General features: G+C 36.2%; 3 protein-coding genes across 3 annotated transcripts; 2 read left to right on the top strand and 1 right to left on the bottom strand.

The window, feature by feature from the left end:
* Positions 1 to 6,167: 6,167 nt before the first annotated feature.
* On the top strand, positions 6,168 to 81,425 carry LOC126965505 (cadherin-23). The gene is made up of 29 exons (XM_050809138.1): positions 6,168 to 6,300; positions 25,207 to 25,534; positions 28,975 to 29,126; positions 29,402 to 29,620; positions 30,116 to 30,407; positions 31,032 to 31,204; positions 32,014 to 32,211; positions 32,773 to 32,966; positions 34,702 to 34,902; positions 35,941 to 36,055; positions 36,985 to 37,147; positions 37,740 to 37,897; positions 39,355 to 39,510; positions 41,207 to 41,386; positions 42,303 to 42,437; positions 44,021 to 44,205; positions 44,867 to 45,126; positions 47,419 to 47,582; positions 47,965 to 48,132; positions 48,790 to 48,947; positions 51,975 to 52,156; positions 53,483 to 53,712; positions 58,235 to 58,423; positions 59,089 to 59,369; positions 62,994 to 63,231; positions 64,767 to 64,952; positions 71,584 to 71,919; positions 74,749 to 74,941; positions 78,899 to 81,425. The coding sequence occupies exons 2-29, from the start codon at positions 25,351 to 25,353 to the stop codon at positions 79,243 to 79,245; spliced, it is 5,637 nt and encodes a 1,878-aa protein (XP_050665095.1). The 5' UTR covers positions 6,168 to 6,300; positions 25,207 to 25,350; the 3' UTR covers positions 79,246 to 81,425.
* LOC126965525 (prostaglandin reductase 1-like) lies at positions 11,238 to 12,333 on the top strand. Its single transcript, XM_050809188.1, has one exon. The coding sequence runs from the start codon at positions 11,270 to 11,272 to the stop codon at positions 12,275 to 12,277; it is 1,008 nt and encodes a 335-aa protein (XP_050665145.1). The 5' UTR covers positions 11,238 to 11,269; the 3' UTR covers positions 12,278 to 12,333.
* An 18,124-nt stretch (positions 81,426 to 99,549) lies between the features above and the next one.
* On the bottom strand, positions 99,550 to 102,495 carry LOC126965533 (ubiquitin-conjugating enzyme E2-17 kDa). Its single transcript, XM_050809198.1, has 5 exons — positions 102,171 to 102,495; positions 101,629 to 101,692; positions 101,242 to 101,273; positions 100,818 to 101,001; positions 99,550 to 100,742 (listed from the first exon to the last, which is right to left on the bottom strand). Exons 1-5 carry the CDS (start codon positions 102,192 to 102,194, stop codon positions 100,603 to 100,605), a joined length of 444 nt encoding a protein of 147 aa, XP_050665155.1. The 5' UTR covers positions 102,195 to 102,495; the 3' UTR covers positions 99,550 to 100,602.
* Between the last annotated feature and the right edge of the window lie 8,020 nt (positions 102,496 to 110,515).

Raw genomic sequence — 110,515 nt, 5'->3', positions numbered from 1 at the left:
GTAGGATGCAAAAAAGGAACACATCCTATTCCAATCTGCTGACTTGTAGAGCCAAACGCGGCGGGTCGCTGGTGGTCTGCGATTTTGGCTTCGAATAGGCACTACACTCCTGAACAGGCAATGTCGGACGTCCCGAGAGGGGCGTCGACAAAGATCTGATAACCATCGGGATGTTTAGTCAGCAGAAGATCTAATAAGGACGGCATGTGGCTATCCACATCCAGGAGCCGCGTTGGCGACTCAACCAATTGGGACAGTCCATACGCCAATGCAAAATTATGCACAGATCGCCCTGCGTAGTCTGTGGTGTGTGATCCAAGCCATTCGGCATTGTGCCTGTTGAAATCATCCAAGACCACGATTTCAGCGGAGGGAATCTGTGCAAGCACGTCGAGCCCATGAGTTGATCGGTTCCTGCGTTACCACTATGGGACCTGCAGACACACGCGTAGATGCGGACGCGGTCCTCTAAACCTACGCGCAGCCAGATAGTAGACAGGTCCCTACCCTTAAAATTGCCAAGACGGCGAAAGCAGATATCCTCCCTAACGTATACACATACCCCGGCATGCGGCAAAAAATTGTGCTAAATGTGAATGTGAAAAATAAGTGGTGGTAAATGTAAAAATAATAATAAATTTATTTCATTTTGATTTTATTTTGATTTCATTTTAATTTGATTTACCATTGTATGTGCTCGTTCTAGGTGAAAATTTTGAATTAGGAAGCCGGAAACAAGAGAGGAGACTTACCAGATCAGCAGCGATTCTTCCACCACGTGCCCGGTCGCGAATTTCCCTCTTTAGTTTATAAACGCTGCCTTTGAGTGGCCACTCTTTCTTCCGGAATTCAATAATAATAAAACTAGGGATCACAAGACACTTGATCACGAGATTACACATAAGAAGACGAATAAAAAAGTTATCACGGCGTTGACAACTTCAATACTAGTTATTCCTCGCGGAACGCCACGATCAGCAGCGCTCGCGAGAGAAGGAATTAGTGCAACTCTTCGTGCACCCACAATATTTAATTTATTAATATATTAATTAATTAATCATGAGGAGCATAATTAACTGCCAGCTCTTGGTATACCTAGCGGGTCACCAGTTAATAAACTTGTTGAGAGCTTATGCAAGTGTACCTCCAGCTGCCTCACTGGGCGCAGCATACAGGTCTTTATCGACGGTTATTGCTTGAATCCCAAGCCCGTGAACGCTGGAGTGCCCCAAGGCTGTGTGCTATCGCCCACACTGTTTCCTCCGCATATAAATGATATTTTGGGCACCACCAATATTCATTGCTATGCAGACGACAGCACGGGCGATGCCGTACACACGGTCTATGTGCATGCCGGGAGAAACTTGTTTCTTCTATCGAGTCCTCTCTTGAGAAGGTCGCGGAATGGGGTAAATTGAACTTTGTCCAATTGAACCCCCAGAAGACTCAAGTTTGCGCGTTTACTACTAAAAAACCCCATTTGTCGTATCACCGCTCTTCGACAACACTTCCCTTACAGCCTCGCCTAGTATTGGAATTCAGGGTTTCGAAATCTCGAGCGATTGCCAATTCCGCGGCCATCTGGAGAGCAACGCCAAATTGGGTTCGAAGAAACTGGGCGCCATAAATAGAGCACGGCAATACTAGCCGGCTCACATTCTAACGCTGTACAAAGCGCAGGTCCGGCCACATATGGAGTATTGTTGTCATCTCTGGTCTGGCGTACCCCAGTATCAGCTCGATCCATTTGACCGCGTGCAACGCAGAGCAGCTCGAATTGTCCGGGACCCAGTGCTCTGTGAACGGCTGGATCACTGGGCGTTGCGTAGAAACGCCGCTTCATTGTGTGTCCTCTACCGATTTTATTACGGGGAGTGTTTTGAGACCTGTTTCACTTGATTCCTGCCGCCGAATTCCACCGTCGCACGACACGCCACAAGTTAGGATATCATCCCCACCACCTAGATGTGTGGCGGTCCTCCACAGTGCGGTTTTCAAGGAGCTTTCTTCCTCGTACTACAAAGCTGTGAAATGAACTTCCTTGTGCGGTGTTTCCGGGACGATACGACATGAGTACCTTCAAAAAAAGCGCGTACACCATCCTTAAAGGCCGGAAATGTTAATGTGATTCCTCTGGTTTTGCAAGAGAATGTGGGCGGCGGTGATCACTTAACACCAGGTGAGGCTCGTTTGTCCTCCATTTCCATTAAAAATAAAATATTAATAATTCGGTGACTGTTTCACTATTTATAGAAACCCTTTATTAAACAACCATCATTACCATTTTTGGCTACCACAGTGACGCTATTTATTAGTAAAAGCTGTAGTGCACAAGCACTATTTGTTTTATCGATATTTTGAAGGGTGCCGTGGCTTTATTACTATTACTGGACTACTGAAACTTAACAACTAACATCTTAAGGTAACGAGCGGAATGGCAAAGAATTGGGTTTTTCAAGAAACCAGAGCGGCACTGCAATGATATTGTCAGCGCTACTTACCATCAGGTGAACGTCTGGTCTGGTCATTTATTTTACAACTTTTTTGAAGTGAATTTATTTCAATTCAACCCCAAGAAGACACAGGTTTGTGCATTCGCCGCTGTCTCTCTTTGAATATCGTATCTCTTTGAAATCACTCCTTATCATCCTCCTCTCACTGTCCGTATCGGCTATATCTACTCCTAATCGATAAATCGATGTTCAGTTTCGTGGTTACTAGAAAATTTTTAGCAGCCACAATTGGAGTAATGCCATGGCTTTTTTGGTCATTTTTAATAGTGTTATCCTATCTACGTTTTGCTCTAGATTCGAATTCTCCTGTTATTTCCCTAGGACATTAACGGAACCATAACTGGTTCGAAGCCGCCCATAAACGATACTTAAACAACAAGCTCGCTAGAAGTTACCGATGTAGTTCTACCAAATTTAAAATGTTTCTACTTCTATTAAAAGGGTTATCTACACTGTACTAATACGTTTTACACTAAGTTGTTAATTCAACCAAATGTCAAAATTTTGCAGAATAATATTGGAACTTAAGTGTCAATTTGTGATACAAGAATACGAAATTTAACTTTCGACATCATGTCGCTTCGATACTATTCTCGTGTTGTCGCGAGAATAGAGCTACAGGACTTTAAAAACTATCGTTTTACATTATATAACACTAATGGCCATCCAATGAACTGGAGCGCAATTGTTTTACTTCCGCAAAACCCTAACAAATCACGTCTAAGCACGGGATTGCATAATGGCAATACGATTACTGATGGCGTGCGTGCGATGGACGGCACGTAACCAATACCCGTGACTGAGGAGCCGTGCACTGTGCAATGTGCACGACATCACTCGACCACGACTCTGATGTGTCACACTATTACTAGCTGCTCAGTACTTTGTCGATTATAAAACATATATAGGGTGTAACCAGACAATCTCCCAAGACGTAAGGATTCCATACAGCTCCCTGTAACTGAATCATAGCTATTGGCATTTTAACGTGACAGTTCTGTAGTTTTAGAGAAAAAGATTTCAAAGTTTTATATAGACTTTTTAGTCAGCATTGTAATGTAGCGTAACATGGTACCGAGGTATCTATTGCTCACGTGGTACACGTATTCTGATTCGAATACGGTATTTAATAAGTACGTATTAAAGTGCATTTTGTTATAATATACTCATTACATTATATAACTCTGTACAGTACATACGTAATAAAAGTCTAGTCACGTGTTTTTCTTTATGGAAAAAGGCGGATAAAAGAGCTTACCAATCACCTGACGTTAAGTGATCGCTGCCGCCCAGATTATCTTGCAACACCATACGAATCACAGAAGCATTGCCGGCCTTTAAGGTCGGTGTACGCGCTTTTTTTTAAGGTACCCATGTCGTATCGTCCCGGAAACACTGCACAAGGAAGTTCATTCCACAGCTTTGTAGTGCGTGGAAGAAAGCCCTTTGACAACCGCACTGTGGAGGACCGCCACACATCCAGGTGGTTGAGATAATATCCTAATTTAGTAGCGTGTCATACGGAGCTTCTTCTAAGCCAATTTGCCTTTGCTTTCACAGATGACCACAGAATTGGCAATCGTTCGAGATTTCGAAACCCAGTATTCCGATACTAGGCGAGGCTTTAAGGGAAGTGTTATCGAAGAGCGGTGGTGCGACAAATATGGTTTCTTTAGTGAGAACAAACGAGAGAAGAAACAAACATACACACACCATCTCAAACTTTCGCATTTATAATATGAGTAGGATAAATGTATAAGCCTCTAACTGATAACTAAAAAAAATCAATAGCTTTTAGGTACAATTGGCCACGAAGCTGTAGATACCTTGATTAGCAGACAGACAGGTAGATACGTCAGTGATCCTATAATGGTTCCAGGTTTTTAACATGCTTTTATTAACTTGGTATGTATGTATGTAACGGAATCTTTTACGTGATTATCGCCCACTTTAAAACGTCACATTGAAATTTCTTAAGTATAATGAATATATGTTTGTCTGTATCAGTGGGTTTTGATTACAATAAGGGAAGAGACGAGGAGGACATTCAGCTGATGGTAATTGATACGCCCTGCCCATTACAACGCAGTGCCGCTCAGTATTCTTTTAAAACTGACCTCAAAAATTCTGAGTGGCATTAAAATTGGACTCCTCTTACTCTGGACCTTAAGGAATAAGATGTTAAGTCTCATTTTCCCAGTAATTTTTCTACCTACAGACCGAAACACACTCATTCTTACACATTCCTAATATAGTTCCATCACCCTTACAACCTCTTACATCACCCTTGGGCCTGGGCTTTCCCCTTGTTTTTTATGTCCGAGGAAGCACTGCTGGGACTTTCTGTGTTTTTCGAACCAACTAGTTCCCACACGTAACAGTATTTAAAAATATTAAACAGTTATATTTTGTATGATGGTACGAATGTTAGTCGTACGTGACCGGTATTTTCACTACATCTTCTTGTACTCCACCTCACTCTCTCGTTGTGTTCAAGCTACACACTATTTCTATTTGTTTAATTCAAGGCAAATCTCACAAGTTATGGTTTGTGAAAGTGGTATCGCTTTTGTTGTCTGTAATACTCGTAGAATATGGGCAAACGTCACGGTCAGTGGTCGACCACTTGGCTTTAGGGAGAGTCATGCTTCGACGGACAAACATCGCTACAGTTAACGAGGCCCAACTGAAGATGATTACTTTTCTTTTTACTATAGACTCCTTTTAAATTTTTTGTCTATTTAATATAACGGCAGTCACTGCATATAACTGAATCATAGCTATTGGCATTTGGCAAGAAAGTTCTGCAGTTGCAGAAAAAAAAATCAAAAATGTTTGTAGACTTTTTTAGCCAGAATTGTAATGCAGTGTACACTATCTACGTCAAAAGGGTCAATGGCATTTCTACAAACGTTTCAATTTTTTTTGTAGATTTTCAGTTCCAATATATATATTCAGAATAACGGTCCAAATGCAACCCCCTCTTTTAGTGTGTTGTTGTTTTACACTCTGTATAACATTTCGTACTGAGAATTTGATTCATCTCGTGGCACCAAACGAGCTACTTCTTATGTAAGTGTTCGATACCGAAGAGATGATTTATAAAATCGAACGGATCTTGAGTTTCCTGAATTCTTTTTTTTCTTCCTAAAAATTATAAAAAATAATCATTTGATATATATTTTACAATTCCTCAGGTATATAAATTCCTTAGGTATTAGATATATACAATTGTAATATTTTTTATGAAAGAGTTAACTAAAATATGTAACTACAAAAAAATGTATGCAACATTTTCATAACGCGAATAGAAATAATACAATTTAATAATTAATTACACTTCAAGTGAAATCTCGCTTTTATTATTTAATTAAATTTATACTTAGTTATATCTTGTTTGCATTCATTTGAAATAACTTTCAAATAAATTATGACATCGAACTTTCGACAACATGAGACAATTAGCAATTATTCCATTTAAAACTGGATCGCAGAAGTTTCTATTAACGCAATATTATAAATATTAACTAGATTGAAAAAAATACGTACATAGAAATTCCACAAACACATGAAATAGTAAGTAGTAGGCAGTAAGTAAGGCTTTATGGGGATGTAGAGTAGCCTTGTGTAGTTACCTCCAGTTCCGTAGAACCATTCGACGGGAAATGTCGTTGCGTGCGAGTGTGTTATAGAGCTATTCTACGTTTAAAAGTTTTCGTTAATATCACTGTTTAGTGTGTTGTTATTTAAAATTGACCATTGAGACAGTGATACGTTAAAAATTATTGTAAGTAATGTTTTTATTTGTATCATTTATTTATTTTTAAGCTTATGTTTATTGGTAGACTAAATATTATTTGTTGATTTTGTTTACAGATAGTTGCATAAATCAATAAATCCATATAATATTATAAATGACAAGATCTTAATTGATTTAAAAAATAAATTGCAAGCGATGAATGTATTATAATATTTACTTTATAATTGTTCAATTCTATTTAAAGTTTTTTAAACTTTCACTTTCAAGGCGTCTTGTGGTGCAATTTTATTCTCCTTTAGACCACAACGAGAGGAAATAAAAATTGTTTAGATATTTAAAAAATAGTGTTGATAGAAATGAAAGTAAAACTAATTATCATGACCCCTGAACTCACAATGGTCTACTGCAAGTAATACTGTCACTCGGCTGAAAACGGGGTTTTGGTTGCGTTTTTATTTATGACAAAGAATATTTTACTTTTATTGCAATAGTCTTGCATTGAATATTATCACTGCTTTAATATTTCATTCGCATGCCTATATTAAAACATTGAGACATTGAGCCAGTTTCGATATATCTTTGTTAACATTAAATACATTTAAGTTCTTATTATTATTTTTAAATTAGTGTATTTTAAGCATGAAATGCCTGTAGTACTATTCCTTGCTCTTCCATAGTCAAACAGAGTCATCACTACATATTATAAAACAAAGTCCTCCGCCGCGTCCGTCTGTCTGTTCGCGATAAACTCAAAAACTACTGCTTTGATCCTCATGCTGATATCACCAATGGATATCGTGGTTCTCGACGAAGGTTGTAGTGTTAACTTGTTAACTTTTTTTATATTTATGCATATATTAACGATATTTGGAGGTGTCGGAAATAATAAGCCGTCTAGGAGCTTTCGACGAAAAACACTGCCTAAACCCTAAGAGATATAACAAAAGAATGTATAATATAATTGTGTATCTTATATAGGTCTACAGAAAAGTTCCCGATGGCATATGTCTATCTCTTAAGGATAACATACGATATGCATTTGAAAATCTTATAAATATGGCAATTATAGAGCGGTTATGTTATGTTAAGCTGTTTACACAAATATAATATTAGTTCTTATCATTTTATTACTATATAACTATTTTAAAATCATTTAGAAATACGTATTGGTTTCATTTTTAACTCATTAACTTGGTTTTTGTATTTTTGTGTTTAACATTATTTCCGAATACCTACATTTTTTTTTCTACTGATAGAAGAGCGTCTGTCAGGTTTGCTAGTATTATTATATATAAACAAGTAAATACAGTTTTATAAACTTAAAGAAATGAATTTTCCGTAACTATATTTAAATAAATTTAAAAAATTGTTATATTTATTAATCAGAAGTGGGATGGAATTTGGCCTAACTGACCTGTGAGTGCGAGAGGAATGAGCGTTCTAACCTACATTAATAAAATTAAAACATAATCATGGCAGGACAGGCTATATATCAGGATAAATCCTCAGTTAAATACCAGGCATATGTAAATGCTTAGGTACACATAATATTTTTTATTAGGCCCAAGCATACTCGTTTCATCAATCAAATGTTGCACTCGATGAGTAACTTCTTCCACGCAATGCGCTACTAAACCTCCGCATTATTCAATAGAATCTGAATTTTTTTTACAATATTGTGAGTTAAATTATTTCTACGCAGGAAGCTATCATATTTTCTTAAATAAATTGACCCTATTGTTTTCTTTTAAAAATGACCTGCTAGTAAACGACAGCTCAAAAATTATGCAGCCGTTTCGAAGATTCGCCGTAAAAAACAGAAAGATAGAGCAACAAAAATTCATAAATTGCCATGCTGCATTAACGCTGTTAATCTTTTATTCAAAACTTAAACGTTGATATTTGACACTTGTAAAAATAATCTGAAAAGACGAAATATCTTTTGATAATTTATTATTATATCAAGGTTCAGAGATATTACCGTTCGCGTGAACGTTACCTAAGAATCTGCCAGACGGATTTGAATGGTTCTTTCATTTAAGTTAAAAAGATTTTCGAAAATTTGTTGAGGCTGTTAGCACTATATATATATTTATTAATAACAATAATAATAATATATTTATTTGACGCACATTGCATATTTACAAAAATATATAGTAGAAAATAGAACTTACCTAGAACATACATACATATTTACAACAGATAAATAAGTTTTCCAAAATTTATAGCGCCTGTGTGGCAGTGTGTGTCAAAAGGGATGCTACTCAGATAACATTTGACAATTGGTCCCAGCAATGATCTTCAGTAGTTTAGATTAAACACATGGTATTAATGTTTTTTATATCTAGTAAAATTTTAAATTATCCGTGGAGTTCAATCCAGGCCTCTTTCTAGTACGTAAATATGGTCTAACGCTAGCTCAGGTTTCCGTTATATTGTACAATACGTTTTCATCAAAACCGTAGTTGAAAGTAAATCAACTGGAACGAACCGGTTTTGTAATGAGATACAGGACTCACTTACACAAACAAGTGAAGTGCAAAATAAATGTTGTTTTAAAAGATTCCAAAATTTTCAAATTAATTTTAACAATTACTATAAGTAATTAATTATTATAATTAATTATTTTTAAAAGTTACTCGTACACATTTCGGATATGAATTCAAAATGGAATTTTAATGGACGCAGAACATTCCTGGTGGAAGTCAAAGATATGACTTGTTTACTACAATGCAGTGCACCTCATTATACTTGAAAATCCCATTAAACAGGTGCTATATGGGCTATATATCACGGGGACACCACCTGTGTCAGGTTACTCACCTGGTGTCTGCTTGGTTGCGCAACCAATTGGTGATGCTCAAGTGTCTGTATGGTGTCAGTAAAATTTGTGAAAAATACATATTTGAATCAATATAATTAACAAATAGGTTCTATACTTTTATACCAATGGCATACCGCACAGCTGAATTGACGTAAAATAATCAAATCATAGCGTTAAGTAGATCGTGACAGATCAACGATTATGGGTCGACCAATTTTACATCTATAAAATGATTTATTGGCGATGAAAGTTCTACACTCAATAAAATTTATTCGAAAACCTTTATTCAAGACATTACTTGCCGTAAATTGAAAAGAATTAAGTTCCATATTATTTAACTTACATTATTTATACGTCTAGATAGAGCATGGTGCTGTTAGACAGCCCATAAAAACAGGCCAGGTTTAATACTTTAGTGTTACACGATTTGTATGACACTTTGTGTTAGTGTGCGTATGACGCTGAAAATAGAGTTTAACTATCAACCTTAACCTTTCACAGCTATCACAAAAGTATAAATGATCTAAGTTAATTAGTATCTAAAGATTAAATAAAATTATTTATTTGACAATTTTCATTGTAAAGAATTATTATAGGTAATAAAGTCACATTGCAATTAAGACATTATCCAAGAAGAGAAATTAATAAAACCCGTTGGAGAAATTGCCACTTTATTTTTCAAATGATGTAACACAATTAACAATTTCAACAATACAATTGTTGTGGTCATTGTTTTAAATTTAATAACAGTTAATATCGCACTTACAGTTCCCATCGTTTTGTTGTTATGTAGATCCATTTAATTTGTGAGATTATACACGCTTTGTTAACAACTGTCTAATAAAAGAAGATATAAATGATGCCCGTTACATAAAATCATTAATTGAATTAGAATTTTAATAAGTAATGCATAAATACGGCTATAGTTATTTAAACAATTAATAATTCAAAAAGAGGTTCTTTAAAAACAGGTTAACAAGTTAGACCATAGAGCACGGCCTTTTATGTAAGTATTTAGAAATCGTGTGAATTCAGTATACACTGTAAAATATTAAAATTATTATATGAAATCTATGCCATCCGTTATAAAACAGTGACCCAACCTAATAATTCACTTTTCTGTTGAGGAGTTTAAGAACCAAAAATAGTAGATGTCTTTTAATTGAAATTAATATCTTAGAATATCTTATTCTAAGATATTAATTTAGCTCTTGCTAAAGAGAAAATAAAAAATTAAAATTATACTCAAATTTACGCTGTAAGCAATTTTCGATTGTTATTTTTTATGCTCGCGCAAACTGTACATGTTTAATATTAAATTGGAAATTCTGTGTTATACGATAAACTTGAGGAGTTTATAAAAAAAATGCTCGAAGAAGTCTGTTACTGTTGATGTCCAATATAATGCCGTTATATAATTTGAGTACCGTAAATTGAAACGTGCTGAAACCACTTTCACTATATTTAAACAAAATTTGGAACTATTGAAAACCTGGACAACATTGGATAAACAAACTCACATACACATGGAATGATGAAAATAAATGGCAACCACCAACCAACGCAGTATAAAACAAATATAATATATTTTATACAATCAACACAATATTACATCTATATAGTAGCATAATTAAGGTTATTAATTTGTAATAATTATGATAAGTACCTATCGGCAAGTATCGGACACAGCTATCTGGTTTATTTTTTGCTGACCCTAGACTTGTTTTACGCATACAATTGATAACTGCAAGATAGAGTTCATATATTATATAACAGAATTTTTGATATTAAAACAGTTGGTTTAGCTACATTTCTGGTTAGAGTTATAGAAGACAGACAGACAGATGAACAAACAAACAAAAGTTTCAAAAATTGTGGAATCGTTGTCAGCGAGCATAAAACATGTATTTATAATAAATTTCACAAAAAAAATTATTACAGATAGGCTAGAGATTTATATACGCATGTATGTGTATGTATATTATATACACATACCTAATACTCGTGCTATCATAGATTTGATACGAAATTGTTGGTTGATATGATTTACACTTTTGATAAGAAATTAAATTAAGAAACGCCAGGCGAATAATGATAACCAATGTAGATATATTATTCAGTAATACATTCTGTAATCAGTTTTATTTTTGTCGTTCTCCAACACACTGCATCATGGTAAAAGCTAAGAAGTATGTTGTTAAAAGACATTTCGAGGGTGTACCGAAACGTGACGATTTCGATATTATAGAATACGAATTACCACCTCTTAAGAATGGCGAAGTACTTGTGAAAACGGAATGGGTAAGTGTTGATCCATATCAACGAGCTTACAATAATAGATATCCAGTACCTTACGATCAATTTGGATTTCAATTAGGAGTAGTTGAAGATTCTAAGGATCCACGATTTCCAGTTGGTACTAAAGTTGTTTCTCATAAGGGCTGGTGTACTCACAGTATCGGTAATGCAAGTGAACCGAAGTCTGTTATGGATGTTATATATAAAGCTCCTGTGTTAAAAGGTCTATCCCCATCTTTAGCCATTGGAACAGTCGGTATGCCGGGAGCCACGGCTTATTTTGGATTCCTGGAAATCTGTCAACCAAAACAAGGAGATACAGTTGTTGTTACAGGAGCTGCAGGTGCAGTTGGCTCGATTGTAGGACAATTAGCCAAAATCAAAGGATGCAAAGTTATTGGATTTGCTGGTTCAGAAGATAAAGTTGCGTGGTTAGAAAAAGAATTGGGTTTTGACAAGGCATACAATTACAAAACTGTTAACGTACATGAAGTGTTACAAGTTGCAGCGCCGAACGGTGTTGATTGTTACTTTGATAATGTCGGTGGAGAAATAAGTAGTATCATAATAAGCCATATGAATACATTTGGAAGAGTTGCTGTCTGTGGTAGTATCAGTGCTTATAATGACAACGTACTTGAGCTGCCGAAAGCACCCATCTTGCAGATTCATCTTGTGAAAAGTCAATTAAAGATAGAGGGATTTTTAGTACACCGTTGGGTAAATCGTTGGTCTGAAGCATTCGCGGATCTTAGTCGATGGATACTTGAAGGAAAATTGAAACCAAGGGAACATGTGACGGAAGGTTTCGATAGAATCTATGATGCCTTTGTCGGCATGCTAGCAGGCGAAAATACCGGAAAAGCGGTTGTGAAACTTTGATCACCAGCTTATTTATTAGTATGAGTAACGATATTAAAGTTATCATTATTTGATAAGATTTGGTTTTAATCATAAATATTTTTATCGATGACTAAAGAGGGAGGAACCTTCAAGAACCCTGCATTGTAATGGGCAGGGTGTATCAATTACCATCAGCTGAACGTCCAGCTCAAAGAAAATATCAGTGAATATAATTCGTATCCTCATAAATTAAACCGCTTGCTCTTTTTCATGATAAGACAAATGTTTTAATATTGAAAGTAAAGTACCGCGTTACGAGCGAGTACAGTCAGGATACCGGATACGTTGTCTGGTTACTGGTGTTAGGGTGTGTACGGTTGGTCGCACCGTCTCGCTTCATGAACCCACCTCGCTCACCTGTACCGATGGCGGGCGAATGGCCCTTCATACCTGACTCATTCAATAATTTAATGCAATACATTGGAATTATTTTTATTATTTTATTATTTAGTGATAGACAGAATTAAAAATACAGGCATAGCAATTATAGGATCACTTATACGTCTAGATTATAAACTTAGTATACTACCGTAATAAAAAAACACTCTCTTCATTACGGCGAGACTAAAATATTCATGTGTGCTAGTTTTACAGATGTATTAGTGAGTTAGTGAAGTGTGTAATTTTTTGCTTTTGGCCATTCTCTATGACAAATATTGATAAACGGCCGGCGTCATATTCACGTATACAATATTTTATTTTCTAATACATATTTTCTTAATTGATAATAAATAATCTTAAGAAAATGTGTTTACTGCATATGTGTAATGTAATATTTAGTGTTTTCGTGCATTCGGATATTTTTATTCAAAATAGGATATGATATCACTTATTGAACGTCAAATATTACTATCCGTTCAAAAAAAAGTATGCCTCAGACCTGAGAAGAACGGGCGCAACATACTCAGCGGAATTCTATTTTTTTTTCATAAAAATATTGTTACAATCTTAGAAAATTTATGCATGTAGATAGAGCCTCTTGCTACTAGATGAAAACAGGCCTGGTTTATTACTTCAGTGTGCGTGACAAACTACGTCTCACATTCGCTATTTGTATTTCACTTAGTGTTAGTGTGCGTGCTATGCTCAAAATAGAGTTTAACTGTCAACCTAAATTGTTTTTGACGTTTTCACAGCTGTTGTATTCTATCTAATAATAATAATAATATAATAATATTTGACACACATTTACACAAATTATCTTGCCCCAAGTTAAGCATATATAGCCCGTGTTATGGGTTACAAGACAATGATATATTTAATACAATATACTTACTTAAACATACATAAATTCATATAAACATACATATAAACATACATAAATACATTTAAACATCCATGACTCGGAAACAAACATCTATATTTATATTTCTATCTAGACGTATAAATAATCTAAGGTTTTAACATAATAATTTGATTGCCAATTCTTGTACAATTATTGAACTGTCGCTGTGTATTATTTGTAGCTTGCGGTTATATCGTAGAGAGGTGAAGGTATACTCAACCTGCTAGTCAGGGCAACGTTGTGGTTTGCTGCATTGATCATGCAGTATTCGTTCACAGATAGGGTTACCATCCGTCCAAATTCTCTAACTTTTTAATTTACTTCGGATTTTATTTTTAATTAGATGGAATAAAGTAATAAAACTACATATCAAATAAGTCTTAACGAGAAATGAAATCTAAACCAGATCAACTAAAAAGTCCGGACTTGTATCAAATTACTGAATGGTTTTGGATAAGTTTTATTTCATACGATCAATTCCACCAATCAAAGTCGATAAAGAAAAAGATAATCATTATTCGACATGATAATTTTGATAAAAGCCGTTCAATTCAAATGCAAAACATTGTTTTAAATTGTAACCTCATCTTTATAATTATGTATATATTATGGTAATTAAGAATTATTTTACTAGTGAAATTTGTTTTAGTTCTTTTGCTAGCGAAATTTAAGTTTAAAAAGTTTCGTACAAATCAATACGTACTACGTCTCTTTAAATAAAAATTTCGTGTCACTCTTACTGAACCGATTTTAATCAAATTTTGTTCACTATGTGTAGTTCGATCCAACTTGAGAGTTAGGGCAGTATTATTTCGATTCGTGACCCCTAAATTTTTGTTAGTTTGACAGTTCTGATGTGACAGTATTTCATTACCTACAAGTACAGGGAAAAACGAAATAGTTATTGTAATGATTGAACTGCTACTAATTTTATAATTAACAATAAAAGATTTAAAAAATTTATATCAAATTTTGTATATTATATGCATCTGTTTAGGTGCACCGGACACCAGCTAGTAATAAGGTAAGACCTAAAGCGATGGATGGATGTCGTTAGGTTAATAATGAAAAACTTGTTCGATCCTTCTGTACAATAAAACATCGATGATGGAACCTGTTAACAGCTAAGTGATTATAATGTAACAAATACATATTCACTAGGATGAATTTCTCTTTCCTCGTACTATGTAATCAAATTACCCCATCTCTGTGTTTCAAGGTCGTGAAGGCGCATGCGTTTATTTTTATTATTTTTTTTTTACTCTTAGATCATTTATACATCTAGATAGACTGTGACAGCAATTTAGGGTGACTGTTAATCTCTATTCCAAATTTGTTCATTATTTTTTAGTGAGCGCACTAACACTTTAGTGTGACATATAAATCGCGAGTTTAAGACGTAGCTTGTCACGCACACTGAAGTAATAAATCTGGCCTGTTTTCATAGGTTGTTCAGCAGCAAGAGGCTCTATCTAGATAAAATTAAGAAACAATACACATATTAAACAAAAAACTTTTACAGAAACCGAATTGGTTTTTGTATTTATGGAACCGGCGAGTTAAACTCTCATCATAGCAATATATTATAGAGCTATGTATCCATATTACACAAAGATATTTTTTAAATTAGCTTGTTTAGCAAGTAGGATGGTAGGTTTTTTGGTCTTTTATAAAATTCTAGATTTTTTATACATAGTGAAAAATAATTTTTAGTTGCCTTACATAAATGTATATCATCTTGAATCCTTTGGTCCTTGAGCACTAATCATATCAGCAGGTTTTGTTTGTCGTACTATTCCATAAAAGTGCAGATAAATACAGCCTGTCAAGGCAACATACATAGTACAAATTATAATGTTGTTCTCAAGCGGAACGTACCTACCTACATCATGTGATCGGTGAACTTGCGATAGAGGATAATACCAGCTTCATTCTGATACAAATACTATCAGAATGGGAACGAAAATATTTTCTAACAATTAAAACCCCATTTTTTTCATACATTGCCAAATTCCATTCTATTCCTTATTTACTGGTCATCGAGGTAGACACTAGGTAATCATAGTACTATGTACTACTAAAAAGAACTTTTATCTTCAAATTAATAATTTAATTTTATATATCACATATTTTTAGGGGTTATACCTACTAAAATAAATCTATTATAAGGCAAACATTTATTATACTAATGTAATATTTGCAGTATAATATGTTGAAGTTAATCGTTTTCCTTACTGTAATAATACGAGGTGCCCGGACAGACTTCGTTCTGTCAAAAGATAATTGTAAATATTGAATATTTTGTAATGTAATTCTGAGTTATGCCGTTATTTATATTTCAACAATAAACGACGATAACATACAAAAATAAGTTTCATGGACTGCAATACTTAATAAAATTGATGATACTTATTCTAATGCTTTCCCGGCCGCTACCACCGCAAGTCCCTTTTTTAATGAATATTAATCTTCTTAATATTAGTCTTGCTTAAAATCGCTTCGTAAATAAGCCATTATTTCTCATAAAAAGTAAAAGATGTAGTAGTAGTAGTAGGAAAGTAAACCTACCATCGCAGAATTTTTTGTAGACCTTTTTAATACTATGTACAATACTCTAGCAAATTATTTTGATCTATCTCGTAGGGTTCAGCCAGCGTTTGCAATATTAGCACAAAAAGTGTGTTTTTTTAAAACATTTATTTGGAATCAGATCCATATATCTGTTAGAAAAGTACCTTATTGACGACATCACATTAGAAAACTCTAAAATTATCAATGTTTCTCTACTTTGTTATGTATGTATTACACATATAAACCTTCCTCTTGAATCACTCTATCTATTAAAAATAACCGCATCAAAATCCATTGCGTAGTTTTACTAACTTTCTTTTACGTCCTTTACACATAAAATTAAAAAAAATGTACACCACCTGTAATACAGTTTATCTAATAGTGAAAGTTGTAAATATTTTAAAATAATACACATTCAATAACAGTCATTTAAATGTATCGCGTGTGCACGTGATGACTCTGACACTAATGCTAGATATATTTAAAGGAAGTATCCCTCTAGGTAATTGTAGGTAATTATCGCGAGACTTTCGCTTATAAAAAGCAGCTCACCTGCTTCTTATCTCGTATTGGCACCGGATTTGTTTGAACAGCCAGCAGTTTTAGATATAACGACTATTTATGTTTTACCTGTTAATGTTAATCTACGGTTCCATTTAGATTTATCTTATGAATATTGGCTTAAAAGACTTGAGTCTGATTCGAAATCAGATCCCCTTTGGGAGCGTATTTTATTACTTATTTAATAAAAACAACGGGTAACCATACTTGCTTGGTGTATTATACTTTCTGAAGTCGCCATCCTATAATCCCAATGAGTTTATTGCGCCCGTTCTTCTCAGATCAGACCTGACAGTCTATTTTGAATGGGTGGTAGTTTTTGACGTTCAATAAGTGATTTTGAGTCCTATTTTGATTAAAAATATTTTAATTTAAATTTGAATGCACGGAAACATAGACCATCATCTGGTCACAGATTATATTATAATTATGACTAATATAGATATGTAACATGTTCAAAACCGTTAAAAACGTATAGGAGGACAAACCAGCGTACGGGTCACCTGGTGCTAAGTGATCACCGCCGCCCACATTCTCGATTATTTACATAAATAGCCGTTATTATGCGAGCAATCATATATTTAAACTAATAACCTAAAATGGTATAATATCAATCATCATCATCATCATCATATCAGCCGGAAGACGTCCACTGCTGGACAAAGCTCTCCCCCAAAGATCCCTCCTTGGAAAGAGAAAAGGCCTACTCCACGATCGGTCCTACGCTGCCTCATCCAACCTGTTCCGTCGATCTTGACCAGATCGTCGGTGGATCATGTGGGGGGCCTACTAAGTTATTACGCGGCAAGTGTAGGCAGCTAGGTTTTTATACAACTAAAGCGGTAAATTAACTTAACACGTCTTAACCTAAAAACGCCTAATTAAATTGACGAGGCTCGAGTTACACGTAATCTAATTTTGAACGAACAAGCTTTCAAAATAAAGTTATGTAGCCAAGAGTACTTTATGTGTTGTTCATTCAAGATTACGATTTTTTTTATTTTCTACAACAGGTCTTAGTGCCTATGTTCTATTGATTTTGTGTGAAACAGTTTATGGTGCCAAGATAAATTTATTAAAACTTCCTTTTTCGTCATTGAAAACTACAAATTAGCAATGTCTTTGTCTTCTTTTCAATGGAATAGGTAAACTTACGAACGTTTTTTTCCATTTCTTTTTTGCAAGTGGAGGACAAACGAGCGTACGGGTCACCTGATGTTAAGTGATCACTGCCGCCTTAGAATGGTGTTCACGCAAAGGTACCCAAGCCTTTTCGTCCTAGAAACACCATACAAGAAAGCTTTGTTGTACGTGGAAGAAAGTTCCTTGAAAACCACAATAGTGAGGAACGCCACACATCCAGATGGTGGGAATGATATACCAGTTTATGGGTGCGAAAATCGTGCGAAAGTGCAATTTGGTGGCAGGAATCAGGTTAAATAGCTCTGCGAAACGCTCTCCGTGATAAATGTAGTAGAAGACATACAAAGAAGCGACGTCTCTACGTAACGCCAAAGAATCAAGCCGATCGGAGATGACTTGATCGTCGATGATTCGAGCCGCTCTTCGTTGTACAAGCCTTTCTTAGAGCACTGGGTCCCAACAATTCAGGCAGCTTTGCGTTGCATGCAAACAAATAGTTTGAGCTGATACTGGGGTGCACCAGACCAGTCATGACCGCAATACCCCACATGTGGCCGCACCTGAGCTTTGTACGGCGCTAGAACGTGGGCCAGCTTGAAGTACTGCCGTACTCTATTTATGACCCCCAGCTTCTTCGTAGCCCATTTTGGCTTTGAATTCCAGATGACTGCGAAATATATGCTCGTGATTTCGAGTCTCAGTATATTCCGATACTAGGCAAGGCATTAACGGAAGTGTTGTCAAAGAGCGGTGATACGACAATTGGTTTTTGTGATAAACGCACATACTTGGGTTTCTTGTGGTAAGCGCACATACTTGTTTTTGACAATCATTCCGCGACCTTATCGGGAGAGGACTCAATAAAAGACACAAGTTTCTTCCGGCATTTGTTGACGATTTCACGAGATAGACCTGCATGGCCAGCGCCAGCAGATCGGAAATGTCTCGATGTTCTATTCTATAGCATATAATGCATGTATGGATGTAGCTATGTATCATTGTGCGTGTACCATAAAACCCAAATAAAGTCGGAGGGATGCTTTCTCTCGTATCGTCGAGATGAACCGCTTTATCGTCACGGTGCTAGAACAAAGAGTACTTCTAAATTTGGTACGAATCACACTTTCTTATGTGGAGCCATGACCGCTTTCTTTACTCACATGCCAACGAAAAATGAAATTACTATTATACAGCGTAATACTATTAATACAAGAATTAACTTCAATTGTTTTTATTAAATATATAAGTACGATTAACGCAAATACATAAATAACATAAATAAAATTATTGTTGCCATTGAATTGGCTGAATGGATAGAAACCGTATATAAATAACTCTAAACTAAGAGTATTCAAACTTGAAAGTTTCGTTGGTTTACAATAATGGTTAAAATGAATTTAATAAACGTCATTAGCTGCATCTATCTGGCCATTTAAGATCTTTCATATTATGCGTGTTTGATGCATAATAGGCATACTAAACAGTCGTGACAATTCAAAAAATTTAAATACCGTGTATGTATTGCTAAAGAGACGACAATTGAATATAAAGGATCATTTGAAGGTGCCATATTGAAGTAATCATGATAACAATCCAAAAAAGCAAAGTTCAATCTCCTAGCTGTTCGGGAGCATCGGCCTTCACACCCGTTGACTCTTTTGTTTTTAACGTTACGCAGGATTTCGACGATCTATTCATACATTGCTCCCACGTACGCTGAAATCACAACCATGGATCCTACACAGAAAATCACTCAGACATATTGCTATGAGAATGGGAATCATACATTGAAACTCGTGCATGAGAAAACTTTAGGAAGCGTGCGTTAAAGTGATTAACAACATGTTTGTTAATCACCTCTCAGCAAGATTATTGCGACTCTGAGTGATGAGTGAAACAACAATTATGATGATATTATCAGCTGGGAACTGAATAGTATATGTAATTTCCTTCACTACAGGGAATATAATATCCAATTATCCGCTAAGTAACCGTCCTCATGATGCATCACGCGTAAATTTGGATTTAAAATAATTGTTCACCGCTTCTAAATTTTTTTAAATGCATATATTAATTCATTTATTTAGGGATTGGTTCATATAAAGATTATTCTTAAACCCAAAGTTTTTCGCAAAGGACCCAAAAATCGAGAAGGGCCCTGAAGAACAACAATATAATATAATATAATATAATATAAGAAGAATATGAAGATAAGAGTTATAAGATACAAAGGTTGTCCCGAGTAGAAGAAGATAAGGAACCCTTTCAAGTGCAAAATATTGGTTACGAATTAAAAAATATGTAAAGTAACTGCTCAAAATGAAATGAGCTCGGCGACCCATAAAATCAATAGGAACCTAGGGAATGGAGCGTTCGCTCACAGATTGAATAAATTTTATTGTAATAGATGATGAAGATGCAGAGAGAACCCAGATCTCTAAGCAACGCCAAAGAATCAAGCCGATCGGAGATGACTTGATCGTCGATGATTCGAGCCGCTCTTCGTTGTATGCGGTCAAATGGAAAAAGCTGGTACCGGGGAGCACCCGGCCAGAGGTGAGAGCAGTACTCCATGTGAGGCCGAATTTGCGCCTCATATAGTTGCAGGCGGGGGCTTATAGTGAAGTACTGTCTTGCCTTACTGAGTAGGTACACCAAGCATTTTAGAGGCCACTTTGGCCTTCTCTTCCAAGTGACCACGGTGACCAGTGCATTTGGCTCCATACCTACTTTGTGTAATGCAATCACAGCGATTCGGTTCTCTTTATCACCCCACTCCATTTTAATATCGCAAAATATTGTACAATGTATTGGCGCCAAAATAAGAAAACTCAATGAACAATCATATAAAAATTCCAGATTCCAAATTCAAATGTAAGATTTTGGTTATTTTTAATTGTAACAGTATTTATGGCCAGAGTAAGTAGACAGGTACTATGACGGTAACGGCCACTCTATTCATTTCGTGCTAATGACATAGCAGACTGTTTGATGTGAGGTCACTTTACAATTATAATTTTATGTAATGTCATTGTTTTATAGCGTGTGAATGTTAGCTAGCCCTGCATTAAATTATGTAACGCTTAAATTGACTTCACTTATGTGTTAAAAACTTACCATGTAGAATATTATAAGAATAGGAGGATTTTATAATTTAAATCAAAATCAATTTTGATCAAATTCAATAACAACTGCAGAAGAAATAGGGTCACATAATATAAACATATTTAGGCCTTACGATTAATAAACTTGGTATAAAGGTTCAGGTCAGGTTTAACTTTTTATATATTTTAATTTTTATGTTTGTATGGAATGAAATCTTTACTTCTAAGGGCACGCTAATGTTTTATTAAATGGGTATTGAATTAGACTGAGTAGTCACACTTAGATTGATAACGTCGTCTGAGTAAAGTTGGCTTGATTCGAGTAAGGGAGACTCGCTTGGTGAGCTTTCTTGTATTTAGTGTCAGAAACGTCCCCTTGATAAAGTTTTCACGTCTATCGTCTGGTAATCATACAACGTTTTTTAATTATCATTATATTGTATACTAGCTGACCCAACAGATGTTGTCCCCTCATGACAACGGTTACTTGGCAGGCATTCCATAAAATCCGTTCTTAGCTGACGTCTACTCGGCGAAAGAAATATTCCTACCAAATTTCAAGTATCTACGCCTTATGGTTATATGGCCAGAAATATCGTGTTGGGTCAATACATAGTAGGTGGAAATCTTTAATATATTATATTATATAGATTCTTTCTAGTAATTATATAAAGAAATAATCGTATAATATAAGATATGCGGGTCTCGAGGCCGCAGACGCAGGATCCGTAAATTTGTTAGGTATATATATATGATTGGTATATTATAGAACAAATTACCTTCCGAGACGATTAAATGACATGTTTAAAAAGAGCGTACAATTTTCATATTGGTTGTAAACATAGTTTAGATTCGTCTCGTGTTTTAAGAATGTTTGGCAATGATTATTTACCATCACATAACTACTAACTCCTTGTTGTTATAATGTAGAACTACTTCTACACTTCTGTACTAATTTATTGCATTATCATTAATTCATGCATCATTCATACTTGATTTTGCAAAATTCCTCTTGCTTTGTATTATTTTATTATTGAAGGTTTAGAATTGGTGAATTTTCTACGCATATAAAAACTTATTACAAAAGAAATCTTAAGATTTACGTAACCGTTAGCGAATAATCCATATAATATTACTCCTCGTTTTTTAAAATTAGTTCTGCTGTCGAAAATATCTCATTTTATTTGTATCGTTTTGTTAACAACGGTAATAATTCGTTACAGATAATTCCGTTTACTTTTTACTGCAAGAATTTGTAAATAGCAATAAAAATAAGTACTCTATAAGTTATTTATAGTAGCTCTATTGCGTGTACGAATAATAAGAGTCACCGATGATTTAATAATCAGCATAAACAATCACAAATTTTATAATATTTTCATAATTTAAAAAGAAACTACTTAGTATAATATTGAGTTTGTAACGTAACTCTACCTACGTGTCTATCTTTGAAGAAAATTCGTAACGTTCCATATATGAATATTAGGTCAGTAAAGAACTTTAGGAGATTTTCGACTTTGAACAGACGAACCTTAGAAAATTTATACACAATAGTTAGACAACAACAGGCCAGGTTTATTACTTCAGTGTGCTTGACAGCTAAGTTTTACACTAGCGATACGTCAGTCACGTTATATTAGTGTACGTGCGTTGCAGAAAATAGAGGATAACATTCCACCGCTATTTTTTTTCGACGTGTTCACAGCTGTCACAGTCTATCTAGACATATAAATTATTTAATAAACGAAGATTAAATTCTTATATTATAATGTTTTTTTTTATGATAATAAGGACGAGACGAGCAGGACGTTCAGCTGATGGTAATTGATACGCCATGCCCATTACAATGCAGTGCCGCTCAGGATTCTCAAAAAACCCAAAAATTCTGAACGGCACTACAATTGCGCTCGTCACCTTGAGACATAAGATGTTAAGCCTCATTTGTCCAGTAATTTTACTAGCTACGGCGTCCTTCAGACCGAAACACAGTAATGCTTACACATTACTGCTTCACGGCAGAAATAGGCGCCGTTGTGGTACCCATAATCTAGCCGGCTTCCTGTGCAAAAGAGCCTCCCACTGGTATAAGATCTTAACGTACAGAAATCACAGCGTTTGAATTGAAATTGAGCACCCAATAAAAAAATAAACCTTAAACGGATTTCTAAATAAATTTATCAAAACTGATATTGAATAACTTTGATGTATATTACAGTATATTTCCAAACTTGTTATCATAAACATTACTTGATCAGTCAAGTCTTAAAATTGGTGCCGGTTAGCTTCTATGTTTAATCTGTAGTGTAATTCTCATTTTCAACTTAGACAAGGTGTATGTTAACAATAAGATACGGCCACTTAACAAGCAGCCTTTGACACGCACTGTTTCTCACATTCTCACATAACGCTAACACACTTACACTTCAGTGGGTGTTTACCTTCGGAATATGGTATAATACTCCATGTTAGATATTTTTTTAAATATATTTTGAGTTAGCTTAGCTTAGTTAGATTCATTTCAAAGTTCTTACTTTTTTATTTACTTATCAAATCTGTAGGCGCCATTGTATTACGTCATAACGTAATGTTCATTTTTAGTTCTATTTATTTAGAGCATTGGTAAGAAGACCATCAGCTGAAACAATAAACAAAATACAATCAAAGAAGAATATTTAAATCATTTTTCAGTATAGTCAGTTACAAGCAAGCCCCCGTGAGGTTTCTACGTCATCTTAATAATTATAAACAAAGATCTGTCAACAGATCAACTTCTGTAACTCTTGTTTTTAAATGATTTAAACATTCACTATTCATAGTATAAAACAATTAAAACAACAATTACAATCATATGGCGAAGCCTATGGTCGCTCAGAAGGCAATGGAGAGGGCTATGCTCGGAGTTTCCCTACGAGATCGAATCAGAAATGAGGAGAGGAGAACCCTACGAGAACCAAAGTCAGCGACACAGCCCAGTTAGTGGCAAAACTGACGTGGCAGTGGGCACGGCACATATCTCGACGGAGTGGACGAAGTTGGAGCAGTAAAGTTGAAGACGTAGTCGTAGACGTAGACCGATCCTCATGGCGTTCTTTGGGGTAGGTTTTTGTCCAGCAGTGGACGTCTTCCGGCTGAAATGAAAGAGTTTAAAACAATACCGAAAATATACTCTGTAAAATATTTGTCTGTTTGTCTGTGTATGGCCGGGCTAAACGCAAAAAGTATTAATTAGATTTAATTCCAATTTTGCATGAATATCAAAAGAGGTTGGGACAACACATAAGCTACATTTTATCACGCTAAAGGCAGGCATATTATTTTTGCTGTTTCATTGCGTCCACCCGAATGACGTCACGGGCAACATAACTAGATAAAAATAAGAGTACCTACAAGGTACAAGTATAGTAGTAATCAGATATAAGTATTTAGTTTACATGACATCATGAAGTCATGACAATATTTATTTATTTATTTTAATTGGTACACACAACAGAATTCCAACAATACAAGAAAAGTGTCAGCTAGATACAAAACAGGCTGCAACTCCACCAGGGTGTGTACACAGCATGATAAGTAAAAATAGATAAGTATAAGGATACGATAATCAGATAAGATCAGATACAGCAGAAATAGATACGAAAGTTTTAAGATAAACGATCTTAAGTTGCCTCAGCTAATCTTACAGATATATTAAACTACCTGAGCCGATGGTTGTTCGTAAATTACGTCAGCTGCCCTCTACTCGACGAAAGGAATATTGCTACCAAATATTTTCAAGTGTCTACTCCTTTTGGTTCCAAAGATATCGTGATGCGTCAGTACATTTGATTCATTTAAACTAATTATATCTTTTATATAATGTAGATTTTTAAAGTATTACCAAAAATCAACAGTGGATGTCAGGTATACCTACCCCACAATTTTCGTTCAACAACTTTCGTGTAGCAGGGTGTTCTATTGATGACAGATAGGTAGGGCTGTGATTACCGATTCAATTTTTTTTGAAAATTCTTCCAAGTAAACTTTACACGAGCAAATAATCGGTTTTCTTACACGTACCTTTAAATAACCTATAGCAACGTACCTACTAAGAATTTAAATTGAAGCAATAACAATTTTTATTGTGTTTAATTTTAATTACAGTTACCTAATAAGTAATCAACACAAAATAAGTTTAAACTTTTCTACTTCACAGTTGACACTTTACACCTTTCGAATATTTAATAACAATGTGAGTTGTGTTGCAGGTGCCCGCGAATCACCCGGCACGTAGCAGAGATTAACGAAGCACTTTCACCACTGCACTGCTGTTCCCACGGAGAAACCGTGTGAGGGAAAATCCAGGGAAAATGATCACAATAGCTAAAGATATGCGATGCGACAGGTGAACCATGAGGGAAAGGACATTAAAAATAGACACTAAGTCTCCACCAAGAGTGCGATTAAAATACATAAATGTATTGTTAATACTGCTGCTTTGTCAGTTATGTAGCTGTAATAGACCTCCAAGATTTCTTATTGATGGACGCTCAGAAATTGTTATACGGCTTAAAGAAGGACCGGATACGCCAGTGGGTAAGTATGGCTTATTCGATTTCATTGGTAGTCTTAACTTTTACAAACACTAGTTGAAATAATTAAATAATTGTTGTTTGCCATGGTAAAGAGACCACGCACCAAAAGATGCAGTGTTGGTAGGCCCCCCGCAGGGTGGACCGACGATCTGGTCAAGATCGCCGGAATACGTTCGATGAGGGCTGCGCAGGTCCGATCGTCGTGAAGATCCTTGGGGGAGTCCCTTGTCCAGCAGTGGATGCATTCCAGCTGATGAAAATGATGGCAAATAGCCTGGTGCCCCCTCTGGTAGGCTTACGATCCAATAATTCTCACTTGAAATGCGGAAATTCACAAAATGCGCTTGCGGTGCTCCTTAAGGTACACCCAACCCCATCGGCAAAGCCGGCTTCAATGTTTTGTTTTTTTTTTGCCCAGAGCATATATTTTAACTAACTATACTTAGTTCGCTCAAGAACAAATATCGTCCTATGATGCGTAATAAATTTAATAAACTTACCACAGTTAAACTCAAAAATATGTTTTTTTCCTAGAATTTATCTGTAGCTCTTGGCTCATTCACAAACATAGTTATTGTAATTATATTTTGAGTTACTTCTATCTTTTTTTACAATAGTAATAAAATGTTAGCATTCGAGATCTATATTTTTGGTGATGCTTTTATGGTACTAACTTACTATCAGGTAAGCCACAAGCAGAAATAAACCCTTCTTTTCCATTATAATATATCTACGAAACAATTATTATACTTAATAATAGTCTGTAGATGATAAACATAAGGAAATTATATAACAAACGACAAAATAAAGTGCAGTTTGAATATGACAGTTGCATGAGGTGCTGCCTAATCGCATGCACAAAACACTCGTTCTATAGAACGGACACCCGGAAATTGGATTGAGGGATAGCACGTTACCATGACAACAAACACCAAAACAGGGGGACCGCACGGGAAGCCCTACATAATGAGACTACGTTGTAAACTTTGTACTCTTAGGTACCTACATATCCTTAAGAATATAGATACGAAATTACTGTAAATGTCATGCAGAGACAGTGAGTAGATTAAATTGCCTAAAAATTAATAATATTATAGGGCAACTCTTGGAATACGTCGATCAGATCGGTAATGTTCTGAGATGGGGCCTGTAAAAAATTGTTAATGCCTGAAATGAGGGGCTAAGTCTGTCAGGGGTAATTTCAGGTTTGCCTACCCCTTTCAAAAACTGGCGTGATTGTATTTACTATGTATGTCTGGTATTTCCGTAGCTATAAGTAATGATCATTAAACACCAAAAAAATCTACGACACTTGATTTCATCAATTAAAAATATTTTTTTGGAATCCATTGTCTTTCCTTTTAAATAATACTATTTGCACCCGATTTACACAAGTGGCTGTTATTTCAGTTTCTTCAATTCGAGAAATCATAATTCAAAATATCTTCCGAGACATGTTTATACATAATATATTAAAGTGCCGCTCAGGATTCATAAACAAGATCAAAGTATAATATTGCAATAGTGTTAGTGTTATAAATAAATAAAAATACATACTTGTCGTACTTAGGTCTGTTTGTCGAAATACAAACTCCTTGATCGGCTCCAAATGCTAATACTTTTTTGTACATAGGTACTTTGTTCATTACATTTATTTTCTTTTTAATTAGAATAAGTACTTTTTGTGAAACAATAAATAAATAAAAAATAAACAGCCCGAAATATTCTGAGCGGCACTACAACTGCGCTCGTCGCCTTGAGACATAAGATGTTAAGGCTGATTTGCCCAGTAATTTCACTAGATACGGCGCCATTCAGACCGAATAACAGTAATGTTTACACATTACTGGTTCACGGCAGAAATAAGCGCCGTTGTACTACGTAATCTAGCTGGCGTCCTGTGCAAAGGAGCCTCCCTCTGGTAAATTAATTATTTCTTCACTCATTCACTCCACGTGTCCAAACCATTTCAGCATCTTTCTCAGTCCTTGTCACAACATCTTCTTTCAGACCACGGCGCGCTCGCTTTACCACATTCAGAATTCTATCCATCTCATCGCATCTCAATTGCGTTAATTCTGCTTTTATGCTTCTTCTTCTATACCATACATACGTAGGGCAATGAAGCCAATAAAGAACGATTTTTAAGCTGCTGGTTTATTGACTATTCCCACAATTTATAACTAAGATGCTTTAGATATAGAATCATTTAGATATTTTTTACGAAACTCATATACGAGTATAGTCTGTGACTGTTGCCTCGATATAGTCTTGATAATGTAATGTATGTGTTTGTACATAATTCAACACATAAATTAACTATGATAAACATAATTCGATAATAATATTATTACGAGTCTATGTAATATGTTAGCGAATTTTATTGAATTGTGTTTATTATACTTAAATTATCACCAGGATCCAGGGCCAACTATAATTTAAGTATGTCTACTACTTAGCTTAGTTGAGTTAATAAGTCTTTAACTGGTGAAGCAGGTATGTTATACATTTACAACAGGAACCTAACAGGAACCTTTGTAATAGCGCGATAGAGAATTTTAGTACTCCCGCTGAGTTTCTTCTCAAGTTAGAGGTATATCTTATCGAATGGGTAAGGTAATGGTATGGGTAAGTAATTAAAAAACCAACTTTGCAAAATATTGAATTTGTACCACAACTTTCTGCAATATTTATATTACTATATCATATTATAATAGACGCGGGGTAGCTTCTGTAGACCAACCCGTAATTCCGGAAAGCCGGGATTACATTTTCCATTGGTCATTGCTTAGATTATTTTTTGTACATAATTCTGCCCGACGATCTGACAGCATGATAATCCGTGACCGATTATTATATTATTAGTCAACATGTGCGTCAGCTAGCGGTTTAATATTCAAAATACTAAGCATAGCTGACTGTTTAAGACTCGCCAATCAAAGCGCGATAGAAAGAGAGGCAACGTCTAGGTGAATAAAAATGTAGGTCTATAGCGCTGTGCTATCTGAATTCCACCTCATTGTATGGCCGAAAGAGTTCCTATTTCTTTAATTGATTTTGCGGAATGATTCTTCTGTACTTGAACTAAGACATATTCTTTGCTCAGGGTGAGTGTAGTGAGTTCGCGGTGAGGTCCCATATTAAACTGCGGATTTGCGTTCACATTGCGCGGCTTGACATTATGTGCACCCGTGAACACCAATAGTGACACAATAGTTTCAGTGCTTCCGTGTTCGGGATCACCACCGGCGCACCCCGCGCCCGCACTGCGAACTTACTATATTTACCCTGATGAAGGACCTCCGAATCGTCTGAAACTATTCGGCACCAAAATTGATCAACCGTGAGTAAAGCCGTTTTAGACAAAATATAAATGTTAGTAATAAGTATAATGTCTCACGAATTTTTTTTTTTTTAATTTATTAACTTTTTTATTGACAGGCAGTCTAATATACAGATTACGAGGCATAGATCCTGATGGAGACGCCTTACAATTTGGAATACGAAACCAAGTCGGTAGTGATATTTTAAGATTAGAAGCCATTTCATCCAACGAAGCTAATATATATTTAGTTAAGGAATTAGATAGGGAGGTATGTGTTACTATCTATAAATCACCTACTTAATGAATCTATAATTATTATTAGAAAGAAAATTATTATACTAGAAGACAATAAAAAATTAGAGGAAGACAAACGAGCACACAGGTCACCTGATGGTATATGATCACCGCAGGGCGCAGTCCATGCTCTCTTATAACACCAGAGGAACCACAAGAGAGATGCCTACCTTACAAAACACGCTATTATTATAAAATATTGAATATACCTTCTAAATATTATGATCTACATAGTTTTACTGTTTTCAGGTGCGTGATGAATACTCTTTCGTTTTAACCCTCACTGACGGTCATTTAGGGGAAGGTAATTTTATAACACAAAGTTTCTTGTTGTTGGTTGAAGATATAAATGATAATGAACCAATTTTCAAGCCATATCCTTCTGCTTTAACTGTAAAAGAAGATGCCTCCCCTGGTATATTGGCAACAGTTGAGGCAACCGATCTAGATGAGGGAGCTTATGGTCAGGTAAAATTATAATGATAAACATACTCAATTTTACTATAATCATTAGATATGCAATTGGTCAAAATGAAATCAAAAATTAAAACAACTTCGATTACTTTCAAATGAAGAAAAGTGCATGTATTAGTACTAATTTTTGTGGAAGAGGAGGACAACGAACGAAAAAAAGCATAAATTCAAAAATGATACTTTTAATTCACGCAGTTACGGAGTTGTCAGACTCAAAATTGGGGGCTTTTCCTTGTAACTGCGTTATAACATTTTAATGTGTTTAAGCTAGTGAACTTGTCGCCAATGCTCTAAGTACAAAAAAAATATAATAAATAAGTTATCATAATATTAAATTGACACTTGACAGCTGACACTAAACGAAAACAACTAACAATATTTTTAAATTACCTTCATCTTGATCAAAATATTTTCTAAGTTATTTTGATTTAAATAAAAAAAAAAAAAAAAAAAAACAAATTTTTACGAAACATATTATACAATCAACAGGTTTTATATAATTTACAAGAACTTGACGGTGATATCGATAACTTTTCAATTCAAACTGTTGGTGGCAAAGGTGTGATACGTCTAATAAACACGTTAGATTATGAAAGAAAACCTCTGTACCAACTTAGAGTATTGGCTGTAGATAGAGCTAACCAAGGACAAATTAACACTGGAACAGCAGCAATTATTGTTAAAGTTCAAGACGTCGAAGACCAGCCACCTGAATTCGTTGTTGCCACTCCAGTGACTCGCATAAGCGAAGATGCTCCTGTCGGTACATCAGTTTTACAAGGTATGTTTGCTATACATATTGGTTTATTTTTTTTCACCTCAGAGCAATAAACTCCTGTTAATACACTAATTACTAATGAGTGCAAACATACATCCCACAATATATTAGTGTGTCCTTACTTAACTAAAAGCTAGTGGAATATTGCATATTTCTAAACTGTGAGCTGTCTTTGTAAATGGCGTGTTTCTTTGTGGATTGTGCTATGTATGCATCATATTTGGATAGTTAATGCTCAGGCAATCCTACTTTTATTTAGAAGCCCAGGGACAGACTCTACTTTAACTTTTTTTTCTTTGTGGGGATTTTTACGAAAAAAATATCTGGAGGCCTATATAGAAAGAATAAACCTAGATAGCTATCAGAATGAAAGAAACAAAGTGTCAAAGTGGTATATTGTTATCCAGTAAAGAAAATGTTGCCTATACAGTATACAGTATACTGTTCAACTTAGAAGAATGTAAGTACATAGGGTACTTTCTGCTTCCTTCCATCTATATAATAATAAAAATACTACAATAATAATTTAAAAGTTGCATTTCAGAAATAAAACTAATATTAGTATAAATGTAAGTGATAATGTTATCAAATCCTATTTATATTTTATATTAATTTAATATTTTTCAGTGCGGGCCATTGATGGAGATAGGGGTATTAACAATAGAATATCTTACAGCATTATATCTGGAGGAGAGGACAATTTTGATATTGACAGCAGTTCAGGTGTCATATTCACGGTTAGCTCATTGGATAGAGAAGACCCTAATAACAGCAATGGAGCATATATATTGGAGATACTGGTAATTTTATATATTTATGAACATTGCCATTACTATTAATAATTTTTTACATCATTATTTTTCATGGTTCCATTACTTTCATCTAACTAATATTTTAAAAAATGTGCTTTTAAATTTTTTTCTTTGTGACACCCATTGTCATGAAATTTTGTAAGCATATTGTCAGAGGTAAAAACAAAGTCCCCGAGGAACTCTGATACAAATTTAACATGGTATTCGTTTTGGATGGAAGCTAGTCAAGTTAAGTTTTTATTTTACTTTTAGTATTGGGTAATTTAAGTTTCACTCACTAATCTAAGAAGGCAGTCTGCACTTTCTGTGTTTGTTTCTTATATTCAACATCCACAAATAGTAACTTTGATAGTCAATTGTTTTTAAGACTAAATCGTAGTTTGACTGAGAATTGAATATTTTTTTTGCATGTTAGTACTAATACCTTCCTAAATAGATGCTTGTATGTCACTTATTATACAATTTTGCCTGATAGATAAAACACTACAGAGGAAGTAGTGTGTTAATTAAAACTATATGTCAATCTGTCACTTAAATCTAAGTGTAGGTATAGGTTACCATTTGTAATTTTTAGCTTATAATTTATAAATTCATTTTTATGAAATAAAATGAAATGTTCACTATAGTGGAATGTTGCATTATAGAAAGTAGTATTTAATCAAAAAAAAGATCAATTTTGACTGTCAAATCTGAGGGGCATGGGAATGTAAACAACATCACTTTTGTTTTCTAGGTTTTATTGCAAATTTTGATAAATGTGTTCCATAGTTTAATAATGCTTTAACATAATATTTTAGGCCACTGAGGAATCACACATCATATCACCTCTGCCAAGTGCTACAACAGAGGTGACAATTATTGTTACTGATGTTAATGATGAAACTCCAAGTTTCCGGAGTGGCAGATATGTTGGAGAAGTCATAGAGAATGCACAGCAGAATACACCTATAACATTTCTTCAAGATGCCATACCAGAAGTATTTGATTATGACCAGGTTAATCTTTTTAAAATGTATTCAGCATTCTCTTGGTTATTTTGTGTTTGTTATTATACAAAAAGCCACTGCCCCACTGCTGTGCATGTTGGGCCTCAGCACGCTAAGATGCGCCGGTATTTTAGCTACGTGGAATCATTTGTTTAAGAATGTAGGTCTATGGTTCCACTGCAGCACACATTATGTAGGAATATGAACCCATGACTATGAACAACTATGTTGTAGCTCACTACAAAGAGGCTATGCACATGTCAATAATAAGTTATTATTCATGTACAGTCTGTATTGCAGTGGAATTGAAGACCCATGTTGTCAAACAGCAATGAGACACGCTTTGTGTGTTTCTTTTAATAAGTGCATAAACACATTTTTTTTTCTAAAGTCCCCCATTGGGACAGCGGTTTAATACTGTTAATATATTCTGTTTTGGATGGGAAAAGATTGTAACTAAAATGCTTTAATGTATTTACATAAGTATTAGTAGATATTGTGTTGATGTTCATCTTATGTTTCTTGTATGTATGTTTTTAAATTAATTTTGTTTTATTTCTGTCATTGTAGGGTAAAAATGGTACTTTCGAGCTTTACTTAGTCGGTGATAATGGTGTGTTTGATGTCACACCCTTCAAAGGAATCAATGAAGCATCGTTTTTAATAAGAGTTAACAATCCTCTTTACCTTGATTACGAGAAAGTCACCGTTTTAAATTTCAGCCTTGTTGCCAAAGAAATTGTTAGCAATGATCCAAAAATGAGGTTTGTATAAGATTTGTTACATTTCATGCTGTATATAATATTTTTGTTGTTTTCTAAGTGGTATCCCTTACTTCTGGGATTAAGTGTACTAATTCTGGAACTAAATACTTCTGGGATTAAATATACACAACCCGAGAGTTGAACCAAACATACCAATATTTATGGAACATGCGTCATGCGGACGATTGACTTAGCTGGTAGAGTGCTCTTACGTAACCCGAAATGGGCGGGTTAGAATCTCGCATCATCCTTAAATTTTTTATCATTTCTGTTCGTAAATAATAATATGTTAGTTGATATTCATATAAACAATTTCTTATTTTTATTATATCTATTATTTTTAATCATTTGCTTCAAATCCTTGTCAAATTTGTAGGTCAACTTTATTTTTGTATTTAATGTCTTCCAATGAGAGTGGTGTATGCACCAGTAACTGTCATTCGTACCAGATTATGTACCTTTAAGACCATAATTATTTTAATGTTTTGTATGTAATGCTGTTGGTGTGTCAGTAAATAAATAAATAAATTTTGGTACAAATTAAATTTGTATATGATATGTTGTATTTGTGTCAAACATCTGTTTTCTTCTTGGCATTTAAAGTTACTAGGCATACATCCTGGTTTACTCCTCCAATTATTTTTTTTATTTGTCTTTTTTTCTTAGGTATTTGTCATCCTCTTCCATAAAAAAAGTTCGTTTTGCATGATGTTACGTCATACGTCATGAGAGTATGACGCGTTTTTGAATCATCATGTAAAGGTCTTTGACTACCCAAAACGAAATAGAATTTTCGTGTTAACTGATGTGAACCAGCCTACTGTTTCTTCTAATATTATTAAAATACCCGCTGCCAAAAAATTATAGAAATTTTTGTGTACAAATCATTTAAAAGAAAACTGATTCACTCGGCTCGCTTCAATTACTCTTTCTCTTTCGTTACGTAGCTTTCTTTCGCCGTCATTCGCTAAATGTGAACCCGACCTAAATATCACTCTACTGCGGGAGGATTTAATCCGCGATATCTACATGTAAGTATACATAAGAGTGAAGTAATGATAATGATCGAGCACCAAAAACAATAATGACGAAATAATCGAAATAATGTCGCAAATGAAAAGCTAAAGTTTATTAATATTCAGGTCACATCCTTTCGAATGACTTAAGTGATGTCCATGACATAGAGTGGGATCGTAGAGCGCAGTCAGTGAGTAGCAACATGCTCGCACGCAGGTTTGCTCGAAACACAAATAATTTAAAGTGTTATTATTCAAAGCATTCTGCCAGTCTCTTAACTATCGCCTTGTGGGTGTCCTATTTGCGCGGAGCTTATAGCATTCTACGTGACACATAAAATAATACGTTTATTAGGCTGTTGTGGCTACCGTGGCGTTGTAGTGCTTCTGGAATGTTTGCTGATGCATCTGTGATGGTCTCAATGCCATAAGGCGCAAAAGAGCGGTCTCCTTGGTCAGCGTCTTTTCGCGTTTGCTGCCAGAGATGACTGCTCCTCCCAGAAATACTGGACACAGTTAGCTCTAGGTTTATTAATATATTTGGCTAATAATACTGACATAGATCATAAGAAATATTATTACTAATACGTATGGAGATCTCTCTGAATTAAGTAAATAAATATATATGGATGAAAATCAACTAAACCCACACATTACAGTGTGCAAAACGTAATGTCTTTCTACCGCTATCTAAATTCTAAAGTAAATGTTCTTTTCAGTGTAGTCCCTATAACAGTTCACATTAAAGATGAGAATGACAACTTCCCGGAGTTCACTCAGCCTTCCTACACAGTCTCGATACCAGAGAACTGCGGGGTTGGTACTACAGTGGCATGGGTACAAGCTCTTGATCAAGATTCTGATAACTATGGGACAAGGGGCATTAGATACACCAATCTTAGTGGAAGTATCGCGCATTTGTAAGTATTTATAACGAGATTTCAGAGAGTTTGACAACAACATAATAATAGATTATGATATTACTTAGGTAACTTGTAAACGACTCGACACACACTTTTTCAACACACTTGCCAGGAAAAAATATTTATTTTGCACGCGCCAAATTTAATGCGATTGACATACCTATACATAGCTATACAGCCTACTTCAAAATTATGTGTTTATAAATTGCATACACATATTTATAACAAATTATTGTTAATTATAAATATTTTGATATTAATAAATGATTTTTCGTCTTAATTAGGGACACATTTATTCCAAAAATGTAAAGAGAGATTCAGCGGCATAAAACCTCTTTTTTATTACAAAAAACTGTATTACCCGGTTAAATTGAAAATCCTCTGTTTACTCACATATAATTTAAAGTAAGGTAATCTTCGTAGGAATAACCCTATTATGCACGTGTGTGTTATAGTTCGATTTTTGTCCCTAAGAATTATTAAATAAGGCTCACTTTATGAGCAATCGTTTTGAAAATTAGTTTTTAACATGTGTTGTGATGTGCAAGAGTTATTTGTGAAAAGAAATTTGTTAGAAACCAAAATATATTTATGTACCACAAGGAGTGACAATAACATTACGTATTGCAACAACATTTGGAAAACGTCATGAAGCTATATCAGTGCGTAAAGGGTCTTTAACGTGAGGAGCAGAATTGATAAGAAACTGCCAGGACATCTTTTAAATGATACATAGCAACTTTGCCTACTTACTATTACATTATACAATTTCAGGTGGCCTTTGCAGAACAAAATAATTACCATGCATCCTCTATAGTCTATATAATTATTATTGTAGAATGTAAGCCTGCTTTTGTTAAAGTAGCTTTAATATATTTCTTGAATTTGTGATCAGTGAGACCTTTATGTTTGAAGAAGATCCGCTATCTCGCAGCTGTACATTTAATTAGGCTTATCTACAAAAACCCAGGTTTTTTATACGAGAATATCACGGTATCCTATACATTATTTTTGATGATTAAATTGTGGTTGTAGGTTACACCTAAATCCCATATCAGGAGTAATAACAGTGAAACATGCCGGAAGTGATAGTTTTGACAGAGAGTTGGTGTCCCAGCATTATATCACGGTAGAAGCTAGAGATGATCTGGTATGTCGTATTAATAATAAACTTGAAACATTATAAAACTTCACAAGATATAAACTATGTCATCATCATTTTAGCCGGAAGACGTACACTGCTGGACAAAACCTCCCTCAAAGATCGCCATGACGATCGGTCCTGCTCTGCCCTCATCCAACCTATTCCTGCGATCTTGGCCAAATCGTCAGTCCATCTTGTGGGGGGTCTACCAACACTACGTCTTCCGTTACGTGGTCGCCATTCAAGGACTACTGCCCCAACGGCCATCTGTCCGTCGAGCTCTGTGCCCTGCCCACTGCCACTTCAGCTCTGCAACTACGGATCTCCTCTTTTATGATTCGATCTCGTAGGATAACTCCGATCATAGCCCTCTCCATTGCCCGCTAAGCGACAATGAGCTTCGTAATAAAATAAGGCCCATAGTTAGCGACCACGTCTGCGTTCCGTATGACAGATGTCTTCAGACACTGCTGTATTTCAGACGAGAAGAAACTATTTTTTCGCGATGATCAAAATAAAGATTTTGATATTTATATATTTGATTTATATTTAGTGTGTCTTAACAGAATTACAGTGGTTTTTCTTTGGTGTCTTGTGCTAGAAGTAAAATCAGAATGAATAAATGTTGTTTTCGACAGTGAGATGAAGTATAGTTAATTTGAGCAATTTAATTGGTCGAGTGTATGGCTCTAAACGCCTTATGCTAAAGGTAATGAGGTCGACAATTGGAAATCTGGCATGGACGCTATGCATTTCTCAGTGTGCGAATATATATTATATTTATTAAAAAAAATACCAATAACAAACTGTGGCTAAACTGCACTATGGTATGATAAAAATATTGACCATACCTGAAGCTGGACTAATATAACTTTTATTGTGTGTTTTGTTTTGAACTACAAATAGATAAAAATTGTAAATTGTTTTCTTTACAGGGAAAAGGTAACAGGAATACAGTGCAACTTGTAATTAACATAGAAGATGTGAATGACAATGCGCCGATGTTCCTTGCCAACAAATATGAAGCCAGGCTGTTAGAAAATGAGATGGCATTTGAAAACCCTCTGGTTCTAGAAGCAAGGGACATGGATCTTAATGGTAAAAATCACTGTTTTTTTTATAAGAGAAGGACAAACAAGCGAACGGTCCACCTGATGTAAGTGATCACCGCCACATTATTTGGCAACAACAGAGGAATTGTTGCCGGTCTTTCAGAAATGTGAACGCGCTTTTTTTAATGTACCCATGTACATCACACAAGGAAAGCTCATTCCATAGCTGGGTCGTACAAATGTGGACGAAATTTCCTGGAAAACCCCACCGTGAAGGAACGCCACCCATCCAAATGTGTTCTGTTAATGTTTGTTTGTTGAAGTTAATCTGTTAATTTAAAGGGGCATTTACCTGAAATACGACACTCCTTTCTTTTTAAGTTTGGATTTGCTGTTGTTTATGCATTTTTCACTGAACACTGTCATTGCGTGGCAAAGCGCGGTCGAAACGCAACTGAACGACAACTCGTGTCCAATAGACTCGTAGACAGAGTTTTACTTCAGACAATGTTTGAGTGTGATTGTGAGCCTAGTTGTTTTTGTATGTGTTAGAGTCAATCTAATCAATTCTAAATATATTCATAATTTTTCAATATGTAATAAGTGTCAATGACTAACCACTTTCTTATATATTTTAGGTACAAAAAACAGTCATATAGAGTATGCCATAGTAATGGGTGACTATAAGAATAATTTTACGATAGACCCCAATCTAGGAATTATTACACCAAGCAGTGGACTCGACTTTGAGCAAATTCCTGGTGACAATACAAATATAAGACCAATTCATCTGATTGTAAGTTCATATAATTTATATAAAAATAACTTAATAAAAATTTAATTTATTACACATCTTATGCAAACCTTATCAGCTTACTTACTGTAATTGTTAAGAACGTCTGCCTGCTTGGGTTGTTTTGTTCTAGACGAAGGTATCCCGCTCAATGTCACGCATGGCGAGTGTACTATTACATTTGGCTTGACACCGACTTTGAATGTATCAATATGTAGCACATACAAATAATAATACTTTATTAATATTAAAGGTAAAGGTTTTCATGAGATGTGTATTAAATTAAATTTTAGTTAAGTTATTGTATACTTTTTTAGTTTTTAAGAAAAGTTTTAAAGAACCTGAATGAGAACTCCATAAAAAAAGGACACAAACTTCAATTATATCATCCAACAAAAAAATCATAAAAAATATTTATAAAATGAATACTACTGGGCCAAACTGTGTAAAATTTTTATGGGACCAAATGGTATCACGTTAATCGAATGATAAATCTTACCGTAATCGGTGTATATAAATAAAAAATACCGATCAAATTGAGAACCTCCTTTTTGAAGTCGGTTAAAAAGTGAAGATGGCTTGGGGCTTGGTGTTCTCGCACACTAAAATGGCACGAAAGAAGCTATGGCTGATTCGTGCGTCATGCACGTGACATGTGCTGTTTAGGGTGACTGTATCAATCTTGTCTTTTATTATCTTTTTAGGCTGATGTTTGTCATAGTTTTATATATATTATGTTGTACAATTCTTAAGCTGTTTGTGGACGTAAAGGGGTGGCAATGAATTTTTCCGCTTCATTAAAGCAACATTTCAAAAGATTTTACTACCTCAGTAAATATATATATATATATTCTAGAATGTATTTAATTAATTAAAGTGAATAAAAATCATAAAACATAATATTTTGGTCACATAGCAGTAATATAATATTTAAGATGTAAATATAACTAGCTGACCCGACAGACGTTGTTCTGTGCATACTAAATAAAATACGGTTTTTTATGAATTGGTCAATAATATTTGTTAACATCATGAATTATTTCGTAAAATATGTTCCCTGTTGTTATAATGAAATTGTTTCATAGCAGAAGTGTAAAACCGTGCGTCAATAAATTTTCTCATAGAAAATAATATGTCCATACAAAACAAAGAATGGAAATAAATTAATTATGGGTCTAAATTAATGGTCTAAAAACTATCCTATCTCTCAAGTTGGACTAAACTGCAGTCCATAAAGTAATACCCATTAAAATCCGTTCGTTAGTTTAGGAGTCCATCGCGGACAAACAACGTGACACGTAATTTACATATATTAAGATGGGGATAAACACGTGATCCAAATATAACTAAAAAAACAAGCTTAGTTTTTATCAGTCAATTATAAATCCAAATTTTGTCATCGCCCTTGCTTGTTCACAAATGCACACTCACCGGACATCAAACACGCGACCATCTTTCAGGTACGAGCCCGAGACTTCGGTACACCGTCTCTGTCGTCGACCGTGTCCGTCACGATCTATGTACAGGACGTCAACGATCACGCGCCGATGTTCCAGCAGATGATGTACAGGCGGGCCATTCCTGAAGACATGCCGCCTGGGACTAGCGTGCTTGAGGTACCTTATTGTAATTACTGATCAATTTATATTTTATTGGACCAAGACATATTATGTAGAGACAATTAATGATCGTATGATGGGTATCTGATATGTGCCTCTTACATGCAATTGTGATTGGTAATATGTATCACCTATTGAGTTTGATTTGGCATTACTCTTGATTCCAAATTGCAGTGGGGCCCCCATATTGAAGGATTGGCGAATAGGCTTAGTTCTGCAGCATATGCGGTTAAGAAAATTAGACGGTTAACTGACATAGATACGGCGAGATTTAGTTATTTTCATAGTATTATGTCCTATGGTATATTGTTATGAGGCAGTGCGGCCGATATTAATACAATCTTTGTGCTGCAGAAGAGGGCTATTCGCGCGATTTATAACCTAGGTCCTAAAGAATAATTAAGAGAAAAATTTAAAGAAATAAACGTTTTGACTGTTGCTTCTCAATACATTTTCGATAATGTTTTGTATGTTCATAAGCACATAGAGGAATTTTCTAGAAATTGTGACATTCATAATGTTAACACCAGGAACAAACATAAACTTGTTATGCCTACTACTCGGTTGGGTCGAGTTAGTAAGTCTTGTGTTGGGCGATGTATATGCTTCTACAATATGATCCCAGAAAATGTACAAAACAAATGTGTTACGAAATTTAAAAGAATTGTTAAAAAACGTTTGTGTGGGAAAGGTTATTATTTACTATTTACTATTTATTTAAGACAACAAAAGGTCCATATATAAATGTTAGTGAAATAGTCTTAACCTATGTTAGGAAATACAATAATAAATTACATATATGTTAATAACAAACTTATTTTATATTAGTTGATATAATTAATAAACTTACAAACTAAAGCAGACATCCAGTAGTGCGCTTTGAATGCGCTGTCCTGTTTGTCGGCTATCACCTTCAAAATTATATAAAATATTATAGCATAAACGATTTTCTTAATGACACCACGGACTGGGAATAAAGCGAACACCCTCAGGCTCTTTAATTATAAAGGTTTATTGTACGATATTACATTGTAATCCATATTTTATATTTAAAAAAAAACCCCGCTGAGTTTCTTGCGCCCATTCTTCTCAGGTCTGAGGCAGTCTCTTTTGAATGGGTGGTAGATTTTGACGTTCAATAAGTGATTTTAAATCCTATTTTGAATAAAAATATTTGAATTTGATAAAACGGATTAAACCCCAATAAATTGTATATTAGGAAATTTACTTGAGATGCTCTTTTAAAACTAAACAGTTTGTTATTGCAATTATTTGTCGAGCATGTAACTGTAAGCAACTGTAAAGTAGATCCTGTAGATGGAGCCACGAATTTTTTTCCTAATTCCACGCCTTGCTGACGGCGATAACACCAGTATATGTGTCCACGTCCATTGCTCCCACATCAATTATGAACTGTGCGCATTCTTTCGAAAAACCGCATGATGTGTTCATACGGATGCCGGTACGGGGCCGTCAGATACGGCAACGCAATAAGTGCCGTGTGAACATAACAATCGGTTTTTCCAGATCCGATGAAAGATAAATTCAAAATGCAAAACGAGACAGTGTTAGCGTAGCGTCAGTGTCAGCTGTACCTACTAAACAATTGTTAAACAAAGTAAGTTAAATATCTTAAGTTCATTTGACTCCAGGGACTTGTTTTAGTAATTAAAAGCGATGGTAATTCTTACAGGTAAAAGCCCGCGACGTGGACGGTTCGTCACCGAACAATCGCATAGTGTACAGAATTCAACGCGGCGCAAGCGATAAGTTTGTGATAGATTCACACACTGGGCTCGTGTCCGTTGCAAATGGCTCCAGTCTAGATCCGGACAAAACGGATCCCAAACATACTGTATACACACTCACTGTGGTAAGTCATTATTTGTACTTAAACTATTTAAAACATTATTTATACGTAAAAAACTACTCATGTAATAAAGAAAATATAGTGTTGTTTATTATATCCAATCATTTTTAATTGAACTGCGGTTTTATATTACAATATGTGAGTCATTTTTAACAATTGGGATTCATTTACTTATAAATGCTGCCGTCATTTTGCACACCATTACTGCACAAGTCTCCCAATATCTGGAGCGTTACAATCGTATGCAGCAATAGAATTTGTATATATAAGTTACTCTTATTCCTCCTGCTTCTTCTTCTGTGTGCTTCTTATTGCTCCTGCAAAGAATTTAACACATTTATATTCTTCTTATTTGGATTTCTATGGTGCTAGGTGTAATCGGGTCAAAAACGCTAGCGTGACATTGTTTACAAAAAATATCTTCTATCCAGCTATTTTTGTGGTATCAAGTCGTTCCTATTAATAAATCAACTCAAAATCACTATTCATGTAGGTCAAGGAAATGAGACTTTTGACTGTCAAGTTTTCTTTTTACATTACCGCCACGGCGCAAAAGGTTGAACTAAGAGTAAAAGAATATTAGTCAGCAACCGTTGTTACCCATTACCTTACGTTGAAATGCACTACAAGTGTTGGAATTCTTTTTTTTACTTCGAGTTAGTACTTTATGATTCACAAACTAAATTCAAATCGGTCAATGCACACAAATTCACGGCATCACTTTTTGAATGGTGGTGGTTCTTTGCCTTATTTCACTTACACCCAGGTTGGATATAAGATGTTGCCAACGGGGATCGAACCCGTGACCCCTTCATCAGATCTGTACTAATATTATACATAGATATCGTAAATTTTAATGATTTTGTTTGCCGGGAAAAATTATTATAATTAAGTATTGATATAATTTTATAATGTTCAGGTGGCGTTAGACGGTGGCATCGGTGAACAGCAGCTGAGTGCGGCGGTTCTGGTCAATATTACTATAGTGGACGTTAACAACAAGCCTCCTGTTCTCATGGAGCCGGGAACTGTTCATGTCATAGAGAATACACAGGTATATACATAGGATATTAGATATAATTGAGTGTTTGGCTATTATAAGAGAAACAATCGTGTTTTAACCTCCGATTTGCTAAACGATTTCACGAGATCGGTGACCTTGAAGACTGTAGACTACGGCGAATCCGACGCGTTCCATAGTTTAAATTTGAATAGTAAAATGCACAACGCTAAGTCACGTGCATATTGCGTCACGCGAACATGGATATGTCGCAGGTATATTGTCAAAGGTAAATTTCACTAGTCATATTTTAATTTAACGGTAGATTGTTAATCTACTTCGGCCTGGTTTTAGTGTATTGCAATGTTTGACAAGTTTGACAATTTTACTGGTCGATAATTTATGAGGCCGTCTCTGATTGGTTTGTTTCTTGTATTTATTTTATAGTCATTATTTTAGTTAAGCATTAGTTTAATAAACTAATTATTATCTAAGCGAATCGGCCTTTGTTCAGTAGTAGGTCCCAAAAACAAATTAAGACTGTTGACAACAACGTACGAGCTGAGCGTAGCGTGCCGCGGCAGCGACCGGCGAGTGCCAGAACCAAATCGGCCCTTGTTCACTATTGTTTTGACAATAACTTCAGATGGAATTACATACACGCTTCAATGATTACTATTATTCATTGTTAAGTTCTTTTTTATTATTATTTTGATAACGTAAAACTATCATTATAGGCTAACCTAATGCGATAGCTTAAATGTAAATGATAAGTTAACTTAAATGATTTTTTTACTTAATATCACATACTTTTTACTTTATACAACTGACTAACTTAAATGATCTATTTTATATAAAACTTAACTAAAACGTTGTGGCCCGTATGAACTCGCCCAGTGAGCAACTGAACTGAAGGTCGATGTGTTCAGCGACTAGTTGTGTGCACACACAACTCACGTATGATGGTAGGTACGTCAGCCATTTGTGTCTATCATCAAGTCATGTGCCTTGATTGAACAATACATTATATAAAGTTAAATACTAACCTAGCGGAATGCTATGATGGCCGTCTTAGTATTTGTCAGCTACTTAATTACCAAAAAATTAACAATTGAAGGACTCGTTAACGTTTATATCCAATATTTTTTTCGTAAATCAAATTGTGTCACATCATTATGAAAATATGTCAGAACAGACATCAAAGTGTACCACCGGTAAAGTAATTTGGTATTTTTGAAGTGATCTTTTTTGATGGGAGCGTAAACCTACCTACGGCGCCAGTCTATCTGATTTCCTTTTCTCACACAAACGGCACTGGTAGGCAGGCTCCTCTCTCACTCTAACCAATTGTTACTTTTATAAAATTAAATACTGATACTAATAATGTAAAAACACAAAATTCTACTGTACATATTCAAGAATTGTAATTTAGTAAATAAATACTGTATAATCAATAAACGATTTTATTAATAAATAACCTTTCCTTGCATTATCATATTTATACAAAAAAATTAAGCTACCCAAGCTTTGTTAAGTTCAAGATTTTCAATATTAAATAGATCAACTCGATTAGTTTAAGTTATCACTTCTGGCGGGCGTCCCGATACGTACTTGTTTAATTTTTTTATTTTTAATAGGTAGGATCGGTGATATACCGAGTGTCAGCGTACGACCCCGACGACCAGCCCGTGCTCAGGTATGCCATCGACAGAGCGAGCAGCTTCGCCCGCGACGAGGACGGAGTTATTGTTCCTGCCACAGAGTACGACTACCTCTCCATGTGGGACTTGAACACTGTTGACGGCACGCTCAGAATTGTAAGGTAAACTCATTATACTTGGCTAAAACCATTTATACGTCTAAATATTATCTATAAAATTCTTCCATTTGACCGCATACAACAAGATCGCAAGACTCCATAGATTAAGTTATTTCCGGTGAGCTTGGTTCTTTGGCATTGCGAAGTGCTCAGAGGAGCCGTTCTGAATGATTCCAGCGGCCGAATTCCACCAACGGACATGACACCATCAAAACGCAAAATACCACCAATATCACGGTGTCGTCTAGCATTCCATAACCGCGCGTTTTGCAAGATATTTCTTGCCTCGCACAGCAACTTTGTGGAATCAATTACAGACTACTGTTTTCTCTAACCAATACGATTTAGGTACTTTCAAGAAAAGAGCAAAAGTGAGGGACCTTAACGCCCGCAACGTATCTCTTAACCCCTGTTGTGACGGGTGTCCATGGGCGGTTGTCTCACCGCTCCCCATCCTGTGAGCCTCTTGCTCTCTTATATATAAAAAAAATTACTAACCCAAAGTGACATACAAATCGCGAATGTAAGACGTAGCTTGTCACACACACTAAAGTAATAAACTTAGCTTGTTTTCATCGGTTGTCTAACAGCAAGAGACTCTATCGAGACAGACTAAATTAATTATCTAAGTTGCATTGCTTAACATATTAAATTTTAATTTCAGAGTACTAGATAGAGAAAGAATAGAGTTAATTAAGTTAGTTATAACAGTAGAGGATATGGCGGCCATTGAAGGTGGGCCTCAACAAACGTCGTCGGCTACATTAACAGTCGTGGTACTCGATCAGAACGACAACAACCCCAAATTTCGGAAACCATTCTACAAGACGTCCGTTCCAGAAAATTCTAAAAATGGCGCCCATATTGAAACTTTGGTGGCCGATGATGCGGATAAGAATCGTACTATGACGTATGTTCTAGAAGGTAATCATTAATTGGTTGTTATAATCATTCTTAATAAATATATCAAAGTCAAACTAACTTTATTGTATTTGTTTACTAAGTGCTTTTGAATCTTATATATAATTAAATAATTAAAATTATCATACAATCTAATTAATTAATCTCATTCTAGTTACAATTATTGTAGTGTGGGGCCATCCATAAAGTACGTCACACGAATTTTAGGACTTTTGAACCCCTCCCCCCGTCCTTGTCACAGGTTGTCACATTTTTATAACCCCCCCCCCCCTCCTGATGTGACGTCACACATTTTTTAAATTTATGTATGTATTTAAAAATAATCGAGAGAAAACAGCTATTTTAATTTTTTACTTATTTTATTAAATAATAATCTAATAAAATCAACATAAAGTCCAACATTTCATAAAACCGAAAAAACAAACGACTAGTTAGAAAATAATTAACGATTAATTATATTAATTAAAGATAAAAAACTTAATTATCGAGTGTCCATGGACTTTGAATCCACTCTTTTATATCAGCTATTACTGGTAAATCAGGCATTTTCGTTCTAATTTGAACGAAAATCTAAAAAAATTTGAACATCCTTAGTGTCGACATCATTCCTCTCCATCCATAAAGCATCGTCATCATTCATTAAAGAGAGAATTTCTCGGGCACGTCTAGCCGCAATTCTTTGAGGATGAATTTTCGCTATAGGTAACATTTCTTGTTTTTAGAGATAGAAAGATATATTTTTAATTATTTATTCATTTATTTATTAAATGATAAAATTAAAATGTTAACAAAACCCTGCAAAACTGTTCTCACACATTGACTGCAGGAATGAGTCTCTTTAAATATAGATATTTACATAGTTTTATAAAATTAACTTAATACTTTAAATACTAGTATTTTAAATAAAGATATTTACATTTTTCTATATAATTTAAAACTTAATACTTTAAATACAAGAATTTTAAATATAGATATTTACATTTTTTCATACTTGTAATTACGGACTATTTTATAATAATCTAAATTAAAGATGTTTAACTGATTTAACCTAATTAGTTGTATTATAAATTTTGAACTTACTTTACTGTCTTGTGGCTTTACTAGTGCTAATGCCTTTGATGAAGAAGGATTCTTTGAGAAACAACTCAAAAGTGTCCCCTTTTTTTGGTCAATTTCACTTGTAATTCTTTAATTTTTAATTCTGTCTCATCTTCAACGTTATCATTATTTTTTAATCTTTTCCATAAGGCGTTAACTTCTTCTTGTATGATTTGTTTTTTTTTTGTCAGCATAGGCTGCACTATACGCATCGAATAATCTGCGGTAAAACTACCGAAATCAATCTTTTTGTTCATTTTAAAATAATTTAATAAATTAAAAATGTTAAAACAATTAATCTGAGAAGACTATGACTGCCACTCGGCAAAAGTCAATCGTGAAATAAACAAAAGGAATGTATTGAAGTCACTTGTCGAAGGTCTCGCAAACAACCGACGTGCGGAACGATAGAAAAGCAACGCCGCTCTAGAAGTTAAATGACGTTGCATGAGAGATTATCGCATAGCGAGAATGCTAAATTATTAATAAATATAGATCAAGTTCGTAAATTTTTAATTCACATCCAAACTTTGCGTTTTAGTATTTTAAATTTTAACATGTGACGTCACAAAAGTATTGACCCCCCCATGCCCCTTGTCACACGATGTCACACTTCGGTGATACCCTCCCTCCCAATTAACGTGTGACGTACTTTATGGATGGTCCCTTTTTGGAATCGGTGTCCTTCCGCCGCAACCCGCTCTCGCCTCTTCACGACTCAAGCACATCTCAACTATAACTATGTATGTAATTACAAACCTACCTTGGCTAACACCGACTCAAAATATAACAATAATTGTTACTAGAATTAGATTAATTAATTAGATTGTATAAAAATACGCAATAATTTTCATACTTTTTAGTGCCAAGCTTTTCTTTGTAACGCCAAGCGTGGTTGACTGTTTACGACTTGTCTCCGTTGGAGACGTTCTTCTCTCTCGCACGCTTTGTTTGTCTACACGCTTAGTATATTGTAAATGAAATAAATAAATTAAATAAAAAATAAATCTATGCGCGCGACACGTCCAATTGGTGTGGATGCTAGTTAATTATATCGCACGAGACGGGAAATCGGAATTGGTCGGCAGGTACAAGGGGAAGTCAAACAGATTTGCTTATGGCAAAAAGATATTAGAACGACCCTGGAACGAATAATAAAATAAAATTTCTGATAAATGGAATAACATTTGATTACAGGGACAGAGGATCTATTAGAACTCGTACACATAGATAAAAGTAGTGGACAGATGGTCGTGTCTAACAGGATTGACCACGAGATGTATCCATGGATCAACTTGACCTGTAAAGCTATCGACAGCGGAGTGCCGCCCAGATACTCTGTTGTCGATATATTTATACAGGTATGTGAGGAAAATTGAAAAAGTCTGGCTGTAATACAATAAGAGACTTACTAATCAAAGGCCTAAAGGCAACACTCCTGTGATTCCTCTCTGGTGTTGCTAGAGAATGTGGGCGGCGGTGATCACTTAACAGAGTTGACTCGTACGTAAAAAATCAAGCCAATCGGAGATGACTTGATCGTCGATGATTTGAGCCGTTCTTCATTGTATGTGAATTGGAACATTACTACATGTGAGGCCTTATTTGCGCATTATATAGTTGCAGGCGGTGGCTTGTGTTTACAATATTATAAATACACTTCGAACTTTGTGTTTAAAAGTGTATTTTTACACGCAATAAACCACCTCAATAAAATTTCTTTAAAAGTATTCTAAATTCTAGGTTTTGGACGAGAATGACAACAATCCAATATTCGAATCGAACACGTTCGAGTATCGAGTGAAAGAGGACACGGATCCAGGCACCGTCGTAGCTAATATTCGCGCCACGGACCTGGACTCAGGAGAATACGGCAAAATTACATACTTACTTGATAGGGTCTCTACACAGGTAATAAATACTATAAACATATGAATTTATTGAATTTTTCCGTCTATTTTTCTGCGGGCTGTATTCCTATCGCTACTGTTATACGTGTAATACAACAAGTGGACTAACTAACTTTAATGTTCTGCCACTACCACCCGGTTACATTATCTGTGGACCTGACGATGATGACGTCACATTCGCTTTGTTACGGTGTATAAAACAAGCATCACTAGGATATTATTATTGATAAATAAACTACGATTTATATTTTGTGTATTATTGATTGATGTAAAGGTGGTGTGTTGTGATGCAGATTATTATTAATATAGTAGAAAGTACTAAGAGTATCGCAGAACTTAATAGTTAGTGTCGCTATAATTAGCGACACTAACTATATAGAAAAACAGGCTGGAACTTGCTCGTTTGTATTTTAGAGGTCGGGTTTTAGAAATAAGCATTTCTAATAAGAATTTATACATTGTATCTTGACAACGAACTATTGTTTAGGTAAAGTGTAAGCCTTTGAGGCTTACGGCCTCATGTAAGTATTTGAGTAATTATAAGGCAACTTTATAATTGGTAAATATTAGTACAAATTGGGGAAATATAATGCTATATAACTGTGATGTATGTAACATTTTCGTAGAAATAATAATCGTGATTCTGTTTATATTGCAGGGAAAGTTCCTTATTAACGCGGAGACTGGCGCCTTGACCGTATCAGAAGGGCTCGACCGAGAGACACAGGCCACATACAACCTGGTGGTGGAGGCATGGGATAACTATCAGTTCGGTTTCCTCAACGGAGAAAGCAGGAACGCTTTCAAGCAGATAGTGTAAGTTTAAGTTCAGATTGTTATAAAAGCTTAGACTATCTCTGGCGATAAATTGTGAGGCGCATTACATCTGCCTTCGATTACAAAACATTCTTGAAAACCACTACTGCTCTATCAAGACCGTATAGACGGAAAATAAGTATCTTGAACATTACAATTAAAGTGCATATTATGCCTTTATTATAGTATTTTGTGGAACAGTTGTATAAGAAGGGTCAAAAACCGTGAGTGGTATCAGTGACGCCATGAGCTTTTTTGGATCGAATTATACATCGTGTCTCATACAATAATGTTTCTAAGTGTTGGTATTTTTAAATGAAACAAAAATTAAAAATAAAACCCAAAAAGTTTTTGAGTTGCCGCTTAGATGGGCGGGAAATGTATTACATACATACCTATCTCTGGTGATTTTTGCTCTAAGGAAAGGCACACCCAATACAGCCAACACGGGAAATTTGAAGATTATATAATATACCTAGCAGCATTTTAGCAAATTATTGTAGTAGGGGTTGGTAATTTAAACGCACTTAAAATATAACATCTGTATTTTACTATTTCCACTCAATACCCTTTAAATAACCAAGACAGACGATATCCAAGATCTTTCACATTCCTTACTGCAGAACAAACATTGGACTCAACGCCCCCATCGTCAGGCTTTGTAGATTATACAACGAAGTTAACTCAAAAAATTCAGAAATCGATATTTTCAACGATAATTCAAAAAAGTTTGTAAAAATTCTCGCACATCAAGCTAACCTATGACGTTTTTTTTTCCAAGTAGTATGTACCTATATCCTCTTGATTATAAAAGCATATAAATTATATCCTTACTTAATATAAATTTTAGTACTTAGACATTTTTGACTGTATAAATCACACTGTTCACTGTTACCATTGAATGATGTGTTCATCTTTAATTGTTACATATATCAGGTTTGAACCTAGCATAAGTTTATATAAATGTGTAATATATGTAATGTTGATGATCCAAATAAATAAATACAATTTGGGCAGCGTTACCCCTTACAATTCACAATAATTAATGTTCTCTCGAACTGAGCGCTCTGGCATATATAGGGCACGACTGTCACAGTGATGATGCTACCAACTGTTAGTTGGCACTACTGTAGTGCCAACTGTGTATGTATTTAATATAGTATGTATTTAATATAGTATGTACTACGTTTTACCTAATATTTCTATGAACCTATCATACCTAACCTAGGTTAAGTTGTCTGTGGCACAAATATGCTTTTTGGCGACATTAAAGTAAGATTAACAATGATGTAGTTATAGTAATGATCTGTATAAGTGACAGATAAAAGAAAAAAATATTTTTTCAACACACGCATCCATGTTTATCCGAGTTTAATGTCGTGGATAAAATGGTTTTTGTGGACGAGTTATAAACTCTGCTTTTCATTTAGATAGCGAGGAAATAAAACAGTAGTATAACATGGACATTTTTAACAATTTTAGCAAATTTGAAGAAATTAATAAACGCACGAAAAAACAAGATACAAAAAAGCGGCGTGAAATAGCACGCCGCTTTTTTTTAATCTTACGACATTGATATCTAGGGCTCCTGACCTATGCAGCCTATTATTAAATTAATTTTATAATATATATAGTTATATATATATATATATGTATATAAATATATATAATTTAAATTAATTAAATAACCTACAGTTTTTTAATTTTAATATATTTTATGTCTTAAAAACACATGAGGCAAATAAATTAAAGTAAATATTATAAAATAACAAATTCTATCTCTGAACTTTTTATTGGCTGTATGGCTCATTTTCTTTGCCTTAATATAGATACATTTATGAGTAGATACGTTAATGCACTTGTGCACAAAAATCGATTTTGTGCAGCCTATATCGTGCACAAATAAGCAATTTCAGAGCATGAGAAGTGAAAAGTATATTTATAGTACGTAGGTATACATTATTGGATAGTTAAACATTGCGCACCGTACAACGGTACGTGCGGTAAAATAGATTCCCACCCTAAATATATATTTGACCGCACGTTCGGCTGTATAGTGCTGGGCTGAATGATCGAATTCCTGTGAGCACTTTTGCTGAATACTTTTGTTTCACTTTAATACACTAAAAAAAAATGGGACAAAAGTTATAGTTGCATTACCTTTCTTTTAGGTACGTTTATGCTACCGATGATAGAGCCCTGGGGTACGCCAGTTGTGATAAAGTTATAATACTATTAACTATACCTTGTCCATCGTAATTAGTGTAAAAACATTATGCCCTGCGCTTCCCCAGGGCATAAAAATAATAGGGAAGTCTCAGGCCCAAGGGTAAAAGGCGACTAAGGGCATTTACCAGTGGTAGGCTCCTTTGCACAGGATGCCGGCTATATTATGGGTGTGGTACCCACCAAGCAGAGTATAAGCTTTATTGTGAGTTGTGAATGTGTAAGCATTATTGTGTTTCTTTCTGAAAGGCTCCGTAGCTAGTAAAATTACAGAGCAAAAGAGACTTAACATCTTATGTCTCAAGGTGAAGAGCGCAATTGTAATGCCACTCAGAATTTCCGGGTTTGTTTTATTATAATTGTAAAACTTACAGCTAAATCCAATACTATTTAGGGTAAATATTTACATGAAAGGCTATTTACAATTTTCACAGATATTTACTAGCTAATTACAAAATAAATATCCCTAGATTATTATAAACAAATAAATAAACGAAGATAAGACAATCTAATTTAGCGACATGGTTAATAAGGTAAATAATAAGGTTAGTTATTTTATATAAGAATGCTAATCTTTATTATACATAAAAATTAAATTTAATACCTAAACGGACGTGCATCTAGACGTACATACGGTTTCATTAAAGACTATTATTCATTGAATACTATTTTGCTTATTCATATACTCTACACTATAATATTATCCCCAATCCTCAGCGGCACTGCCTTTTAATGGGCAGGTCGTGTCAATTACCATCAGCTAAGCTGGTGTCATCCCTTATTGTAATATGTTTTTCTCAGTGTGATAATAGAAGACGTTAACGACAACCCGCCAGTGCTTCAGCTACCTGAAGAATGCACGACGGTCACAGAGTTCCACAACCACCGGGAACCAATCGTATCCATTTCGGCCACTGACGCTGATGACAACGCATCCCCCAACGGACGGGTGCAGTTCCATTTGGTGGCGGGGAAGGGACATGGTAGGCCATTTTGATTTATATTTACTGTTTAAGTGCCTTTTCAGTTATGAAGTCCTATTCAGGGGCGCGCATTCCATATATGCCAATAGGCATAGCGTACTTACCATATTTAGAGTTTAAATAATATACCTACAGTAGATTCCAAGTTAATTCAGATAAATTTAGTTCCTTTATTCTATAATCGAACTTCTATTGAACACCCAACCAGTAAGGTTTTCGTTTCGTTTCGTTTGTGTGTTTTGTGTTTAAAATAGGTAACTAGTAAGGAATTAAAATATAAGTAATGAAGAAATTCCAGTGTCGCGATTATGGTGAAAATACGATTTGTTTACAGAATTAGGAACGTAATCTTTTGTAGAATTTCCGTTCGTAGATAAAATAAAAATTGTTTCTCTTAATAGACCAATGCCAAATATTAGTTAAACTCAGCAAAAAGATAAAACTATGAGATATTTCAATACCAAGTATTACGAAAAATACACTTGGCTAGCTGGATGCCGTCATTCCAATTTATGTTCTGCTTTTCTTGCTGTTTATTTTCTAGAACGAAGACTGTGGAATGATACTGGTTTTGGGGACTTGAATAGTTTGACAAATCTTGCTAATAAACATGATCAATCTGATAGAACGGCAGAAAAATTATAGGAACAAAATTTTTAAATATTAGTCGCAACTACGATTAGTTTGGCTTCCAGTGCCTATCGCGCTGGAAAACCAATGCACGCCCCTGGCTCTATTACTTATCGAGTCTGTTTGATATAATTGAGTTAGTATCCTGTTAAATTTTTTTCTATTTTGCTTATATTAATTTAGAAAAGTGTTTATATTTTTTTAATGGAAAATCAGAATAAACGCATATGGGTCGCCTGGTATTTAGTGATCGCTGCTACCGATCTCTTTTTGTTCATTCTTTTGCAACACCAGTGGAATCACTGTGCGCGTTTTCAGGACGAGACGTGAAACATCGACACGAAAAAGAGCGCGGAGACCATTCTAAAAGGCCGGCAACGCTCCTGTGATTCCTCTAATGTTGCAAGAGAATGGGGGCGGCAGTGCCGCTCAGAAATTTTGGTTTTTCAAGATTCTTGAGCGGCTTTGCATTATAACGGGCAGGGCGATTAATTACCATCAGCTGAAGGTCCTGCTCGGATCGTCCTGTATTTTCATACAAATCAATAAAAAAAATGTTGGAATTTTCCGGCGGGTGTGTACGTTTGTAATAAGTGTAGATAGGACAAATTGAATACAAGGGAGCAAAATTTACAGTAGTTACTTCATTAGATGTGGTGATGTGTTAGTAATAAATTTTAATTTTCAACACTCTAGATCTGTTCCATATCGAGCAAGTGGGTGGCGCCGCCAACAGCGGGCGCCTGTTCGCGCGCGGCTCGCTCCGGGACCGCTTCGGGAACTACTCGCTGGAGGTGGAGGCGCGCGACCTGGCGCGGCCTGCGCTCGCGGCGCGGGGCTGGCTGCGGCTGTGTGTGAGCGACTACAACGACCACGCGCCGCTGTTCGTGTACCCTCCGCAGAATGTCACCATCAAAGTACCTGAGGTTATTAATTGCCCCGGAAATTTGTTGTTTTAAAAATCATTGAAAACACAGATATTATGTGTTGTTCTTCATCCCCTTCTGAAATAAGAGAATCTGCTACACAGATACACCATAAGGAAGCTTCATTGCACAGGGCGCCGGCTAAATCATGGGTACCACAACGCCACCCATTTCTGCCATGAAGCAGTAATGTGTAAGCATTACTATGTTTCGATCTGGAGGTCGCCGTAGCTAGTGAAATTTGTGGGAAAATGAGACTTAACATCTATCGTCTCAAGGTACCGAGCGCAATTGTAGAGCCGCTCAGAATTTTTAAGTTTTTCAAAAATCCTGATCGGCACTGCATTGTAATGGGCATGGCGTATCAATTACCATCAACTGAACATCCTCCTCGTCTCATCCCTAATTTTCATAAAAAAAAGCTAGATGCAAATGTTATAAGTGTTAATTCCGCTAATAGTTATTTATGCAACTGTTGTGTAATAAGGGGTATTAAAACACCAGTGTGGATTTGTTGTGATAATACTATCACATGAGTGTTAATTATTTTAATTAACATTAAAACACCAGTCCTAGTAGTAACCGAATATCATTAATTACTGATTATATACAAATAAACTAAGTATTAATGAAACAATTACTTATTTTAGTAGTAATTTACATTTTGTATAGTGCAATAATTAAAATTCACTCGAATAAAATGTTCTTCTGCAGCGTTTAAAATGAATCGCTCATATTTTGTAAACAAAACGATAAAATATCGAAGAAAAATGGCGGGGATTCGAATAACGTACTTCTTTTTACGGCGCGCGACGTTCTGGGTGTGTGGAGCGCACGTAAACAAAAATGTTCTTTTTTTGAAATTCATACAGATACCACGCATCGAGCAATAAGAATGTGGCTGTCTGTTGAAACTCTTTGCGCATGAAGGGATGAAAAAAAACATAGGAGTGTTATTATGAAATCCAATACAACATTACAACACTCATTTGGATGATGTAATGGTTATTAGAACATTGGGTGTTTTAATGTTGGTAATAAGCTAACTGTATCAGAATCTTTAATAGAGGATTTAAAGCATGGGTGTAGATAAAATACATAATATAACTTTAAGGATAATGTCAATGTCAGATACCACGCATCGAGCAATAAGAATGTGGCTGTATGTTGAAACTCTTTGCGCATGAAGGGATAAAAAAACATAGGAATGTTATTATGAAATTCAGTACAAAATTACAACACTCTTTTGGAGATGTAATGGTTATTAGAACATTAGGTCTTTTAATGTTGCCAATAAGGTAACTGTTTCAGAATCTTTAATAGAGGATTTAAAGCATGGGTGTAGATAAAATTATTTTCACACATGAAAATTTTAATTCAAACCACGAGCAATTAATTAAATTACACGCAAACTAATTTGTACGCAATTGAGAGTGGCGAGAAATAATGCAACTCACTGTTGAAACATAAAAATTAATATTTTAAAATTCCTCAAACTACTACTAGATACGTAAACACGATTTTTATGAGCGTTACACCTCTTATGAGCTGTATATTTTCACTAAACCTATAAGCACCGTAACACTACGTGAAATTCAACACAAAAATTGATAAAAGTTAACTATCATTACGGTATTGTTCACGGATTACTTTATTCCAATATTTTAATTATAATTTCTTCTTTAACAATTTCCACACAAATCTATACTGAGATTTACATTGAAAATTATTTTTGAATTATTTAGCTGATCTCTTGTTCGTCATCATCAAAAGCTGTATACAGCGTACCATCATTTTATATCACGGAACTTGACCTTCAAAATCGTTAAATCACCGAAATAAGAATGTGGAATGCTGCGCATGTTTTAACTTCGATCCGGATTTAAAATAAATGAGGTTTTAAATGGTCACGAAGGTCGTGAGACGATATCACGCGGCTTGGTTAACAGTAGCTATGAAACTATTTAATTTAAAATTAAATCTTCATTTAAATTCGTTGTAATTTGAATTTAAACGATAATTATAAGTCAATCAAATTATGTGGGCTCGAATCCTTTATCGCATGTCTACACCAACTATAATATTGAGCTTTGCCTAATGTATCAATTTGGTCTGCTATAAGGGGTAAAGGATTAAATTATCTCTAACGGCATTTGAATTAAACTTCCAGAAATCAAAGCAAAGTCGGTCCGTGCTATTCTTTTTCTTTACTAGTTATATAGGGCTGCTTAACGGGAAAGAGCTCTCTTATTATGCCATTTTCGTTTAAGTCTTTGATAATATCCCGGATTTTGTTGCACGATTTCGTCGGGCTATTTTAATCTAATTTATAGCTCACATATAAAACCGATTTCCAGATGTAAAATTATCTGGAACTCATTGAAATTATTATTCATATTGATAAGGTCGGTATCAAATTCAAAAGCGGATGTCAAATTTATACATTCATTGATTAAAAAAAACTCGTGATTAATTGTACTCGCTAAGTCTAAAATCTATTAAGATGCCAAACTGATTTTCATTATCACTTACTACATCAACTCGAGCTCTAAGCGAACATTATCAATTTCAACTAGAGCTGTAATTCCTCGTTTTGAAATCTGCCAAGCCGAGCAACAACAAGTGGCACGGCCGTACTATCCTTTTCTCGAAGCAGTTCATGCCATTTCGATCCAACTTCGTTGTAGGTAAAACAAGAAGCCGGAATTATCAGTTACCAACCAGGCATTGTATCAACACTTTCAAATTTCATTCAATTTGAACAAGTAGCTTAAGAATTATAACTAGTCAAATTTTCTTCATGTCACTGACTGACTGACCGATCTATAAACTCTTAGGCACGTCTAGCAGATATAGAAGCTTCAAATTTAGAATTAGTAATCTATTTTTAATTGATATGGTCACTACTATAAGATGATGCTAGGATAGCTAATTATGTAATAACTAAAGACAGTTTGGACTGAATAAATAGACCGCCTTGGTACTACATGGATCTCACAAGCTTCTACGTTAGAATAACCGAGTTGCGAGACTTGCTATCGTTTTTTATAAGTTATGTTTTTGAAGGCATAACTGTTTGTTTTCGGGCAACGAAGCGAGTTATTTTCGCTCGAACAGTCTGTATTGAGAAGACGGTTATAATTCACCAATAATTACATTAAAAGTGCCCCGTTATATAGATGAACAATAGGTATTTTGTTTGGGGCGTTACGTTAGTCATTTTGACGGCGGTAACAATTTTTATCTTAGTGGCCCATCCGATGTCAGTATTCACACTCAATAAACTTTACTAAAACTCACGGGAATTGGAATTATTATTTGATTTGTTACAATCAAATAAACAAATTATCAAATAGATATTTTTAAAGGGATTTTTGCAGTCTTTCTTAATGCAATTAAAACATATGACTTGATCCTTTGTGAAGTGAATTAGGGGTATTTCTCAACAATTCAGAACAAATAAAAACAGAATAAATACCTGTTACCAGTGCATCCACTACCTCGGCATCGGTAGCTTCTAGTCGAACCCTCCTGAAGGACGCCCAAGTCTCGGCCGTGTCGTTGCCAACCGTGTCAGCTCTTTCTTCAATCGTTCCCACGTGACCAGGTGTCGGCCCATGTTTTTGTTCGTCCTCTCAATTGCCTATCAACGTCGTCACAAGATCCCTTCATTCGAACTTCATGGAGCTAAATATAATTAGCACACCAGTCCCTGATACATGATATTTTCCATCAGGGTTGACTTTTCGTTATGGAGATTAGGAGACCCATCACTTGATTCATGGCAAAGACCATCCCATCTGGAGGCCCTAAGTCATGGGGCTGTGATCCCACCGCTGCTGTCGGTGTTACACCAGGGTTAGCTTCCGTACAATAGATGAAACAGAGTAGATACAACTTCTTTTAAAACACAAAGACAATTAGGTATTGTAAAATAATTCCTAAATACAGCTCAATAAATGTATTAGTGAATTTATGTAACTTCAAATGATTTATATAATAGTTTGTTCATTTAATTTGAACAAACATTACGAAGTAAGAAGACGGCGCTGCAAGCAAGTTTCGAAATACAATTAAGATAGACTTAATGCATAAAATAATAAAGTTTGATACAGAATAACGATATTAATTCTAATACAAATTAATACAAAAAAAAGAGACATGAAACATCTTCAAACATTTTAGTTAGACCTTAATAAATAACAGTTTTATGTTAACAAATAGCTATTTGTATTTAAATCTTATATATTTCAGATATATCAATAGTTGCAAACAATTGACGGTAGGTGGCGATTTGCGCCCATAAGTACCTTCAATAAAAGCGCGTACACCTTTCTTAAAGGTCGGCAACGCTCCTGTGATTCCTCTGGTATTAAGAGAATGTGGGCGGCGGCGATTAGTTAACTCGCTCGTTTGTCCTCCTTTTCCATAAAAAAAGAAGAATAATTTATGCTTAAGTTAATGTTTTTGTTGTTATGTTTCTATATGAATAAAAACCTTAATTATTATTATTATTATATAGAACGCGACTGTCGGCACACCCGTGGTGACAGTGAAGGCCATAGACGCGGACATCGGCCCCAACGGCGCCGTGCGGTACCGCCTGAGGCGTGACGTCACCGCGGACTGGACTCACTTCACCATCCACCCCTCTAGCGGACTACTGGCCACGGCGGCCAGCCTCGACAGAGACAAACGTACCCTGTACCAGGTGTGTTGTATGACGACACGGCAGGACGTTCACCTGATGATAATTGATACCATTACAGTGCAGTGCCGCTCAGGATTCGTGAAAAACCCAAAAAATCTGACCGACACGACAATATTGCGCTCGTTATTACCTTGAGACAAAAGATGTTAAGTCTCATTTGCCCAGTAACTTCACTAGCTACTGCTCCCTTCAGACGGAAACACAATAATGCTTACACATTACTGCTTCACGTCAGAAACTAGACGCCGTTGTGGTACCCATAATCTAGCCGGCATTCTGTGGAAAGGAGCCTCCCACTGTCTGACACTAATATAACATAGACGACGCATCACTATAATATTATATTATCAAAATCTTAAAATATTGAATGATATCTTAAAGTATATGAATTATTAGGAAAAAATATATTCTATGAACTATATTAATGCTTTAATGTAATACAAACATTATTTAGTTATTTCATATTCATTCATTCATTCATTTAACCATTCTGCGAAATATAGCAAAATAATTTAGCATATTTCCGATTTAGGTACTAATAATTAATCGATACAATACTGTCCATAAAAACATAATATTGTTTCTTCAAAATTATTGTTTATAAAACTACATGACTGAAAAACTGTCAAAATAGCCATGATTGAAAGCAACCTTTTTATTTGTAGCTGAGAATAGAAGCCTACGACTTAGGCCTGCCAACACCCCTTAGCTCCGACCTGGACCTTACGGTATACGTGCAAAACGTCGACAACTATCGACCAAGGTTCCCACAGAGACACATAATGCTGAACATTACGGAGAACATGTCCAACTATAGCACAGTGTTGCCCAACGTAGTGGAAAAAGACGAGATAGACAGAGGAGATGAGCCGGTGCTGCCAATCTGTTATTACATTGTGGACGGTGATGGAGACTCCATGTTTGAGTTAGATAGAGGTTCGCACAGGTAATGTTACATATTTATTGCCATTATATTATTTTTGTAATGATAATGTTAAAGTATAATAATCACTTATAACCCAGTTAGCGAACTTTGCAAACTCCTTTATAAGTCCAAGATTCGCTGCTTATTACACTATGTTTTCACTTTACTTTCACTCCGGATCGAAGGACCAATAGATAATATCATACACATAATATGGTTTTTATAATGTTTTTAAACTACACATATTATTATGTTAAAGTAAGTTAAGTTGATTTTTTGTTTATATAGAGAGACCTGTAATTTAGGCTGTTATATGTACACTAATTTTGAAGACTCGTTTGTAACATTAATGTCTTGTGTGCTAACTTTATATTTATAACAGAGTAATAAACGGTGGTCTCATGCCGTTGCCGGCAGCAAATAGGAGGTAAAAGCTGTTGGTCTTTTCAATAAATACATAATTGAATACTTCTTAATACAATAGACTCTTAAAAGCTATATATCCGCAATGCAAACAATTTAGTTAACCAACTCGGGTGAGCGGGCATGGGGTACTGAATGCTCATTCGTCTTACACAATCGCTAGCTGTAGATTTATACCATTATTTATGTTCCTAAGGTGGTAAATGGAAGAGCTATTTAACTACGGAGTAAATTTTAGGTATACCTTAGGAAAAGTAACAATGACACACACCACACACACGCACACATGCTCAAACACACATACTCAAACAGATACACACACACACACACGCGCACGCAGGGAGGGAGGTTATCATGTACCGTCTCGCTGAATTGAATGTCCCGATGTATTTACAAAGAATAGTGGCCAGCTATTTCTCAAACAGGGTCCTTGAATAAAAGAGTCTGGACTATTACAATACCAGATCACAGGAGGCGTCCCCCAAGGCTCTGTGCTGGGCCCGCTCTTTTGGAACATAATGTACGATGGGCTATTAAAGCAGGATCTTCCACTCGATACAGAACTTGTTGCCTTTGCAGATGACTTGGCTATTGTCATCGTATCAAAACACGTGGAGGAAATTGAGTGGAGATTTGATGAGACCTTTGCTGTAGTGCGTAAATGGATGGACCAAGGCCTTAAGCTCGCAGAGCACAAAACTGAAGCCGTCCTCATCACCAGTAGAAAAAGAATAGAAACAGTATCGTTAAAAGTAGGAAACTACGACATCACCTCTCAACCTTTCATACGATACCTCGGGCTGATAATAATAATAATAATTCTTTATTTGCATAATGTGTGTATACAAGTTAGCAAAATAATTCTATACGAATCAACACATTAGCCAAAAAGGGCATGCAAATTACATTACCTCCATATCATTATATAATAATAAAATTCTAAGATTACAGCACATAATATTTCATTGTTACATTACATTAGCATCTACACAAAATATACATGTCATATCCATATTATGTAGTCAAAGTTAAACACAAGATTATAAAAAAAAAATCACAAATTTAAAAAGTCGGATACAGCATAAAAATTGTAACTAATTAGCCATTGATATAATTGAGTTTTAAAAGGACCGATATTCAACATTTTAATAGTATTGGGAAGTTTATTAAATATTTGAATACACATGGCATGACAATTTTTAGTAAACAAAGTAGTCCTGGGTGCTTTTTTGTAAACAAGTCTATTTGGATATCGTTGGTCGCGGTCATACATTTCCTTGGCAGTGGTGAAAAGATATTTATGCCTTTTTACAAAAATGCTTATTTCGTAAATGTATAGGCACGGCAAGGTTAACAATTTCAGTTTAATAAACAGCGGTCTACACGATTCGTACGGACCTACCCCACAAATTGCACGGATACATTTTTTTGTGCAATAAATGCTTTTTGGATGTTTACGCCATTACCCCAAATTATAAGACCGTATCTCAAGATAGATGCAATATGAGCATGGTAAGCTGACAGTGTGGTACCTAAATCTGTAATTTTTCGTAGGCGCCTCAGGGCATAAACAAATTTATTTACTCTACCACAGACCTCATTTATGTGTGATGTCCATTTAAGTTCATTGTCTTAAATAATACCTAAAAATGAAGTTTCCTTTTTTTCATCCATAATGACGTCATTATATTCTATTTTTAAATTATTACGTAGAACATTGATGATAGACACACGCCTAAATTTTAAGAAGCAGACGCAGCGTCTGCCATGGTACCAAAGCTAGCCAGGCTCATGCCAAATGTAGGTGGTCCAAAACAAAAAAGAAGAAGGGTTCTTGCATTGGCAGTTACGTCAATAGTGATGTACGGAGTAGCCAAATGGTCAAAAGCACTAGCAAATCAAGAGGTACAACGCAAAGTCACACCAGTTTACAGACTGAGTGCTCTCCGCGTAGCGAGCGCTTTCCGTACAGTCTCGGGCGAAGCTGCATTTGTCATAGCTGAAACCCTACCCCCAGACATACTGGCTGAAGAACGTAGAGCGATGTTTCATCACAGGAAGACGGAAACCTCAATGTTGCGAGCTGAACTCAAAAGCAAACAAAAACAGAGGATTTTGCAACGATGGCAAGAACGCTGGAGTACTTCAAGTAAGGGACGTTGGACCTACCGCCTGATACTCGAAATTGCGCCATAGGTTATCCGCAAGCATGGGGAGGTTAACTACTACCTGACCCAGATGATCTCTGGCCACGGATGTTACAGACAGTACCTCCACAGGTTTAAAAATAAGGACTCCACGGATTGCCCAAACTGCACAGACGCAATCGAAGATGCAAATCATGTATTTTTTAAATGCCATCGATACATAACCGCTCGGGACAAATGGGAGAAGACAGTAGGTACAAGTATTACACCTAATAACCTTATCAGCGTAATGCTTACTTCTGAAGTAGCATGGGATGCAACTAGTGCATACGCTGCAAAAATACTAAAAGAGTTGCGTAGGTTAGAGAGGGCAAGAAAAGCCGCTGCAGTTAACTTATAGTTTTTAGTTGGAAATAGCAAAAGCTAGATTCTCCCTCCGTGAAGAAATGCCTTGCGGCGATTCCATGGGGGCTAAGGAGATAGAAGAAGAGGTGGTTTTTTAGTCGTTATTGGCCTTCAAATCGAGCCCGACATACGAGATCAATACGATCTTTATCTTATGATACGTATAAGTATTTTTCCCCTCAGAAAAAAAAAACACACGCACACACACAGACATCCTGTTTGTATAATATTTTACTTTTGTTACATTATATTTTTAGACTTAATTTGTGATCCCTAGTTTTTGGTACTGTTAATTTTAATTGATATGGAAGAGCGTGGCCTTCTGACACAGGTGCTTTTTACTGAATTGAAGGTCACATCCACTATTATGTTTGTACCACTTTTTTTACTGAAATAAATATTTTTCATTTTAAATTCAAGTTATGTAATTTTCGTAACGTCTCCAATTTTCAAGAGACTTCTTGCTCCAGTAGTCCTTGCGGAGTTAGGTGTCTGAATTAAACTTAAGAGCTTTAACGAATCTGTAAGACAGTGGTTGTTGCGTACAGATGACTCTGAAATTTTATGGTCTTATGACTAAGACAATAAAATTTTTATTTGACTAAGTAAGGAGTGAATAATTTTTAAGTTAGTTTAAAATGTTTTAGTAAAAAAACTGTCAAATTTTTAGGTTATCATCGAAGCCTCTAGATCGCGAACAAAAGTCAAATTACTCTTTAACAGTTCTGGCTACTGAAGACTGTTTGATGAAACCGAAGTACGATGTAAAGAAAGATGCAATCAGTGCCCTGACCGTGCATGTAAGAGTGGACGATGTTAATGACAATGGCCCGAAGTTTGTCAGTAAGATATTCACGGGCGGGATCACTACTGAGGCGGACTTCGGCATCGAATTCATGCATGTTATGGTATATAACTTTATAGTAAAAACATTACTTTTTATGTATTTTAAAGGAAATAATAGCTTCTTGGACTCTCTTCCCCGGGGGTAATATGAACCTTTTAGCACCGATTTCGCCAATGACACTTCAAACTCAGTTTTACTTAAACTAGTTCAAATGCCAGTCTTAATCTCTATTAAAGGCAACGATTTCACTGAGTTTACATGTCTTAAACAATACTAAGTCTGACCATAAATAATGTTACAATTAAAAATAAACAAAATCTTACTTTTGAATTTGGAATCTGGAATTTTTATATGATTGTTCATTGAGTTTTCTCATTTTACCGCCAATACATTGTACAATATTTTGGGATATTAAAATGGAGTGGGGTGATAAAGAGAACCGAATCGCTGTGATTGCGTTGAGCCAAATGCAATTTTTAAAACCCCCCATACGCTTGGTATTAGTAAAATGTTTGTGTATCTATTAATAGGTACAATGAGACCTCATCTGTTTGTGACAGAAAAAGATCTGGCCGTCCATATAGTGTTCGTACGAAAAAGGGGTCAAAGCAGTAAGGGAAAGAATTCGAAAAAATCCAAACAAAAACCATTCCTTTAGATTCTTTTGGCGGCAAATCGCTCGTGAGAAATCGAAGCACGTCGTTAAAATCAGCGTGTAGATTTCTAGTTATCCTACTGGAACAAGAAAGTTCTGGGCTTTGCAAGCTGCTCTTGATAACTTCAACCTGCAGTCCCTGCCGCTGCTACACATGAGAAATGACACCCTGGATAAAGAGAAAGCCAATCTTCAGTTCACCCTTTTTTGCCTTCAACTCGACTCTAGACGACAACGGGAAAACACCGCTGACCATCCCGCGGTGTCAGACCTGAAGTACAAATCAGACAGAAAACTGTTCGGCGCGCTCTGTTTTCGATGGACATACAGAAGTCAATCCCCACCATCTGGATGTGTGTACTCCACAGTGCGATTTTTAAGGAGTTTTCTTCCATAGACTATAAAGCTGTGGAATGAACTTCTTTGTGTGGTGTTTCCGGGACGATACGACATGGGTACCTTCAAAAAAAGCGCCAACACCTTCCTTTAAGGCCGGCAACGCCTCTGTAATTCCTCTGGTGTTGCAAGAGAATGTGGACGGCGGTGATCACTTAGCACCAGGTGACCCGTACGCTCGCTTGCCCTCCTTTTCCGTAAAAAAAAATTTGAGCGGGCCGGATGGCATTTCTCCAATCGTGCTTAGAACGTGTGCCCCTGAGTTGACGCCAGTGCTAACGCTCTTATTCGGGATTCTTAATCCCGGACTCATGAAAGTCAGCCCTTGTCCATCCGATCCAAAAGAAAAGGAGACAGTTCCGATTTAGTTTCAGATTCCGGCTAACTACAGGCCTATTGCTATTAACTTCTTGCTGCCCAAAATCATGGAAAGCGTAATTAAACGCCAGCTAAAGTCTAGTTTATATCGACAATTTTTCTGACAAAAAACCACATCGATTAGCAAAATAGAAGAAGTAGTAAGTATGCAACACTTATGATTCTAGGCCATTGACAATGACGAGGGTGATAACGCTAGAGTGGGCTACCACCTGGGTGGGCAGGTGAAACAGACTCTCACTGAAGGGCTGGAGAACCTGGCTGTGTCGCCGTTCTTGGTCAATGAGGAAACGGGCGCTGTGGCTCTCAACTTCGACCCTCAAAAGGGGATGAAGGGATACTTCGACTTTAAGGTATGTTTATTTTGCAATTTTAAATTGTTTAATGATCTTTTAATAATATATCTCGGAGATTTATTTGGATTTAAAATCGGGTGTCACGGTGTTGGTATCCTCAATGTTGTTTTAAGTCGATCAATGCGCACAACCGGCGCGGGCGCTAGCTTGAAGACGAATGCCACTTCTAAATGAGCGCGCTACTGATGGACAATAATAACTAACTTCAATCACGTCACCGACAGTGACGTACACAGTGACAACTTCAAACACACTTTGAAAGAAGACGTTCGCCATCAGTTCAGCCCAATACACAGAGTAGAATATAATCATACAGTCCATATTATTTTTATATTCTAATTATCCGACACGGCCATTCTCCAATCCAACGTGCTCTCGCGTTGAATAATCGACGTCAATTCCAGCCTAGACGCCACAACGCATAGCACACAAGTAAAGCGTTTACAAACAGCTTTCAACCTCCCACAAAGCAAAGCGTTAAAGCTTTCAGCACGTCAAAGCTCTGGCGTATAGCAAAGCGTTGGGGGCTTTCAGCATTGCTCAGAGGCAGCACTTAAAACACGCTGCAAAGCGTTGCAGCTTTCAGCATCATCTGTCTAGCGGAATCTAGTAAAGCGTCAAAGCTTTCAACATAACCCATCTCCGGGATTATACTAAAAATTCTAATCCACACCACCAAAAGCGTAGCGCTCTTAGAAGTAAACGTGGACAAAGCGACAGGCTTTCAATCCTTCACCCCACCATAGGTGTAGCGCTCTTAGAAGTTAACTTGGACAAAGCGACAGGCTTTCAATCCTACACCCCACCATAGGTGTAGCGCTCTTAGAAGTAAACTTGGACAAAGCAACAGGCTTTCAATTCTACACCCCACCACAAGCGTGGAGCTCTAAGAAGTAAACTTGGACAAAGCGACAGGCTTTCAATCCTACACCCCACCATAGGTGTAGCGCTCTTAGAAGTAAACTTGGACAAAGCAACAGGCTTTCAATCCTACACCCCACCACAAGCGTGGAGCTCTAAGAAGTAAACTTGGACAAAGCGACAGGCTTTCAATCCTACACCCCACCATAGGTGTAGCGCTCTTAGAAGTAAACTTGGATAAAGACACCCCACCACAAGCGTGGAGCTCTAAGAAGTAAACTTGGACAAAGCGACAGGCTTTCAATCCTAATATGAAAAAGCGTAGAAGCTTTCAATCCTAATATGACAAAGCGTAGAAGCATTCAATCCTAATATGACAAAGCGTTTGCCCTGTACTTTCCCCGGGGCGTAAAAAGAATAGGGGAGTCCCAGGCCCATGTGTGTTGTAAGAGGCGACTAAGGGCTTTTTAAAAGTGGGAGAGTCACGCTGCCGTCTAATGACGTCAGCACAATCGGGCCAGACTCGTCCGGGTTAATTACCACACTCGCACAGAATACCGGCGTGAAGTAGCGGCCTAGTGCCGCTATGTTTCGCATAGGTCAGTGTCGAGGACCGGTGGCCATGGATCATGTATGGCTTGGATCACGCACCACAGACTACGCAGGGCGACCTGTGCATAATTTTGCATTAGCGTATGGTCTGTCCCAATTGGTTGAGTCGCCAACGCGGCTCCCGGATGTGGATAGCCACATGCCGTCCTTATTGGATCTTCTGCTGACTACACATCCCGATGGTTACCAGGTCTTTGTTAACGCCCCTCTCGGAACGTCCGACCATTGCCTGGTCAGGAGTGTAGTGCCTATCCGACGCCAACGTCGCAGACCACCAGCGACCCGCCGCGTTTGGCACTACAAGTCAGCAGATTGGGATAGGATGCGTTCCTTTTTTGCATCCTACCCTTGGGGCAGGGTTTGAATCCCTTCGGATGATCCTAGTGCCTGCGCCGTTGCAGTAGCCGATGTGATACTGCAGGGCTAGGATATTTTTATACCAAGCTCTGTAGTACCGATCGGAGGCAGATCACAGCCCTGGTTCGATGCGTCAGTCAAAGCAGCACTGACTGCAAAAAACAGGCGTATCGAACTTGGGTTGCGGCGCTGGGCACAAAGGATTCGAACTGCATAGTCCTTAAGAGGAAATACAACCGTGCCTCAAGATTTTTTAAGCGGCAAATCGCCCGCGCAAATTCAAAACACGTCGTCAAAATAGGCGAGCAGCTTTCCGACCGGAACACGCAAGTTCTGGTCGTTGTCGAAAGCTGCTCTTGGTAACTTCAGCCAGCCGTCCATGCCGCCGTTGCACATGAGGAATGACACCCTGGCCCATACGGTTAGGCGAGCTCTGTTTTCGTTGGACGTCAGGAAGTCGAGCGGGCCTGATGGCATTTCTCCAATCGTGCTTAGAACGTGTGCCCCTGAGTTGACGCCGGTGCTAACGCGTTTATTCCGGCACTCTTATTCAAAAGGCGTAGTCCCTAACTCATGGAAGTCAGCCCTTGTCCATCCGATCCAAAAAAAGGAGACAGTTCGGATCAGGCAAACTACAGGCCTATTGCTATTACCTCCCTGCTCTCCAAAATCATGGAGAGCATAATTAGCCGTCAGCTCTTGGTATACCTAGAGGGTCACCAGTTGATCAACGACCCACAATACGGGTTTCGCCATGGTCGGTTGGCAGGTCATCTTCTGGTACCTAACAAATAGATGGGCTGCAGCTATTGAAAGCAAGGGTGAAGGCCTGGCAGTTAGCCTGGATATAGCGAAGGCCTTTGATCGTGTATAGCACAAGGCGCTCCTCTCAAAACTTCCATCATTTGGGATTCCCGAGAGTTTGTGCAAGTGGACCTCCAGATTCCTCACTGGGCGCAGCATGCAGGTCGTTGTCGACGGATATTGCTCGAACCCGAAGCCCGTGAATGCTGGAGTGCCCCAAGGCTGTGTGCTGTCTCCCACGCTGTTTCATCTGCATATCAATGATATGTTGGACACCTCCAACATTCATTGCTATGCAGATGACAGCACTAGTGATGCCGTATACACGGGCCATGCAGGTCTCTCTGGGGAAAACGTCGACCAGTGCCGGGAGAAACTTGTGTCTTCTATCGAGTCCTCTCTCGAGAAGGGCGCGAAATAGGGTAAATTGAACCTTATCCAATTTAACCCCCAGAAGACTCAAGTTTGCGCGTTTACCACTAAAAAAACCCCCATTTGTCGTATCACCGCTCTTCGACAACACTTCCCTTAAAGCCTCGCCTAGTATCGGAATACTGGGTCTCGAAATCTCGAGTGATAGCCAATTTCGTGGTCATCTGGAGGGCAAAGCCAAATTGGCTTCAAAGAAACTGGGCGTCATTAATAGAGCACGGCAATACTTCAAGCCGGCCCACATACTAGCGCTCTACAAAGCGCAGGTCCGGCCACACATGGAGTATTGCTGTCATCTCTGGTCTGGCGCACCCCAGTATCAGCTCGATCCATTTGACCGCGTGCAACGCAGAGCAGCTCGAATTGTCGGGGACCTAGTGCTCTGTAAACGGCTGGATCACTTGGCGTTGCGTAGAGACATTGCTTATGACATCGCTTCATTGTGTGTCTTCTACCGCATTTATCACGGGGAGTGTTCCGAAGAGCTGTTTAACCTGATTCCTGCCGCCGAATTCCACCTTCGCACGACACGCCACAAGTTAGGTTATCATCCTCACCATCTGGATGTGTGGCGGTCCTCCACAGTGCGGTATTCAAGGAGCTTTCTTCCACGTACTACAAAGCTGTGGAATGAACTTCCTCGTGGGGTGTTTCCGGCACGATACGACATGGGTTCCTTCAAAAAAAGCGCGTACACCTTCCTTAAAGGCCGGCAACGCTCCTGTGATTCCTAGAGTTTCGAGATTCCTAGAGACTATATCAAGAGATTGTGGGCGGCGGTGATCACTTAACAACAGGACCCGTACGCTCGTTTGTCCTCCTATTCCATAAAAAAAAAAGCGTAGAAGCTTTCAATCTCCAATGCTACAAAATTATCAATAAAGAAAACCATATTTATTATTGATGCGAGGATAACTTTGTACTAAAACTAAGTTGCCTACCGCAAAGGATGAATTAAGGCCTTATCGGCATCGTATCGCACTTTATCTCTTTCTACTCGCTCGTCCATCCTATGTTTTTGTTTCTCGTCTTATTTTTTTTAAGCCCTCTAGCTCTACCATGAGTTAGCAATCGAATCGTGCGTTCACTTACTGCAGTCAATAACAAGTAAACGTGAATCGAATACTTTTAGGTGAAATTTAACCTTGTTAGGTACAAACACTTGCTAGCGTGAACTCGTGAACAGATGTAGTTTTCTTGTCGTCATGTTGGTATTAATTAATACCTTCACGAGCTTCACGTCTAAAGTAGCCGTTTTGTTCTAACCTTGAAACCTTCCTTGCTCACGCTTTTCGTCTTCATTTGATTCCACCTTAACATATTCCAAGCTAAATAACTTCTGCCCGATATTATTTTGAAACAGTATTTCTCGAGAGCATATTACAAATAAATTACTCATGGTACCAATTTTCTATTAAAACCGCTGCAGAACATTAGTCGCTTGAAATAAGATTTCGATAGGTCTTTTACGTTATGACTCATACTACTAAAATGAGTTCTCCAGGTGACCGATAGAGGCGCCGTATAATTTTAGATGCAAATCTTTACGAAGTTGCTAGTGAGTAGGATCACTGTAAGCTCATGTTGGATATACTGGCTATCGCAAAGAGTTTTATCTAGGTGGACTCCTATTACAGCCAGTTAGCAACTGGATCGGTCTCTTACCAGTACTTCTAGACATTTTGCAATATAAAACAAGTTGAACCTCAACTAGAACAGATTATAAGTTAAAACCGGCATTATCCGTTTTGACGGGCAGGACCGGTACCCCGACAGGCTCCACTAGCTATTTCATGGAATTCAATGGACCACTCCATACAAACACCTTGGAACTCTTTATCCGTGAAAGAAGTTCCTTGGTCAGAGATAATGTGCTTGTGTGTACCGAATATGTAAACGAAATTTCGCAAGGCTCAGCTAGCGGATCGCGTAGTTAAGTCCTTAGCAGCTGTTAAATAGCAGAATTCTGTGAAAGTATCAATTAAGTATTTCTTAGAACCCTACCATGGAAGAGCATACGTCAACTACGGAATACTTCTCATCTGAGCACGAACTTATCCTGACCGTATGATCAATTATCAACCTTCCTTTATTGTAGTTAGCTAGCACAAATCAGCAGTAAGAGACGGGACGTTATCGCGAGCCCACTATACTCACTCCGATGAAGGACCTCCGAATGGTCTGAAACTAGTCGGTACTCACACCGATAAAACGTGAGTAAAACCGTGCTGATAACCAAGGTTATCTCTGTCTCACGAAAGTGTTAATAATTTAATTACCTCTTTGAGATTGAAATAACGAATCTTTACTAAGACCAATACTCAAAACTTGCGCATCTCGGGCTCCGCCCGAGCCGCATCCCACCTGAGCCAACCGTCCAAGCGACGCATCGACCGACATTTTAATATGTCTTGTTCAACTTGTTCAATTTCAAGTGAGGGATATCATTTAAAAATAACAAACTGAACTTAAATTGCGTATCAATTTGAAATCACTTGCCATAAAAATATCAGCTCACGGCGGCGCAGCACACCTTTTCCGTAACTGTTGCATGTAACGCCAGTGGCCAGTGACACACAGTTATCCAGGATCTTCAAAATCAAGCAGCATGGTTGTAAATGCGATCCCGGTCCTGAAATATCCCTGGTATCGGGTAGCAGACGTCCCAGAAAACAAGTAGGATGTAAGCGAAGGCGATCCCACCGCTGCTCTCGGAGATTTATTTGGATTTAAAATCGGGCGTCACGGTGTTGGTATCCTCCATGTTGATTTAAGTCGATCAGTGCGCACAACTGGCGCGGGCGCTAGCTTGAAGACGAATGCCACTTCTAAATGAGCGCTTTACTGATGGACAATAATAACTAACTTCAATCACGTCACCGACAGTGACAATTTCAAACACACTTTGAAAGATGACGTTCGCCATCAGTTCAGTCCAATACACAGAGTAGAATATAATCATACAGGGCATATTACTTTTATATTCTAATTCTCCGACATATATATAATCATCTTTTTTTGCTAAAGTTATATTTGATAATACCAAGTTTCTGAAGATCAAAGCAATCTTATTGCTACTCTTTCAATCAACATAAAGCTTCCTCGTTTTACACACTGTTATTATTTAAAAAAAGACTTGAGTGGTAATTTTAAGAGCAAATCGCAGTGATTTACATGACAGGATTATCCAGGCACCACATGTAGCGCCCGGACACGGGTACGACACATGGACCAGCCATCGCCCCCAATGACCATATTTGTATAATCACGATGCCGCCACAAGAAAAGCTTAATACAAATGATAACACTGTAGTTTACGTTTTATGAGGTATTGAGATTTTAAATAACAATATTGTATATTATATATGTACAATATTGTATATTTTTCTAAAAAGAGCGTAAAAAATAATGCTGAGAGAGTTTCTTGCGCCGGTTCTCTCTCAGAGCGCCATATGAATCCGAAGCGGTGGGAGTGTTAGACGTGATATCGAAAAGAATTGTATGATGTTGAAAGGAACCAATTTTAAGAAAATAAATGATTTTTATGCGTGTAAATTACCAGGTCATAGCGAATGACACGGGCGGGCTCTCAGACGAGGCGCACGTGTTCATATACCTGCTGCGGGAAGACCAACGCGTCCGCTTCGTGCTGCGCGCGCACCCGGCCGACGTCCGCGACAACATACACACGTTCCGGCACACGTTGGCCGCCGTGACGGGCGCCGTCGTCAACGTGGACGACGTGCGCGTGCACGACAACAGGGACGGCTCCGTCGACCACACCAAGACCGACCTGTACCTGCACCTGGTGAACGGACACGACCACTCCGTGCTGGAGGTGGACCAGGTGCTGCGGCTGGTGGACAGGAACATCGAGCTGCTGGACGACTTGTTCAAAGTGAGTGTTGTACGATACACAATGAATATTAACACAGCGGACATTTTGACAGTATATTAGTAGCGAGTTAGGTGACTTGAACCGCTATATTCCATTCTATAAAATTTTCTATCCTTTCTTGATCCTATCCAAAATTTCGTTATATTTTTACCAGAGCTAATAAACCAATACCCGATAGTACGTGACCAATAATATTTGTTAATGTGTGTGTTAGCTTGCGATATAATTAGATTCCGATACTAAGAAGCTAGTAGTAAGCGTGGCGAACTGTTTACGACTTGTCTATCAAAATCGGTTACAGTAACAATATATTTGTTTTATTTTCTATTTTGGTGTATCTCCGTTAGAGGTGTGAAGAACACCTCTCTAGTATATTGAAATATATTAATTATATATGAATTAGAAAATGGGTGCCTATAGCAAAAATATTTCAATTACATTTGTATTTTATACAACACTATAAGAAGTGTCAAAAAACGTGAGTCGTGTGGAGAAATGAATGACGCCACGAGCGCTTTTGACCTAGTTATACAACGTGTCGCATAAACTTATCTATATCGACTAGGTAATTTTAAATAAAATAACACCTAAATAAACATATACCAGAAGTTTTCGAGTTGCCACTTTAATGGGTAGGAAATGTTTACATAGGTACTTATCTCTTTTGAGTGGTTTTAAATTTACTCCAAAGAATGGGAAGGTACACCCGTACAGCCTATATACAGCCTACCTAGCAACATACTGGCAAATTATATTTCAACATGGAATTATTATGTATGTAATATATTATGTACTACTATATTACCCAATATTTCTATACACCTACCATATCTAACTTAGATTTAGTTGTGGCACCAAAAAATGTGCATTTTTGGCGACAAAGTACGATAAACAATGCTTTTTTTCACATGCACAGCATAGAATATAGACTTTTGAAACACTTAATAAAATATGTACTTATAGTAGTGATCATGGCTGTATAAGTGACAGATAAAAGTAGAGGAGTTAAAAAAGTATTTAAAAAGTTTATAATGTTACTTCTTGTGATAGTAACTCTTCAAGTTCGTACTTGCGTTTACAATGAATAAAAGAAAATTAATGTAATTAAAAAAAATGTGTGTACTATGTACGCACACAAAAAGTGATTCTTCTCTGACGTAATAAAACAACAATTCTAAAAAAAATTATTCCTCGTACTATTTTGCGTTTGTAGAAAAAAACAATATTGTAAAAAAGAAGATATTAAATACAACCATAGAAAAAATGTAATTTAGTTAAATAACGTGTAATAAATATCATTATATAATTGTTATACAATTAGAGAGAAATTGATTTTTTTAAATTTAAAACTTGTATATAAATTGAAGTGATATATTAGGTCCTTACATATGAAATTGGTGTTTTGTATGGGAGGAACAAAAAGTCGAATATTTTTAAATATAATATATTTAATTAATCAAAGTATGAACCATTGTTTTCTATGCACTTTTGCCATCTCATAGATAGTTCATTGATCCCTTTACTAAAAAAACCAGTCGGACGGCAATCAATAAAATCTGTGAAGGCGATTTGGACTGCCCCATCAGAGTTAAATTTTTTCCCTTGCAAGAAGTTGTCCAAATTTCGAAAAAAATGGTAATCTGTTGGAGCAAGGTCCGGGGAGTACGGAGGATGTCTTAGACATTCCAATTGAAGCTCTTCTAATTTGGTAGCCGTCTGTTGTGCAGTGTTGGTCTAGCGTTGTCGTGAAGTAGCAGTCGCGTGGAGCGATTGACCAGCCTAGGTTGTTTAGCCGCTAGCTTTTCCATTATGGTTTGCAATTGCTGACAATAGACATAATAGTCTGGTCAGATTTGAGAAAACTGCAATGAACAATACCGGCACTAGTCCACGAAACGCTTACAAGTAACTTTTTTGGGGTTAATTTTCTCTTGGGGCAGGATTTGGCTGGCTGGCCAGGATCCAACCATTGCGCTGAGCGCTTCCGATTATCGTAAAGAATCCATTCTTCATCACAGGTAATGATTCGGTTTAAAATACCTTCATTATTGTGCCGGTTCAGTAATGTAATGTAGCAGTCGACGCGCGTTTGCCGGTTTGCCTCAGTCAATTCGTGAGGTACCCACCTTTCAAGCTTTTTAATGTTCCCAATTTGCTTCAAGTGAATTAAAATAGTTTTATCACTAACACCGCAGCCTGCAGCTAAACTGAACGTGGTTTGCGATGTATCCGCTTCCACAATAGCCTTCAATACTTCATTATCAACTTGTGTCCCAGGCCGTCGACGGGGCTTGTTCTGCAGGTCGAAATTTCCAGAAAGAAAACGTTGGAACCAAAAACGAAGTGTGTTTGCTTTTGCAACATGACCGCCATACATATCAATCACCCTTCGAGTCGCTTCCGCAGCACTAGTGCCACGGTGGAACTCGTACTCGTTAATAATGCGATACTTTAAGTTTTCCGTTTTATAAAATGATTGACGCAAACAGAAAAAAACAGGAGAAAAAAAACAAATGAATGACGGTCATCGAAGCACAAATACATGAGTAAATAGCTGTACAAATTTGAATTTGGAATTCCTTACCAAAGAGGAGAAGATCGTGATTAAAGTGGCCAGTACGAAATACGCCAATTTCATATGTAAGGACCTAATATTATTGAAATTTATTCAATTCTCGTCTATTGGTTGTGGATCAGTAGACATATGAGTTACAAGAGGCTTGGTAGCTGAAGTATGATACAAATGGTCTAGTTGTCTATCTAACGTCAGGGTGTGCGCGCGTCGTAATAATTCACTCTGATAATAATATGTCCCTTATTTTGTTCCAGGAGTTCCACGTGCTGGACACCCAGCCGGCTGAGGTCCAGCCACTGACCGCCATGTCGCCCAGTCAAGCCGTGTACTGGTTGGTGTGGAGCAGCATCCTCCTCGGAGTGCTGCTGGCGCTGACTCTGATGACGTGCGTGACGCAGCGGGCCGACTACAGCAGGAAACTGAAGGCTGCCACCGCCACCGCGTATTGTAAGACATTCAATTAATATAATTCGACGACCACATTACTCTTCGGCATATTTCAAAGCTGGTGGATGGTCGTTTTGACATAAATTGTCCAGTTGTAAAGTATAACGCTAGGTGGCATCGTTAACCTTGGCATAGTTATGTTAGTTATTTGAGACTTTGGACAGTTCGCTATTTCAATATTTAACATTAAGAATAGCTTTAACCGGCGAAGATTGGACCGTTACGGCTAACAGTTAAAGATATGACGTCATCTAAAAATTGTCATATGGTGCGACTTATTTTTTGTTTAGCCATAACTTTAACATGTTTGTTATTGCTAAAGTTTGTTGGTCCAACCTATCTATACTAATATTATAAAGCTGCAGTGTTTGTTTGTTTGTTTGAACGCGCTAATCTCTGGTACTACTGGTCCGATTTGAATGATTCTTTCAGTGTTGGGTAGTCCATTTATCGAGGAAGGCTATAGGCTATGTTTTTTTTTTTTCAAAATTAGGGATCCGTAATAAAATTGCTATTTTGTAACACAAGGTGTAAAATCGAAAACATATTTTACGTGCGCTGCAAAAACTATTGACAATAGAACAAAATGATGTACAGGCTATAATATAGGCAATATTTTATTACTTATAAAACTATCGCGTGAATTATACTTTATATGGCAAAACAACGTTTGCCGGGTCAGCTAGTCCTTGATATATCTAAATATACTAAAGTGAAGGTCTAATCTACTTAATCGAGTTTTCATACTGGAAAGTGATTTAAATATTCTTCTATTTATTGATTATTTTGGTTTGAGGTGATGGTTTTTTTCCGAATTCTCTAAGCATATAAAATAAATAAGAATATCATAAGTATTTGTGTTAAAAAGAAACAGTCGTTTCTATGAATGTGCAGTCAATATTGTTCCACAACATAATATATTAATTGTTAATTGATTTTTGAAATCTTTCTTTATTTCTGTATATGTTTGTCTATTAACCCGTCTGAAGAGAGTTTTCGAACCATCTTGTTTTGTAGAATAACTTGTGTAGACAATTCAAAATTTTAAATAGAATTCTTTCTTCTTTCTTTGATCAGAAGTGACGAGTAAAGCATTATCTTCACGTACTTTACCTTCTTCAAGTACTTTACCTAATTTAAACATCACAAAAGTACAAAACATATAAGGACTAATACCATAATATGTTATTGACTTAATTGAGTTAATTATCAATGTGCCATTTCAGTAGTACAACACTTGCTTAGTTCTCTATAAGATTGGCACCTTTAGTAAGTAAGCATTATGTGAGTTTTCATCTATCATTGAGTAGATCTATCTCATAACAGTTTGCTGTTTACTAAATTATGCTTAAGCTAAAATGATATTACACAAATTAAATTTGTAACCAAATCTCCATCTATTTTTTCGAGCGGCAAATCGTAGTGTATATAATATACATAATTTTAGTCGTGATACAGGGTGGACCAAAAGTCCGTTAACATTTGTATCGGTTACCGCGTCTAGCAGCGGCGGTGGAGGGGGGTGGGGGGGTTACGCATTACAAGAGCGGCCAATGGGAATTTAGTACCATGGCGTCGTTCAGCGGTATTCAACGTGCGTTTTGTGTACTATCGAAACAACGATTCTGCGACCTTAGCTCAACGAAGTTTAGGTACCTAAACTGAATCACTAAAATTAAGTTAATTTAGTAAAGAATGAACGAAATAAAATTGCGTTTGGAAACCTAAAATTATATGATTTTATCGATTTTTTGCGTAGAAAATACTAAAAATATTTTTTAAAATTGCACATTTGCGTCAAATTTTAAGGCCTTTAAGGCCTTTTTTATACTTATTAAATAATACTAATATAAAAAATATAGTTCTTTGAATTACAAATTAAATGTTTGCATAAGTGTTTTCGTAAAAATAACGAGTTATGAATGCAGCTCCATTGATGTTTGATTTTTTAGGACCACAGAGTACTTTTTTTTTAATTCGTTCTTGCGAACAGGCTATAGCCCGGGCCCTTACTTTAGTATCTTCATTTTTGGTATTTATTTTCAGTATTTTGTTTTACAAAAAAATCCAATAAAGTATTCTCATCTCATCTTTAATCAATAAAATTTTTCTTTTCTATGATTTCATTATTTTTTAAAAGTTATTAACAACACGATTCACTTTTCTATAAGGAAGTAGCAACTTTTTTCGAATCGGTCACTTTGTCAAATTAGCTATCCAGTTTAGGTTGAAATAACACCTCATGGTACGAATGAATGAACGAACTAAATCAGTTTGCGATTCAGTTGTTATTTTTGACATTCAATTGACATCATTGCCATTTAATCAGTTCATTTGACGTCAACCTAAATTAGATAGCTCTAATCACGTCGTGGTATGAAATAATAGAGCAGTTCATTTTAGGTTGTCAATTGAATCGCAATAAGGGTTCATAGTAGGCACGCAGGTGTGTTAATTCAAAAATTGATGCTCAAGTTTGAGAATACGGGTTGAACAATGGATTTACCTCGATCTGGCCGGCCTAGAACGTCGAGGGACCCCGAAAACGTGGAGCGAGTAACATCGTCTGTTCGTTACCAACCTGAAAACCTCTTTCAACTCGAAAGCGGTCTGCTGTCCTTAACGTGCCAAGAACATCATTAAACCGTATTCTCAAGAAAGATTTAAGTCAACATATATATCCTATAAAATCCAAATGGTGCAGGAAGTAAGACCTCAGGACCATGCCACTAGGTTGCAGTTTGCGAACGAAATGGTAGAGCGATTCACCAGTTTTTTAAACATTTTTTTCTCAGACGAGGCATACTTCCACCTAAATGGGCATGCTAATAGACAAAATTGTCGTTATTGGAGTGACACTAATCGGAAATTACAGCATCAAAAACCCCTGCATTCACCCAAAGTCACAGTATGGGCTGCTTTATCAGCAAGAGGCATTATTGGTCCATACTTTTTTGAAGACTCAAGGACGTGCGGTTACAGTGAATTCCGAGCGGTATATCACCATGTTACAAAATTTTTTCGCTCCCGCGCTGCAGGATTTTGTTGGTTTTAATCAACGCTCATGGTTTCAGCAAGATGGAGCCACTTGTCATACATGTAATGACTTGTTAGGCAGCTCGAGACATTTTTGACCCAAAACTGATATTGAAAAGAGGGGACATTAACTGGCCGCCTCGTAGCCCAGATCTATCACCAATGGATTTTTTTCTTTGGAGATATCTTAAGGCTAAAGTTTACCACACCAACCCAGTAACTCTTGACGAATTAAAGGATCGTATTTGCACAGAAATCCAAAATCTCAACAGAAACATGTAAAGCTGTTATCGAAAATTTCCGCTCTAGACTGCAGCAATTCAAGTTTAATGAAGGATTGCATATGGTTGATGTGCTTTTTAAGAAATAAATTCCCCTTTTGTTTACTATCGAAAACAATAAACAATTTTGATCTACTATAATTAGTTTTTTTTTATCATCATTCCAATTATAAACGGACTTTTGGTCCACCCTGTATTTAAAGTTACAATAATTACCTATTTACAAAGTTACAATCAATACTAATTAAGTAGATAAATACATTAATAACGAAATAGGTGGGTAACGTATAAAATAAATGTTACAGTAATGAATGAAATACCTACACTATTTTATTATTTGTTATAATGACAGCTGTTTGTTATCAACAACATCTATAGTTGATAACCTCCTCAACCCCATAATATTGCATATTAGGAAATTGACTGGAGCCACAACCTCAGAGTTGAACAAAATATTATGTGTCCATGTGTCACTCGAATGGTTCGGTTGGAACGAGCGCTCGGACAGAACCCGAGTGGTCGCGGGTAGAGTCCCGCATCGGTCATATATTTTGGTTACAAATTTAATTTGTGTAATTAATTCCAGAAGTGAGGGATATTTCATTGAAATAACAATTGTCTAAAAAAGTTCTGTTTACAGCATCACCTGCAGCCAGGGAATCAGACATGACCCTGCGCAGCTCAGGTGGCCGCGTGCCCAACACCAACAAACACAGCACCAAAGGATCCAACCCAATATGGCTGCACGCCTACGAGAACGACTGGTACAAGGCCGACGAGCAGAGCCACTCCGAACGGGACTCCTTGGACAACAACGCGGTCAACCAGGACATCTCCAACGAGAAACCCTACTTCATCACCGCAGCCGCCTTCCCCTCCATCCATTCCACCGAGACGGAGACTGAGAGCAACACCGGAAACTACGACTTCTATCAGCAACTGGAGCAGATGAAAAATGCAAAAAATATGGAGACCACCGAGTTGTAGGTTTTTAAATTGGGAATTCAAATTATGCAAAATAGAATATGATATCACTTATTGAAAGTCAAAAACTACCACTCATTTGAAATAGGATTCCTCAGACCTGAGAAGAACGGGCGCAACAAACTCAGCGGGCTTCTTTTTTTTCATAAAAATATTTGTAATATATAATAATAATATAATTATTTAACCATATGGTTACAATGTAATATCGTACAATAAAACTTAATATTTAATTGCCCGAGGGCGGTCGATCTATTCCCAATCTGTGGTATCATTAAGAAAGTCATTTATGTTATTGTTACAATTGTTTTGAACATGTTCTGGTATCTAGTTGTAAAAGCATATAAATCGCCCCACAAAAGACTTACTGACCTGACTTAGCCGAGTAGTAGGCATTATAAGTTTAATAGTTCGGAACATAATATAATACTGATTTTGTTGTGGTAACATACCGGACAGTAGGTACAGTAAAAGCTCTTTATTCGCGTGGTATATGTTCCGTATATTAACTGCTAATACAGAATGGTAATTTATATGGAATTATAGGAGATATGTTCCAAAATAAAGAACAAAATATAATAATAATATGAAAATATCTATTTTAATGAAGTTTTTGACCATATTGATTAATCATTATCTTCATACTACGGTTGGAATGGTTTAAATAATTTTGTCATTTTTTCTTGCTTTGGAAATATAAAGCAATTGCGAGCCTTAATCTTGACACTTAGGACCAATAACGTTCAATACGCATTGAACCCTACGATGGTGTTAAGTTTCATTTGATTATAACTAAACTTTATTGAGTCCTTTGTTAAAACTCTATACTCAGAGTATTGTTTCAATGTCGCACGTTGCTCTCATCAATAAGATAACAAATTTTGGACCGCACCTACTTATGGTACCAGGTACCAACAGGAGAACTACTTAGTTTATACTCTGGTATAACTTTATAGCCAGTTTATTTATGAGGCCGTAAAGGTTTAAAGTTTTTCAAATTACAACTTCTCATAAGTTATTCAATAATTTAATTTATTATGTGCCTTTGTAAATGTACCTTATACATAATAGTATTACAATAGGAAATAGTCAACTAAAACTACTTAGTGTGTAATAGAATGTCTATGTAGTAGTTCATAGATATAATATATCTAGACTGGTCAAAAGTTCTGTTACAAATAAAAAGCATTTATTTTTATGGCGTAATGTAATTATAACTAAACTTATATGTGTCTATTTATTTAATTCTCAACAGTAAATAAAAAATGTCGAATTTTCGCATTGTGAAATTTATTTATATTTGTAATGCCATAAATATATTTTATATTTTTAGACACAGACAAAAAGTGGGAATTGTCGAAGTTTCTAACATAATAAACGAGTTCCATAAGACATTGTTCTGTGCCCATACATTAGTCGCCCCAGCACCCTCAGCAATGAAAGAGCGCTTAAAATAAGTTAAATTACCTACAAATTATCATCATTTATTATTTGTAAAACGGACACTTCAGGATATCCCATTATTTAATAAAATTTATTAGATTTTGAGGTTATAATTGAGCATTCAATAACACACTTATGATACATTGCAATTACAATGATTTTTAAGATAGGTTATGTTAAAGGGAGAGTGGGGGAATTAAGAACAGCGGGTAATTAGGAACAGATAAGTAATACTTCCTGGGCTCAAGGCCGTCCCGGATTCGGACGTATCCGGTTAAGTGTTCCCAATTCCCCCACTTTCCCCTACACTATGTAAGTGGAAGTAAACGTACTTTAATATTGACTAAAAAAGGCAATCAACCAGCACTACCACCAACGCCAGAAATCGAAGCCAGAGTATTTCGATATTTCAAGCAATCAGAGTCCGTTAGAATAGCCGAGTTATAAGTAGGTACAAATAAAAAATAGAATAACTGACAAGTTGAGAACGCACAACACAACTCTAGAATCGAGAGCGAGTGACAGTGGCAGCAGTACATTTTTTTTAAATACATGTTTTGATTCATAAGTGTCCGTTAGATACATTATCCTTTAAATAAAAAAAAAGTTTTTAAGTTGTAACACTATTTATGACCAGAATTGTTATAGATATCGCTTGTATTATTTATATTATTAAAGTCAATTAAGAGATAACTTATTGTATGTAATAGTTGGTATGTTAATAGATGTGTGGAATTATGTTCAATGGTTTTCTTTTTCCCAGTAGTGTTATAGGTTATCACGGGCTACTATCCGCAACTCGACGACTACAGCGCGCCTATTTTGCGTGGTGAGTTGGGCGGCTAATGCTGCCAGCCCAGCTCCTCAAGGTAGTGTACCTCGGAGAGAGTCCTCGGTGACCCCAGGTGTTGTGGCCCGGTATGTGGCCACAGTCCTACAGACAGTGTTTCTTCTGCCTCCATGCAGGCTCTGCAAAGTGGACTGTCGGTGACACCTTTATTAAACAGATGCTTATTAAAAGGGCCGTGACCCGTTAGTACATGAGTTATTTTACGTAACCTAGATCGTGGAAGTTTTACTAGCTTGCGAGAGAGCTTGGAGTGTATTTGAGGATGAGCTTCTTTGCTTGTCTACACCCACTCACTTCCATCCAGTACTTATTATATAGTTTCTTGGTGTGTTCCTAGCCAATTCATCAGCGGCATCGTTCCCTCGTAAGTTACTGTGACACTTTATCCATTTAAGAGTTACTTGGTTGTTGTTATCGCATAACTCCCTCAGACACTGGTGGCTTTGAGGTGATAGTGTTGCTTTGTAGGGCTTGTAGGACTGATTTGGTATCTGAGAGGATGCGGATGGAATAGTCTTTTACCTTTCGAGTCAAAGTAGCTGTGACTGCTTCTATTATACCCATGCATTCTGCTTGAAATACAGTGTTAGGAGCTCCTAGTGATGCAGCTATTTTTATATTTAGGTCTTCCGAGAAAACTCCTTATCCTGTGCCCGACCTTGTCTTTGAGCCATCTGTGAAAATCCGGAGGTCTTTTATACTGAAGTCGTCTTTCAGTTCTTCGTACAGTTGTATTTTGTTTCTCTTAACGAATATGTATTCTTTTGGAGATCTATCTCTTACTGCCAACAGCAGATGCTCCTTTTCAATCACCTCATTTAGAACCTCTGGGTGTGGGGATTGAGTGGTTTTCCAAAGATTTAGTGTCTTTAACATTGCTGCGGCGCAGGCCGCCTCTTGTTTATTACAATGCAGTGCCGTTCAGGATTCTTGAAAAATCCAAACTTTCTGAGCGGCACTACAATTGCGCTCGTCACCTTGCGACATAAGATGTTAAGTCTCATGTGCCCAGTAATTTCACTAGCTACAGCGCCCTTCAGACCCAAACACAGTAATGTTAACACATTACTGCTTCACGGCAGAAATAGGCGCCGTTGTGGTACCCATAATCGGTATAAGCCGGCATACTGTGCAAAGGAGCCTCCCACTGGTAAAGTTGAAAAAAATAAAAGTTACTGTAACCGATTTTTATTAAAAACTCGTATCAAAGTCAGCCACGCTTGGCATTAGCTCCTTAGTATTTTGAATATGAAACTAGGTAACACTCATCAATAAAAAGTGTGTGTGTCAGCTCCGACACACGACTGGAGTTTACTCCTCAAGAACGATTGTCTTTGAACAGGTACTAAACAAAATCAAATCAAGTCCAGACATACAGCAGAAGCTAATAAAATGCGGTTTGAGTCCGTAAGCGTTCAAGTACGCTATATGGAGCGTGTGAGGTTTAAGCCGTCCGCTGTTAGCCATCGCGAAGGTTATTTACGATACAGAAAGTCGGACAACGCTGTGAACATGCCGATGTTCTCACACATTAGTTCGAGAACGGCTTGAGCGTCGCTCTGAACTTCCCTGATCTTGCGGGCGAGGGCCTGCAGCACCGCAATGTTTATTTGTCGGGCGAGATTGCACATAAACGCTATATCGGTAGCAGCGCCGTTTTGACGTAGCGCGGGCACGGCAGGCCTCGGCCGCGGGGCCGGTGCCGCCGGGCAGGAGGCCAACAGTGGCCTGTAAGGCGCAGGGGCCGCGACAAGCGCAGTAGGCGTGACCGGGGCTACCTTGGTTGTAACGACCGTTGGTGGTGACCTGAACCACGCACTCATTCACTGACAGACACACTACACTTCTCGGTAATGGCTCCCTCCGAGCCAACTCGATACCCACATAACGTAGGACACAGACCCGACATACTTGATGTTGCTTTATTTAAAAATGTAACACTTAATGTAAATTCAATAGAAGTAGTTCACAATCTAGACTCAGATCACCAGCCGGTCATTGTAAACACAGTCACAGTTCTCGTTGCGATCGCGTGAATAATAGACGTGTGTCGGTTAGTGTAGTGTTGTGTAACATCGTCCCGCGATTGCGTCGTTTGCGCATAACCTACGGAATTATACTACTACATACTGTTGAGATGAGTGTACTACGTTCGCCCAATAAAGGAACAAAACCCTATGGATCCGACTCCAATTTAAATAGCCTGAAGGATAAGCAGGTGACTGTTGACAAGTGGGTACAATCGCGAGGTAAAAAAAAACGTGTTGAAGAAGACACAGACAGTGATTCTTCGCGTCCTCAGGAGTCAAGTAGCATGTGCACAATAAATAAAAATCTGATAGTACTACAGGAGCAAATGGTAGCCATGACGAACATGCTGACTACTATGAAGGAAGAACAAGACAGTCGCTTTAAAAGTATTCAATCGGATATGTCGGAAATAAAATCCCAGATAACCGATATCAAAAAAACGAACATAGAATTTGAGAAGTCAATTGAGTTTCTTGGTGCGAAATACGAAGAACTAGAAAAGTCAAGACAGGAATATAAGGAGGACTCGAAAAAGAATGATAATAAAATAAAAGACTTATCTCAAAGGTGTGTATACGTGGAAAAACACAGTAAAGCTTTAGAGGAAAGACTAATGAAACTGGAACAAAAAGAATTGGAATTAAATATTGAACTTATGAATGTGCAAACTTTTGAAAAAGAAAACGTACTAGAAACAGTAGGTAAAATAGCAAAGGGACTAAATCTTGGATTGGAAGGTATACAAAATGTCTGGAGAATGCCTGGACACAACAGCAAGGTACCTCGTCCTATTATAGTGAGTTTAGATTCAGTTAAAACCCGCCAGGATTGGCTAAAATGCAAAAAAACATTAATAACAAATCATTCTGTATTCGGATATAATGTTAATACACGTATATATATCAATGAAAACATCACACGCCAAATGCGTCAGTTATTTTGGACCGCAAAAATTAAGTTGAGAGATACCTACAAATTTATTTAGATACAAAATTCGAGAATACTTGTTAAAAAGAGTGAAGATGAAAATAAAATACACCAAATAAATTTTGAGACTGATATAGAAATACTTACAAAAAAAAAAAATTTATAAGTTTAAATGTTTAGACATTTACATATAATAATGTTTGTAGTAAGTACTAAAAATGGCGTTTAATTTAGATTGAGAACTACAAGATATAGACTACCAAAAATTTACAGACATAGATACATGGCATGATTACATAAATAGAAAACAAACTGCGTTAAATATCTTTCATGTAAACATATGTTCACTAAGAAAAAATTTCAACGAGTTACTTGTTATGATAAAGGATTGCTGTAATAACCTAGATATCATATACCTAACAGAAATAAATATACAAAATGACGAGCTTTATATGTACGAAATAGAGGGCTATAATATGTATGCATTGACCAGAGAAAGAAGGCGCGGTGGGGGAATACTGTTATACGTAAAAAGATCTGTAATGTTTACACAACAAAAAGTAGTTGTAAAAAACTGTGAATTAATAATCGGAACATTAACAGCACAACATTACAAAACAACTATTATACTTATTTACAGACCGCCTTCTAGTAATAGGACAGGATTTTTAAATGAAATAAAAAAGATTTTAAGAAATTTATATAACGATATTATTATTATTGGTGACTTAAATATAAACATTTTGGCAGAACATATGGATGCGCTTAGCACAAAATACTTGGACCTAATGAGTGAGTACGGGCTGCAGTGCGCTATACGAGACGTGACACGAGAGTGTGACTGCAGAGCGAACGACGACATCCTGCATTGACCACATATTCGTGCGAACTGCGTCGGTGAGTGCCCTATGTGCTTATACAGTGACGACTAAGATCGCTGACCATTACGTCATCGGTCTCTCAGCTGACATAAATAAACAGAACATAGTGGTAACGCGCAAGCGAACGGTGATTAATAATACCTTAGTTTCTAGTAAGTTACATTCTGTAAAGCTTATCAAATATTTTTGAAAATATCTATAAAGAGTGTAGTAGTGAACGTACAGTGTCAAATAAACGTGAATCTCAGATATGGGTGACTAGACTTTTACAGAATATGATAAAAAAAAGGGACATACTGTTCAGATTATGGAAACATCAACCTGAGAATAATAGTCGTAATAGTATACTAAGCATAGAAATTTGACAAATAAACTTATAAACTAGGGAATCTATATTGAACTGTAACGGTGATTTGCGCAAAATTTGGAATAACGTCAATAACTGGCTAGGAAGGAAAAAATTAAATGTGAAGTTTGATAGAGAAATATATGTTAAAACAATATTCAAAAGAAACTATCTGTAATAATTTTTGTTACACGTTCACTAAAGAAATAGAAAATATTAAATATAAGTGTAAAAAAAGGTTTTTAGACAGAAATTCCTACGTCAAAGAAAGCCAAGTAAGTTTTAGGTTCAAGCCAATCACAGGAGTGCATATATCGAAGATAATTAATAAACTGAATAGCAACAAAGCTTCGGGGTCGGACAGTATTCGGGTAAGCGATTTAAAAACTATTAGGGATAAAATAAGTCCTATCTTAGCATATTTTGTAAATATGTGTGTAAAAAAAGTATGTATCCTGATGAGCTAAAAGTGGGTATTGTACGACCTATTTATAAGCACGGATCGCATGTGGAGTACACAAACTATAGACCTATAACTATCTTAAATGTCATAAATAAAATAGTGGAAAAAGTAATTGTAAGCCAAATTAATGAATTTCTGGAAAAGAACCAATTACTAAGTGATACTCAGCATGGGTTCCGAAAAAACAGAAGTACATCTACCGTATTAGCTAGATTTTCAAATGACGTTAATGGTTGTCTGAATGGTCAGAATATTGTAGTAACTCTGTTCCTAGATTTTAAAAAAGCCTTCGACACTCTAGACCATACGTGCCTTCTCCAGGCTATGAAAGAATGTGGAATTCGAGGTCTTATGAATGCTTGGTTCGAGACATACTTAAAAAACAGGTCACTCAAAGTATCGGTTATTGGGGCACAAAGTGAAAAGGGTAATATCACATGTGGAGTTCCGACTGGCTCTGTTTATGGCCCAACCGGGTACATAATGCATGTCAACAGTATGACCAATGTACTTGAAAAATGTAAGTCATATATGTACGCTGATGACACTTGTATTATGTACAGCGGTAAGGATCAAAAGCTAATTCAAAAGGGATTGCAGAGCGACTTCAATAATATAATTAAGTGGTCCCATGATAATGGAATTCTCATTAATGTAGAAAAAACCAAATGTATGGCTATTTTTTCACCCCACAGCCACACAAGGGCTGTAAAATTAACTATTATAGGACACACGTATGAATGCCTGCACAACAACATTGATTTAAGCAACTGTAATTGTAAAGCTATAGAACAGGTAACATCCTACAGATACTTGGAATTACATATTGACAATCATTTTACGTGGAATTTGCATGTTGATAAGGTATGTTGTAGATTACGCTCAGTATTGGGAAAGTTACATCATTTGAAGTATATAGTCACTAGAAAGATATTGTATGTGTTGTACTTTGCATTGGCGGATGCTATAATCACATATGGGTTGGGTGTGTATGGTCTTCCCCTCACATCTAAACAAAATTAAAAGATTACAAACTAGAATTTTAAAACTTCTCGTTGCGAGCAATACGAAAAATTTGTGTCAAAAAAATTATGAAAAGTTATTCAAGATATGCAAAATCCTACCAATTGAAAAAAAAGTTAAATTAGTAATAATGACTGAACACTATCAAGACAATGATTATAAAATAGAAATTAAGCATACATACCCAACTCGTTTGTCAAAGAAAGACAAATTAGTTATCACCAAAATTAAGAACAACTATGGGAAAAGAGAAAAACGCTGGATAGTGCCCACTGTCATAAATGAACTGCCACAGGATTTGCTAAAAGATGTTTCCTCTAAAAATCACCTTAAACAAATTCTCACAAAACATTATCTCTCACTGTGCCCATGAAATTAATTTAGTATAAGTTTATTTAATATTTCATTTATAATTTTAACTTTACTATGCCGTGTTAATTAACAATAATAAATAAGTTTAGTGCTGTACATTAGGTTTAATAGTAGTTTTAGGTTAATAGTGTAAATTTAGTATTATTGTAAGTAGTATAGTTAGTATTGTATTTATTATTGTTAGTATTATCTTTGCACGAGAGCTGCTGCCGACAAACTACTTACGTAGTTTGGCAGACTGTACTCATGAAATTTGTAAAAGTTTTTAATATGCTATTACATTGCGCGTTCCCCGAACAATGGAAGGAATCCATTGTTATCGGTATTCCCAAGCCTGGTAAACGTAAAACTTGTCCCATTAGTTTAATTAACTCTTTAGGTAAACTATACGAACGTCTGATTCTCGCGCGCCTCAAATATTATATCGCGGAGCAGAACATGATACCCGACCATCAGTATGGTTTCAGGACTGCTCACTCGTGTCCTCAACAAGCCCACTGACTCACTGAGTATATTCTCAAACGAATCCAATACCGTACATTTACAGCGGCCGTATTTCTCGATGTCGCGAAAGCTTTCGACAAGGTATGGCATAACGGCTTAATCTTTAAGCTGTATGAACTGGGTATGCCAGACAGGCTCGTGCGCATCATACGAGCCTACCTTACTGATCGAAGCTTCCGCTATCGAGTAGAAGGCACGTTATCCACGCCCCGACCCATCAGGTCGGGAGTACCTCAGGGCTCAGTTCTGTCCCCGACGCTCTTCTCACTCTTCACGAGTGACCTCCCGAAGCCTCAGAAAGTGCAAATCGCACAATACGCGGACGACATGGCTCTTTATTATGGCGCCACTCGGGGGCGCCTCGCGACTCATATAAGAGTGCTTCAGGCCGCCGTTAATGAACTAGGAGACTGGTTCGGAAAATGGCGGATTGAAGTCAATCCCTCAAAGAGTGCAGCGGTACTCTTTGGTAATACTAATAAAATAAAATCTTTGGCCCCTATATCTATTGTTAAATTATATGCGACCCCTATTCCGTGGGCCCAACATTATAAATATTTAGGTGTTACGTTCAACAGTAACATGAACTTCGCAAAACATATCAGCACGGTTTGCAATAGAGCCCGGTTTGTCCTTAGCCGCCTGTATCCACTTGTGTGCAAGCGAAGCAAACTTCCGCTTAGACACAAGGTCCCATTATGTCGTACGCAAGCATCGTGTTCGCCCACGCGCCGCCGAGCCACTTGCGGCGTTTGCAAGTGGTTCAGAATAGATTCACGCGCATGGCCGCCGGAGCGCCGTGGTTCGTTCGTAACGTAGATCTCCATCGCGATTTTGAGCTGCCGACCATCGCTCAACATTTCAAGGAGATATCGCCACGCTACTTTGATAAGGTGGCCGAGCACCCTAATATCTTGGTGAGGGAGGCATGTGCTTACACTCCTCTAGACCACAGTCTGAACAAACAGAGGCGACCTCGACACGTACTAGTCGACCCGGACGACTATATTACGATCGCGAACGCGACACTAGCACCATCACCAACACCAAACCAACCACACCGCCCTCGAAGACGTAGGCGCGGCCGTGTGCACAAACCGCTGCCACTCGTCACTTTGACGATTTCCAGCGGCCACAACCTAATACAGGGTGGACCAAAAGTCCGTTTACATTTGAATCGGTTGCCACGTCTAGCAGCGGCGGCGGAGGGGGGTGGAGGGGTTACGCATTGCAAGAGCGGCCAATGGGAATTTAGTACCAGGGCGTCGTGTAGCGGAAGTCAACGTGCATTTTGTGTACGCAAGTACTATCGAAACAACGATTCTGCGACCTTAGCTCAACGAAAGTTTTGCAATCATTACAAGATACGACACAAAAATCAAGCTCCATCAGGTGTGTTAATTAAATAATGGGTGCTCAAGTTTGAGAAGACGGGTTCAACAATGGATTTACCTCGATCTGGCCGACCTAGAACGTCGAGGGACCCCGAAAACGTGGAGCGAGTAAAATCGTCTGTTCATGACCAACCTGGACTATCAACTCGAAAGCGGTCTGCTGTCCTTAACGTGCCAAGATAATGATGTATTAAACCGCATTCTCAAGAAAGATTTAAGTCTACATTCCTATTAAATCCAAATGGTGCAGGAATTAAGGCCTCAGGACCATGCCTCTAGGTTGCAGTTTGCGAACGGAATGGTAGAGCGATTCACCAGTTTTACAAACATTTTTTTCTCAACAAGGCACACTTCCACCTAAATGGGCATGTTAATAGACAAAATTGTCGTTATTGGAGTGACACTATATCATGGTGATCAAAAACCCCTGCATTCCAGCCAACCAACCCAGTAACTCTTGACGAATTAAAGGATCGTATTCGCACAGAAATCCAAAACATCTCAACAGAAACATGTAAAGCTGTCATCGAAAATTTCCGCTCTAGATTGCAGCAATGCCAGAATAATGAAGGATTGCATATGGATGATGTGATTTTTAAGAAATAAATTCCCTTTTTGTTTACTATCGAAAACAATAAACAGTTTTGATTTACTGTAATTAGTTTTTTTTTTATCATCATTCCTATTATAAACGGACTTTTAGTCCACCCTGTATAATACGATTCACACATTTTGATAGAAGCCCGACGAGATAGTCCTCGTCCTGTAATCGTTTAACACCACTCACACTCACATCACAAATCACACACCTACAATAACACTACACACAAATAGTCACACACTTATAAACACTCACACATACTTACATACATGTATCACCGCACTCGCCGGCGAGTGCGAAGTCTCGTCAAACCTAGAGTCCACTGGACTAACAGATATATTAGATCGTTAGTGATCTTCTCTCCATCCAGCCAAGTGAGCAGGCGGTCCGAGGTTCGAGTCTCCTTCCGAGACGCCCCGCGCCTGTGAGCTACATTTTCGGCCTCCAAGGCCCCCGCCCGGCTTCGCTGTAAAAGCCTTCAGGGCTATCAGCACAGAGGAGGTTTTTAGTCGGTAGGGGGTGTTTACACCCGAGCCCGACATATGGGCCCCGTTTCGGGGTCTTCAATACGTAAATGTATTTTACTCCTCTCGAAAAAAAAAAACAAAGCCTTATTTGTAGGGAGACAGTCTGTTTTTATTTAAATGAGAAGAACGTTACTATCCCATTTGATGAGTAATTTTACTCTACATATTTTTCTCATATCCGGGCGCCTTATATGAAAATCGATTCTTAAGGAGTAAACTCCAAAAAATTCATGTGTTATCGCGCTGTCAGGTCGTCTATACGATAGTATAGTTTGTTTGATTGAGCCATATGCATGACTTTATTTCTTCTGCCCATGTGATTTCATTCATGCGGCGTCTCCAAGACGAAACGAAATTACTACCTACTGTACCAACGATCCTGTGATTGCTCCGGGTTTAGACGAGTGAGGTCGGCGGTTATCACTTACTTTCAGATGTCTCGTAAGCCCGTTTGTCCTCCTCTTCATAAGAAAAAAATTTGCGTGCGTATAAAGTACACATGTTAGAAATAAAATCTTTGTGCATGAACCTCTAAACTGCATAATATAAAGTCGTGATAGATGTTGCCAGGATGACATATGATTATGATTTGAAAGAAATTACTATCACCACTGCCATATTGTCCTCCTGGTGTCTATATAGTAATACGTCGTGCGGATGACGTCGTACATAAGATAATATCTTTTTCAACTATGATCGCCTGGTACCAAAACACTATATAATGTCCTTATCTCATTTTCTCTCACGTTAAATCTTATAAATTTATGTGTCTGTCTCCTTTTACTGTCGCTTTTTCGTTTCATCGACTTTCAAATGACAACGATGTTATAGAAGTTTTCACTTCAAAACAACGAACTCTACAGTAGATATTGCTGACAGAAGACTTTCGAAGTAAACGGTTAACTTAATTAACAAATTTACATCGGAATCCACTCTCAACTCTAACTCAAACTTAACGACCGTTAAATTGATGTTACGGTAAAATTTTAAACGTTATTTACAATATAACAACCTTCAAGTGGCGATTTAAACATGAAAAACGACATATTTTCGTGTCCAATTATTGGTAACGTAAAATTTTCCAACAGATACCTTTATACTTTTCGTACCTATTAGTACTCGTTACTCGTTTGCTTTTCTTTATTTTCTTCGTATCGATTTTCACGTTACAATTAAACCTATTTTTCTGGGTGGAAATTAAACATTTAGTAAAGGGGTCGAGCGGGTGACCTAAAAAACAAAAAAGAACGCTGCATTAAGAAAGTATAGATCTGGATATTCCGATTACAGGTGGAATTAAGAAGAAGAAAGAATTATATAAAATTCTGCTAAACCGATGCATTACAATGTGTAGAAACGTATTACACGTACAACGATATTATAAGATATTCATGAATCTGTTTAGAACGGCATCCTGGTGTTAACTCATCACCGCCGCCCACATTCAGTTGATACACCAGAGGATTCACAGGAGGGTTGCCGGCCATAAAGGAAGGTGTACACGCTATTTTTGAAGGCACCCATGTCGTATCGTCCCGGAAAGGAAGCTCATCCTACAGATTTGTGGTATGTGAAAGAAAGTTCTTAGAAAGCCGCACTGTGCCACACATCCAGATGATGACGATGATATCCTAGTCTGTGACGTGTCGGGCGAAGGTGGAATTCGACGGCAGGAATCAGGTGAAACAGACAGATAGAATAAATGCGGTACAAGACACAATGAAGCGACGTCTCTACGCAACGCCAAGTAATCCAGTCGTTCAGAGCACTGAGTCGTCGACAATTCGAGCAGCTTTGCACTGTACGCGGTCAAATGCTTCGAGCTGATTCTGCAATGCGCCAGCCCAGAGATTACAGCAATAATCATTTATATGTGGCCGGACCTGCGCTTTGTAGAGCGCAAAATATTTTCATTTCAAGCAAATTAAAAAAAAGTTCACCTTCATCTTTTTCTGACTACCGACCTAGATACATATTGCCATTTTTATCCAATATCCTTGAAAAATTGGTACAACACATAAATTTGTTGTTGATTATTCTCTCCTACATTCTTTCTAGTCTGGCTTTCGAGAGTCGACGGACTTATACAATACAATTTTCTACATCTTAAGTTACAATTGGTTGTTCTATTTGGAAGATTTGCTTGATTTTGAACCTTGGAAATAAATAAGGAACGGCAAGGTAATGTAGCAAATCCTTTAAGAATTTGCTACATTGAATTCGATCGTTAAGAGTTTGTATAGAAACATTACGCCGGCAAGAGATCTCCGATCGAGCAATGAAATCATGTTATATTTCCTGAGGCGCTGAAATATCTATCCAATCTAGAACTCAATGCCTTGCGAATGGATCGTATATGTAGACATTCGATATGACTGCGCACTAGAGCGTTACATGAAATTGTTTTTGTTTTGGAGCCGAAACAATTTGAATTTCGTTTAAGAAATCCTAGCATTCGGGCGGATGTGGTAATTAATTTATTAACCTGTGATATACACGTTAACTTACTATCAATAGTTATACGCAAGTCACGAATCTCCTACACTTCTTTTAATGGTGCGCCGTGAAGCTACGCGTGCATACATAGTAGCAAGCGATTCTATCTTTCTAGTATATTTAATATGACAACATTTGCTGAGATTGAAGGTCATGCCATTTAATAAGCAACCTTTTATACCATTGAGATCACTTTAAACAAAAGCAGCATTAGAGACAGAGTGGATAACTTTATTAATTTTTAAATCATCGGCAGAGTGAGATGCTTTACAATATTTTATATGTTTCCTAACGTCATTCATAAATATCAATAAGAGCAATGGTCCTAGGCGGGATCCTTGGGAAACACCAGATCGCGCAATGTATGAAGTACACTCAGAGCCTCCAACAATTACTAATTGAAGTACATTATGAAGATATGACTCGAACCATTTCAGTAAGTTTCCTTCAATTTCATAATCACATAGCTCTAGAAGTTTTTTTTTCAAATCAAATCATCTTTATTTGCAAGATAAGGTAATAATAAGATGTTGTTGGCTTATAATTAACAGGTTATCTTATCCTAACCCATAAGGCATGCAAACTTATAGAGGAATACATAGTCAGTTCACGTTTTAATTTCTGTAACAATTATAATATACCTACTATACTAAAAAAAGATATACATCCCAAGCAAACTTAAATTAACATCAATCATACAATACTTATTATTTCATAGGCTTATTCATTTTAATTTATAATATAATGTCATTAGCTACACAATGAGTTCAGTCGAAGTTAATTTTTGTTATTTACTATTTTATCGTCAAGAAAATCTTTTTATGAGTAGTATGTTTTTTTGTATTAAGTAATATTTGAGTGACTTTTTAAAGCAAAATATATTTTCGCGCTTAATATTGTCAGGTAACTTATTGTAAATTGTTGGTCCCATGCAAAAGATGCTGTTCCGATACAACTCTGTTCTGGACTTCAAAGGTCGTAATTTGTTGTCGTTTCGTTTCGAAATTAGGGTTTCGTATTTATTGATATTGGTTATTCTTTACCATAACTGCTTCTTCATAAATATACAGTATGGTCTGCATACCTATGAAATAAATAAAAATATAAGTAATACTAGTCCACAGAACGATCGCAAAATTAATTATTTAATTAAAAACTTTAAATTGAAAAAGTGAAATTTTCAAACAAAATAAATATTCAAATAAATATACTAAGAATTAGCAGTACTGTTTAGACGACGTACATTGACCTCTGGATCGTCGGCTTCACCTTTGATTTGTTTGATTATTTGCGACTAAATAAAAATTCTCTATGTTCATTCTTACGAACACTTTTTTATTTCGGTATAACTGAACTGAACTGTAAATTCAAAATTGTGCATCTTGTTTTATATTAAAAAAAACTCACCCGTATTCGCAAACGTCAAAGAAAAAATAAATGTCAAATTGACCGTAAAATCAATAACAATTAACAAACTTAAAAACACAATTTACACATGTACACACATACAGTAGTAGAAAGTGTCCATTTCAGCTTGATTCCTTCGAAAGGCAAACACATAATCTATTCGCCCAGAAGACTCGCGTTACACTGGTCACTGATGAGTGATGACTGAAGTGGTGAACATTCAAATAACGAAAAAAATAAGTCTTTAATAGGGAATACCTCACAATTATAGTTTATCGATACTTTTTTACCATTATTTATACAACTATTTTTGTGTTATTCGAATGTTATTATAATATTAACAAATTATAAATTATTGAACTTCTAGCAAGTATTTTTTAACTATTTAACTTACGAAACTACTGTTTTGTGAGTTGTTGGTGACTAAAAGGATTTTTTGATGTGACAGAGTCATGTTGTCGTCCTATGTCTACAGTAAGATCGGATCAGACTCGATCGGATTAAGTTCCTCACTCGCACAGAATAATGAAAGAATAATAATATGGATATCTGCAGTCAACGTTTCGGCAATTTCAAGGGTAGGGTGTACTCTCTGGCTGCGAGTAGATTATGAAGACCACGTCCGGTCATGTCTACAGGTCATCTGGAAGGTGTCAAGGAAGCCAAATTGGCTTCAATGAAGCTAGGGGTCATTAATAGATCACGGTAATACTTCAAGGTGACCTAGATTCTAGCGCTCTCCAAAAGCACAGGAACACCAGATACTGCCTGTATTGTTGTCACCTCTGGTCGGAAGCACCCCAGTATCAGCTAGAACCTATTGCCCGCGTGCAACGCATAGCTGCTCGAATTGTCGGGGATCCAGTGTGAACGGCTAGATCATTTGGCGTGGCTGGGAGTTTCCGAACAACTGCTTGACCTGATTCGTGCCGCCGAATTCCACTTTCGCACGGCTCGCCACAAATTACGATATCATCTCCACCATGAGGATGTCAGGCGTTCCCTTACAGTGCCTTTTTCAAATAACTTTCTTCCTTGACATTAATATCTTTAAAATCAGCCTGTACACCTTTCTAAAAGCCCGGCAATGCTCCTGTGATTCCTTTGGTGTTGTAAGAGAATGTGGGAGGCGGTGATCAATTAACGTCAGGTGTCCTGTACGCTCATTTGACCGTTTAATAAAACCTGAGTAGAAACGGGTAAGTTGATACGGTTTTTAAAAATTAGAATGCTTTGTATTACATAACATGTAAGACATTAAAAAACGTTATTGTTTATTTCTCCTTTGTTTATAATTATTATCTGTTTACTACCTAATAAAAATAATTTAAATAAATTCATTTTCTTTTCATTTCATTAAATACACTAAGTATTTAAGTTTAAGTAATTTAGTAAGCGTAGTGTTTTAAGGTTTTTTACGATATTTCTAGAAACACTGTGCGCTAAGTATTTAAAGTTAAATAGCTCTTTGAATCGGGTATTATTTCCTTTAAAAGAAGCTATTTATCGATAGGTTGCGCCCTACCCTAAGCCCATCCGCATTCTTTCACTTTAGGACGGTCCGACACGTTTGAAGTCACCGCGAGAAGCGAACAGGCAACATCGCTTGTGTTCTATCCGACAAACGACCAGCGTCTTTGAACTTGAAGCACGCGGGATGGCAACATCGCATTTTGATGTACAAAGAATAAAGATTCAAGTTCATTGAATCATTGTGTTGACCCAGTGACCTCGTGACCCGATTGTACAATGTACAGCATGTTACTATTCGCTCAATATTAAAAGTCTACTTTTTGACCTCACTAGTGTACCGATTTTTTCATGTTTTGTATATCGTCAGCAACTGTTATAACAAGTATGTGGCTACATTTAATTTATAGATGTAAAACACATACTGTATATTGATGGTATGCTAAGAATATTTAATTTAATAAAGTGAGGTTTACATGATCGGTTGCTTGCAGTGAGCAGACAGATCTGACACATTTCTTTTGAGCTTTGAATACTTCATAAATCCCTGGAGAATTACCCCAGAATAGTATCCCATATCTCAGGGTGCTGTCTACATACGCATGATATGCCGCTAACACCGCAGTCATATCAACTACTTTCTTCAGCATATGTAGAGCAAATCAGAACCTATTTAGTTTTTTAATGACATCATCTATGTGTGTTCTCCATGAAAGATTGTGGTCAAGATAAATGCCCAAGAATTTTGTGGACTTCTCTTCATTAATCCCATTACCTTCATAATTTATATTTAATCCATAATATTGTGTGTTTTGTAAGCAAATTTCGTCATGCATGTTTTATTTAGATTATTATAATTTAACCACTCTATTAGTTCGTTAAACGAATTGTTTATGTCATTTTCATATGATAATGGATTGTAGTCAAAAAATATGGCAGTGCTATCGTCTGCAAATAGGACCATTGGATCCTTAATAGTTTGAGGTAGGTCATTTATATAAATAAGAAAAAGCAGTGGTCCTAGAATACTGCCTTGGGGATCGCCAAATGTTGTTTTCCGGGGATCTTATAAATATTTCATTTTAGTTTTAGTTATAAGATTTATTTTAGTTATTTCTGTTAATTGTTGTCTACCAGATAAATATGGTTTAATTAAATTAAGAGCATTGTTTCTTATGCCGTACGTTTCTAATTTATTGATCAGTATTAAATCGTCGACATAGTCAAAAGCACTGGTCATGTCACTCGTTTTTATTTTCTAAGCTAGTCATTACCGTTTCCAAGAAGTTATAAATTGCTTCATTGATAGACTTATTTTTCCTAAAGCCTACTTGCTCCTTAGTCAAAATATTAAATGTTTCAAAGTAAGAATACAATATGTTTTTGTGTATAATTTTTTCAAAAACTTTTGATAAGGTTGGAATCAAGGCGATAGGCCTGTAAAATTGCATATCCAGTTTGTCTTCTTTTTTAAAAATAGGTTTTATTATCGTAAGTTTCATTTTATCTGGGTATATACCGTATTCGATACACTGATTCATAATGTAACTTAATACTGGGGCTATTATAGTAGCGACATATTTTAAAACAGTTGTATTCAGATCATCGTATTCGTTACTATTTGTGTTTTTTAATTACTTTATTGCACCCAGAATGTCATAGGAGCATGTTGAGTTAAAAAAAAGTGAGTTAGGTTGATGGTGTCTAGTGATGTATTTGGGGTTATCATTATAACCAATTTTTTTGCAATCATTGTTAATTTCATCTATAAAGAAATCGTTGAATGCCTGCGCTATCATTTGAGGATCAGTGACAATTTTTGATCCAATTCTAATGGCATCTATGTCTTCTCTAGAGATATTGTTAAAGGTACCGTTTATTATATTCCAAGTGGCTTTTGTTTTATTACAGGAATTTTTTATTATATAGTTACTTTGAGACCTATGTGTGAGTTTTATAATTGATTTTAATCTTTTGGAATAAACCTTTAATTTAAGCTATATTAGTACCTAATAATAATCAATATAGGGTGACTGACTTTATCGAATTGACATTGTCAGTATATATTCCAACAATCTGTCGCCCTTTGTTCAATTTCTGAAATATTTCGGTGACGAAGGACATTATATTCCGAAGAATTGAACGGCCCTTACCAAAATCATGTTGCTCATCAAAGATCAAACTGACAATATTTTTGGAGATAATGGGAATGAGCTTGGAAAAACAAGACAAAACACAAAAATGACGGTAATTTTTTACTTCGGTAACATATCCCTTTTTAAATACAGGTACAACATGAGACCTTTTACCATACTTCAGAAATACAGCTTTTTAAGTGTAGTTATAGTTAGGGGATAAGGAAATTACAAACCTACATCGCTTGACAAAGAGAAGAGGAACCTAATCTGGCCCAGCTCCTTTAATAAAGTGGCGTCCATGTATTTTCTGAGATTCTTCACTAAAGCTTAGGGATATCAGAGCATGCACATAACCAATATCGACTGGACTAGAACTGCCAACGTGAAATTGATAACAAGTGCATATAGACGAAAATTGATAGCTATGAAAATAGAGTGGCAATGTCGGTTGCTGCGTGTTCTGTAAACATTTCACTAGGGGGAGGCGGTGTATGGCCACCTTATTTTTTACCTATTGTATAGATAATCACCGAATTTCACCCAATAATACCCCGTACAGCGAACTCCCAGATGGTAACAGCTTTTTTGAATGTTTAATTAAACAAAAAAACATTGGTAGGTATACTAACATCAACTTTTCCCGCAAAATACCATAAAAATTACTGTTTAGGTACCGTTAGACATCACTAGATCATCCAATCTCGGTATATAAGGCGATACCGCATTTTCTCGTTCCATAAGAAGTGTAGCGTTGAGAACTACTTAATAATAGGTAAACAAGTGGGAGGATGCCGGCTAGATTATGGGTACCACAACGGCGCCTATTTCTACCGTGAAGTAGTAATGTGTAAAAATTACTGTGATTCGGTCTGAAGGGCGCCTGAAGCTAGTGAAATTACTGGGCAAATGAGACTTAACATCTTTTCTCAAGGTGACGAGGGCAATTGAAGTGCCACTCAGAATTTTTGGCTTTTCAAGAATCCTGAGTGGCACTGCATTGTAATGGGCAGGGCGTATCAATTATCATCACCTGAACGTCCTGCTCGTCTCGTCCCGTATTTTCATTGAAAAAAAAAATATATATTACATGCACACCAGTGTAGAGCCAGCACTCCTACAATAGTTCATAATATGGTAAATAAAAAAAAGGTTCTTCAGGAATTAAGATTATTTGATTAGCTTGTCAGTTATAGAGCAAACATGCATGTTGCTGATTGATGACTATGAAATAATTTACGACTCACAGAAAGTAAAAATACTTGAACACAATATAGATATGGTATAACATTTACTAAGACTTTATTGTATGTTTGGTAAGGCTTTATTGTATGCAAATCAGTAGCCTCTCAGAAGGGATTATTAAAAATTTACAAGTATTGATTCATATTAAATTACAGCTGCATAAAAAAGGAGTATGCCTAAATAAAGCGCACATTATTATTTACATACACAATAATTTATTGTTTCTTACAATTTAGTGAAGCTAAAAATATCTTATTGATTGGATTACAGTAAAAAGCATTAGTTTGCCTCTCCCAGAGTTATCAGTGAACAAACCTTTCTCTTACAGCTGTAAAGTACCACATCACAATGCCACTATTTCCATAAATGCTTTCACTTGCCAGTGCTATTAAATAATAAGGGATTCGGAATAGCTTCAACGGAAAGGATAATTCGGAAATCATAATGCAGGTGTCCTTACAACCACAATATATATTAGATAAAATTATAATATAAAGAATGCCATATTGAAAAACAATCTAGATTAATCATAACTTATCATCTTATGAGATACACTGTAATTTATACTGTATGTTTAACTATTGGAGCTTCTAAAACTTGACATATTGTGGATGAAAGAAAACGTAACACTTCCATTAACATCAGTCTGTTCAGCAGCATTCTACATTTACTAACTTAATAAGTTGAAAAAAATTTACATTTTCTCGACTCCATCATCAAGCTCATTATGTTATAATATAACTTACATTAACCAGAATGTTCTTAACAATAATGAGCTCCAACTTTCAGTGACAAATCATAATCATGAGAACAATCAAAAAGCATGTATGTAGCTCCATTCCTAACATATGGCCTATGGTAATTTCACAATGCAATTTAGATCTAGTTAAAGTACAAATTCTTGAGGAATTACATGTATTCAATATAAATTTAACTAATTTTAACTAAATGAGTGTAAGATATCTACGGACACATCAATTTTTTAACAGAAATCTTTGCATTAACTTGTTATATAAAATGTTACTTACAATATATGAACAGAAACATTTAAATCATAACTAAGAATCAATCTCAGTATCAATATCAATGACAATCAAAAATCAGTTGTTACTGTGTGTCTGTGATTTCAAAGTACCAGTAATTTAGAAAGAGATTTACAAATGGAGAGGGAAAGATGAAGAGGAAGTGGAGCCAGGAGTGTGGCGATGTGTTTGTATATGTTTAGCTGAAGTCACAATTGACTCATCACATGGCGTACTTCCTTGTCCACTCTCGAGCTAATTCATTGTACTTTTCTCTGTCTGTTTTGTAGATCCTAGCAATTTCTGGCACCAAAGGGTCATCAGGATTTGGATCACATAGCAGTGAGCAGATTGACAGCAACACTGTAATTATATAAAACAAACCATCAGTGATAGTTAAGTGTTATGCAAGTTAAAAAAATACAGTTTCATATATACCTTTAGATATAGTTAAAGCTGGAGACCATTGTGAGCGTAAAATGTCAAGACAAATAGAACCATTACTGTTTATGTTAGGATGGTAGATACGTGTTGTGAACGCAACTTTTGGTGGTTTAAAAGGATAATCTGTTGGAAAATGTATAGTTAAGAAAAACACTCCTCCTTGATAGGGACTGTCAACCTGCAAATAAAGAATAAACATTAAAACATGCATAAATGACTATAATTAATATATAACTAAATTGCCAAAAGGCAAAAATTAAAGCAAAAATGTCTGAAGAGAATCTTATTATTTTGCGCATACCACTATATTTTATCAAGTTCAGCTCACTAAACATTTAAGTATAAATTTCACATTATTTTCTTTAGTTACTTCAATATGAACAAGATTGGGGGATTATAGGCAATACTAAATACTTACTGGACCCATTATTGTGGCCTGCCAATGAAATACTGAAATAAAAGAAATATTACACTTAAATATAAATATGCAAGTTCATATTATAGTTATATAGGAGCAAATATTTATGAATGCAATAATTAAACTTGGATTCAGTTCACCAAATCAAATACCCAGCTGATTACAATCACAATAAATAAAATATTATTTGAACAATATAACACCATTCAAAGAGTCCTTTGATTCATGTCATAGCCTCAATTTCTAAAATGATAACATGACAATATTTTGAACATAACCTACACACATAATGCTAGTGACATTTATATTTATAATAGATCTACTTTTATGAGTAAGGACAGAATGAGTCATTAAAAATATTATATGAATCAATAAATGGGTACTTACGATCTTCTCCATGAGGGCCCGCAGAGCATTGTGCTGGAGGGTCTCTGCCCAGATCTTGTAATTCCTGCAAAGTAAAACTATCTTTGTACAAAGTTGGAAACACAATACGAGGTTTTGACATGTCAAATTTGCTATTGCCCATCACATTTTATAATTGAAATCGTAATTACTAACTATGAACACCTATTTACGTTTACACGATACAGTAAACATAGGGTTTCAAATGTATAAATTTACCGCAATGTAACGTTATGAGAACCTCAAAATTAGTTCAAATTCCGACATTTTATATTCGTCGTGTGCATATAAATTGACACTATCATGAAACCTTAAAACACCTTACTATTCAGATAAATAAGGAAATATATTCACAATTTTGATGAAACAGAGGAAATATATACAAAGAATTATCCAGAAGAAACGTCGATAATATGTATTCACAATGACGAAACATTCACTACGAAGTTTTTTTTTACAAATTTTACAACTCACACTTATGATACAATATGTATATAATTATTGGATGCAGTAAAAATACATACCCTATTGATTCGTTTTAACGCCATTTGATTTCTGTATGATGAATTAAGCCAACTTTTAAACTAGACAACGAAACTGTGAACCAAGGACCTTTGATTAGATTGCAAGATGGCTCCCGTCTAAACGCAAAGTTCCACTTACGACGTTTTAATAATAATTATAAAATAATAACAATTGCGGCAAAACTTCAAAGTCTTAAATAAAAAATAATATTATTATCTAATATTAAAGTAATGATAAGGATTTGAACAAAGCACGTTTAACAAAAAATATCACACTCGCGACGAATGGAGAACGGCCAAACGGGAAAATCGACCATTTACAAAGAGCGTTCATAAATCGCAATACGTTCTATTGTTTTTGGCTTTTACTATAATTATACTCAATAAACCCAACGATATATATTAGATTGGGCTACGAATTTTTTATTGTATTTCAAATTGTCTATTTACATAACACTATAGTTTTTATATAATAAACCGATTAAACTTCGTAAAAATTAAGAAAGTATACAATAAATCCAAGTACGAGTTTTTCGACCAGGTAACACAGTTGACAGAATAGAGATTCTACCGACAACGTATAGCGGACGTGACGTTCGTTGCTAAATAATATTCTCGGCGCTATTTTTGGTTGCTTGGACACATTGTACAAAGTAGGTAGGGTTATTTTCAAGCATATTTTTGCAATTCGAGACTTTCCCAGGTACGCTGGAAATGATTTCCGTAAATATATTCTTACACAACAAGTAATTACAACCTTAGTGGTCATATTATTTACATCTAAATTAAAACAAAATAAGATTCAGTGTTTTGGTATTCATTATTTCACAGAAAGTTAGAATATTGCTCAATGTCTTAATTACGAAAAACCAACTATCGAGTATTTCTATTTTCATATAAACTTTTAGAATATTTTACGTATACGATTTTTTTTTTGAAAATCCCAAAGACGTTTTATACATAAACGTCATTGGAAAAACCTTTAATTTGCTTATATTATGATAAATTATTAATTATACGACCATTGTTTATTATTTTTTAAAGAAATATTTTTTGGAAAGATTAAAGTAAGATTACTTCAAAGGTGTTGAAACTCCCTAACTTACAATAATTATGAACTTAGAAAAAAATATAAAAGGAATTTACTTACATAGAATGGCTGATTTATTAGCTATTGACTTACAAAATAAAATTGAAATATCAATGCTTCTCAGTGTATCAGTACTCTTAAACATTAATTCAAAGCTACACAAAGAGACTGATAAATACAATATGATATGATCATAAACTAGTAAAAAATAAAAGGAGTGGAAGCGCCGCGTTGTGACCTTTGGAGCATAACCGAATACCGGTACGCCCCGTCGGGAGGATTCTCCCACAGTATCTACTCTAAGAATCCACATGCAGAAGTACACAGCATCACTATTGGACCTTATATCCACCTAACATCCGAAGAGCCACCTAGTTTCCGTGGATCCTCCTTTAGGATCTATGGACAATTCTTTGGTCTGTAGCACCGAACCGATCAAATACGGCACTGCTGTTAACTTGCCAACGTGAGTGGCACTACAGATCTGCAGAATGAAAAGAGGTCTATTTTTACACTCTACCCGTGTAGGCAGATTTGTTTTTCTATAGCTAATGTGGTTCTGCAGTGTATGGATCTTATTATTCCGTTCTCTTCAGTGCACATCGGTGTCAATTTGATTCTCGTATCTAAAAAATAGCATCGAGCCGAAAACAAGAATGCTATCAGCCACCGACGGCATCTAAGGATAAAAACAACAGCTAATAAAATAATCATGCCTCCAGGTCCTAAGAGTTATTGCTGAAGTGAAGTCAAATCACACTGGCGGAATCGGTGATACTTTGCACGCCCTTGGCAGCCCGTGTGTTTTAGTCTCTCGCCATAGATGTCCAAGGGCGATGACTCACTGGACCAAGACGCAACAGAGAAAGCTGATCCCGTCAGCTCTTTATTGGTGTTGACTAACATAATTCACCACCTCTCATCACTTATCCATGCCCATCGTGCGATCAGTGTGTTTTATACCTTACCCGTCGATGGGCGATAGAACTTGAGACGAAATGCTGCTGAGCCATGACATACCGACAGCTTAAACCATTGGGTCTAGCACAAAGTGGTTGGGTCACTACCCTTTTTGCTGATCAGAGTATTAAGGTTGTGTTGTACGATAAATAAGATGCTCCAATTCAGTGGGATTCATTATTGCTATGCTGAGAATAGCATGGGGTATGAAACAATACCTAACAGTGATCGTACCAACATCTGTCTGGTCACGGATAGGGGCCGGCTTCACTGAGTCCATTTTAACTCTAAGAGAAAAGCGTTCACTGCTAAAACACTCGACGAAGAAACGTTCATTTCCGTGGTAATTTCTGTGTGCTCAGTAATGCTGACAATGCTTCACTTCAAGCCACCGCCTGCTTTTATACTAGGCGCTAATTCATCCTTTCTTGGTGTATTGTCATCATTTCTAAGTAGGTGCTCAACGATCATGTCATCTTGGAATTATTTATTTAGCTTTGCGTAGAAATGTGTGGTTACTCTGAATCTTCTACCGAATATATCACGAGAAGTGTTCAGAGATATTGTTCTGGTTTTGGAGCAGCAGAAATTTCACGTTGATGTTTGGCTTACTGCAACTATGCGTTTCACTAGAAATGTCTTGTCATACACAGACACTTAGTGGCATCATTAGTATCGTATACTGCTGTATTCCCGAACCGATATGACTGAGAAAATTTCAAGTATATAGGTTTAATTTCTATCATTATTGCTATTCTTCTATCTCATTATCTCTAGAATTACAGATGTTCTTGGACGGCTGTTTTTTTTTATCTCTGATCAGGTTCGCCACCTGCCTTTGTGCCGCTCTAATAAAAAAGACAGCTTTTGTGATAGTAGTTAGATAACTAAATAAGTGAGGAAAATCAATATATATGTGTGCGTGACGAGTATAATTTCTGTACTATTGTGCTTGTATCATTATTCTCCAGCTCTTTCCGCTACCTATTATGGTTAGGTTATCGGTCAATGAGGTCAATAATTATATATTAGGTTATCAGCCAATAAGGCAAGAGAAGTCTTGGCGGAATTTGCACTCGAGAAAACTCACAAATATTTCGATCAATATATTGTCTCTATATTCAGAATATTACTATACAAAGTAAAAGGGTGGATATTGATGTGTAAGATAGACCGCACTCCAGACATACAGTTGTGTTAAGTTTTGGTGACCACATAAAATTTCTATTGACGTTTATTCATTATTTTCTCTTTGGTTGCGCTATTGCTGTACCGTTCATTTTGACCTTAGAATATTAACGCTACAGAAGTAGTGTCGGAAACTTAATTAGAAAAACAAAGGAAACCAAGGCTGAGATAGAAAGAAAAGCTATGGATCTTGCATCTCTATCACGTTACCCATTAGTTTGTTTGGCCCAGTGTCAACTTTGGGCAAATAAACAAAGATCTGTCATGTCATCGAGCTTGCGAATAGTTTTGTCATTTTATTGTTTTGAAACATATTTGGTGTGAGATACGGATGCCTTTCAATTTATAAAAGTTAAGGCCATGGTTGGGTGTTTGTGTGTCTGGTTGCCAACCATGAAGTGAATGTAAAAATCCAGGAGTTAGCTTCCACACGTAAGTATGGCTTTTCACCTAACGTTTCCAATATAATTTGTAACAAGCTCGTATCAAATAAATTTTATATGAAATATTCTTTCCAAAAGTATTGAGTTTTGATCCAAAGTCACTTATTTTCAGTAAATTGGTCGTAATATTATCGATTATCGATATTAATCCTTATTATTTGATTACTACATAATATTATTATGTAGCTATTGTTTCATTTTTTAACTCATTAATTTTGATTACACATTTCCATGGCTTTAGACTACATTATTCCCGAATACTTACATATTATTTTATTGAAGTGAAAACTTCTTTAGTAGCATTGAGCACTTCTCTTGGGATGGGTATAAAATGTTAAACTCGCGAAAATTCGTAAGACAGTTGAAATGGATAAAAGTTGATTTTTCTGAGATATAAATTTTTTGTGTAAAATAATTATTGTAATAGTACTGAAGTGTTAAATTTTATAGTAATATAAATTGTCACTTTTGTATACGATAAACGCATTAAATGAATATTGTATTTACCCACATAAATGCTTGTCCTTTTATACTGATAAATATAGCAATTCGTGCGAATTTATTCCCTAACCATTGGATTACGAATTTTTCGAAATATTCGAGAATTTACCACGTTAATGTTCAAGTTTTCACAATTTAGATTAATACCGAAATATTCGAGAATTTACCACGTCAATGTTCAAGTTTTCACAATTTAGGTTATTAGCGAAATTTGTAGTGTGGTTTAATTCGTATAAAATTATTTGCTTATGTGATTATCATTTTCAGGATGTAGATTTTCAGTAGATAGCACTGAACTGTGAACAAAATTGTTATTATGTATTGTGAAATATTTTGAATGCTATGAAATGTTGTGCTATGAAATTATTTAATAATTTTTAAATAAATGTTATTTAACTAAACTATGGGGCATAAAAATATTTTGATTGGTTGTGTTTATTACCTTGTTCATTACAATATTGTTCTTTCTACAACTACTTGCAATGGGCAATGGGTAGCAGTAACAGCTGGAAATAAGGATACTGTCAATGTGCTTTACTGATAGTGTACTGACGTTCAATATCTTTGAGAATATATGTCGGAGAATTCGAATATAAAAGTAATACGGCCTGTATGATTATATTCTACTCTGTGTATTGGGCTGAACTGATCTCGAACGTCATCTTTCAAAGTGTGTTTGAAGTTGTCACTGTTTACGTCACTGTCGGTGACGTGATTGAAGTTAGTTATTATTGTCCATCAGTAGAGCGCTCATTGAGAAGTCGCAGTCGTCTTCAAGCTAGCGCCCGCGCCGGTTGTGCGCACTGATCGACTTAAAACAACATGGTGGATACCAACACCGTGACGCCCGATTTTAAATCCAAATAAATCTCCGCGATATATAATTTACGTAAAAACCTCGTTGCTTCTAACATTTTACAATTATAAAAAATATGTTTAAAGAATAAAAACTGCATCTTTTAATTAAATTCCTTTATGTCATAAGCAAGTATAGTAGTAGTTCCGGATAGAAGTAGGCAATGTTCCAAAGGTTAGGTAATGTCATGTCGACGTCACCATATTAGGTGTGGCAACATAATAACGACGATATTTACAGTTTTTATGTTGGTATTTGGCATCTAAACTCACTACACGTTTAAATACTATACTGGAGTAAATTTTTATTAAGGCAGTCCCTCCTTTTTTAGTATTTACATCATCTTTGTTAAAAAATGTTAATGTTCGGTGGTCAACTGATTACCATTTACTACTCGAAACGTAGAACGTAGTGTTTAAATTCTCTTTGGTATTCGTAGTCCAGCCTGGCGCAACTCTCTAATAAACTCGAGTAGGTACCTATGGCTTTGCGCTAAAAATAATGGCGGCAAACGCTGTCTCGCTCTAACATATATTCGACTCTTTTGTTTGTTTTGCTTTGATTGTCATGTGACATGTCATTCATTCAAAATAAAAGTGACTGTTTACAATTTTTGTTACGAATTTTCGTTGTCTTTTACTTTATTCTTGTATTATTCAGGGTAATGTGCTTAATTATTTATATAATTATCATAGAGGTCTTACTCATTGAAGAAGAAATTAGTGACTTTTGGTTACCATGACTAAAAGCAGTCATAAAAGTAATTACGTTGTCATAAGAATAAAAAGTTGTAATTAATTTATAAAATTGTTTTCTTATATTAAATAATGGTGATTTCACTGATCATAGTCTACTACTGATACTCCGCTCTATCTCATATAACAGGTTTTGGGCCCAGGAACGGGAATAAAAGAGAAAAATGAGTCATCACGAGCACATAGAACAATTGAAAAGAGAAAACTACGATACATGGAGGATCCATGCAAAAGCTGTACTATTAAAACTTGGCCTTTGGAGCTATGTTTCAAATAAAATTAAGAGACCAACGCGAGAAGGTGATGCATTGAATGACTATATGGAAAAAGATGAGTTAGCATAAGCCGAGCTATTTCTCATAATATCACCGGGCGAATTAAAACAAGTTAAAAATTGTCAAACAAGTAAAGATGTCTGGGATACGCTAGAAAGCATATATTATAGCAAAGGTCCTGCAAGAAAAGCAAGCCTATTAAAAGAGTTGATATTGAAGAAGATGAAAGATGGTGATAAAATTGTCAATCACTTAAATAAATTTAAAGATATCGTCGAAAAACTAGCAGATATGGACATACCAATTAATAAAGATCTTCTTAGTATTATGATGCTTTACAGCTTACCTCAATCTTTTGAAAATTTTAGAATTGCAATAGAATCCAGGGATGATCTACCAGATCCAGACAACTTGAAAATAAAGATAATTGAAGAAGCTGGGGGAAGAAAAAATAAAGCTAGAACAAGTGAACAAAACTCTAAACAAGAGGCGCTGTATAGTAGACAACGTGGCAAAAATAAAAACTTTATTGTTAAATGTTTTAAATGCAAAAAGTAAGGACACAAAGCTCATGAATGCTGGTCAAAAGTGGACCGAGTTAATAAAAATAATGCAAATCTATGTTGCTTAGAAAAAACATGCCTAAATACGTCTGATAATAAAGAAAAAATTAAGAAATGGTCTCTTGACAGCGGATGTATGTCACATATGAGTCATGAATTGAAAAGATTCATTAATATGGACAAAGCTGATAACAAAACGTTAAGGTTAGCATCAAAAAACTGTCTTGCACAAATCGAAGGACGAGGTCCAGCAAAACTTTACACCTATAAAATACCAAATCTGAAACTAACTGAAGCCTTGTACGTACCATCGCTGACTACAAATCTAATGTCAGCTAGAAAAATAACAGACAAAGGTGGAACAGTTTTATTTAAACAAAAAAGTGCTACCGTGATGCGAAACAAAAATTTCTGTAAAAAGCAGAGAGACATTCAGACGGTTTGTACTACGTTAAAGAAAACATAGAAGAGAAAGCTATTTACTGCGAAGCAAGCAAAATGCAGCATAGAAAGTTAGCACATCTAAATGAAGGACAAATGAGAATAACACTTGATAAGAAAATTATGGAAGGCTTAGAATTCAATAAAAGTGACACAGTTAAAGACTGTGAAGTCTGTGCTAAAGGCAAAGCAACAAAACTACCGTTTAATGCACCTAAAAATGAGCAACGTACAAATGAAAGATACGAAATTGTGCATACTGATCTATGTGGTCCCATGAGGCAGTCATCGAAAGGGGGTTCCAAATACTTCATCACATTTACAGATGATTATTCAAGATATACAAGAGTATATACAATGAAAACTAAGGATGAAACTCTATCAAAATTTAAGGAATTCAAGAATGAAGCTGAAAGATTTACCAAAAAGAAGATAGTATGCTTACAAAGTGACAATGGGACAGAATATATTAACAATAGTTTTGACAAATATTTGAAGGAGAATGGCATCAAAAGGAGACTTTCCGCACCATACACGCCAGAACAGAATGGCTTAGCAGAAAGAAAAAATAGGACATTGCTTGATAAAGCTATATGTATGTTGATAGACGCCAATATGAAAGAAGTTTTTTGGGCTGAAGCTATTAATACAGCTAACTACTTGGCAAACCGTAGTCCTTGCACAAGTATTGATAACGCGACTCCATTTGAAAAATGGGTAAAGAGAGTTCCGTCTGTAAGACATTTTCACATATTCGGAACTAAGGCGTTTGTACTTAAAAAAGGAAAGAAAATCTGCAGTGTTTGACACTTTTTATCGATTGTCGATATTTTATTTTAAATTATTATTAAATTTATTTTTATTTATTTCATTTGTATGGTGTCTATATTTTTGATTAATAAGTTTATTACCTTTGAAATCCTTTTTATTATATTATATTATGGTTATGATGTCCAAAATAATATTAAAAGCCTAAAAATTAGGGTTAACTAACTTCTGCTATTGCAACATCTGAAAAACGAATACCAAAGACTGTCTGAACCGAAACTACAACGCAAAACAAAACTATTTATAAAATATTAATTATGTTGCTTTTTTCTTTGAGATAACTAAAACGTGGGATACGTTGAAACCAGTTAGACTTTGCTTAGGTCAATATTAAAATCAACAAAAGAGAACCTTAAAATTAGACATTATTTATATTAATTTATATTAATTAATATATATATATATATATATATTTATTTATTAGTTAATTGAAAATCGATAAAAA

The sequence above is a fragment of the Leptidea sinapis genome, chromosome 7 (genome assembly GCF_905404315.1).
Source record: "Leptidea sinapis chromosome 7, ilLepSina1.1, whole genome shotgun sequence".
NCBI lineage: Eukaryota > Metazoa > Arthropoda > Insecta > Lepidoptera > Pieridae > Leptidea > Leptidea sinapis.
Note: the sequence above shows the minus strand (reverse complement) of the source record. Positions and strands in the feature narration are given on the sequence as shown.

Coding starts and splice junctions, on each gene's coding strand:
- LOC126965525 (XM_050809188.1), top strand. CDS start 11,270: ATGGTAAAAGCTAAGAAGTATGTTGTTAAAAGACATTTCGAGGGTGTA.
- LOC126965533 (XM_050809198.1), bottom strand. CDS start 102,194: ATGGCGTTAAAACGAATCAATAGG. Junction 101,274..101,628: donor GGGCCCTCATGGAGAAGATC/GTAAGTACCCAT, acceptor CTTTTATTTCAG/TATTTCATTGGCAGGCCACA. Junction 100,743..100,817: donor AGCTTTAACTATATCTAAAG/GTATATATGAAA, acceptor ATATAATTACAG/TGTTGCTGTCAATCTGCTCA.
- LOC126965505 (XM_050809138.1), top strand. CDS start 25,351: ATGAGGGAAAGGACATTAAAAATAGACACTAAGTCTCCACCAAGAGTG. Junction 44,206..44,866: donor GGCACGCTCAGAATTGTAAG/GTAAACTCATTA, acceptor TTTTAATTTCAG/AGTACTAGATAGAGAAAGAA. Junction 47,583..47,964: donor TTGTCGATATATTTATACAG/GTATGTGAGGAA, acceptor TCTAAATTCTAG/GTTTTGGACGAGAATGACAA.